The following is a 133,207-nucleotide window of genomic DNA, read 5'->3' on the forward strand; positions in this document are numbered from 1 at the left end:
CAGGCTAAAGACAAAGGTAGAAATCCCCTCACACATCTTCCCAAAACTGGTCACTCATTAAGAAGGAAGTTGGCAGGTTATTTTAACAAGTTTAGTTTCTAAATCCAGAACTGATTGCACCATTATTCTTATTCTTTACTTCCCCCCAATCTTCTTTCTCTTTAGTATAAACTCTTTGAGTAATGTGAAAAGTAATCCTACTCTTTCCTTTCTCTCTGCTTAGCTAAACAAGCCAAGATCCAATAATAGCTTCCCATTTGTTACTCTCAATTTCCTCATCACCTTGGTAGAATTCCTCTGGTCCCATTTCAGTGTAAATTCCCTTTTTTTCCCAAATATAAAAAAGACTCTGATATTATCCACGTGTTGATACACATGCCTTCTATAATTGTACAAAAGCTTCCTTTTTTCCTGCTGAACATGCTTGGGTTGATACATCATAGATGTATCATAGAAGATTGGTACATCATAGGAGCAGTGTAAGGTTGTGAAAGGACTGCCTGGGACTACCCCAGACATTCAGTCCTGCTCTTCAGAGTCCCTGAGACTGGATCCCAACAGTATCACACTGGTGGTTCACAAATCTTCAGCCACCATTCCACATTCCCCCTCCCTGCCCTGCTGCCTCTGACACAGGGACCCTGCTCATGAGTCCATGCTCATGGCTTTGCACGTTCTGCTTCTGCAATTCCCTCTGTTTCTGTTGCTCTGATGGGTCCTCTGGTCCTCTCTGATGGATGATGCTCCATCCTTTTCAGCATTAGTGACCCCGTGCCTCTTCATATTACTGACAAATGTCTTAAGCTTAGGCCACATTTTGTACCCAGGTGAATAAGGAAAGAATTGCATTGCATTGGTTTCCAAACACATTCCTGAAGAACATCACTGATAACTTTGCTCATTCTAGCTCCCTGTGACATGTTCACCTGCTCCTCGCACTAATTCCTGTGTGAAACCCTCTCCCCTCATTCCATAAATAGTTGCAATTACATTTTAGCAATGCTCAAGGCACATTAAGTTATTCACAGAAATAAAGGCATGGTAAGTTATTCACAAAAAGCTTAGTAAACAAGTGTTTAATAAAATATTCTTCTGGCTCGAAAAATGCAGGCTTTTCCATTTGACAGAAGTAATAATGAAGGCAAGACCTCCTCTTGTATTCTAGAATGAGGCTGTTGGACAGTTTATTGTTTGAAATCTTTAAAATTAAAAATCAGAAGATGCAAACTTAGGATGTAAGTTTTTTCTTTTTTTCTGGTGCACTCTAAAATGCTAAAGCTGAGGTCTCTCCACTCAATAACATTAAGAATAATAGTAAGAAAAATGTGTTTCTAAATACATAATGACAAAAGTAAATAATATTCACATAATGAAAAGAAAAAAACTAGATAATAGCTGAAAATACTAAATGCAGTGTATTTTTAAAAAGTTTAACTTTGGCAAAAATATTGTTCCGCTGTTGTGCAGCTACCAAGTGTGACTTGAAAGTTAAATAACACCTTGGAAATTGTATAGCAGATATTTATTGCGACTTCTCCCATCCTCTATTTCTCACCCTCTTTGTAAGACTTGGAAAGAAGTTCTGTTAGTAAACTGTAAGTGTGAGAATTTTGAAACAGCTAATCTTCACAGGATATAACAGTCATAAATTACCTTTAAAAGTATTGGGGCAGTGATATGGTTTACAATACATTATGCAGTTATTGGGAACTACCTCCAGAAGGTGTTATTAATGGGAGCAAAAAGCAGTAGTCAATGAGTTTTTCTGATACAGCATTGTTAATACCAAACCACAGAATTTCTTCTTCAATGAATTTGCAGGGAAAAAAAAAGAAATAAAAAAGAAGGCTATCTGATTCCTGCCAGCCATGATATAAAAAGAAATGTATTTTGCATGCAGAACTATTGTATCTCTGAAAATTGCCACCAAATTGTCACTGAAAACATCAAATCATCTTTTTGTTCAGTTTTGTATTTATTTACCAAACCACTTATGGAGGTCTGAAATCAACAGCCTTTTCTTAAATCATCTGAAAATGCCATCCAGTGAAATTTTCAGGCAATTTCCTATTAAAACACAAAAAGGCAGCTTTATAGTTAGAAAGCAATAGATTTATAGTTGAGTATGAAACTTGGCAGCTCTGAATATGAGATAGAAATAGTGAGCTGACTTTTGTGGCTATTCCTTTCCTTGTGCCTAAAGATATCTCTCCCTATCTTTCAGAAACATTGCTTAAGGCTTTTCCCTGACAGACAGGTTGGCTCTGAGCAGAGCCCAGCTGAAATACAGGGTCCAAATCAACAGATCGCAGCCTTCCTCTTGTCAAGCACTCCACAGGTTTCCCTTACCAGCCTTCTTCTCTTTCAGTTCTTTCTTATTTTCACATTGTGCCACTTCAGACAGTGCTTTTTAAGCAAAACAAAGCCTACTGCTCCTGGTATCTTTTATCCTCCCCTGGTTTTACAGACCTCTCTTCTGTGACTAGTAAAAGGTGATGCTTTTGGTGACTTGATGCAGAGAGGGCTTTAACTTCATATACTTATATTGAAGGAAACCTGCTCAGTGTTCAGGGACAGCTGGCCTTTATTCAAGCAAGCCAAGACTTTAACATAGGTAATTTCTAGATGCAGGACTCCATGGCTGCCTTTGCCAGCTCAGCATCACCTCGCCAGGTCTCTGGGTGTGCTCGCAGCCAGGAGCCAGACCCAGAGCCAGACACATCCTCTCTGCAGTGCTTGTGAGCTGCTGGGCTCCAAAGCTCCACTCAGGGCACGTTTCACCAGAAATTGAGTGAATGCAGTGAAAATGGGTGAATTTTCATGCCATGCAGCAAAATTATACAGCATTCATTTATTTAACAAAATGGAGAGGGTCCAGCTAAGAGATTAGTACAATTGAAGTAACCAATTTGGGTGGCCAAATTCAGAGGCATGAAGCTGAGCAGTGGGAAGCTGGCCACAGGCAGTAGAAGCCAAAGATAGGAGAAGGGCAAAAGCCACAGCAATGAGCCACCCTCCTCCTCCCCACACTGCTCCCAGACCTTGGTGAGAAACACACAGGGCATATTGCAGTGATAAAGTGCACTAATGCAGTTCCCCTGGTGAAATGTTGGGCTTGGGTTGACAGTGCAGCCTCAGTGTAAAGGGTCAGAGCAGCTGCTGAGCCTCAAATGAGAAATGGGGGCGGATGTGGTTCTTTGTAAGTTTTAGGTGCTGCATTTCTGTGATCAGGAGTGGAGGGAAAGTTTAGAAGCCAAAAGGGGTTGTCTCTAGCCCCAGGTGTTTGAATCCCTGCCTTGGATTGGGGTGGGCTGGTAAGACCTTTTTGTTTGCTCTGGGCTTATGGATTTGTGGCAATCCTAACCTTCATCTTCTTTTTATCATCACATTTGGGATAAACAAAGAACAATTCAGTGATCTGCATGTATCTTTGAAATAAATAATTTTTAATCACTTCCTCCTTGATTTGATACAGTGTCTCTATGGTCTGCTGCCTTTCTCTGAATGCAAACTCCCAGCAGCAGAGACATGCAGCCTCCTCTCTTCCTCTGGCAGCTGAAAGGAGATATTGGCAGGCGTGTGCTGTGGGGAGCAGAGTCACTTCCTTACCATGTTTGGCCAGAGAAAGAGATTGCACCAAACACGGAAGCACTCATCATTGTGTAGTTCAGGAAAATATGACAAGCATCTCTTTTGCCTTCCTGCCCTTTTTTTTTTTCTCTTCAGTAAAGGAAGATGCACATGCTTCTATGTTACATTGTTTGAAAACAAAAGGCTGAGCCGACTCAGTCTTGTCTCAAGAGTTTTATTTGACCAAGTAGGATTCTGCAGATGAACAGAAACTGGCTAAAATGCAGTGCAAGCTTCAGCAAACACCTCAGGGCACTTACTGAGCAAAGGGGTGGAAGGACCAAAGCATGTCCCTGCCTAAGTGAAGTTATAACACAACTGATGAAAAAACAGCTAGGGTACAAAAGAGATTAAGCATGGAACTGGAAAGCAGGTGCCACTGAGCAAAAGGAATGCTTTAAAAAACTGTTGTTTTAGCACTCTACATGAAAATCAAATGAAATTGCAGTTATTTTCAAGTAAGCTCTGCTGGGATGTGTGCTACTAGCTGGACATTGATTTTAAATGCTATCAAAGCTGTTACTTTATGGCTTTTTTTTTTTGTCTGTCTTATAAGAGATCAGTATCTCAAAGAATTCATATTAGTCTCCCACCTTGGGGGCAGAGTGCAGATGAGTGTCTCTCTTGGTGTAGGCAGTACCCATGAATGTTTGTGAGCACCCTGGGGTATGCTGTCAAGTGCTGTCACTCACTGCTGAGGCATGGGAACGCAGTGCAAGTTCCTCCACCACATCTGTCTTTGGGTTTTCCAGTGTGAAACAGCCCAGTGAGTGCACTCAGAGTTGAAAACTTGGTCCTCCAGGTTTGGCTGGCACCGCTGAGGAAGGGGTGTAAGGCACAACAGGCCTCAGACTGAGCTGTAGGGATCTAAGGAAGGCTGAGGGATGCCAAAGGGGCTACCTAGGCAATGCCCACAGGCTGCTCAGGAGGGAGCAGCTCTGGAGACAGGGATGTCTCTCTTATCCTGGATGGGTGCCCATACACCTCCTGTCCCCCATGAATGCCTCCTGCCCCAAAAGCAATGCCTCCAGCAAAACAGAGTGCCAGCATGACTGATTTGCAGGAAATCAGTGGTTTTGCTTTCAACACACCTTACCCCAGCAGAAGGACAAGTTCTGCTGCGGTGAGAATGATCTGACAGCAATGTGCCCAAGGCAGGCAGCCTTTTTGCTCAGCTGCCCTGTGCTGGGCTGTGGGGTGCCTCCCTTTGCACAGCCCTACAACTGCAGCAGAAGGAAATCCATCACTTTCCCTAGGACAGTGCCCCACACATGTTATGGCACTTTGGTTTTTTTCCTCTCACAGGATGGAGGCTTCAGAGGGTGTGCATGTTGCATTTCTAATTTCAGAATCCTGAAGGAATTCTCCTCTGTAGGACTGGTTATGCCCTTGTCACAGGCTTGTGGTGCTCCCTCCCAGGCTCATGAGCAGTGCTGGTGAGAGCAGCCATGGGAGCAGGATTCCCAGAGAAATTCTCCCTTGAATACTGTTCAGCAGGGCAGGGGCTCTGTGCCTTACACTGACACACCACAGCACAGGAGATCAGAAAAATCCCCCTATCTGGGAAAGCAGTTGATCCAGCTTCTACCAGGGAAGCCTTTCAAAGGCAATTGAAATTAAAAAAGAGCCATTCTTCATTATTAGTAATAATAGCAACAGCAGCAGCAGCAACAGCAGATTGCATTCATCATTCTCTCCCCTGAAAAGCTTTTAGCCTCATCTGCCTTAGTTTTTTAATTAACAGCATCTGGGAAATTAGAGCTTATTGATTCCCTGGGTTTCATCCCATTCCTTGGGATTCAACAGGGGTATATCAGCACTCTGTGACTGCAGCTGATTTGTAGAGCAAGGTTGGTGGTACTCCACCTCTGCAGATGCTCTGGGCTTCTTTCAGAGGCCACCTGCAGAGCTCCAGAGCCCTACCCCAGCTGTTGCTAGACACCAAGGAAGAAGGTTTAAGGATTGTCCTCTCCAAGCCCCTGGAATGAGAAAGATCAGAGGAAAGATCTTTCTCTGATTACTGCTGATCTTAAATAAGGACAATATTTTCTGGCAAACTCTTTACCCTGAGAAAATGTTGAATTCTTCATTTTTCCTAGCAGCAGTCTACAGAGAAAGGTTACTCCTGTACCAAATCTAGGAGTTTCCAGTCACTTTGGAGCTGGCTCTTTCCTCTATTCCCAGCTGGCTGCTATCCTGCTCTGAAATCCCAAAGATTTTCACAGGATGAAAATAAAGATTCCCACCCCATCTCCTCACAAACCTCTGTGGCACCCTCATGGCAGGGAGCAGTGCTCAGCTGATGGGAGGGACAGGACAGCCTGAGTGCTGCCTGTAGCTGCTACTCTAGTTAATACTCCTAGTAGTTAATAGTACTGCTGCCTGCAGGATTAGCCCCTGCATCTTATCTGAGATCATATGCACCTCACCTTTGTCACTCTGAGGCTCAGTCTGGCCTTCTGTCTCATCCAGTGTAGCCCCAGCCTCTGAAATTCATGAGCAGTTTCCCCTCCTTTTCCTGTTTTTTGCACATTTTCTCCTTGCTTCCTGTCACACTTCAGTGCTCCCTGTGCTTGAGAACAAAACTCTTGACAAATGTCACTGGCAGTTACCACCATGAGCATTAGACAGCTGAGGTTAACCACCAACCTCTGTTTGCATGCCACAGCACCTGAAAGACGAGCAGCAGCACTTTCAGGGAACAAAATGTTAAAAGCAAAAACTTCTCAGTGTCAGTGGCACCTCCCAGTCCTAAGATCACCTAGGGGGTGGCTCAAAGCCTGCTCCTGCCCACAGCACCCATGGAGGTTTCCCAGTGGAACCTGGGATAAGGAGATCCGGGAGCAGCAGGTACAGCCATGTGTTATTTGTGTTGTCTTTTGCTTTCACTTCATGATATCAAATATTACTCACTTGATTGCTTGATGGACTGTTGTCTCTCTGTGTGGCAGCTGGTGACTCAATGGCAGCACCCAGTCTGTGACAGTGCCATGGTGACCCAAGCTGTCACCCAGGGATCAAACTGACATGGGGGGATGCTGGGAGGGAAAACCTTGCTGGGTAGAAGCTGCAACATTCACTGAGCACCTACTTCTTAGCCTCTGATTGATCTTGAAAGCAGTGCTGGTGGACCCCACAATGCTCACACAGCTGCTTGCCAACCCCTCAGCCTCACCCTCGCCACAAATGGGGTGAGGTAGAAGTTCTCCCAGACAAGAGGAGCCTGACTCATGTCACTAAACACAGCCAATGGGACAAGTTTCTTCCTTGTCTGCTTGACACCCATCCAGCAGAAGAACTCTTGAACCAGTGGCCAGAAGCAGTGTCTGGGTTTAAGGTGTTGCTGAATGATGTGCCTGATGAAACTGGCAGAAACTACTCCAGGGTCCCTTAAATTACCCATGACTCAGGCATCTATGAAGTCATGCCCCATTCCTGTTTATCTTCTTTTATCATTTTTTATATATTGTCTGATACTGTGTCAGCTCTAGTGCTTTATTAGACTTCCAGGTCAAGGGTTGTGAATTTATTTGTCATTGTCCTGTGTAATAAAATAATGTCTTCCAGCTTGACAGCAAAAAATTTTGGTTTTTAGTGACATAAAAGAATATTTATGTCAATATTCTTTGCAACATATGTAGTTCTCCAGATGTCTGAATGCTTGTAGAGTCAATACAGGCTTCCAGCATTTATAATGAAGAGCATTTATAATGAATGTGTCTTTCTCCCAGAATTTATAATGAATGTGTCTTTCTCCCAGCATGTCCAAAGTTCCCTCTTCATGGCCTCTAACTCCATTATTTCATGTCCTTCTCATATGTGACTTCTTAAACCTAATTCTTAAACATTAGCCTGGCTGAGATAGAATTTTTGGTTTATGTTTTATTCTGCATAGCTTTGGAAAACAGGACTGGAAAAAGTTTTGAGAGGTTATGAGAGAGAGAGAGAGAGAGAGAGAGAGAGAGTAAATTCCAGCCAAATATCTCTTAAATTACAATCAAATGGTAAGTGACTCTGCAAGCTCACAGCATTCTGGGTCCTGGGAGAAGAATATCTGCAGAAGGAAAGAGGTCAAGGACACTGGCTGATATGGGTACAGGCTTGGGTTTGTCGCCTCAGGCAGGAAAGGGTGTCTTTAGCTTCTTGGGTATGTGAGGTCTCTGGTGGATCTTTTCTGTTTCAGACATTGGTCAGAAGGAAGTCCCTGCCACTGGCAGTGAATTGATGGTCACCATGGGACTACACAGGGAAAAAATGATGCTAATACATTGGGTAAGGAGGATGAAATGCAAGTAGTACGTGTGTTTGCCTTAATATTTTCACAAGCTTTTAAATGCTGAAAGTTGAAGAAATGCTCAGTTTTTTGAGGTTGGTCTACCTGTAGTCACTGCAGGACATAACAAGATATGAACACAGCTGCAGTTGTTATGTGACTGAATATTGCCTGCCTGGTGCAAATAATGCCAAAATAGTCACCACATTGCCAATATTAATCTCATTGCTTGGAGAAAAGTAATGACTGCCAAGCCACAACCTTGTAATGCATTACAAGAACCACTGCAGCTCTGATCTGATCTGATAGTGTTAGTCTAGTAACACACCCAGTTGAAGAGCAGGGAAATAGTTCATGCCATGGTGATCATAGGGTATAAATTATGTATGGCTTCAGCTGCCCTGTGCTCATGCTATCCCCTAGCACACAGCTGCTAGTTCCCTGCCTTCATGCCATGTGCTAAATAACTATCAAATCATTTCATTTGCAAAGGAGGTCTGCAGGTCATCTGCTCCTACACTTCACCCAAAGCAGAGCCAAGCTTGCATTTGGATACTTGGAGCCCTTGGAACTTTGAGGATCTCTGGTGATGGAGGTCCCCTCTGCTTCCAGTGTTGACTGTCCTGATTATGATAAGTTTTTTTCTAATATACAGCAGTTGCACCTTGTAGGTGGAAAGACTGGTTGTATCCTCTCTGTAACATCCCATTAAGGCTGGGTTTGCTCCAAGCTGTACAAAGCCTGATACTCTTGCAGTCTTTCCTCTTGTATGCTCAAGTCCCTAGTTGCTCTCCACTGGACTTGCTTCCATATGTCAATGAGCTTATTGTACTTAGGAGCCCCCCAAAACATTTTCCCAGCTGTAGTTTCTAACCCTCCATTGTTTTCAAACTTGTAAGCTCAAGAATGATTAATCTATTTATTTAAAGGAAATAAAAGAAAAAGTCATATAAGGGCACAATCCCTGGGCTGTCTCTGCATTTAGCATTAGACAGATGGCTCACATTCCACCTGAGTCTCTGGAGGCAGATGCAGCCCAGATCTAAATGGGGAGCTGCTCAGCTGTGGCCATGTCAAATGCTGACCATATGTCACAATGGCTAGTGTCAAGGGGAAGAGGGGAAAACACAGCTTTACAATCCTGCTCAAGTGTCCTGCAAATCAGCACCAGAGTCTCTTGTACTGTCTCCTGTTTGCTGTCGATCTTAGAAAGACAAGTAAATTTTCTGTCATCAGCTGTCAGGCAAATAAGTTCCCTCAAAGGATGAAAGTCACAATACATAACATCTCCTAATGGCTCGTTCTGGAGTATGATCCCCTTCACATGGGACCAGAGAAGCAGAAAAGTGTCACTGGCCACTTATAAAGCAGTAAACTTCATTTGGAGGCAAGGATGCAAGCAGTAGCCCATACAGAGGAGGGTACAGGAGGATGGGAGAGATGGCAGCATAAAGTTGCATAAAGCCTGGAGTAATGGAAAAATTTAGACTGGTGTCTGTCTTTTAAAGGAAAGTGTTTCTCACTGTTAGCTGTATGGAGAGCCTCAGCTCTGTACTCACTGCTCTGCCTAAGAATTAGTCCTCTGACCTCAGCTATACTAAATGCTGGAACGTCACCTAGCCATTCCAATAGTGTCACTCAAGATGCATCCCAGGGTCCCATTTCTAAAAATGCTACACAGCAAACACAAAATAATACAGTCAGTACATAAAAATGCAAAAAGCATCATCGCATCAATATTGATGAGCTCCATATCATTTTATTATTTGAATAATACACCAAAAAAAGGTAATTGCTTTCAAACTACACAACTGCAGGCAGCAATGTCTATGAAATATACCCAGGTAGCTGGACAAAGGTATTGGAAAAAAGTACATTTGGAATGTCCCACAGACTTACACGGTTATCTTTGACAGACAATCTTTGCAGTGCTTATCAAGGTTCAGAGTCCATTAACGGGTTTCAGTTTGGGCACTCAGACTCATATACCGTCTTACTAGACAATAAGAAAATTTTAAAATGGGCTGGACAAACATCTAGAAATAAAAAGCAATGGGTCTAAACACACTATTTCATACTTCTGCCACAAGTAAGGGCCAGCAGTTGTACCACAGAAACGACCGTCATATCAGTGCTGCCCTGGTGGTGGTCCAAAAATAATTGTACCATTGCTAGGCATGACTCAAGAAAAAAGAATTACTTTAGTAACTGGAAGGAACCAAAGGGCACCACATCCATCTGCCTGCCTTCTGGCAGGCTCAGTTTGCTATTTATCGTGAGTGGCGCGTTTGAATTCCAGCTCCTGCCGCTCGCACCTCCGCTCTGCCCCTGCCGGGAGCCGGGAGCGGTCCCGGGGCTGCGGCCCCGCCCGGGGTCCCCGCGCGTCCCCGGGCCCCGCTGCCTGCGTGGGAGCGCGGCTCCAGGAGAAGCCGCTTCCCAGAGGGTGTAAATGACATGTTCAGCATCCCAGAGAAGGCGCAAAGCACAGCCCACCGCGCTGCTCTGGGGGCAGCCACGCTCCTTCCCGAGGGCTGCCCCCTCTCCTTCCCTGCGGAGCGCAGCCCTGCACGGCGGGAAGGGAGCGGCATGGCAAACCTGGGAGGAACAGCCGAAAGGCGAGGGAACAAATAGCTGCTGGAACTGGAATTAGTGTCGTGGTGAGAGGTTGAGAATAAATCTATCATACTTAGCCTCTCTTTCAGCTATTGCAGAGCAGGGCATTACATTAACAATGAACCCAGCAGGTAGCATATAGGAACAATATGGCCTGAGGGAGCAGCCACTCTGTTGCTCTTATAAGTACTCTCTGATGCTTCTTTTTATAGCTTTATAGATTTTATAAATATATATAAAATAACTTTTATAAATTTTGTTATATATAGTTTGAAATTTATAGTTATGTATCCTTACATAACTAAACTCGTTATTTACGCAAAATTAGAATCCCAGATTCCTCATCTTAACAATAGCCAAAGGAACAAAATTCTTGCTGACTGTTTAGCACCTTCAGAGAACAAAGTAAGGAGGAAAGTGGAAACCCCCATTCAGCTGACAGGGAAAGATGCAGTGGCACTGCATCTGCTTCACACTGGGGTTTCCAGCTTCTGTCACTGCTGGAGGGCCCCAGTCCTTCTCACCCTGCTTCCCTCCCACACCTGACAGAGTCAATTCCTTGCTATTATGGAGACACCCATCTGTTGCTTCAGCTAATGAGTACAAAACTGATTGGAAAGCTTCATGTAAAAACTCACCAAAAATGGGAATACATGGGCTAGTTTTTGTCAGAAGTAATACAATGTCATAAAGTAACTGGGAGTTTTGCTAACTGTGAACAAAGGGAAAAAGTAGAAAGGGTCTGAGAATGTCCTTCAATAAATGGACATGAGCTGAGCAGCTTATGATCACACAAAAATTGACCTAGCTATACACTGAAAAAAATGCCAATATTGAATTACCTACTGAAAGAGGTGAGGTTATATTTATTTCCCAAGCCACCATAATACCTACAGATCACACTGCATGTGAAAGACTGCAGTACACTCCATAGGATCTGCTTTTTTAAATTTGTCCTGAGCCCAGTTTTTGAGGGCCCAGTCCTTTCAGGATGACTTTCCAGAACAACTGGAGCTACTACCAAAAGAGAGGGTTTCAGTGCATACACGTGTCCAAACAAACTGGATGTTTTTGCAGATCTGTCCCCACCTGTGGATATTAATTGATTTCCAAAAGCTGACATAAATGTAATGTATAAGGTAGTCCAGGTACTCAGGCCACTTTGTAGTCTAAACAAGAGAAGTGGCAGCATAATTAAGATTTTTTTTTTTTTAAAGAAATCCCAGTTGTTGATGCTGTTAACACTCTGAGCACATTTCCTAATTCCAAGATGTGCACTACAGTCCCTTCCCTCAGTCTGTTTGTGTGGGTGCTCTGGGATCCCTCACTTTCAGCACTGGAGTCTGTCCTTACAGATTAACACAAAGGAGTAGAGTGTGAAACTCTGTAAATCAGGAGATGTAAATGGGAATAAACTCAAGGAGTGAAAGACAAAATAGGAGGAAAATTATATTCATAAAGGCAGTAGGGCTAGGCAAATGTTACATTAGGTGTATAAGGCTATATATTACACTCTAAATGCTTCACATAACTATATATTCCATACTCAGAACTTTTAATACTCTGTGGAGATTACATACATGTGGTCCTAAATACAGCACTCACTCAACGTATGAAATATCCCTGCTGAAACAATTGCACAGGATCTAGGGGGAAAAGCCAAATAAAACTATCAGTTAGATCCTTTCATATGGGAGATCAGCCATTCACACATTTTAATGTTCTTTTAAGTTACTGGAAGAAAATCAAGACAACAAGATGTTAATGACAGTAAGAGACCTTGATATTTGGTCCATTTCATGGGGGATTCATGAGAAATATATTTTATAATGTGTTTAGTAAGACTGCTTTCCCTAAAGTAGACTAAACTTCTATGCTTTGACCCTGAACTCTAAAGTCATAATCAACCAACTAATATCCATAAATTGTACTTTTCTTAAGAGGAAACCAGGCACTGCCCTGTCCCAAATTTTATCTTCAAAATGATGGAAATTCCAGCTAATATTTGCACCTGTGGAAATTATACCAAGAAAATAATTCTAATACTGAATAATACTGCATAAGAAAGGTGTACATTTGTACGGTACAAGCTCCACTATTGCATTAAAATAACTGAATGTTTGCCATTAAGGTAAACTAACCAGAGGACCCTGAAGAGGGTAAGTGAGAAAACAGAGGTGAAATTAGAGGCTTTTAAGATAGCACTGAAAAAGGGCAGTTATTAATTTCCAGCCCTGTGAATTTGTTGCTGAAATATGATTTCCTACTGTGAAACAGAATCACTGGCCACAACTGAGAAAAGAATTTAAAACATCGTAATAAACCTATTTCATTTAATTTTCATTTAGTCCTCATCTAGTCATACCTGCTTTCTGAAAGTATGCATATTCTTGTCAATTTAGCTACTGACTGAGTTAAAAGTGTGGGGTATTTCAAAAAATTGTCATTCTCTCAAGGGATATGCATGTATGATTGAATTGTCTGAAAAGCAAAGAAGGATCATTGTAGGACCTAGAAGAAATAGAAGGTGGCATCTTATGTGTCTGTTGAGTTCCTGACTTTTGTCTAGCTCCAGACAAACATTGAAATATAAATGAAATACTTCTCTAAGCAATGATAGTGCAGCCTCAGGCTGCCTCCTTATTTTGGTGAGTGTGTTGTGGGTTGCTGAGGGATGAGGAAGAAAAAAGGACTGCTCTTCCTCAATCCTGGGAGGCAGGGATGGTGACGAGGAGTGGGGATGGTGGCTATTCCCACCAAAGGAACGTTCTTTTGCTTCTGCTTGTAGGAAAGTCTGTCTGTGTAGGCACCTTTCTTTTCCTAGCCAAATCTAGTCATTTCAGGCAGTAAATGATGTGTCAAGACATATTAAATTAACATTTCCTCCAAGCTCAATTTGCAGAGCCATCCATGCTCTCAGTCCAACTGAGTATTTGAAAAGGAACCTGCAAAAAAAAGTGCAGTAACAGGCTCTTGTTATGAGGGAATCCACATAATCTCTATTAGGCTGGTTTGTTTTTGGTGATCTAAATTTTGTACAATTTGAAAGGCCAAAACTAGCAGACAAGTTACCTTTTAATGTCAATAGAGATGTCTGAAGTAGCTAGGTGCATATCTCCTTGTTTGTTGAGATAAAACTGAAGTATATTTTAATATAAAAAATATTTGTCAGCTTGGTCAAATACATAGTAACTCTTAAAATACTACCAAGAATGTTATATGCAAATTAAGAGACAGTTTTTGTCTATATATAGATAATTTCTTGAGTGCACAGTGTACACTAATAAATGGGATTCTGCAAACTTACACTGGAGATACTGAGTCCACCATTGAGTGCCATAATGTTTGAATGTTCAGAAGGGTAAAAGCATGTTTGACTACCTTGCTGGAAATCCTGTTTTGCATATTAGGAAGGGAAGTCTGTGTGTGATATGCCCCTTCTAGGCAACCTATAAACTGTGGATAAATCGTGCTGGATTTGTAATAATGGCCTCACTACTGTCAAATGCAAAAATAGTGGCTGAAGTTAGCAAACAGTCCATTACCAGATTAAAAATCTATACACTGCATCTATGGAAGAAGCAATCTATAAGGGCCCACTAATATACATTCATATCACAAAGGATAATTTCTCAGACTTCATTACATCTGTTGAAAGAATTTAGTATATATGACTGAAATTCAGCATGGTGTTATAAATAATTCACATTGGCAAAGACCAAAGCACAGGCCTTGATCACAAAATTAATTGATTTATCTGCACAGAGAACAACTGCCAAATCTTTGTTCATTGGCGTGGTGTTTACTCTTGTGATTAGTCCTGCTGGTTACTGCCACCCTTTCTCAGCCTGGAGCATGCCCATCCCATAAAAAGTCCTCCACACAGGAGTGGACAAGGGTGGAAACTGCTAGTGATTGCTTCAGAATCATAAGCTTGTATTTGTTCTCTCTGGTGGTCCATTTTCTTTTAAGAATAATAACATGTTAGAAAGATACCATGCCTGAAGACACATGTGATTAAGATGCCCATAATACAGCACTGATCTAAACTATATTACTTCTGTAAAAATATCAATTAAAAGGAATTTTAAAACATGCTAACTACTGCATGGTACTCCAGTTTCCTATCTGCCTTAATTCCACATGCATATTTGAACACTGTTCTGTGTGAAGGATGATGAGTGAGATATTCTGTTCAGGAGAACCAGTGCTCTGAGCAGACCCATCTTTGCTGTCTCTGGGCCAGCAGCAAGTAACAAAAAAACCAAACTTTTCAAGATCACTTACCAGAGCTGGACATGAGGGGATGGCCCTTTCCCCCTGCCCTCCTCTAAAGCACTGCACAGAAGAAAGTTGCCAAGGGCCAGGCTCTAGCTGAGACTTGCTGCTATCCTGGACATAATCAGCTGAAGTTGTGGCTGCCCTTCCCATCACCTGAGGCTCCATTTTGTGTCCACCCACCTGTGGACTCTCACAAAGCCCTGCAGAAACAGCAGTGGTCTTGGCTGCTGAGCAAAACAGTGATTAGGAAGGCCTTGAGCAAACAGTAAAGCCTTTTTCTCTCAGCATTTGGAAACACACTCCATTTGGAAATTTCATTTGTTTCTGTGTGTGTGTCTGCACTATAAACAAAAGGTTCTCACATTCATTCAGGCCAATTTTGCATGGAGCTGAATCCTGAGCAAGAGCAAAGCCGTCTCCTCTCCCTGCTGACTCTAAAGAGAAGCAGCAATGACTCACTGGGCTTCACATGGAGATTTCACAGGTTTGCCTTAGCATATATGCCAGCTCCACTACATACAGCCTGTTTAGCTTCAGCACTGCTGACTCGAAGGATGTACAGCCCCTCCACATCCCTGCTGTGCAAGATAAGCATACGGTACTGGTATGAAATGTAATTGATTTTACTGGCACAGCCTGTCCTGCAGCTCACAGGCAACAATCTCAAATAATTTAAAGGAATCAGTAATCTGCTATTAAATTGCAACTATTAATATGTGATATTGCTTTTTCAAACACCCCAGTGAACTATTTGCAATGGCTTCCTTTCTTTCTTTGTAACTTCAGCCTCCTTCTTTCTTTCCCCTTCCATTTATATCCTTCAAATATACTTATGTGAGCACTCCTGAAGGATGACATGTAGAAAAAAAGCTATACCAAGACATAATTACACTGGAACAGCTAACAGAAAAGACCTAGATGTTTCAAATGTCAGTAGATTTGAAGATGTGTGGGCAGGATTTACAACACTGGTATGTTGCCACTGGTAACTGACTGCATTTTTAACCTTCCCACTGCTGGCTAGCAGTGCGAGAAAGGATAAGTCTAGGAATTTAGAAATAAACAAGCTCATTACAACCCTCTAAAATTTATTGTTTTGAAGCTGAGACAAACAAGAGGAAGATTGTATAAAGGTTAGAGAGGAGCTCCTTCTTGCTGATAGGCAGCCTACACAGCACCTAACCCTTCCAGTTTGCTGGCATGCAGCTGTTTCCTCTGCTGGATCAGCCCTGAGGACCAGGTTTGGTCACTCCATATAGATGGAAAAGGAAAGAGCGAAGCTTTTTCTGGCAGTATTTCAAAGGCACAGCCATCTCAGGCAAAAGAAACTTGATGGAGTTCCACTGTTAAAAAGTTGGCAGAAGTCTCCTGCTGAGAGTGAGCAATTTGGAGACACCAAGCAATCTGACAGACTATTAGACCATAGAGTGGAGTCACACACATGATCTGAAGCAGGGAGCAGTTGCTGACAGGGGTGTTACACCCATGGCTTGGGTTTGATAAGTGAGGACCAAGGAGAAGGCCAAGCTTCTTGGGCACATAATGGTGGTATTATTAGGGTGCTTATCTAAATGAAGGAGAACAAATTTAGGGCAGGATTCCATGAAAAATTAGAATATGTGAAAGGAGACAGTGAGAAGAGAAAGCCTTGAGATATGTGATTGCACTTCATATGTTGTGCAAAGAGGGGGATACTCCCATTCCTTCTGAGAAGTGGTCATTGCAACAGAGTCCAGGCCAGGAGGCCCCACACAAGCTAATATCATAAACTGGGCAGAGTTGCATGAGACTAAAATGATGTTATTACCCTTAATTAGATACTCAAATGAAAACCAGCTTCATATCTAGAAAACTCACTGAAATGAAGGCAACCACACCTGCTCAGCACCTTGGTATTTCATAGGTACTTCTCTTCAGCAAGGAGGGAAATTTCACTGGAAGGTGTGAACATTCAACTGCTCCATTACTGTTAACCCTAAATGTGCATTTAGAAGTCTTTTAGGCAACCAAATTAAAAACTGTGTGAAACCATTCCTGGTCTCAAAACACTATTTGCTGGTTTTTTATGATCTTGGAAAGGGCAAACTGTAGATGTCACAGCATTGCCTTTGCTAAAAACAAGCTCTGTGCCTATCAGCTCACAAATTCCAGCTGAGAATGATATAGAAGAGACAGCTCTACTCGTGCTGCAGTGCATGTGATTTAACAGCTCTTCCATTTAAAGACCTTTAGGAGAATGCCAGTCTGTTCCTAGTTTTAACCTTTAAAATGCAGCAAGGACTTCAAGAGCAACTTTGGCATTTCTCAGTGTAACCCACACCTCCCACATGCATCAGGGATGACTTTACAAGCACAGCACCAGGGAAGCAGACATGTATGAATATGTACAGTCTATGGACCCCTGTAAAGGGATGCATATCTCCCAGAATTTCACCTCTATTCCTCTTGGCATCATTCTAACTCCTCATGCTGAGAAGTGGTGTCATTTTTAGCCTCATTAATTTTCAGGGCTTCCCCTTCCCCCCTCCACTTAATGCTGGCAAGTCAGCTACCACAAGTAAAGCAGGCAGCAGATTTTTCTGTGTCTCTCAGAGTGGTAATTAAAGTTGCTAAAAAAATAATTTAAAAAATTAAAGAAACGTGAAGTTCTTCCCAGGAGCAATGTTCTCTGCATGATCCAAGCATCAGCTGCTTTTGTAGTTACAAGCTATGGAGATGAGATTGTCTGGTATCCATCTGTCCTGCCCCAACATGTCAGAGTCATGGGGTATAGCTCAGCTGCTAGGAGATTTCTTATTCTTAATTCATTTTGAAACAATACTGTGGGAGCAAAATCATTGATGCCTTCACCAACTCAATTTCTTGTTTTGTTTGCTATTGCTAGGGAATAGGAATTTTTGTATAAAGCTCATTCATCTTTTATTGCTTTCTCATGAAAGTCATTTTATTTTGCCCTCCATGATGACTTTTCATGGGACCTTCCAGCCTTTGGTGTAATGTAAGGACAAGATTGCAGAGGTAGGCATCAGGGCCCCCATCAGCCAAAGCCTTCATGCAGGTTGCAGTATCCTTAATCTAGCAATCAATTTCTTTAAGTAATGGATTGTTTGACTCATTCTTTGGATGCAAAGCCATCCTTTTGGCCAGGACCAAAAGGTTATGGCTGGTCTGCATTCCAGCCTAGTACGAGCAGGGCTCAAGCATTTTGTGTTACTGCTCTGTGTGGCTGAAACTCTGTGACTGAAGTGAGAAGAAAGATGAATTAAAATGTTAAAATAAAAAAGTCTCTGCTGCCCTGGGGAGTGCCCTGGGGCTGCCCCTGGAGCCCACCCTGTGATGCTGCCAGCAATGCCCACCACAGGGTGACACTGTGGGTGACCTGCCAAAGGTCCCCATCACAGGAGCCCCAAATGGTGTGAGCAAACCTGCTGTGAGCCTGGGGGTGCTCAGCCTGCTGAAGATGGTTTCCACTGTGGCAGTGTGGATGCCTGGGGCCATGTCCACTTTTCTGTCTGAGGATGTCACTCCGCAATGGACTCTTTTCCCCCACTACTGGTTCTCACATTAAACATCAATAAAAATGTGCAGTGCAAAGAATGGACTTTTTTATTCACGCTGCACAGGGGGTCAGTGGCATTTCTCAGAGACATTGTCCAGTTTAGGTAGAAGGATGAAGAAAATCCTTCTGTTGGCTCAATTTTCTTGTACTGACCACATGATATAGAGCAGGTGAGGTGAACTAAGATGCATGAAAAATTAATCCAGCAAATTATTTTTCTGATTATTACGTGGCTCCACAATTCTCTACATTATCTTACATGAAAATCTAGCTGAGCAGAAGGCTTTAAAGATAAATTCCAAAACATCAAGTGATGCTTGAAGAAGTATTTATCCATTTCAAAACATTTAAAATGCTACACTTGACTAATATAAACCATATTATATATAGTTATAATATATATAGTTATATGTCAGATGGAAAGGAAGCACCATTATAAAAAATAAAGCATAAAGTAATATCTATGGAAATGTGCAAAATGCATTAGGTAAGATTTGAACCATCTGAGAATCTGAGTTTCATACTTTTGGTCTATAGAGTAAATTTCAGCAAGATCATTTGACTTGTTTTAGAGACCAGAGCATTACTGCAATAGTTTCACCCCACTAGAAGATACTAGGAATAACTAAATTGCTCATGGCAGATATTATAAAACACACAAATGCATTCCTATTCCTCTTCTTGGTTTGGTGTTTGCTGGGGGGAGTTGTTTTGATTTTTTGGGGATTTTCTTTCCATTTTCAAACATATCTCTAAGTGTAGTACGTGTTCTCAATATTTGGCGATAACATGCAAACAAAGAGCACTGCAAGTGTCTGTTCATGCAATCTGCAGTGTCTAAAAATCACATGAGATTTTTTCCAGGCCCAAATTTCAAGCTCATGACCACATGCCAAAGATAAAATTATGAGAATTACAATAGTGGGAAAAATTTTCTTCATCACTGAGAAGCCTTTGGTCAATACAATGATGAAATTTTTTTTCAAGACAATGTTTTGATGGGGAACGTGGTGAATATTTGGGGACTATTCAAATGCTGGAAATGTTTTTAAGTTGGAGTAAATCCACTCACTCAGTTCCAAAATATTGCTGAAAGGAAAATCTGTGTTAGGCAAAAAATAAATCTAGAGCTATCAGAAAACCTGAGGTCACAGGAATTGGAAATTTTTAAAAAAAAGCCCATATTTAGTCATCTCATCTATGCCATTCTTTGCATATTATGGCCTGAAACTAAGGCTATAGGGCTATATTTGACTCTGCTTAGCCATCAATATCCACTTACTGTGAGGGAGCAGTGGTTACAGAACCTCCAAGTTGCCATTTCCCATAACATTGCATGAATCTTGTTGTGCCTGACAGTTTCCATAAAGCCCAAGCTCCATGAGACTGAAAAATCTCCTGAGAACTCCAGTTTTTGATTACAAGGAGAAAAGGCAATGTTGTAATCCTCATGACTGTAGAAACAGGAGAAAAAATTATCTTTGCCCTGCTCCCAATATGCTAAAACCTCATTAACCCAGAGGCAAATTAAGCATCTCTGAGAACCCACCATGTTTAATTTTTATTTTTTTCTTTCTAAACAGGAAGAAGAGGAAGTCAGAGAGGGTTCTGATATTTTAAAAACCCGGTAAAAGCAATACTGGAATTCAGGTCATTAACTTCAGCTGAAAACAAAGAGAAAAATCGACTCCTGTCATTAAGCCACAGAATTTTGAAACAGGTGTATGGTAAAGTGCAGAGTGTTTTTTTTTTTTAATCACCATATCACAGGGACACTGGCAAATGAAACTGCCAGACAGCATACAAATAATGAATAAATGTTGTTCTGCAATTCCTTTTCTCTGGATTAAAAAAAATAGCCTGTTTTTATAGAATTTGATTGTCTTGCCTGTTTGAGTTGAAAATGCAGAAAGCTGGCACATCAGAGGATCTCACAGAGGGACGAGCCTGACATAGGCTGCTTTGCATAGTCATCCTCCTGTATACCAACAAATAAGCAAAAGCTGCATTTTTTATTTCTTCACACCCATTTTAGTATCAACCCAGTGGAACTATTGCACTGAACAGTGTATCATGTGCTCATTGTATTTTATATGATGCTTGGAGTAGTGCAGGGCTCCTTATTAACAAAATTCTGCTGTGCAGCAGATGTATGTGGCAGCCATATATGATCACAATACACAATAGGAACTGCTCATTTCTACACTGTTTCTACGGAAGTAAAGGGTTACTAGGGGAAGTGGTGTTTTATCACACATTCAAGATTGCACAAAAATAGCCTAGAAGCCCAAAATGCTCACATTGAAGTCTCCACATTTCTCTAATTAATACCACAATGATCTATTTTGGATATGGTTAGCATATGCTTTCTGTCCAATATACGTACAGTTAATGATATCTGGGGAGGTGCATGAAAGGGAGAGAAAATCTTCTAAGAAATACTGAGAAATGAAGAATTTGCTTCAGTACTGGAGGGCAGAGCTTCTCACCACATCACCTCGGCAGAGCTGCCTCTGGGCTGGGGGTGGGGAGGCAGCAACACCAGACACCATAAGTCTCATAGGGCTGGCAGACTGTGCCTGCACTGAGTGTGAGATCAAAACCCATATGTTTCTCTTTCTAATGACCCTTTTTCATAACCAGGTTTTGGACTGTAATTTTTTTTTTTTCTCTAGTTAATTTGTGACTGATGAAAGTTTGTAGACTGACAGCTGAAGAGACTGATTTTATTAGCAACACCCAACACAGTCCTGAGTATTACAATCGATTCCAAGCCTTCATGTTTCACATCATCAATTGCATTGCTGTGAAGTAGGTGTCAGATGTGACCCCCTCAGTACTGCCTATGCAAAGCATGGCAAAGACCTGCCACAATTTTCTTTGAATGTATGAAAAGAGATGAACAAGGAGCAAAGCAGGGGATGATTGACTCCAGTCAGTAATCCCCAAATTTGACCTGAAGATTTTCTTCACAGTTGATTTTTTAATTTTGTTCAGTCCTTGATGGCAGAACCAGAGCTAAAACAGTAGCAGTGGCTTAGTGCCTTATCTCCTGAAAACAGATCTGAGCTTCACCACCTCAAGCTGTAGTTGGTGGTACCCTTTGACCAGCGCTGATCACTTTGGATGTGCAGTTCTGAAGTCATAGGCCTCATTACTCATTACATTTTTGCTGAACTATGCTGTATTACAGCATGCACTTTCATTGACTTATGCAGAGCTGTGTATACCTCATGCTTTGCCTCCCTCAGAAACACCTTGCTGGTTTTTTCCCAAGTGCTTGCTTCTACTCCTCTGTGCACGTGCAGCTCATACTGTACACTTCTGCACCAAGTCATGTCACATCCCATGCTACCTGATTAAGATCAGTAGCTGGGAGTTGATTAATTGACTTTTCAGAAACTCAGCTTGTAAGTTTCCCATCTTTCCCATCATACACGGGGAATAAAATCAGAGCTTAAACAAGCACAAGAAATGGTTCATTTCCTTCCTGAACTCATCACCTTAAATTACTGTTAAGGTCCTTATTTGACACCAGGACTTCCCAAATTTTCCCATGGACTGCATCAAAAAATCTCAAGCCTGAACGGAGATTCTTATCAAACTCTCAATTCTGCAAGTTTTCCACTGCTGGGGGGCCGGGGACTATCTCCACAAGCATGTAGCACCCCTCTGGCTCCCATCTTCTCCTGAAGCACAGACATCCACCAAATCTCCAAGGAGAGGAGCCCCACTGCCCTCAGTGGTGCAAAACCAAGGACAGCTTATTGTTGCAGTCGAATGCTTTTAGGAAGCAGTGATAGGATGAAACCCCAAGTCTACGTGACCCCACCAAGTCAGCAGCCTCAGCAAAACTCAAGCTTCCCCAGAGGGACTAATTTTGCTTTACAGGAACTGGCTGAAATTAATGCAGCCTCAAATCCATAAGATAAAACTAAGGCACTGCAGAAGCATGCTCACCACCCTCCTACAGGTTATCTGACAGCATTTTTGTTTCCCAGAATGATCATTACTCACTCCATTTTGATGAAATTCATGACTACTAAAGACAACTCCTACTGATCTCCCTGGATCACAGGTTTTACCCGCAGTCATTTGCAGAAAAATAACCAAAAAACTGTCCCAGGTCTGAAAGAATTGCTGTAAACCAGCAATGGAGTGTGGCTATTTGCATGCCAAATTTATTATGATCTTTATTTTATAAGTTATCACAAATGTTTTTGTCCCCAAATGGTCCATTTTGAATTTTTAAGAAGACTGTAGCTTTATAAACTTTGAAACCAGTTCTTAGGATCAAGGAGACTGTTAAAAGACGTTGTTCAAAACATGAGCAACATAGTAGCAAAATTATTTTTATTTCCATGGAACACCAACCACCAAATGCTTTAAGAAACTAAAAGGCTCATGTTCAACCTTGGACTTAAAATTCAAATTACAGCTTCCTTTAAACACTGTATCAAAATAACAAGCTTTAATTATTAAACAAACTAATTAGGGATATATACAACTGAGGCTGAATCTCTGCAACAGTACAGAATGGTTCTTAATAAAAGAGCTATGCTCTGGGTGGGGCAAAGCAATAAATGCAGCCTGATTTTTTTGCCTTTATCTCTACATAAAAGAAATACTTAAAGGAATATACTCACATGGTGATAAATTACAAGATATGCAATTTTTTACTGAAATCTGTCTAAAAACTAGCTTCGAGGATCACAAGTTTATGTATTGGTGAGCACACATATTGAAAAAAATGAGAATGGTGACTGATGTTTGAGGCATCTCCAAAGGTTTTATAGTATCCTGTGTCTCAGTACCGGCTCTTATGCTTCTTATCCATTGATACAGTTCTCCAAATAGAGGACATAAATACCATCCAGGTTTTAAAACATTTTATTTGCATATTAAAAAAATTGTGCATTCCAATAATTAAAATCATTTGAACAAAAAAAAAAAAAAATGGCACTCGATTAACTGCATTTTACAGCTCGCAGGACCTTGGTACAGCTTTGCATTTATTCGTGTGTTACTCTAGTTTACTGTAGTCCCACCCAAGTTCTTCTTTCATCAACATGCAAGCTCTTTCATGCCACCAGGACCAAAGCCAGACAGGCAGAGGGAAAGGCAGCGCCTTCATTCAGTGTCAGTAGTTCTCTCTATTCTTTTGATGTGAAAGGGGCAGTACAGTCATTTTAAACTTTATCCAACCTCTTTGCATCTTACAAAGTTAAACAGCTAAAAGAAGTAAAATAAGAAGGCAATGCTTGTGGAATGTACAGTGCATAATTTGGAAGGGCAGATTTCATTACGATTCACCCGCTTGCTTCTCCTGTTCAATTGCTAAAAGGGGGGGAAAAAACAGAAAAGGAGAAAACGAAATGAAAATCGAGAACCTGATATGCATTCACATGACAATTGCCATAAACTGCTAAAATAAATGTATATTTTTAGCTACAGATCAAAACGGGGTGTAGATAATTGTAAATCAAGCGCTGCTAGGCGGTGGGTTCAGGTTTTTGCTGTCTAGCACAGACATAGCCGCGTATCCTCCCTCCCTCCACCCGCCGCACCCCGGCTCCCGCCTGCCGCCCCTCTTTGTCTCCTCCCGCCTCCCCCCCTTCATCTTCCCTCCCTCCCTGCCCGTCTCCCTCCTTCCCTGCCTCCCTCCCTCCCTCCGCGCCTGCTCCTCCTTGCCGCCTGCCCTCACTCACTTTCTTTTGAAGGCAGCGGATTTTTCTCTTGCGTCTCTGTCTTCTTCAATTTGGACTTGTCAAATTTCTCGATCTCAGCCATGTCTGGTTTGTCGGACATGTTGGCAGGTGTCTCTGCGCACGGAGGAGGGGAAGGAAGAGCCCGTTACCCCCGGCCAGCGCTGCCCGGTGCCCCCGCGGGGCCGCGCCCGCCGCACCCAACGCGGGCACCCGCGGGAGCCGCACGCTCAAGCTCGCTGCAAGTCAAACGCTTCACCCCCGACATATTTAAAAATAATACTAATTTTTGGGAAGCGTCTGTATTAATCCAGCATCCCAAGCGTTGCGGTTCGCCGCCAGCCTCCACCGGGGGCAGGTCCCACTATCTGCGTGCTGCGGAGTACAATAGGGGGGACGCGCCCGGCGCTCACCGCGTTTTTAACTCGTTAAAGGAACAGTAATTTAAAAATATAGCCCTGTGCCGGCAACAAAGCCGCCTTGCGCCTCGCACGCCACCGCCCTGCAGCGGCGCGCCCTTAGACAATACCCCAGCCGGACAATAGCCCCCCTCCCTTCCTCCTCGCCTCCCTCCCAGCCCCCCGGACAAAAGCCCCCGCGCCCTGCCCTGCCCTGCCCTGCCCGCAGTCCCCCCCCGGCAGGGTGCCCGGTTCGTGCTGCCTGTGCTGAGGGACCCGGGGGGTGGCTGGGGGTGCGGCGGGACCCACCGGTGTCGCCGCGCGGTGATGCTCAGCCCCGCCGCTCGCTGCTGCCGCCGCTCCGCACGCCAGTATAAAGGGCGCTCGCTGGCGGGGCGGTTTTATCCCCGCGCCTATGCAAATGAGGTGATGTCATTTTGCCGCTTTCCGCGTTTTTCTCTCTCTCTTTTCTTCTTTACCCCCTTGCTTCCTCCCCCTCCCTTCTTCGCCCAGCCCTGCTGCTCCCCGCGCACACGCGTACACGCACACAAAGCTACACACACACACGCACACACACACACACACACACACACACACACACACACACACACACACACACACACACACACACACACACACTCGGAGGCACAAGCACAGCTCTCAGCTCGGCTCGGAGCCGAGCATCGCCCCAGTCTCCTCGGCCCCTGCCCCGGCCCACGGGAGACAGCCCCAGGACGGGCCGGGGAGGGGCGGCCACTGTCCCTGGCTCCTGGCCCCCCGTCCCGGGGCCGCCGCGTGTCCGGGCCGGGCCGGGGGCAGGGACCGGGACAGAGGCAGGGACCGGGGCCAAGGCAGGGGCAGAGCCGGCCGCCTCCCGCGGCGGCGGAGGGCTGTGCTTGGCTGGAGCCGGGCGGTGGCTGTGCTCCACGTCCCTGCGTGACGCTCTCCCGGTTGAGCAATATCATCTCGCTGATAACGTTACTCAAATGTCGGCATTTAGAAGGAAAGCCGAAACCCTCGTCCCTTCAGAGCTCCGGGAGCTGTCGCCGGCGCGCCCCCCAACCCCCCGCTGCCTTTGCATCCCGATGCAGGGGCAGCAAAATCCCATTGCTGATGTCGCTGCACCCCCGCTGCAGTGGAAGGAGGGAACCACCCCACAACGCCCCCAGGCCAGGCGCTGGTGCCGGGCCAGCAGACAATGGCTCTGGCCAGATGCCGCCGGGCCCTGCCCCCAGCCCCGCTCCCCAGCAGCGGGGCGGCCCCGGCCTGGCACCGCCCGCCCGGCCCAGTCTGCCTGTGCCCGGAGGGAAGGACGGCTGGGACCGGGGCTGGGGCCGAGGCCGGGGCTGCGGGGGCCCTGGGCTGGCTCTGGGCTGCTGCCTGCCCCCGCTGCGGTGTTCCAGATGTGCTCAGCGGCTGCCGGGCTCGGGGGATTCAGACGGGCAGCCCGAGCAGCAGTCGCTCCCAGCCGCAGCATCATCCGGCGCGGTGGGCAGCTGCTGCAGGGGAGGGGGCAGAAGCGGGGAGCGGATGGGACGCGTGATTCCTGTTTCTGCAAATACGGCATTGGGAAAAAACTGAAGTATTCACGTGAAAGAGCCGAGAGACGCCGGGGGGAGCGTGTGTGCGTGTGCGTGTGGCTGACTGACACGGAGACGGGGAAATCTCTGCGCCTTTGTCTGGCAGCAGCCCTGCACGGCAGCAAAGGCACGCTCGCTTTCGAGGTCTGAGGGGGTTCAGGAGCAGGCGTGTGAGGATTCATTTAATTTCTGCTCCTCCTGGTGTACCTGAATGGAAACCACGGAGCACATTGCTCCCTGCTCCTTGCCTCCCAGCAGGATATTCGATGCAAGTGTGATTGATGTTGAATTAAAAGCCCTGAGTCACAAACAGTATTAATACATGCAAAGAGAACTGTAAATACGTTTCAGTAAAATCCCTGGGGATGCCGCTTTCTCTGTTTTGTGGTTGTCCTCCCCCCCTTGGCTGGCTATTTTTCATAGCATTTCCAGAGCTGTATTTTTGAGGAGGTAAAATCTTGTCCCCATGGCAATCCCAACAATACTTTAGTAAACCAGGATTTCCAGTCAGCCCACAGTCTTCCTAAAGTCAAGCTCCATTGCATCTGGAGATGTGGTGTATAAAGTCTAGTTTCCTCCTGCAGTGCATGAACACCTCCAAAACTGAGATGAACATGGTGTGAGTCAGGAACCGTGCAAGACTGAAGGCCAAAGGAACTTCTCAGGAAAGCAAGGACCAGGAATAGATCATATAAATTTGGGATATTTACATTTTTTTCATAATAATGGCATAAAAATGTTCCCAAGGGATCTTCTCTGTTGGCTACCAGCTAACTTTGCTAGCTTTTGAGCAAGTTCTGTAGAACGAGTTTATGGCCATTTACTGCTTTGATGCTTTAGGGCATTGAATCTTATGGCTAGGAATTGTGAAATTTCCGATGATCAGTTCATAAGCATCCCAAATAATGTTACAGACCCAGTTTTCAGTTTTCCCAAAGATTTTCCTGATTTTTAAGTGAGAGTAAATGTAATATAAATATTCTTTAGAATTGTTCTCCTCTGTGGATTCTCTAACTTCTCACAGATTTGTCTAAACAAGTCAGTTTTCCCCTGACTTCACTGCAGGAAATGTTCTCCTGAAATTAAAGAAGAGCGAGTGTTTGTATGACTGGGGTCTGGCTTTTTTTCAGAAACTGCTTGTCCAGTAGCAACATTGCCTTCTTTTCTTCTCTCATTTTGGGACAGAGCCATGGATCCCCTAAATCAGTGTAAAACACAGCCTTAGATGGAGCTTTGCTGCTGTCTACAAACCAGACTCCACTGCTGAGCTTAGAATCAATTATAGTTCTGAGACACAGTGGCAAAAGTTTCACACTGTTGCTGTTTCTCTGCCTTCCTATACCTTTTTTCTGGTGGAGTCTGTATCTGTATCTGAGGTAGTCATAGTACCTTAGTAATGTTACATGTGCTTTCCATACGAAGGCAGGATTGTTCAGGTGAAGCAAAATGAGTGTTGCTGCATTTTGGTGGCAAGAGGTCAGCTAATTTCTGTACAATTAAGTCCTCTCCACAATGGTTTGCGTTAGTGGTGTAGCTAGAGAAATTGCACATCTCCTTATTATGTTTGCTTTTGTTTGTTGTTATTTGGAGAAGATTAAGGAAGATACAAGGAAGCAAGGAAGATACATGTTCATGCAAAACTGTCGTGTTAAGTAACTTCTGAGGACAACAAAGCATGCTTAGATGGGATAGAGCTGACATCCTCAAGGCCATGATTTGTAAAGGATAGCTAGCTTAGGAATTCTTAGTTTGGATATTAATGAGCTGATTTTTTTTTTTTAGTGCTTTATTGAGTTTTGTGTCAGCAGTTTCTTCCTGTGATTATTAAAAAAAAAATTAAATAAATGAGTTGAAAAAGTCAACTAATATTTGGTGTTGTAGTACCCTGCTAGACATGTCCTCTATCAGTCATTTGCATGTTAAAGGAAAGCACTTTTCAGCACATTGGTGATTCCATTTGCAAGGAGGAAATTGGACCCTTGCTAGCAGTTTTCCCCTAACACCTTCAAGGGATAACTAGAACAAGGCAGCAAGCTCTTCCTTGCCTTCTATGGAATTCACATTGCAGGAAAGGCAGTAACTGCTAAACCATAGTTCTTGCATCTCATTTGTACGTTCAAATTTGAAGCCTTATAAGAACATGAGCATTTCTTCAGGTAAGTACATCTTGATTCTCTTTGCTTAAATGTGATATGAGACTTGCTCAAGGCCATGGAACAGGGGCTTAATCTGATATTAGCAGCTGTCAGTGGAAGTGTCTGTATCTCCAACTCACTTCAGTAGACTTTTCCTTGAACTCTATCTGAAGAAACATGATCAGGAGCCCAAGTCTTCTAACCTTATGCTTATTCTGCCATAGAATTTACACATTTTTAAAAAAAGAAAAAAAGTAAAGGACCATGCAACACCTATGTGATAAAGCTCCCAAGGTTAATTCCCATCTCAACTTATTATTCAAAATGGGATTCTAGGCACATAAAATGACTAAAAAGCTAAAAATAAACTCTATGCAAATTTCTCCATCATATGGGAAATAAATTAAAGAAGGGGAAGCCAAGTGATTGTTTTCCAGGTCTCAGTTTCACATGTGAAATCTTCTTTTCACATGCTTGACTCTCTGAGAGAGGATGCTTTCTCTCACTCCATATACTGCTAGAGGAAACAGGAGCTGGCAGTGAGCCCGAGAGTGTAAGTGAAGAGACAATCCCTTTGGGCAGTCGCTTTCGGCACTGCCTCCCTGCCAACAGCAGCAGGGTGTTGACAGTGACATCAGGGCTTGGGTGTTCAGTTGTTCAAACACCAGAGCACAATATTTGTGGTGTGCCACATTCCACAAATTGCTACCGACAATTACAATTAAAAAAGGGTAATTGATTCATGGAGCAACGTTTTTAAAAGGAGAACCTTCCCATCCCTCCACCACTCGATTTCAGAAGAGGGATTACAAAATGCTTGTCGTCGCTGGACAGGTTCTGGTGCTAATTGGCTTTACAAAAAGTGACATTTCCTTTTTTACAGTGCTTGACAAAAGGGGAACTTTGCAACAGGTCATGACTTTCAGAAAGTAGCGGAAGAAAAGAGAAGCCAGGCTGGGAAGCTCAGATTGCTGCACAGGAAGCTAAATACCCTCCAGGAGCAGATGCTCCTCTCCCACACCAATCTGCCTGACTCTGTTTTCCCTGCCTTGCTATACCCATAAACAATAAGTGAAGAGTGCTGAGCCTTTATTTAATGCACATGAAAAGCTGTGGCAACGCAACAGTTTGGAAGCCAGGCTATCCAAATACTGCAAGTGGAAGGCTGCCTGCATACCATCAATAACAAAGCAAACAAGATGAGGGGACCTTCAGCTGTCATTTCTGGCTTTTCAGGGATGCTAAGAATTTATTGCCATCATAGTCTGAAATTTCTAATAAATAGAGAAGAAGCAAGAGATCTATGTCTCAAAGTTTCATAAGGATATCTGTAAGTTTGCAGGGAAACACCAAACTTCCAGTTACTGGTCTTGTGTTTTTCACACAGGGCAGGTAGGTACGTGGTTAGCAGTGGAATTGGCAGTGCTGGGTTAATTATTGGATTTCATAATCTTCCAGGTCTTTTCCTACCTCAGTTATTGTATAATTCTATATGTAAACACTACGTTTGAAAGCTATCTCTAGAAACAGTGATTGAGTTACAAAGTACCTGAGAGAACTGAAAACAATACCTTAGCATATCTCCTGCCAGAAGAAAAGCATCTCTGTGCCAAAGTTTCACAAGTGCTTGCCATCACTTTCTGAATTTTGCAGCAACTTTCCTCTCATTTATGAGTAAAAACAACAATTTTGCAAGCATGTAAATAACAATATCAGCATTATGCATGCACAAAAAGCATGATGAATCATTTCTCCTAGTGCAACTCAGCAGCCCCTTGTTCCCTGCAATGCTGGGTTTCTCCTAAACAAAAGTGCTAATTTTATGGCATGTGTATGGGTATCAATAGAGATTACAAACAGAAATCTCAGGTAAATGAAAAGACTGTATTTTTATGCCATCATTGAATATGAGTTTCTTTCAATGCAAAGGTAAAGCTAGATAGGCATTTGAAATACTGTGGTGTCCATTCAACATACAAAAGACAAGGCAGCTATTCTAACCAGCTTTCCATTGAAAAAGGAATGACCGAAGTAAACACTCAGAACGAAACAATGACTAATAGCGTCAAATTGCCTAGGCCATTGTATGGGCTTTGGCAGTCCCCTGGAGGATTGCCAGTCCACTTGCTCTTTAGAAAAGCACAGAAATAAGGAAATACCTGTCAGAGACCATCCCCAGGATACCCACATTGCATACTGTACTCTTGGATGAGTTTCAGAGTGATAAAATGTACCCAGCATCATTAATTAGTGAATTATGTCATTCCAAAGTGGGGCTCCCTCCCTCCACAACCAACGTTCTTATGACAAGTTGGCATGACACGGAAGAGCAGTGTAAGTCACCGTGCATGAGCATATGGAAGGACTTACTTATTTAGCTTGGAAAAGGCACTACCCATGAGGCCACACCTGTGCTATGTGCTCTGAGTAGCGTTATCTCTGAGCTGGCTTTAAACTAGTGGCAGCTTGGAACTCACCCCAGGTTTATTGCTTTATGTTGATTTTCTTGGGCGGATTTTGCCGCTTGTGCTGAAGGCTGCTAGCCATATCTGAGGCATTTGCTTTAAAACCATCTTAAGCATATTCAGCTATCAAGCTTCTTTCTGTTTTTGGCTTTCCAAACCCATACAAGTGCAACAATCTTTTATCTCTTGTAAGGTTGTAGGCAGATGAGGTTTTTCAAAGTTTACATGTGGGTTTATCTATCTGATCTATTTATTTTTCAACACTATCCCCTTCTTAATTTAATTTTAGGGGAAAAGAAAGAAAAAAAGAAAATAGAAGAAATGAAGTTTGCCACCCAACAAGATATAAAAATAGCTAGGAGGTCTGCTCAAAACCTGTCTCACATCCTTGACATTCAATCTGACACCAGTATAAGGAGCGAGGGATGAAGCTCTTGAGGTAAAACACATCCAGTCATTTAAACTTTCTTGACGTGATGCTTTCTTTATAGTGCCAATTTGTAAAAAGCAAGGGAGAAGAAGTGCTTCTTGTAACTGCTATAATCCTGGATTTTAGTTGTCTATGGTGTATTCCACTGGTATCAGGGACTAGGCATGTGTGTGTGTGTGTGTGTGTGTGGGTGTGGGTGTATGTTGGAGGTTAACCTTCTTAAAGGTGAAAGGCATAGCTCTATAGCTCTCACAGCCTCTCTCATCTCACAGTTCTCTTATCACCTGAAAAACGTGTCCTTGGCCCCCACGCAGTTCCTGAAACTTGCAGGTCTTTTTCTCTCACAATTTTCTTTTAAATTGGAGGGGAATTCCAAATGTCTAAGTGGAAGCAGAGGTGTGGACTGGCAGGGCCGTCTGTTGTAGCAAAGTCACACATGCAGGTTGTGTGGATTGAAAAGGACCCTGTGCTTGGTAGGTAATTAGAATTTTCTCAGGCTATATCACTGTCTCACTTTTTCAAATAATCTCACCTGGATTAGTTTTGCTCTTGAGGTCATTAAGACCAGCTGGCAGGGGGCTCAGGAATGCACCACTTTGCCCATAGGAGTGTTCAGGTTATTCCACACAGAAAGGTATGGACCAGTGCTAGAGATTAAAAATTGATAGAGCTTGTGAATTTTGTTTTTAAAGTGTCAGGCTTAGATGCATACACCCACAGACATGGTTGATGGCAGAAAAAGAAGTGGTGGAAACAGATGGAGCAGTGTCCATTTTCCCTTGCAAGAAGAGGAACCTTCAGCTTTACTCACAGCTTCTGTGATAACAGGGTCTGTGCCATCTCAAGTTTCACCTCATGCTCATCATCTCAGATACAAGTTTGTTTATGTCTAACAGAAACAGAAGCATTCCCTGGCATGTTTTAAGGTTGGTAGGAAGTTACTACACACATGAAAAGCAACAACAGTAACACTAATACATATTGACATTGTGGATTATTGCCAAAATATGTCAGTGCAGGCAGGCAGACAAGCAGAGCTCATTTATGCAGAAAGGTGTACAGCTACCTTGAACCTGAATGCAAGCTATTGCATAGAAGGAGAAGGAGTAAAAATGTGTAGGTTGCGGTTTTTTTTTTTTTTTTTGAGTCCATGGGGGTTTGCTATTGATATTAATAAGGGTCCAACTTCCATTTATTACAGTTATTCATTGTGGTTACTCATTGTGCCTTATACAGAACAGATGCGAGATTGGGGATGGTAGCAAACGTTCCAAAGGCAGCACATCTCAAGTCGTAGCCTCGTGGTGTTTGGGCGATTGTCTCTCTCACTTTTAATTTAAGTTTTCTTTCACAGCAGTGGTCTGCATGAAACACACACTCTGGGATAAGAAAGAGGAGTGTCCCTGTAGACTGAGCTAGATGTGAGAGTTGGCTGTTCCTGCCCACAAATGCACAGTGACGTGTTTGCGTGCAGAGCCCCTGCTGCTCAAGCAGCGTTTGTCCACTCTTGACGAACTGCTGCCACCAGTGGGCTGTGGTTTGTATCGACACAAGCTTTTAATGGTACACGTCCGCAATGCTTGTCATAAAAGCCAAAATATTCCAAGAATCCAGGTCTAAAATCAAGCCATGCCTGAACAGGACAGCTGGAGGGAGACGTGTACTAGATGGAAAGTTTCATTTCTCTCTCAGCAATACACACTCAGCATAGACGTCAGTTCTGTTCATTTAGACACACCCTCAAGTTCCTTAAGGGATCATTTTCCCACAATAAACTTCACACTGCATCTGCTAGTGTTAGTCCTGGCACTGCTTAGTCCAACGTTGGTTATTTGGAGGGAATGCAATTATATATGTATAACTGTAGGGTTCAAATTTCACTGGGAATTGCCATGGGTTTGCACAGATTAAACATCAGTATTCAAGAAAACACAGGCTTTAGACACTGAAGGTCAGCTTCATCAGAAAAGATCCATATGTGTCCTGAAGCAGGCACATAAGCTACTTTGAGTCTCCAGTGCTTTGCTCTTGCCTAAGTTTATCAAAGATCTAGAAATTACATCACTCCAGAATTCCTTAATGTTTGACCAGACCATGACTAACACACACCAGAACCCTGACTCCTCAAAAATATGTTTGTTTCTACCATTTCTGTGACAGTGTGGCCAGAGATTGTGGTGATGATAATCTTTATATATATATGTACCTACAGCATATATATATATATACACACATATATATTTTTATATATATTTATATTTTTATATATGTGTGTGTGTGGTGTGTGTGTATGTATATATATGTGTATGTATAATATATAATATGTGTAGTACAAAATACAATATATCATAGATATTATATATATGTACTGTAACACAGAACATAGAATATGGGATATGTGACACATATCCAACATACTGCATAACATTTTTAACATAATATGATAACGCAGTAAACATACATAGAAGTTAGATTATGCTATATTGACTCAATGTTTTAGTTATATTTCTTAGCCTGAGGGTCATTCACATTAACATTTTTTACCTTGCTGGAGAATACCCCCCCCAGGCAGTAAGGGTTAATGTTGCACATCCAGTTCACACACCACTAAAATGAAAGCAAAGCAGCAAGGCAATAGAGAACCTTTCCTATTTGGATGTGTTACTGGCATGGGCAAAATTATTTAAGAGGAAAAAATTCAGGGTCCTCAGCCAAAATGGATTTCCTGAAAAACTTCATCATTGTGGAACATCCCACCCCTCCTTAGCACTGGAGGTAGCAGTATGCACTGCACAGCCCACAGTTTGCTCAGCTCTCTCATCTGGATCCCAGGAGCATCCACTGAGCCACACATTTCACCCATTAAAAATGGTACTGAATTGAAACACGGCCCTGCAGTGGGTTCATGCACAAAATTGTTGTTCACATGCAGCTTATAACTATCACCATCTTTGCTATGAAGTTGAAAAACCTCAAATTTGCTTCAAAATCTTCAAAAGAGTGAGGGACTAGGACTCTGTAAATGTGGGCTGATTTCTTTGCTGAGTGAGTAATGAATTACAGTGGTCTAATGAGCTTCTCTCCTGCTGATCCTGGGGCAGAGTCATAGCAAGAACTTAATTTATCATTTGCTGGTGAGCAAAACAACTGTTCCAGTTCTGCAGTGAGTCTAAACTCATATTTTTGTTCTGTGTTTGCAAGTCCAACACACGGCCACGAGGAAGGCTCTGACCACTAAGGGAATACTAATAATTAATTAGTATGCTTTTTTTCCCTAAAATTCATTACTATGAGAAATCTAAAATTATATCTCCTCTCCCAGAGTAATATGAAGTTATCAGAAAAATAGGAATGCCACTCTTTGATAGCAGGAGGATGGTACTCAGTTGTCTGTCTCAATGAAGCCATGGAAAACTTCAACAAGAAAAGAAAGAGTCTGTTGGTTTTTGTTCAAACATCTTTCTTGAGCCCATACCACTGGTCAAAATTGCTTCAGAATCCCTATCTATCTACAGCATATGGGATTCCAACTCCATGGTTATGTGCTCCATAAATAACTTGCTTTGGATTTGCTGACTTTGCCAATAGCTGCTGTTTACACTGTATTTGGAAAATAAGACAATTTATTTTGAAGATGAAACAAAGATTTTGAAGACTAGTTTTGTCCATTTTTAAAAGTGAAAATAAACAGAGGCAAAGATGAAACCCTACAATTTATGGTGTTTTTCCTTCCTTAGGGAAGAGAGGATGAGCAAGAAGAATGAAGGGAGTTAGTCAAGAGGAAATGCTGAGGCTTTTCAGTTTCCTATTCTTGGTAAGAATGAGGGACCCAGTGATGAACAACCTGCAGAGAGATAAGCACTCACTTGTTTTCAATTAAATTTTCAATATTCTAAGTCACTAAGTCACCCCAAAATCTTTGAAGAAGCAGAACTGATAGGAAGCCACATTATCTCATTACAGTCAACTGCTGGGCAAGTACTTTGGTGGGTAGACTGCACTGCATATGTTTTATCTAATTGAACATTTGTATGGCTTCATTAGCTGAACTGTAATTTGAGTTCTAACATATGCTCAGAAAATATTCTATTATATGTTAATATTGCTTCTGGAAAATATTAAGATGATGCTGCCTAAGACATTAGAATGCAAGGCCTAGTAGAACAGAGATTAAAGAAGAATAGGTAACTGCTTTATTAAAAAAACAAAAAAAACTTACGGGAAACATCTTTTATGGGGACTCTGAACTCGGATAGTGAGGAAAAAATAGTGCCATAGATTAGAAAGAGCTGGAAAAATAGGCTGGAGTACAGTAAGTGATCAATATGGCAGAGTTGCAAGGGCCCATGCAAAGACTGAGCTATGGATGCTTCTGCATTATTGATGTGAGAAGCCCACTGTGAATTGGAGTGAGGCATGAGGATTTATACTCCTTCAGGAGAACAGACCACAACTGAGCATTTGTTTCACAGCACTTTTCATGAGCTTTACCAAACTCTTCTCCTTGATACCTAATGGGAATTCATATAGTTAATTTTTAGTTATATGAGAAATCTTTTTACCAACAGCAGATGTATGGTGTTCCACTCTCACTGGAGATCTGCTTTTGCTATGAGGGCATGTGAGAAACAGATATTTCCAGTTGTTCTCTAACTGGAATAACTGGCCATTCATTACCTTTATTAAATCTTCCTCAGAATGCTTTTTACTGTCTGCTTTTGAGAGTAACCAGTGCAGCCCAACCAGGTTCCATTGAGATGAATTTTTGTCATGGCTTTTGAGACTGCCTCTCTGTTTTCTAGCCAGAGAAGGAGCAAAGCGTGGTGACCATGGTTCAGTCACACCAATGGTGCCACCTTGATGTCTAGCCAGAGGGATATTATTGCTACTGAATGCTTAGGCAGTTGTCCCAGATGAGAGCAAACTAGTCATTCATTTAATGGCTTGATGAAGTTTTCAGACTTATTGATTACTTTTGTATTACTCATTGGCTCCTGTGTATTGTTTCCCTTCCTAGAGCTTCTGAATGAGATGGACAATGGCAGCAAGTGGTCTTTATTGCAATTCAAACCAGTCCTCCGTCCTTTTATGCATCTGCTTTTCACCAGCTCTACAATCATGCTTTTAACAGTAATGCCTAGCAAACAAAACACAATTAGGGAGAAAGTAAATAATACCATGAAACAGAGTTGGTGTTTGCAGGGGATACTGTTTTGCTGAGGTAAGGCCAAGTGGAGCTGGGCATGAGTTATATGAATGCACTTAGGAATGGATTGCTCAAAATGAGCTATCCTATGTCATTATGCTTTGGGCAATTTTTTGGAGCTCAGCAGTTTGATTTTCCTTTGCCTTGAATAATTGAAACTAGACACAGACAAAGAAGTCACATATGGGACTGCTCTTTTTATTTCAGCCATTGAATCTTTCAAATATCCAAAGTCCCTTTTGATTCAGGGAAGATAACACAGAAAGTCAGCCAGCATAAAAAGTCATATATGCTTATTAAACCGTGTAGTTGCCCATCTGCCTCCAGCATCCATAGTAACTCACCTTGAATTTAAAACCTTAAAAGAATCCACTATTTCTTTTGCACCAGCTAAGATATGCTATGGATATTATCTAAATTAATATGCCATTAGCATTTGTCTTTGTCCTGTGGTTTGGTGCCAAAATAGGTCAATTTGGTGGCCACCCCCTACTGTCCCCAGACTATAAGGAGGGCTGAGGGTGTGCAATATCAACTGAGATGGGGACATCAGAGAATCACTTTTGATACTTCTAGTCAAAACTGTCTCACGGAGAGAAAACTACTGTTTTCAATTAATGGGCAAAGGAAAGGAATGAAAGATTAAGGGAGGGATTTGGTAATGGAGAAAGAATGAAGTAAAGAGTGAGACTGATCAGTCTACCTTAGAGAACTGATTAATTATTTTCTGACACAAAGTTTTGACCCAAGCTTTTTTTTTTTTGGGCAAGATTTCAAGAGACTTTGTAAAATGACTCTGTATATATAAATGTGTATTTGGGATAATTTTTCTTTCAGCATCTTAAACACTTTATATAAGTCTGCCACTTTTTAAGTGATGTATGAAAGTACTTGTGTGGTTGCATAATATCAGTATTCCTCTGAGATTTTACAAATACATCATCAGCATCAGATGGATGAAATCCAGCCTGCCATAATCCAGATGCTGAACATAGGCAATGCTTCATTGAACATTTCAGTTACAGCCTGGAGAGCAGGGGAAAGAGCAATTAAGGCAAATTTGCCTTAATGTTGCTGCTATACTTGTCCTGAAGCCTACAATGGGAGCTCGGGAAGCTGCAGGGGAAGATGCAGTCTGCTTGTAGTTGTGTTTCCTGGATTAGACTAGGGAGGGACCAGAGGCATCTCCCACAGGTGGTGCCTTCCACGGGTGCTCAGGGGGACCCCAAACCCCTCTGTCCTCCCCTTGTGATGTCACCTGGCCCTTTGCAGAGCAGAGGTGCAGCACGTGCTAGTGCCTGCCCTTTGTACTCTGGCATCAAAGATGGGGCAACCTCCAGGTAGATGGAGTTACTCAGACCCTATGGGGTTAAAATTTCAACATACTAGGAGAGCATCTTGAACCTCATCTCTCATTCTGACCATGATGGGCTGAAAACATTGCACAAGCATGAGTGCAAGGAGCATGGCTTGAAACCACTTGGTATGGGACAAGGGGCAAGAAGGGGCATGGCTTGAAATCACAACATCTCCCATTCCCAAGAGAAGTGCTGTACCTCCCAGGATTTGTCTCAGAAGGTCTTATTCCCTACCACTCCCTCACCTAGCTGGTGATGTCCATCTGCCTTAATATGGGGTGAGGCATACAGTCATCCACAATCATGAAATAAAAAATTCTGAGCAAATGAGTGGCTAAAACTTAAACCTCCCTATGAAATTTTAAGGAAAGTGAGACACCTTTGAGTGCCAAAAAGTAAATTCTGTGAGGACTTAATCACACTAGTTCAGACAGATGAACACAGGAGTGGCATTCAAGCTATGGGAAGATTGAGTTAGGCAGTGAGGTTGAGATAAATGTATTCAAGCCAAATAATTCTAATGAAATTTCACAAGATATTTATGGAGCAAATAAAAGTAATAACTTAGTGGGTTCTTCAAAGAATGTGGAAGAGACAAGAGAGATCTCTGAAAATCTGTAAAGGTCAAAGTCTACACTCATTTTTAAATGGTAGGATACAAAACCAAAGCATCCTAAGATACTTAACAGCCTAACTTCAAGCCTCAGAAAAAAAGATTGAATACCTAGAAGATAACATCATAATATAGAACTGCCAACAAGCATCAAGCCAATCCCATTTCTTTCTTTGGATAATGGGAAAGCAATAAGTGTAAAATATCCTGCCTCCCTTAGGGCCCATGAGACCGCTCTTTTTCTTGTAACCAAACTGAGGAAATTCAGCCAGGATGGGAAACGCCTACAAAATGTGTCCACTAAAAGTAAGAATCAGCAATCAGTCCTCTACCTAGGTGAATGGTGTTTTGTAAGGGGAACTTTTATTAGCAGCCTGGCAGACAGTCTTTTTCAAAGAAAATGGAAGTGACTTGGAAAACTTAGTCTCGCAGAAAAAATGGGCACTCCCTGATTCCCCCAGCTGCTGCTGAAAGCATCGCAGAGGATGCGAGTCATCCTACCTAAAGTCTGTCTGCAGCTGTAGCCCAGACTCTTCCCACAACCAGGGCAGTCTTAGATGATTCAGCCAATCCAAGGATAGAGGTTGAGGAAATGAATCACTCTCCAGTTTCCTCTCACTGCCATCCCAATGACTGTAGGAGAGTGTAGAAGGACTACCTCACAACAGGCACTTTTAGATAGCTGATATTAGGGGAGACCTTTAGTCCTTTAGCAGTAACCAGTGAACCACCCAGACTCTCAGAGATATTTGGGTGTACTTAATTCTCTTTAAAGTCAACATTAAGTAGATCTGATAACTTAACCTGGGATCTGTTGACTGAGTGAGGAGATTCCCACAAGAAATAGGTTTTTTTGGGATCTTAAGATTCTTGCCTGTTCCTGCATTTTCCAGGCAAATCATTGGGCTCACTAAGGACTCCTCAGCTTAGGGTGTAAGCCTGGGCCACACTCCATGCCATATTACTGAGGGAAAAGGATTGCAATTTGCACAAAGAAATCAATGGAGCTAATGCTGATCCCTACCTGAGTATCCTCTTCCCACGTTAGTCACTATGATGTTAGTTATTATTTCTTGTGAAATAAAGACCTAAAAATTGTATCTTAATGTAATGTAAGGAAACCTTGGATGGAAATGCTTTCTATGTTTTATACTTGGCCCTTTGCAGACATTCTGGAGGGATAGTGGCTTCCAAATTATTGATAATTCTGCTATTGAAGAATTATAAGGATCATCCTCCTTTGGCATGAAAAAAGGTGGATGACCAGCAGAATTTTATGCATTGAGAGCCAGAAGAGACACCTCTGCTACCCCACAGGATTTTCCATGCAGCTTTTCAATGCTATGTTACATTTTGAAAGTTTTTCTTTAAAAAAAACCAAAAAACAACAAACCAACCAACCAACCAACCAACCAACCAACCAACCAACCAAAAACTACGAAAAACCCCAAATTTTGTCACATCTCATCTGTGAGCCCCATGAAGCCTAAGCCGACAGCACACGCAGAAGTGGAGTCTAGGTTGCTAAGGTCTGGAATTAATCAAGTCTTTTGGCCCTTCTCTGCAAGACATTGAGATACCAGAACATGTTCAGAGAAGAGCAAGGGAGCTGGTGAAGGGTTTGGAGCACAGGTCTTATGAAGAGCAGCTGAGGGAGCTGGGCTTGTTTAGCCTGGAGAAAAAGGCAGCTGGTACCTTATCACTCTCTGCCACCACCTGAAAGGAGGTAGCAGCCAGGTGGGGGTTGGTTTCTTCTCCCAAGTCACAAACAACAAATTGCACTATGGGAGGTTTAGACTGGATAATAAGAAAAATTTCCTCATCAAATGGGTAATCAAGCCTTGTAACAGGCTGCCCAGGGAAGTGGTTGAGTGTTCATTCCTGGAGATATTGAAAGGACGTGTAGATACAGCCCTTAAGGAACGTGGTTTGATGGATTTGGCTGAACTGGGTTAATGGCTGGACTGGGTGATCCTAGAGGTCTTTTGCAATGTGAATCTTTGACTCCATGATTCCTGCTGGTTGGCAGCACATCTGAGCCCAGTGCACAGCCATGCCCACCCCTCACTCTGTGAGCCCTCACAGCTCCCTGACCACAGCCCCTGGTCACTTCTCACTCCACTCCCAGCAGCAGCTGCATCAAGGTGCTTGTGTCCCACTGCACCATCACCCTGACACCACCAAGACCTTCAATGAAGACAGAGGACAAGTCAAAGTCAGTGTTGGTGCAATGACCATTATTTTAGGCACAAGCAGCTTTCTGAATTGGGTTAAAGGACTGGCTTCTCCTCTCCGTTTGGATGGAGACTGAAATCGCAGCGTGGGCGAGGATCACTGAGACCAGGAGTGACATTGCACAGCTAAGGTCCAAGGGTTAAACCAGGTTCCATCCCTCTTTTTTTGAGGAAAAGCTTTCTGTGGTGTCTGTCTTGGCCCAAAATGCTCCAGCACGTAAACCTGTTTGCTTCATAATATAATTATCATATAACTTCATATAGTTAAAGGAACAAGCAGAAACTTACATCTTATAAACAGATGCCAATAATTAATCAAGGCAGATGCTTACATGTTTTATTCTCTAATCCATATTTTAAAGCTTTCTCTATGCCTCTCATAGGAGAATGCACTTTCTCCTGTGTATTTGGCAGCAGTGTTTGAAACAATGAGGAAATGAACTGCTCCATTACAAAATACTTAAACCCTATGTCCTGATAGAATATGAAGGCAAATGTCTAAACATATTCCTCTATTTTTTTCAATCCAGCTGTAAGGGGAAATTGCTCTCTCAGGCAGACAGCCTGCTGCTGCTGAGATCTTTGAAAGGCTCCACATCCTGAGGGAAGTTGCTTTTAAAATTAGCACACCTGCCTCATATGTCATCCAGGCAGATCCTGTTGCAGGAAAAAAATTAGATTAATAGGTTGGAAAACACTAGTTAAATCTTTAATTTTGTCTTGTCAAGACAGAAAGTGATTCCCAGGGCAGGATATGGAGTGCATCATTTTGACAGTCCACTCACACCAGTTTAAATATTGGCTGATGCTTTGTAAGGTGCTGTGAACTTTAGAACTTAATTTTTTTTTAAAGCACCTTGTTTTGTTCTTTAACATTTTGTATAAATATTGCAGGATCAATGGATATCTACTTCTATTGAAAGGAGTTTCTTTATATCTTGCAGTTCCATGAGGAAAAAACCCCTGAATCCTAGTTTACTATAGAGGTCACAGAGGTCATGAAAAGACAAAAGTTTCAATATAATAAACCATTATCATACCATGCAGTTTTATAAATGGATATATGCACATTCATGTGCATATACTTGTGTGTTTTAGTGCAAAATAACACAAAACAAAGCACAGCTTATTTTTTCTCGTGGATGCCACTCTTTGCTTGACTCCTGTTCTTCTCCAAGCCTTCTCACACATTCCTAACTGTTCTGTTTTCTTTTTCTTTGCATACCTGCCAGATTCTTCCCCTGCCCACAGAAAAATTTCTAGCATGTCTGTCGCTGTTTATATAGTTTCCAGCACAACTGTTCTTGCTTGCTTAGTTTTCTAACAATAGATCAGATTTGAAAGTTCAGTGATGCTTAAAAATGATGATAAACTAAAAAATACCAAGGTATGACATACAAAGCATGTATATTTTTATTTCTTTCCATTTCTATGCAAAAATTCTTGTTTCTCTTTATTTTCTTGCTTGCATGACCAGAATTGCAGCAGCCAGCAGTACTCTGCTGATTTCATTGTACATTCATTTGCCACCTCTGCATGACCTTGTCACACTGAGCTTTGAGCCATGCTGGCTGAGCTGACATTTAATGGCTCCCCACATCTGTTTTGAGAAAGAAACTGAAAGGGAAGTATAGAGTGGAAAAGAACATTTTTTTCTTTCTCTCTCTTCTCTCCTTGGCCTCCCCTCCTTGCCTGCCCCCTTCCCCTTGTAGGAATGTCATGCATACTAAGTCACGTAGTTCCTGGGGGGGACTGGGGGAGAGGGGGGGAAGGGGGGAAGAAGTGCCCCTAAAGATATGGTTGGGGTTTATTTTCTTTAAGCCAGCTGTTTAAATAGTTAGTCATCCAAAGTTAGTCACTCCAGGCTCCCTCTGTGCAGCCACAGGGGGAAATGTGCACTTCCAAAGGCCAAAGACCCTAAGACTAAGGTAAGACTCAGATAAATCCTCAGTGGAAGTATCTGTTTCTCATTGTTGACTATAACCTGAGCCAAATTTACTCATTAAAATGAAGGGAAGTGCACCCCCCACTCAATACACCAGGGAGAAATGCAGTCCTGCTCTGAAATGGGTAAAGGGCTTCCAGAAATAAGATGGTTGATCTTTTGGTGAGTGCAGCTGATATTATTCATATCTTAACATTCTAAGTGGGGTGCTTATATGTGCTTTAGCAAGGTGCCAAAGTAGACATTTGGTCCAAGCAGTATTCTTACTAAGTTACAGCATGACAGGTTAAGTGGATGTGGAATGCATTGCTGTAGGTGAGGATGACTGTGGTTTTCTACCATTTCCTTGACTGTGTTTACTCAGTTCATTTGCCTGAAGGATTGCTCCAGAGGTTTTTGGCTGCATATTTGAACTATATACTATGTTTGTTGGACAGACATTGTAATTAATGGGTAATATTTGTTTTCAAAAGAAAATCTTTAGCTATTTTCCTTCCTCTAATGTTTCTTTAAAAAAGGAAAAGGATTAATCTTGACACAATTTTTCTGGGAAAACTAGAGTGGCAATATGATGATGCTCTGGATAAACAAGGGAAAACAAACTCCTCCAGGAAAGTAGGTGCATGTTTCAAACTAGTTAGAATTTAAAAAAAAAAATCTATTTTTTTAAAGGGAAGTCAACCTAGCAGTAATTTGCATATTAAGTATGATGTGATCTACAAAAGAACTCAGTAATTTGCTTGACTTTAAGCACATGGTTAGTCTCACTGTCTATTCACATGCTAAATGTAATACTTATGCACTCCATTAAACATAGACTTGCTGCCAGAAATTGTCACTGTAATTAGATTGTTACAGCTGTGCATATTTGAACCTTACAGCATAATTTCCCTGATTATCATGATAATTATTAAGGGCACCTTCTTTCAGAAAATGCAATTGGTTTTTTCAAGTTGTCTTTAGTAAAAAACATCTTTTACACAGAGTGGGAGTACCTTTTTCAATGTTGGTAAGTCATGCTGCCATATTTTTAGGGAAACATCGCACTCTGCTGGTGAAAACTCTTCTATCTTGTGGCACTCTGGAAAGGCTTCGGGAAAGAAATACAGATTCTGGTGAGCTGTTAATACTTTTTAATCAAGGATGCGCTTTGTCTGCAGCATCCTTATAAATGGATAAATGGGAACAAGTCTTTTTTCCCCTCTCTACTTCTCACTGTCTAAAGAATATCCAAAAGTATATAGATGTGCTGAAACATTTCCTGCAGTAAAGAACATGTGACTGTATGATAAGCACAGCTTGGCTGTCCACGCAATTTGCAGGGCTCAACAGAAAGTTCAGTGTCAGCTCTAAACATCTTTTGCCATTCCCTGATGCGAATGCCCCAAATGGAATTTCCAGTTAGAAACAGGAGCAGTCAGCAGGGCTCAGCCCCAAACCTGCACTAAAGTGAGTCCCTTCCCTCTTCAGTACCTGTACCATCTCTCCCTCATCTCTGACTCCTGGCCATTAGATGGCGAGCGTGACTGTCATCTGCTTCCCGCGCTCATGTCCTCTGGTGGCCAAACTGCTTGGGAGCCCTCCTTCCTAAGAAAGCCTTTCCTTGTCCCTCGCTGCCTTCCTCACCTGTAGCAGCAGTAGTTTTGCAGGGTCTGGTTGTTAAGCCTGGCAGTGATTTACAGGGAAGAAGGGAATTGTTTGTGTTCAGAGGGACATCGTTTTTCTGGCACAAGAAATGTGCCCTCCAGCTGGAAGCAGCAGCATCCCATAACACTACCAGGAGCTCTCCTCTGTACAGCTTTCTTTCCAGTTTCCCACAATTGCTCCAAGTGGCAGGGCTCTGGCTGGCATTTTAGAGGTACTGAGTTCAGCTTTGTGGATGTGAACTTAAAAAGTTGCAGATAAATCTATTTACAGCCAAGATTCGGGTTAAAGCTGATATATGATGCAAAGTCTTTTAGTTGAGAATCTCTGTCACCACTCTCCCTTTTGGCAGGGATTTGAAGCTTGTCAGGTGAATCACTCTGAGGCCAGTTGTTTACTTTCTCCATATTTTAGTCCTTAAAGAAGTGTCCTGTTCCAACAGAGATGGGTTTGTGCTTAGCCACAGCCTTTTCTGCTCCTTCCCTGGCTGCAGAGCTGCCATGAGACCTCACAGGTTCCTTCTGCAGGGGGTGTCCACCAGCATCTGCACTGAGGTGCATAACCCTAATTAAAAATAAGAAATGAAAAGAATCAATCATGAGAAGAACTTTCTGCCAATCACAGGAGCATGGATTTTGTGAAATGTCTTGCTCCAGAAAGTCTGTCAGAAGGACAACATCCCCACTGGAAAGGGGACAAAATCCTTTGAGAGAAACACATTACTGATGCTTAGCCTAAAGACACCATGGAACAAATCCTGGTCAAGGACCCCCAGTCTGGTCCATTCTGATCAACAGTTCAACGAAGACACACCAAAAAACAAAACAAACAAAAACTAAAATCATGTTAGTTTCAACTCATTTTACTCTAAACATCAACACTGAAAAAAACTGAACATGAGATTTCTTTGCAGATTGCAAATGCGCCTGTAACTGCTGGGGAATTTTCTCTTACACCTCCCAGCTGCCTGTAGTGACAGCTCCCAGCAAACATTAGTCAGAAAGTTTCTGATTTCTCAGCTTTCATTGAGTGTCACCTGAATTAAATATAGAAAGAGTATGCAAATAGTAATACTTGGCCTATTTTTGCCACCTCTTTACTAGCAAGGAAATGAAAATAAAATATGAAACTTGTAGAAACTTCCCAAACCCAGAAGAGTTAATTTCTTTATTGAAATAGGCTTTTTGTTAAAATTTAAATGGACAGTGAAAATAGATAGTGAAAATGCTGCAGTTTTGATAAGTCCTTTTACTGGCAATGTTTAGAAAAAAGCCTTGATGTTGTAAATGTGATACACCTGAAATTTTCAAAACTACATTATTTCACATTCTCGTGATTATTTCACATTCTGGTATCAAACAGAAATTTTATTTTAAAATCATTCATATTTTTTTTTCTAGAAGGTTTTTAAAATCTGGATTTAAATTAAGTTAAATGATAAATTAGTTACTTTTTATACCAGATTTAGGATTTTGCAAATTCTCCATTTCTGAGGGAATAATTATGTAATATTTCAGATTTTTTGGTTTTTTGCTAGGTAGTAGGCTGATTCTGCACAGCTTAAACTATAAGGAACAAAATAGCAGGGAAAGCACTTTATTATTCTCTAAAAATTTTAAAAGGGTTTTATAAATTCTTCAGTTCCAACTGCTTTCTATGTATGTGAAAAATATTGAAAAAGTGGATTTAGTGCCTTATTTCATCACTCAGAAATAATTCAAAATTCATTTCCCATCGTAATTTAATTTTCTCTGAGTGGGTTGGTTTAATTTTTTTGAGGAAGCCTTGGAAAATAGGAAACTGAAAATCTCTTTCCTTATGCATCGTTTGGGAATGAACCCCAGATGACGGAGATGAAAGGACAACACCACAGATAATTCAAGGATCTGAAGGAGCAGCAAGGTGGCAGCAGCAATATTCACTCCCTGTTTTGAATCAAGGGTAGCTGTCCAGATTCTCAGGCTCCCCTTATGCTCAGTGGAGATGGTCATGCTCCCAAACATGGGATCTGGAGCTTTTACAAAACTTGTCTCTGAGCGTAGAGGAGCCAACACAGCCAACATAAGCCTTTACAACGCCACAAGAGAACATGTCCTGCTTCTGAAAAAGAGATTGATGAGCTAATTATTCTAATTAGCAAAAAACTAAAGCCCCCACTGGAAATTCAGCAGTTTAGCAGCAGCCTGTATTATATGCATTATTTAATTTAAATCGTCTCCAAAAGCACATACTCATAAATGTGTCCCAGCTAATCTACTTGTGTGCATTACAATTGCAGGGAGATTTTCCACTAGGTTCAAGGAAGACAAGCACAAAAAAAGCTGATTTCATATGGAAAAGAGATTTTTTTTATTATTTCTTAAATTAATCTTTGAAGTCCATAAGACTCTCATCAAGAAAAGGGAAAAAAAGGGAAAGATTATTTTTATGAATTCTAATATCTTTGGGGAAGACAGAATGTCTCCCTTAAGAAAAAAATTGTATTACTCTAACATAATTAATATTCTAAGGAGCAAACTCATATGTTTTGAGGAACCCCGAAGTGCCTCCTTGTGTGCTTCATCCGTGTTTCTTTTCTATTATTAAATAGCTAAATTTCAATCACTTTAAATAAATTATATTTAGCTGGTGATATGAGCCATGAAAACTCTGGACTTCCACCACTGCTTTTGTGCCTTTGGGGAATTAAATAAGAGACAGTATAAATCCAGTTTCCATAAGACAGGAGCATGTACTGAAAGATGTGCAGGTGGTTGAGTGCTTTGGGGGACAATGAATGATTTGAACTGTAAATTATTTTTAAATGAACAATGAAATAGTAAGAATAAATTATTTGAAAGCTAGCAAAGACAAAAAGCACTTAGCAATTCCCCTGGCAAGTGAGATCATAACTATTTAAGCTGTTTAAATCCATAACACTTTTTTCCAAAAAATCATCAGTATAACATTTATGAATGGAAATTCCGAGTTATATAATACTATCACAATTCTCATAAAATCAGGCCAAAGCTTTATAGACTCTGACTCTTCCAAACTTCTGTAGTCTTTGCAGAACAATTTTCAAGTGAAATTACAGCCACCTTCACTATTCAGGTGATTTCTCCACACTGATAAAACAGTTTCTAAGGCAAAGGTTGATTGTTCTGTTCCATCATTTGGTGAAGTCTGTATAAAATCTGTATAAAATGTCTACTAGCTTTGGTTTTCTGTGCACCCTGCTGTTCCTACACTGCCAGAAAAGACCTTTAGCCTTTCCCAGTTCCCGGGCCCTTCTTCCAGGCATGGCTGGACCCACTTTCCTCCAGGCCTCCTGGTGCTTTCCCAGTCAGTCAGTCTTGGCTCTTGAGTGCCCTACACAATCTGTGTGTTGTAGGGAGTGGGTTTTGTGGCCATGGATGCAGAGCCAGGGAATTTTTGTCAGGCAGTCAAAATAATAAAAGAGAAGATATTGTAGCAGTCAAAATAATAAAAAAGAAGAAGCAACACAGTGCTAAAATCCCATTTGTGCAAATAAGTCTGTGTTCAATGTGCTCTAAGCTGCCTAATGTTCTGGACTTGCATAGATGAGATTAGTTTTCAGTCACAGGACGTTTATATTAACATTTTCATATATCCCTACAGAAAAATCAGGAATTGCACAGTAACAAGGATTCGCTTTATAGCCCAGTTGCATTAAGTAATTTTACCTATTAAACAGAAAGGTTGTTTGCTTTATGTGTTTAAAGTGGTTGTAAAAACAGATATTAGTCATGCCTCACAAAAAAGGTCTATCAGAAAGCTGGGATAACTTCTTACATTGAAGTAAAAATACCTGAAAGACAGAAATGCTGTCCTCAAGATATTTTAGTAATAGAATACTGTCATAATATGACATTTGTTTTTTATTATACCTAATTTTTTTTGCTTTTAATCTCAGATAGTTCATTTGAGGATTTAAATCTGTGTTTTCCAATCAAAAAGCACAGTAGTTTATTTTTTAGAAATAGTTTGGATAATTTCTGTGGATAATCAAGAAATTTATGGTGGGTAATATTGTGAAGTTCTTTGTGGCATATATCAAAATACACCAAAACACAAAGATCTTTTAATTGATCTACATAACTTTTATCTCCATCTTTCCATAAGTAGGTGAGATGTTTTCCATCAAACTAGCTTTTGTAGAGAGCTGTTGACTATAATGGTCTCTGTGAGTGTAAAATACCAGGGAATCTGATGAGTAGCTGAGGCTGAAAGGAACCACTGAGGTCATGGAGTAAATCCCCTTTGTTCAAAACAGTATCAGCTAGGGCAGGTTGGGTTATGTCCAGTTAGGTTTTGAGTATCTCCAAGGATGCAGACTCTTGGTAAACCATTTCACCCTTGGATTTTTCTCTTGAAGACAAGGGTTGCAGCCCTGCTTTTTGCAGGATACTCCACGCAGGATTCTGATCTTCACCATCTCATGGTCATGGAAACCAAAGCTGCCCCTGACCTTGACATCCTTGACCAGTTCTTCCTTTTTTTGTAAGTGCCAGGGACATTACTGTATAGCACTTCAGAGACACATGCACTCTTGATTTCCAAGAAGAGTGTGAGAGCTTCCACCATCATTTTGTCCTTTGGGTACCTCTTTATTCATGTGCATACAGTTGAGGTAGATCTTCCTAAATCTTAAATCCTCTTTTGTTTTTTCCAAGGTTTTAAATAAAGAGAGATATAGAAAACTCAACTTGTCTATCTCCCTGTCACAACAAAGTCCTGCTTTTTTCACAAAGGTTGAATGCCCCTAAAGTAGGTGATTCATGAAAAACATAATGACACTAAGTCCACTCTATGACTGTAGAAATAGTTCAGATTAGGTTGGAAGATAAAACTGATATAATTCAGAGCCTAGTTAATGCTATCAAAGACAAATTCAAACACAATATCCTTTAAACACCTTCAAATCTCTGTCAGTGAAAAAAAAAAAAGAAGCACTGTTTGAACTTTGAAGGGTTTATCAAAGATGTTGCAATGAATTTTTAGCAAATATATATCATTGCTTGACTTATCTTCTGGCAAGGGCATATTATTTACTCCAGCCTGTGTCAGGTTTTGACTGATTCCCTACTAATAGGATTGTTGTCACTACCCTGTAATAAAGGTGATATTCTGCTGCCAGACAAAGAAATTGTGCTTAACTTAGTGAAAGACTAAGATTAACTTGTGTGATAAATATGACTCCAAAACTGCAGTTAGGAAGATTTTTCAGATTTCTGAAAGGCTTAAGGTGTTCATCATAAAGTCCTTGAACATCAAACCTCTCCCCTGCAGTTCCTGGAGGGAAGCAGGTTGCAGGAGGAGTTACACCTGTTTATGCTCCTGAGTGTGCATTTCTCTTCTGTGATCAAAAGATGAGTCAAGAAGCTATAAATAAGACAGAATAGAAGCTCACCCCAGGCCATTATCTTTTGTTGAGTAGCTGAATTCCAGAACAGCAGGTTTTAGATGTAAAGCCAGCTGGTAGCTGTTGTTAGAGGGAGGCTTCCATGCCAGCTGTGTCCTGGGTGTCAGCAAGGTTTGGGCAGCAGCACCCTCACTCTGACCCCCACACCCAACCCTGCACTGCCCAGGGAGGGCTGGTCCTGAGCCTGTAAGGTGTGGAAGGAGCAATGCTCTGTGAGGAAAAGGTTGGGAGGAATTTTAGAGGGTTTTGTTTGTTTTGGAGGACATTGAAGTTTTTGGTTCCTTTTGTTCAGGGATTATTGTAAAGCTGATTCTCCTTCAAATGCTTCTGCAGTTGTGTAAGTACTGAAAGAAATTTTGCTGATGGAAAACGTGCAATTATTTGTCAAATACAGAGTAGTTGAAGGAAATGGAAGGCCAGCTGGTACTTTACATAAATGGTTTTCATCAGCCAGCAATTCCCTAGGATTTGCAAAGCTACCAAAAGATTCATCTTCATTTTCCACCATTTTCTTGCATAAATCATGAGAAATTCCAATTGCCTTTGTTTTTAGTGATTCCTGTGTAGATTCATTTTCATCAGCTTGTTCAGGCCCTGAAAACAATCTTCTGTTCTTGCAGTTTTCTGAGAGTTTCAGTCCAATTGCATCTCCATGTGTTCTTTCAGGTGATGTATACTACAGCCAAGAATGACAGAGGAATTGTTCATTACAATGGTAAGTGGCAGCATTTGGGTACTTGGATTCAGCAAGAATTTTGGAAATACAAAGTACAATTAATAACAGACTTGTGGCTGAGGAATTCAAGTTTCCTTTAAAAAATGAGACTTTTAATTTTCTTTTAACAGGTACTTAGAACTAGCTTTTAAAAATCCATAACATAAATACACAGTGTATTCATGGACTGTTTTTTTCTATGACATTAATATACCTTGGTTTTGCTATTAAAAAACATTTAACAGGTAAGCAATTAAATTTGAATTTATGGAGGGACTGTCCACAGCAAGGATTGTGAAGTTCTTCTGGACTTTCATTGCTTTTGTAGAGAAATTAGATGCCTCTCTAAATAAATACCAACAGCATAGAAAAAAGAGACTACTTAACAGAAAAAGGGTGTGTAGTTCATGGTAGATGAAAATGCTAGAAATCTCTCTGAAAGGCTGTTCAGACTTTTGTTATTTTAATATATTTGCATAAGGGAGTGTGTTTGTACTCCAAAGACAGATGAAGACAGGAAGAAGGCTCAGACTGAATGTGGGAGATCAAGCTTGTAGCAGCAGCACTCAGACATCTTTATTTCTGTTCTTAACTTATTTTCTTTCCTTTTTTTTTTTTGGAAGGAAGGTTAAGTATCATAATGAGATGGACCAGTCTCAAAACTACAATAATATTTTGAAGCACAATAATATTTATAAGGAAAGACAAAGCAAAATTAAAAAAATTAAGGACATTATTATGCAAAATAATACAAGCATATGATTAGGAAGAAGCTATTACAATGTTGTAGACAATATTCAGATAGGGAAGCATACAAAGAAGACAAGAAGAAGGGAAGAATGTTACATGAAAGAGGTGATAGGACTATTATCAAAAGGTAGATATTAAAATTCTGATTAAGTGGTAACACGATAGCTATTGAACTGGTCTGACCAAAGAAAATATTGTTCTCTACAATTAAAATGCATTAAAACTTTTTTTTTTAAACACCAAGCACAAGCAAACATATAAATATATTTAATAAAATATTAATATATTATAATATATTATAATAGTCTAGAACAAAGATAAAAAATATCCATAAAATATAAAAATAAAAGATAAAATATCCATTACTGGTAGCCCTTAGTATTTCATTTAAATGACTGGTTGTCCAAATACACTTTTAAGAAGCGTTGGAAAGTTCTTATTTTTCATCCCTAAAGGATTACCTGGGAGACTTCATAAGGCAATCCCAGCTTGTACAGTACTAAAGAGCATACATTTTTATAAAGCATTTTTTCTAGAAAAACAATGATTTTCCAGTCAGAACCTGTGAGATTGATTCCAATGACACATACACAAAAGCCATCTGTATTAAGAAAGAGCAAACTCAGCCTCTAAATTCTGAACTCCTTGGCAGAATTTTTGTGTTTTAAAAATGAAATTACTCATTTTCTTTATCTCTCTGACATAAAAAATAATCTGTCTATAGTCATGGCAAAACTTAAAGCTGTCATCTACTGATAAACTAAAACAGAGGGGCCAGAATGTAAACAGAAGTGATCTGTGTTTTTCTAGCATCTTCTCTGGACTAACTGGAAGTCACAATGATTTTAATAGAGTAATTTCTATACTTATCTGGGGTAGGAATATAAGTTCTAATGACAAAAGATGACCAAGAGGGACACAGCCACACAATGAGCTGTTATGCCAAGATAGATCACAAAGCTGGTGACCTATTCAGGAGGAAAAGTACAAAGGAGAGAAAATTATCTGAGCATGGTGCCCACATAACCATGCTTTCTGCATAGGAGAATATGCTTAGAATATGCATAGCTTAAATATTTATATACATAATATATATGGCACAATAAACTCAGGCCCAAGCTTTTATCATGTATGGGAACTTTTATGTCTATTGCTCTCATAAGTCTTAAAAATAGTGTTCATGATGGACACCTCTAGAAACTTCACTGATTGTTTAAAATATTATTTTCCAGGGCAATGCTGACAATAAGATAATAAATAAGATAAGCATGACTTTGAAATAAATACATTTTATTTATTTTATGTACAATTTTTGTAGCATTGTTAATAATTACTGCTGCATACTTTATTCCTTCTAGCCTCAGAAAGGCTTACCAGCTCCTTTTCTTTTTCTTCCCCTGGACAAGCCATTTAGAGAAAGAAAGTGCTCAGATGCTTAGATGGCTGAAATTTGTTCTGGTTTCAATTTTGGTGGCATTTGGGAAATGATATTGTTAATGATTATGTTAGATGTTATGAAGTTATTTTCACAGCACTCACTCTGAGAATGGCTCTATCATTAGAGTCCATCAGTGAGGATGCACCTCACTCTGATGTTTGTAAAACATCTTATAAAGATACAGAGATACAACTGTCCAGCCTCCAGATATTTAAATACCTCACATCCAAAAAACTGTATGAAATACACTGGGACCACTCGACAGTAGGGTGTGTGCAAAGTTTTTCTGCTGTGCATATTTGTTTCCTTCCCTCCCCGATAATCAGGGCAATTTGTTCCCCTGTGGGGCAAGCTGCATTCAGATTTCAGCCTGCATTTGAATAAAACCTCTGAGTGTCTCTTCCACTCTGCTAGACACAACTGGTAACTTAAGGACACAGCCACAAGTCATAGGGTTTGACACAGGTTCTTAGGAGAGTAGAGACACCAAGAATGAAATATGAAAAAACCCCAACAACAACAACAACAAAACAAACCCCCCCCCCAAAAAAAAAAAAAACCAAAACCAAAAAAACCCAAAAACAAAACTCTGAAGTGACTAATTGCAATTCAATAACCATAATCCAACCGTCTAATCAAAAAAGAAGAAAATGAAAATTTTCATTGTTTTTTGCCAGTGACATTGAGGAGAAGGCTCAATCCTATCGTATTCATCTCAGTGGACATAAACACACCAACCTCTGCTCAGATTGGTGGTTAGATGCATAAATGGCAGGAGGTGGACAGGGTTGCAGCTTGCCTGTCTCACCAGCTGCATCTGCTACTGCTTGGCATGAGGATGCCTCCTCTCAATATGCTGCCTGAGTTGAACTCCACCTTAAGGTGCCATTCTCTGTCCTATGCACAGTAAGAGAAACCTGGATGAAGACTCTGAATTATCTCCCATAGGCAGATATTTATGTAAATGTATATATTTACAAAATAAGGCCTTAGAGATCATTGTATTTTGGTGCTTAAATGCCCAGGTGCCTTGGAGGATTCCCCTCAGGTGGGATGGAAGAAATTAGCTATTTTTGTGCCTGGGTATCAGTAAGCCAACATTATGATAGTTTCACTAAGGGAAGAGAGACAAGCAAAACTGATCTGGCTGAATACCAGAGCCTGCAGGGAGGGAAAATCTGGGAAAATGTTCCCAATTATTGCTTGCAGCCACTGTGAGAATATCTCACTTGCTTGAATATTAACTGGGCACTGTTCTGGGAGATCCTGACAGATCTCCTCTTTGCAAGATGAGGCTCCCTGTGTCTTTCATTATCTCAAAGCACTTTAGAGATGCAAAATGATTTGCAAAGCAATTCTCATTATCTACATTGCCCAAATGATTAAGGCAAAGCATAGACAGACCTCACAAGTACTCCTGGGTCACTTGGAATGAGACAAAAAATGTCCTGCACATTAGCAGTAAACACTCCTAAAAGCAGAAACCTCTTTGAAGCTTAAGGGTATGCCCTTCTCTGCATATCTTGTAAGCAGCATCTGTCTGTGCTGTCCCAAACATGCAGGCAAGAATTGCTTTTCTTTTGCCTGGACATGCTGTACCCAGCTGCTGGCAGCTGCACCTGGGCCCCAGGACCTCCCCTGGGCACAGCAGGACTCGCTTCTTCCCCTTCCCTCCTGGCCAGATTGCAGAGTTTGGTGCCTTCTGGTCACTCAGTGCTGCCTCTTGGGTGTCCTGCACAATACCTGTGTCATCAGGAGTATTTTCTGTGGCCATGGCCACATAGCCAGGCCTTTTGCTGGGCAGGCACAATAGGTATAGAGGGCATCCCAGAAAATGGTTTGTGATTTCTGTGAAAATAATGCTAATAACAGTAAGTAGGAAGTCCTATGAATCTGTGCAGACCAGGTCAGATAGTTTCTGTTTGGTATCAGGAGATGCTGGCTGATTTTTGATCCTAGACAAAAAGGCAAAAGTGCGATCAGGAAAATTAACCATGTTATTAATATCCCAAAAAAGGGATAGCAATTTATCTTATGCTTCCTCTGATGCTGGAACCCCCAATGATACAATGTAAGATGGACCTCTGGCCATGCCATGGCACCCTATTCAGACTTCCCATCCATGGTGAGCTCCACCAGCAGACATCTTCACAATTTTTATAGGATTTTCTTAGAAGCAAAGCAACTCTATCTGTCATATTTACTATGGGAAAAAAAAGAATGTTTGTAGGAAAACATGCTGTTTCACTTCAAGATAAAGTCAGGAACATTCTTTCAGCATCATGGCTGGTGACAAAGAGGTGCTGCCTATAGACTCTTTGGTTTGACAGGTTGGCTGCATTTATTGTATGGTAAGGCATGAGGCACAGCCCTACAGTCATGTGTAGTAGAGCAGGCTCAGCACAGGCCTGCCCTGCTCAGCTCAGCTGGATTGTGCTCTCCTCCAGGTGCAATAGCCTGCCCTGTAGAACCCCCAGCGCTGTTGTTCAGGTGGTTTTTGTTGCCTGTGGTATAAAGGGGGTTGCAAGCTGTGTACATCTGATGAAGTCAGATGTACAGTCAGAAGTTTTTTCCATTTGCCTTTTCACTGAATGTTTCTTCAAGCCCTGCAGGTTGACCGGCCCTCTTAGCATGCCCAAACTCAGCTCAAGGTACAAAGGACATCCTATTTTCAACAGCACATCCTGCATCAGCCTCTGAAATCCTGCCCAGCCTTATCAGTGAAGTCAGCCAAGAATCTCCAGAAGCATCTGCAGCCATTGTGACCATGTTCACAGGGGTTCTTGGATGAGGGAAGAGACGAGAATGTTGACTCCATGATCAGAAGGCTTGATTTATTATTTTATGATATATATATATTACATTATAACTATACTAAAAAGAAAAAGAAGGACAGGTTTTCTCAGAAGCTAACTAAGCTAAGAATAGAAAAGAAAAGAATGATAACAAAGGCAGCTCTCTCGGACTCTGTCTGAGATAGCTCAGTCCTTGATTGGCCATTAATTATAAACATCCAAGATGGGCCAATCACAGGTGGACCTGTTGCATTCCACAGCAGCAGATAACCATTGTTTACATTCTGTCTCTGAGGCCTCTCAGCTTCTCAGAAGGAAAAATCCTAAAGAAAGGATTTTTAGTGAAAAGATGTCTGTGACAGCCATGATAAGGCCAAAATTCTTCTCATTTGGCTTCACACAAGTTAGTGCACTGAAGGGTGTTAAGGCAAATGCTTTCACTTTGTTGGTGCTCACACCTAGCACAGTAAGTCTGCTTCAGTGGGGATTGTTTCCTGTTTAATGTGGGATATGCCAACATGTGTTAGGTTGTGGATATTCTTTAAAAATGCATGTCTTTCCCATATCTATCTGCTGATCCATAAAACTTTAAAGTAGTTTTCTTTGAACGCTGATACCTTGGGAGGATTATTGCTTAGATGGTTGTCTCTGCATGTAGAAAATGTATTCCAACACAAGCTAGAAACCTTCAGGAAAAGGATTTTCTCAGTAAATGGCAACTGAGATGTGAGTCCTGCCTATTGTAGCTCACTTGAGTTCTAGATTTTTAGGTTTTTTGTACTGCAAAACTAAGAATCCAATATACTGTTTTATTGACAGATTTAAATATTTGAAATCACACAGATGGAATTTGTTGCCATTCACAATCTGACTGCTCTAATTCATAGAGAAATTCAATCAGGTATTCTCCCCAGAGCTTATTAACTGCTCTGAGTTAATGAATGTGAGGATTTTGAAGCTCAGATCCAGTGTTTTTCTAGGTCAGGGTCTGAGTGCACTTAAAATAAATAGTCCATAATTTGTCCTAGCTGAAAGTGTACCTGAAGGAGTACCTGAAAGGGTCAAATAGTCATGTTTTCACCAAGGCACTCTAACAGAGTAGTCTTATCTTGTCCTCAGGGTGACACCTTGCAAATTAATTTCTGTGAGATTATTAACATTTTGAAAAATAACAAAGTTTTGAAAAATAATCAAGGTTGTTTTATAAAGTTTATGCCAGAAAAAAAAAAGCTGACTATTTTAGGGAAACTATTTTGAGAGATTTTCAGATAGATCTTCAAACATACCATGGGAGGCTTAGTCATTTTGAAATACTAGAGAAGAAAAAGACTGTGTGAGGTTTAGATACTATCAGCCTAATTTTGAGGAAAAAATAAAAGATAACTTTTTGAGGAAAAAATAAAAGATAAAGATAACTTTATGCAGAAAGGTCAAACTCTGCAAGAATTTTTCAAAAGCCGTTTCTTTCCTGAAATAATTAAGTGCAAGTTGTAAAACAGTTCACTGGGGCAAGCTATGAATCCAGATGGCAGAAACAACAGTTGGGGAAGGGCTGGTAATAATTCAAGTGTTTAATTTGTTAAAGGTTTTGCACATCTACCAAATGTTTGGATGGAGGTGTTACCCATACAGGCCTCACATACAAAATGAGCATTACACCACCTCAGATAATGCCTGCTTGAATGAAGAGATTCCATATAAAAAAGTATATTTAAATCCCATCCATAACTGGTCTTTATACAGTTAAGCAAAGGTAACATTGGGTTCCTGAGGAGAGCAGATGGAGAGATGCTCTGGTAAAGCTGCTGAAGAAGAAAGAATGGCTCAGTCAGTGAGACCTGCAAAAGTTCCATCTCCTGAATCAAATTTCTTTCCATGAGGGTTGCTTTAGTAGCAGTTCTTGCTCATACAGTTCTGTAAGAGCAATAAATAGAATATAAATGTTCTGTAAATAGAATTGTCAGAGCAAACTCCTGGTAGTGGGAACAGCACTGTCAACATTTAGTCCTAGTGCTGCAGTGAAAGATGAAAACCCCTGATATTTCATGAAGCTTGTTCCTGAGATATAATTTCCCTAATCCTTTTAAGATGAAGAAAAAAAAAAAAGACAAATGAGATAGGAATGACTTGACACATTACATGCTTTAGGATTTGTGAACTTCTGAAAGATGTCATCAGAAACTGCTTTGGTATGAATATAGGCAAACATCAAAGTGACTGCATTATCATTTATTTCCACTTATTGTTAAAACCTTCAAGCTTCATTGAAAGACTATGAAGAAACTGATGATTTCTGCTTCTAAAGTACATGGTAGTTTTCTGGGGTAATAAAAGATCTCTGGTCTGTGAGGATCATGAAGAGCAAGCAGAATAGATAGGCTTGGATGCAGACATTTCATTTCAAGGGAAAAATAGATTTTATCAAGAGAGAACATCTAGATGAATTGCCCATTAATAACACCTGTAATATGATAATTTTGTTCTATGGGGCTAATAATCACATTCTAGATAATTTTTAATTATACAAAGCATGCATTTATAAAAAGGTCACAAGAAAAACATAGCTACTTTATAAATATCACGGATTCTAGTTGTTTATAGGTTTAATAAGTTTTTCTCTCCCAAGGTTAAATAAATGGCATTAAAGGAACAAATATTATCCTGGGATGATTTTGAGGGCAGTGTTTGACATTGCTTATACTGACTGATCAGTGACATTGGCACAGTCTGATGAAAGAAAAGTTAGGTGTTTGTCAGAATAATTTATTTTAGAGAGATGTCATAATCTGGTCCTTAGACTGAATGAATGGGCATTATCTGTGCTGCTGCATATTGTCTTCCAGCTTTGTTTCACTAAGAGGAAACAAGAGGATGTGTTTCAAGACCATTCCACATGATGAACCAAAGCACAGCCAGTCAGAGGAGGGGGAGAGTTGCTTTCAATTTTAGTTGCTCTATATCTAAAGAAATATGCTGTTGCAGATATAACCTGTGACAAGAAATGGGCATATTAGGGGCATTTTGCCCTAAAAATGTTCAGCTGCACGTAGCATGTCTAATCTGAGCAATGATGTCTATCTGCTGGATATAAATTGCTGAAGCAGAGCAGTAATTAAGGTATTGTCTCCAGTGGAATATTTTAAGCTTTATCTTATTCCTTTGTTTTCAAGGACATGGCATTTTATTTAGCTGAATTGGACGTCAGTCACTAATAGGACTTGCTTCAAATGTTTAAGAAAGTGCAAAACCTTCTTGAACTGCAGCTACCAAGGGAATTCCACATCAAGTTACCTGCTTTGATGGAAACAGAGTGAAATTATTCTCTGATAGTTGTTCCATGATTAGAAACACCTGAAATACACCATGATTAGAAACACCTGAAAAACACCATGATTTGAAACCCCTGAAATACTGGCATACATTCTGAGTCCTTGGGTTTGTCCAGATTGAAATCAGAAGTTTAAAAAGTCTGAGAGATAGACTTTGTCAGCTCACACCCCATACTTAGCACAATAAACATAAAAAAATCAAATATTTAAATTTTGTTAAAGAGATAGGGACTTTGTGTAGAAAGTTTTGTAACACAAATTATAGCTCTTTCTAGAACTGAGTAGTATTTCAAACAATTTTGATATTTCTAATATTTTTGTAGGTCAGAGGAACCTGAGATGATTTAAAGGATCACTCTTTCGACTCGAATACTTGCAAGTATTTTCAAGGTACGTAAATTTACTTTTCAGAGGGAGCAGCATAATGAGTGGGCACTTAAACTGCAGATGTAATGTTAGAACCAAATTCAGCAAAGAGACCCAAATTAATCTCTCCCCACTGTCAAATGCACCTCAGGCATCTCAGATTTTGAAGGAAAGACATCTTGTGCAGGGATGCATGTTTCCTCAGCTGACAGAGCATCTCTGTGATGAACTCCTCTCCAAGGCTATCAGGGAGCGAGAATCCCTGCAGTGTCATGTTCTTGTCTCTTTGCTTCTATGCACTTGCTGCACTCTGACTGCATTTTAGAAAAGTAGTGTGAGGGTAGAATTTTCTTTTTTTTTTTTTTTTTTTTCCCCTGGCTACAGCATCCCTCCCATCTGACAGTCACAGAGCTGTCTTAAGGAGGAAGAGTTGTTGTGTGCAAATCCCCCCTGGGGTGGTTTGTCACACTTGGTGACTCAAGCTCCACATGGATGGCAGAGAGGGAGTTGTGCTGTTCTTTGTGGGATGGTACACTTTTATTTTTCCTAAAAGAAGAATGACAGCTGCACAAAAGAAATCATTAACATACAAGAAGTTATTCAAATTTTCATGTAGAAGGGCAGACTTAACTCTTTGAGCATTTGGGTTTTTTTCACCAAAAAGGTATTCTGGCTGATTCAAACTTGCTGCTTAACAGAGGTAGGAAAAGATGCACTTCCCCTTATTTCAGTCCAGGCTCAGCAGTGGATTTGAAGTCAGTAACAGAGCTGATGAGAGAGTTGAGTTGTGGGGACAGGAATGTAGTTCCCAGCTCTGCACATGGATATGACAACACTCAGCTCTCAGAAGAGAAGGGTACAGAATATTCTGAATTTTTCCTGAGCAGCTACCTCTTCTCTCCTTTGTACTGAGTAATCTAATATGACATATTTACTGGATTGGTAACAGCAGTGGGAGTTGTTTAGTATCCCATTCTATACAAACATTTTCAAGATGAAAAATTAAAATGTTTAATTTCAAAATTGCCACAACAAAATGTTTTCACTCATTCAAATTTTTATCTTCAGCATCTTCTAGCTTACTGAACAAGGTTCATTAACCTGATGTGCAGTTGGAAGTTCTGAATACTTAACCAGATACTTAGCTGCTATAGTAACCAGGCTCACTCCCATACATTTTCAGTTCAGAAAACATTAGGGAAGTCACACTGAAACAGAATCGCAAAGCAGTTCCACTGTATTTGCACTCAGACTGAGGAGTCTTAGCACTTATCTTCTTTCCATGGGCACAGGACAGTATTTTCATACTATTAAAATTATTTTGTGTTGCTGATGTAATCAGACAGGTTTGAACATGAGCTACAGTTGGATGAAAATGGGTTTAAGGATTGCCTTATGTGAGGGGCATGTTTATGGCAACAGGAGTGTCACAGCAGCAGTGCTTTAAGAAGAAAATAAAAAGGAATGTAGGAGATTTTTATCTTGAGCTGACTTGTGCATTTTTTTCTGGGTTTGAGGTTAGTATTGCAAATTCTGCTACAAAGTAATTAAATAATATTTCTGAGCTTGTCTTCTCTTTCCTATTTTGACAAGTACTCATCATTTAGATTGTGAAAAGTATATTCCAGGCTGAAGCAGGAAATTCCTCATATAACCCATACATCTGCAATTTACAAGTGATCCTGAGTTTCATGGACATGAGCTATGAGATGAAACTAGAAATGATAGCCCAAACAGTGCAGACATTGCATGCCCTTAAATATGGCAGGTTTTAAATAAAGAAAAAAACTGACAGCAGATTTAAAATCCAGAAATTGTGGAGCTTAGTTCAATTAGAGGCAGATTTCAAACAGTGTTTAGAGCCTTAAATTTATCTGGGCTTATGGAAGCATTTGACAGATGCCAGTGCAATTCACTTTGGAACGTCTTGAAGGTCTATTGCATGCCAGCAAAGATCATGAACCTCATCAAAGTTTTATGCCAAGGTTCTGCTTGAACAGTTAAAGTAAATGGGAACTTGCATAAATGAGCTAATGAAACTCTCCTGTCAACCATACATTCATGCAAAATCCCACTGTCAGACATTGACATTATTACAATGAAAAAAAGGAATTAAAATTATATGAAACAAGTATGGGAAGCCAGAAAAACTGTACCAGAATACTAAAAGGATACTGTCAGCTCTAGCCTTCCAAATCACTAAACAAAAGCTTTGAAGACTGTCCCTCCCTACAAAAAAAGGACAAAGATACTTCCAATATAATATCCTCCAAAAATGGACCTACTGAGCAACTGCTCCCACTGTACCACAGTAGGGGACAATGACATCCAGACAATGGCATCTCATTAACTCACAGGAGGATGCCAAGCAAGGGCAGACACCTGAAGCAAAGAAAGTCATCAAGTACCAAAGCAGTACCTGGCCTTCAGCATCTTAAACAAATTTTCATCACCAATAGTCTAGACCATAGGTGTCCCAGGTTGTCCCTACAGCCAGGAGGAGGTGAGCCTCATAATGTGTCATGTACTTTTCTCTTCCAGCTCTGGGGACCTGCTGGGGGGCACCAACCATCCCTGCCTGCAGTTCCAGAGCTCCTCACAGTGGGAACTCAGTGGTGTGCAGATGTAGTGTGCACCCAAATCTTTACTCCTCCTAATGCATTCAGGATATGGCCGTGGAGTTGCCATGAAGAGAAAACCATACTGCAGACCAAAGTGTGGCTCTCAGAACATGCCTCCATGTCCTCTGTTCAAATGCAGATGTTGGGAACACACTGAAGGCAGAAGCAAGTGTCTAAATGACCTTAAGAGCAAATGCTTCAGTGAAGATCTAGGAATTGGACAGATTAACTGTACAAAGAACACCAAGACTAAAATAAAATGGCAATAAGTGACTCAGGAAAAAAGTCAAGTGTACTGTAACTGTATCACAGATAAAGACACAGCAGCTGCTAGAAGAGGAATGGATGGGACAAATAGACACTGCATTGGCACTCTGCATACAATTCTTAATCCAAACAGCCAGCCAGAGATTAAAGTTTTGTAGATTACTCCAGATAACTAGAGAACTTGCATTTTTCTTGCTCTGATTGCTCTGCAAGCTTTTGTTCATAAGAATGGACAAGTTATTCTTTTGTTGTCCACAACAAAGGTTGTCTCAGCCACAGTAAAAGTTTTTCTTTTCTCAGTACAAGGAGAAAAGGAGTTCCTGGCCAAGGAGTTCTCTTGTCCAGGAGCTGCAAAGACTCTTGCTGACTCTTTTCCCATCCCACAATGCTGCCCTTGCTGCTTTTGTAGGCTTCTCCTACAAGCTCTCTCACACCACTCAGCTCTCCCTCCCCTCATAATCTCCCACTCATACATGCAGAGACACCTGCTCAGCAAAATTTCTATTTCCAAGTGCTTTGAAATGCCTGACTTGCCTTTGCCTTTCATGTAGAAATAGTGATGGGTGGTTAAAGAGTACTATTTCCCTTCTGACTTTCAGGGAAGAATTTAATGGCTTCTCATAATCACTTTATATAAAGTGGTGGTACCAAACAGCTTCAAAAAGTTGTAATGCTGACTGCAATAGCAGATAGAGTTGACCTTGTCTGAGATATAAGGATATCTGATAGTGCAGAATTTCACTACATTCACCTGTCTAAACATGCAGATAGGTATCAGGTGGGATCTACAAAAATGCTGGCACCTACATTATTTTACAAAGCTACCCCTGAGGACCTGATTCAAAGCCATTGTAGTCACAGAGAAATTACTATTGACTTTATTAGGATTCAGTTGAGATTAATGTTGCACACTTCTTTGCTGCCCTTTGCTGTCTCTGTTCCTGTGACTTCAATTGTTCCCTCAAGGCATTGCAAAAAAAGGGATGGAAATGTTAGCAGCAATGCATGGGAAGTTGAATACTTGTCCTTCTCCTTTTGGCAGTATCTGTTTAACACAAAAAGAAAAATACTGTTTTAAAACTTAGAATTGTTCTGTTCATACCTATTAAATGCTGTTACATCTTTTAAAAAAGTCTAAACCAATGGTGAAATATTCCAACTTGTTGCAAAAGGAATAAACATGTATGCCACTTACTTCCAGCCTCAATAACTGGAGTAGGGTGACTGAAAATCTATTCCATGTTCCTGCAGCAAACATCATGTCCATGGAAATCATGTGCAAGTATTTGATCTCCTCAACACTGTAGAATTTATAAAAGCTGCCTTCAGTAAATATTTCCCAATATATCCAAATACCTGATGACAAGGAGTTTATGTCAAAATCTCCTTTTCTAGCTGTCCTAGGCACCAAACCAAATACACTAATTAAAATGTAACTGTATCAAGCAACCTGAATAAATAAGGGGACAAGTTTTTATGTTGGGTTTGCTTTTGGTTTTGTTTTGTAATTTTTTTATTGTTTTTTTGGTTGGGTTTTTTAAGGGTATGTGACTGGAAAATGTTTGAATTGGGCAGAAAAAAAAAGATTAAAAGGAAGATGGTATCAAAAACCAAAAAACAGGAGCCAATTACTTTATAATTTTGTAGTGTTAGAGAGAGGGGAAGGATGATAAATTGAAAGCAAGCGTAAAGGTGCATGATTGGTCTGCAAAGGAGAAGACATAATACTGTATTTAAAAAGCTTAAATCTGTGATGGTTAAAGAGGAATACTGTGTACAGAACTGCTCTGTATCAGACCTAATGTCTGCCCCAAGCTCATTGCTATGAAATCTTACCCACAATGTCACTAATGTGATTGAAGACCTATTTCCAGCATCATCTCTGCTAGCAGAGGAGAACTGACTGCAGAAACTCTGATCAGAACATGCTAGTGATGTTGTGATACTTGGTTTTCTGCTTTCAGCTGGAAAGGTAATCTGTCAAGTTGCCTTTTCCTCATATATTTAAGAAAAAAATACAGTTTCCTTTATGCAAATATCTAATTTTCTTTCAGTGATAGATCTACGAGGTTATTAAATTACTTGAAAACAGACATGTCAGCTTTTCTAAAGCTTGCGCCTTTATCAAGAACACCTAGCATTCACTCCTAAGAGTGAATAGAAGTTTGTACGTTCTTTGGTTTGCTCTTTGACCTATGTTATAACAGAATGATTACTTCCTCTGTATACAATGATTTTAGGGATTGTAACTCTTGAGAATGGTTTCAATACCGTGAGTGGATTTGCCTCTGGTAATTGAAAAATAAATCCTCTTCTCCCACAGCAGATGAACTCTCTACAACCTCTCCAGAGGCTATGACCTGCCTGAGGAAATCAGACACAGAAGGGATTCACTCACAGCTCTGCCAGTTTTTGAAAGCAAACAGCAGGTATTTTGTGGAGTCAGAATTAAAGTCTTCTTTTTTAAGGATGTATTTGAACACAAGATTTTCCAGAGCAAAGTTCAAGTGGAGAAGTGCAATTGAGGCACTTAGATCAAGGTGCTGGAGAGACACAGGCAGGGAGGCTCACACCCAGGCAGGGTTACTGGGAGACAATAACAACATGGTCAGGCTGGTGAGAGCAGGACTGCCCAAGTTCTGCAAAAAGATATTTTCCATAGGGCTCACTAAAGACCCAGTTCTTACCCCCAACAGTTTCCTTCAAGAATGAGAAGGTGTTGTACTGGAAAAGATGCTGATAGGCATGAGACCTAATCAGGTAAAGTAGGTGGAAGGCCTCTAGATACTGTCTCCATTAATCATTGCCATTAAATGTAATTCCTTCAGCTTTTTCAAATTTGAGAAAATTACATTTAATCTATACATGGGCTGAAGACATCTCCTGGTGACATTCTTTGCATTAAATGTGCCAATTTCAGTCCAGTATCAAAATCTCAAATTTCTCAAAACTGCTAAAATCCTCTACAAAAGTCATGCTTTTAGGATCAGTCTTTCTTTCATCCTCCCATGGCCTGACTTGAAGTCAAAGTTTGTTGATTCTACTTTTCACATACTAATCTTGTAGTACAGATCAAGCAGTGTGCTCATATTCTTTATTAAAGTGACCAAGGTGAAATTAGATTGCACTCTGGTCATTTTACTTCAGGGCAAACAACTTCACATGAATAGAACATGTAGAAAGTGTTTGCATTAGCTGTTAAAAACCTTCAAATCCTCTCCAGCAGTTTAAAAATTGGCTTGAAGGAGAAGTTTAAATGATGAAAATGTTATTGATTTCTCTGCATTGACAATTCAAAATTGATTTACACTAACAGCTGGATCACATGCAGCAACAAACCTGAAACATAACGCAGTTCTCTAGCACAGGTATTCCTACACAACACTGTGACACATAACCATGCAAATTAAAAATTACTCAAACCACTTACATAATTAAGAAAAAAAAATTTAAATATGAATTTGTGCTGAAGGAGATAACTTTTTACTTGTAGAAACGAGGAAGAAATGCTGGCAGCTAATGCAGTGGTTTTACTGGAGTTAGATGAAGAAATGTGTCTGAATATGCAATACAGGTGTGTGTCATCAGCATCACTGCAGACTGACATGAAGTGTTTCCTAGATGTGCTTTTATTTAATGCATATGCATACAAAATATCTCATACTGGATAGCTACCATGAGTTATTTTGTCATCTAAAATGAGAACAAAACATAATGACTAATGAGAATATTGACATTTGAGATCAATGTTAAGTCAGCTTGTTTGCTCTGCAGAAGAAGTTCCCTCAGAAAATACAAGGTAAAAGTGAAATAAGGAAGGAGAACAATAAAATGTGTTATGAAAAATAAGAAGTAAAATTCTTATGACCACGTGATGGTCATAACAGGTATGTGGTGATGAGCAGACAGGAATGTGAGGATTCAGGAAGAATTAACTGTCTCAACAATAGTCTTCCTCAAGAACTTAATACATCAAACTCAGATTCCAATCTTCCAATCATGGAATAGAATGGCTTGAGTTGGAAGGAACCTTATAGATAAAATAGCTCCAACCCCCTGCCATGGGCACAGACACCGTCCACTAGACCAAGTTTCTCAGGGCCTCATCCAATCTGGCCTTGAACACTTCCAGGGATGGGGCATCCACAACTTCTCTGGGTAACCTGTTCCAGTGTCTCACCACCCTCACAGAAAGGGTGAGGGTTCCTATTATCTAATCTAAACCCACCTTCAGTTTGAAGACACTCTCCCTTGTCCTGTCACTACACACCCTTATGAAAGGTTCCTCTTCGTCTTTCTTGTAGGCTCCCTTCAGATCCTCAAAGGTCACAATTAGGTCACCCCAAAGCCTTCTCTTCTCCAGGCTGAAAAATCCCAGTTCTTTCAGCGTTTCCTCAAAGGAGAGATGTTCCATCCCTCTGATCATCTTGGTGGCCTCCTCTGGACTTGCTCTAGCAGGTCCTTCCTGGGCTGGGGATCCCAGAGCTGGATGCAGTGCTGTGGGTGGGCTCTCACCAGAGTGGAGCAGAGGGGCAGAATCCCCTCCCTCACCCTGCTGGCCACGCTGCTTTGGCTACAGCACAGGACGTGTTTGGTTTTCTGGGCTGAAAGTCTGTAACATCAGCTTGGTGGTAGTGGGTTGGAGACAAAGAGACCACTCACCCCAGTGTTCATGTGGCAACAGAGAGAGTTTGTTCTCAAGCCCTTCCTTATAAAGGGCATTTGAAAAGCCCGGTGTGGATATTTTCATTGGTTTAATATCTACACCCCTTCAGGTTCTGGCCACTGAAGTGTCTGCAGCCATGGGAGAGATGTGATTGGGCAAAGCCCCTGTCAGTCAGCCCAGGGGCTGGTCAGCTTGCCAAGCACAAGCCAGCTTGTACTATGACATGTGGCAACACAAGTCTGCATGGCCAGGTCACATCAAGGCTCTCATCCACCAGCACCTCCAAGTCCTTCTTGGCAGGGCTGCTCTCCATCTGTTTATCCCCCAGCCTGTGTTGGTAACTGAGGGTTGCCCTGACCCGATGCAGCACCTTACATTTGATCTTACTAAACATCAAGATATTCCCACAGGCCCATTTCTTGAGCCTGCCCAGGTCTTCTGGATGAATCCTGTTCTTCAGGAGCACCAACTGCACCACTCAGGCTGCTGACATCTGAAAATTTGCCAAGGGTGCATCCAATCCCTTAATCTCATGCTCCAATTTGTAATGTTTCATTTAGCCAACATGCATTTTCCATTCATTTACACTACAAGAAATTTTCATATTCTGAAAAACAGTTGCATTTTATAACTACAGTGCAACAGCTACTGTGCTCTGCATGACAACATATTGCCATGGAGAGACAAGGCATAGAGGGAGAGGGAGAGAATGAGACAGAAGCTATAAATTATTTTAGTTATCAGGAATTTATGAACAGGAGTTAATACAATTTTAGACTATTTTTCCCCTGAACAATATTCAGTATATAACAAATCACAAAAGATCAGTTAAGGATACATAGAGGAAGACTCAGAAATTAGAGGGAAAAAACCCTAAAAAATTCACAAGGCAATGAGGTGTTAAGTTCTCTTTGTGTGCTATCCTGATTAGTTTAACTTTCATTTAAGTGGTCTTTGGGTCTGGAGAATTTCCCTTCTCCTTCAATCACTGTCTCTGGTCATCCTTCTCAAGCTTACACTTAGTGAAATGTCAACTCTACCTCCAGACCAAGAGGATTAGTTAAGAGGATTGCAAACAAGGCTTAGGCTGTGTTATGCCAAGTTTGCCTTTAAAGTCCTCTGCCCTGTAGCAGAATCAGAAAAAAAAAATGTGTAGATAGGTATGAGAACATGATTGAGCCTGTGAGCTTTATTTTTCCCAAGGAAACAATATTAGAGAGGATTTGTGAGTCTGCATCAGGTTGTCTCATGAAAGGACAGCCTAAACTGGAGAGCTGGACAAGGTGGAGGCATTGACACTACCCTTTTCTAGCACCCAGCCCTCAGTGCAGGATCACACTGAAGGAAGGAACTGGAACTCCCTGGGCCTGGCTCCTCCCACTTGAGAGGGAGTGCTTGTGGCAGGATTTGGGGTTTGACACGCTGAGCTTCTCTTTCTCAGTTTTGGCTTGCAGGTCAGCTTCCCACGGAGTGGGCAATTGGAGCATCTGCTCTTCTCCCTTGCTGGTCCTCCAGTCCTGTTATCACCCACACTAGTTTGAAGTGCCTTTCCATGAGACAGTAGAAAATGAGAGCTTTTATTTTTCTTTTGGAAAGAAGAAAAATATTCTCTTGGCCTATCCAAGAGAATTAAATATTTTTTCATTTTACATTAGTAATCACTCATTGTGTGTAAAATTACTAATACAAGAAAATTTTTAAGAACAGAGCCAGACTGGAATTGTCAATTAGTATTTTTTTGTTCCTAACAATAGAATATGTCTTTGAGAAATTATGTTTCTTTTGTGCTCTTAGGTTCCTCTTTCTTTGGAGCTAGTTGCCAACCTTTACAAAACTTTGAGTTATCCTTCAAAGTTCAGTCTGTCCCTCTCCCAGAGATCACTGGACTGAGTCAACATGCCAACCTACAATCCATCCTCACTCTTCCCTCTCTCTTTTCAGATCCAGCTGAGGTGCACATCAAAACCAAAACCCAAGATGGTCACCCACACAAGGGGCTTCTTTTCTCATGCCAGGTGCTAGAATGGGTCTTGGGTGGAATTGAAAAAGACATCCAGGGTAAAACAACAGAAGAGATGGTTTCTTGATATTAGAGAGATGGAAGCTAAAGCCACTAGCTTTTGCTCCCTTTTTCATCACCTCTTTGACACACTGGTGAATACCATTTGTGGCTTTAGGTGCAGGCTATACATCACTTCTGCTTCTTGCAGCAGCCCAAATTTCTGGTTGATTTTCAAAGACAAATAGTCAAGCTCTGGGATTTTGATGAGCTGATGCCAGTGTTGCCTGAGGTGGGATTTAGGACACTAAAACACACTCTGTCACAGAGATGATGTGGAACTTCTGACAGGAACATGCAAGGTGAGAGGCTACAGGGAAGTATGGAAGGACTTTGACATTTCTTTTTCCAAAGGAGCAAGGATCAATAAAATTCTTTCTTTGGAAGTTCTTTCTTTTGCATCATGAACAGAAGGATAGACAAACAAGAACATGGATTAGTGAGTGTTTTTCCTAAGTTAATACTAGAACTAAAAGTAAATCCTAGACCAAGGTAATTAGGTTAAGAAATTTTATTATGTACAGAATGCAGGATTCAGCTGCAGTGTTTAGGAGCATAATCTTGTATGAATATAATCCTTCCACCTGGACTTGTGGACCTCAAATATTGTGGGTAAATTATGGCAAATAATCATTTGGAAACCAGCCAATAAGAATATAAGCTAAAACTTTTCCTCTATGTTTCAGGAAATTTTCCTGTGTTCTCCTACACTGAAAATAATTTGTTACTGTGGGGGATCAGTTGGAAATTGGATTCCAATTATTTCTTCAGTTAGCTAAGCAAAACCATAAAACATTATGTCATGAAAAGAAGGCATATGCACAAAGGGCTTATTTACAGCTTTGCTCTTTAGTTGAAAACAACTCTGTCTGTTGGAAAATAAAAGACTGGGCATGTGTGTTTTTAGGTAACATATACTTTAAGACCTTCTCACTCTTGTGGAATCTTAATAAAATACTGATAAGATATATGATACCAGAGTTGCAGATATTACTGTGGGGAATATGACATAGATAAACCACATAGCTAAGACAGTGTGACTAGAACTTAGCTTGTAAAATGAAAGAAAATATTCAGAAAAATATTTAGAAACTGAAAGTGGAAACCTTCCATTTTACAGCTTGCCAGCTTTTCCAGAATTACGTAAATCTACTATCACTCTTTCAATAATGTCATTGATAGAAAAAGACTGAAACTTTATTTCCTCATATGTTTCTGAATTTTCATCTGCAAAGATGGTTTTGATTTTATGGGAGTTTCTCTTTAAAAAAAGATCAAGTTACCTAGAGATGGTTTTGCTCAGAATGTTGCCCTTAGAATATGCAGAAAAAATAAAGGAAAGAAAACAAAGAGAGATAAGGCCATGGATTTTGATCTGTGGCTATTCTGGTACACTTCTTTAGTTGAGGACTAAATGTCTTGAACAAAGATACTGTCCCACCAAAGAAAACCACCCTAACCACCTTAGTTTTCAGAACTTAGTAGGGCTGTCTCATACTTCACACACCCAAATTAAAAATTTCTCACCAGATACACATTTGATTCTCCATTTTGGCTATTCTTCTAATTAAATAATCCCATGTATAATTACTTCTAAGTGCTCATTAACTAAGGAATGCACACAAATTCCTTTTAGAAGTTGGATATCCAGATTACCTTTTTAATTTCAGCAGAAGAATATGGATTTAGCAGAAACTATTTGACTTCTCTGTGCTTTATTTTTATCACTTATACTTCTAGAGATAATAATAGATTAATGTGTCTTTTGTATTTGGGCACAAAATCTGTCTTCCCAAAATATGAGAATAACTTCCATAGACCTTCAGTGGAGTTCATCCAGAGGCAACTGAGAGTAATTATAACCAAAATCATCTGAATATCTTCGTAGTAAGTGGAGAAATTTGGCCTGTGGCTGTTTTTTTTTCAAATGAAACATAGGGTTAATTTCTGCAGGCTGATACTTTCAGAACAAGATTGAGGAAATGAAAAGTCAGGGTTAGTCAGAAGACAAAAATTAAGTTAACAGTTCTAGATGGCCTATTGACCCCCCAGTGTGATGTACTACACAGTGTGTTTTTAAAGATGCTGTTATAAAGTTCCTTTATGGAATATCGTGTTTGCGACATAGCGCTCCTTTTATTGCAGAATAAGAGACTAAACAAGCTATGTTGAAATCAGACTTGCTTTGATTTCAGAAGTTCCTTCGAATATAAACTTTTCTCACAGAGGAGGCACCTACAAGTTCCTCATATGTCAGTTCTTAAAAACAGGGAGATCAAAGAGATCAGAGAGGATTTTACAGTCATATAAATCTGTACTGTAAGTACAGATGCTTCTTGCCAACTTTCAATGATTCCCATTTTTGTGTCACACTAATAATAATGTAAATAGCACATTTTTTTCTGCCAATTCCAAAATAATGGTAAAAATTCAATTAATTCACCAATATTCTTCTTCCTTTATCCTCTTTCTGCTTCTTCTGTTCCATGTGTGGTTCTTCCAGACCACATACCAAAATACCAAATCTAGCCATGTTACAATTTATGTAAGGAAGTAGCAATTGATGCAGAACATTCTTTGGTCATCACAGTGGGTGTTTATAGTACATCAGATACTTTGATGTCCATGTGACATGGTTATTCAAGACCAACTTGCTGCACGGGTAAGCCTGGAGCAGCAGCCACCTTGCCTTACTGAAAGTGTTCTCAATGCGAACACCTATAGAGTTAATGGAGAAAAATCCTACTTTTGGGTTGCAATTAAAATAATTGCATCTTGCATCCCTCTTAAACTGCTGCATTAGGATGAGATATTCATAAAATCTCGTTACAATCTCACCTCTGAAGGGAGAATGACACATAGACTTGTTAATGCAGCTGTAGAAGTCGACTTTTAAATTGGCCAAAAATCCATAGTTCTTCCTCCTAACTGACCTCACACCAAATAACAAGCTATATCATCACAACACCCTGATGTACAGAAACCTCAGAACTCTTCAGTAGTTTGTAATTTGGACACAGCTATACCAACCAGGCAAGCAAGTTCCAAGCTCTGCCAGAGAGAAGTGCCCAAGTGAGGGGGCACAGCTGTGACAGCTGACCTGAACTGGCCAAAGGGATGGCTTGTGCCATAGAATTTCATGCCTAGTATATAAACTGGTGGAGTAACACAGAAAGGGATCTGATTGAGGTTTGGAGATGGGTTGTGCATCAGTAAGCAGGTGGTGAGCTATTAATTGTGCATCACTTGTCATTCATGGGTTTTCTTTCTCCCCCTCTGTCTCTCTCTCTTCCTTTTTTCTTACTATTTTTGTTGCTGCAATATTATATTTCACTTCATTTCAACTACTAAACTGTCCTTATCTCAAGCAGCAAGTGCTACATTTCTTTTCTGATTCATCTTCCCCATCCCACCAGGGTGAGGAGAAGTGAGTGAGTGATTGTGTAGTGCTTAGTTGTTAGTTGGGGTAAAACCACAACATCCTCCCAAGTAACCCAGCCTTGCTTTCACTGGCCATACACTTTCTTTTATCTGCCTTAGCTCCAGAGAAAGATCCCTGGTCAGCCAAGCCAGTCTTCTGCCTCACCAGTTTGACTGCCAGCATTTTGGAATTACATGCTCCTGTGCTCTGAGAAGGTGGTGTTTAAATTTTGACCACAGTGGTAGATCCCAGCATCTTCAAAACCATTTTCTCAAGGAGCCTTACAAACTAGTTCCCTGAGTGGTCTGAAGTCTACTCTTCCCACATTCAGACTTTTGCTGGCCATTTTCCTCCTGTCACTAGGTATTTTAAATTCAGATGCTTCATGGTCCAAATTGTCCCCCAATCACCAATTCACTCATGAGGCCTTCTTGTTAGCAAGCAACAAATCAAGGAGGAGAATTTTCCTAGTCACCTCCCTTAGGACCTGCATCAATTTATACTCATTGCTACTCATCTCATACCCATCCTGTGCATGCTTCTCAATGGAAGAGGAAAAATGCTTCTCCTCTAAACCTCAGAAAGGCTAAGTGACCTGGCATTCCTGCCCTTGTCAGTGAGGCTGAGAAAGAGGATCTGCTGCAAATAGGTATTTTGTGGGGAGGCAGAGGGAGTAACTGTGGGATGGAAGTTCCTGTTTCAAGTATTACCTTATGGAGAGAGTCACATTACAGTTCATTTTATATTTAGACATAGAGATTGTTTAGGCTTACAAACAAAAACACCAGAAATACACATTATTAAAATATAACTCTAAAACTCCCAGTTTTTAATGAGGCCCTCATCTTTTTCCTACTTCTGTATTCAATCAATAAAAATGTTGTGAAAAATTGAGAAAGAAAAACCTTTCTTATCTGTTATATTATTATATAAATCTTTTTATTGTGTTTCTTTGTTTTTTCTGTCTTGTGCCAAAAGAAAGGACCGGCCAGAACACTTAGGTGTGGAAATGCAAGTGGCATCTGAAATAAACAAATTTAAAGCAGTTAACAATGACAACACCAGCCAGAGATGTCACCACGACTAGTTGCCAGAAAAGAAAAATGTCTTTGATCAACAGGGGAGAAGCTGCCCAGACTAATGCAGACAGAAGCACTTAGCAAGGTGAAATGTGCTACTTCTCCCAAAACAGACATCATCACATCAAGCAGAGAACCTGCCTCTGTCTTGCTCAGAGGTTTAGGCTGCCATTACAAAAGGTTTCATGAAATACTCTCATGTGTTCAATGAGTCTGTACTGTGAAACAGAGTGGGGAACAGACACAGATGTTTATTTTTCTTCACTTCGTCAGGATGTCCCTGAAGTCAGACCCATTCCTATCTCAAGTGTTTAGTCTCCCATCAGCTGCTGTGGGAGAGGGACCTGCCTGGGGAACAAGGAGATGAAGGAGGGCTTAAGGCTTCTCTGGGGAACCACAGCACAGCTAAAGAAACAGTGGGAAGAATGCTTTCCTTGTGTGACCTGATCTTACATGCTTTTCACTCCGAATTCTGTCTAAATTTTCTTCTGGGGACAGGTGGTATTCCTCAGGCTTCAGCCCTGGCTAGAGCAGCTGACACCAAAGATACACTCCGGGCTTGGGTGGAAAAGGTCCTCAAACTGATATAGTACAATATTAGAGAGGAGCCCTAAAGTCTTCAGGGAGGAGCCAGCTCAGTTAAAAGCCCAGGAGGGAGATGAAAGGCAAAGTGAGAAATCTATTTGGAAATTATCAGTAAATGGGTTTGAACTTCTAGTATGCTCTAGTATAGCTGCATGTTCCTCCTTTCTTATCAGCTTTTCCACTTTCTCTTTTTTTTCTTTTCAATTCCTGTCTTTGTCTTTCCACCTCCCTTCTGCCTATTCCTCTGCCTCTCTGCTATCCTGCTCCTCCTCCTTGCTTTCACAAAGCAGCCTGCAAGCCCTCCAGAACCTGATATCACACACCTTCCCATTTTAGCAACTTCCTTTCCTGTGAAGAGATCAGTTAAAAGCAAGGTGAATGTCAACTAAATATCAGTTCTGGCAACATTTTCTATTCAATTTGGAATTACTGGATTTTAAAGTAATGTGCGTCATGGAGTACATGTACATCATGGAGTATAACATCAAAGAGGTATAATTTCTAGGCTTTGACAGTTTCCACAAATGAAGTTCAGGATCTTTTTTTAAGGATCATTTGATCATGTGCATCATAACAATATTTAAGGGAGAGTAGAGCTAAACAGTTTCTTGGAGAAGCTTGTTGTAAGCCAAAGAATTGCTCATAGCTATGGCATTTTTCAGGCACTGCCAGAAGTAGGGCTGAGACTGAGGATTAGTTGGCCATTCCAGGACTGAACTTTTGCACAGCCTCTTCCTCAGACGGACATAGCGGGACTTCTGCAAAACCTTCTCAAGAAATATCAAGATAATGACATCCATTTTTTCATCCAGAAGCCGCTGATGAGCCATATAAAATGTTGTCTTGAAGCGGCCACTTTTAATGTACCTGTTGGTCAGCACAAAAATGGTCTTTTTGCTCAGCTGAATGCTCTGGGAAAGGTTGTCAAAGACTGGCTGTCCTGGGAGCCAGTCCCTTCCTTCCAGGCATAAATTGAACTGCCTGGCTTTTTGGTTTTCCAGCCTTTCTACCAGCTCTTGCAGCACCCACTCATTCACAGCTGGGTCTTCACTGTCATAGGCAATAAAGGCGTCGTAGCAAGCAGCTGGAGAAGACAAGCGCCGATAGCCCTTCAGCCTGGCAGTGCAGTAATGGTAGCTGTACCACACATCCCAGAAGTACAGATGGCTCATCACTGGGATCACCATTAAGGCAAGGATGGCTGAAGCTGTCAGAGCATAAAGGATCAGATATGATGTGTTCAGCTCACAGGTGTACAGATCCAAGAAAACCACGCTCCTTCCCTTATGTGCCCCTGGGCCAGCACAGGTGACGTCAGTGGCCAGAAGAGGAATGGTCACCTGCGTCCGATTGATCCACCAGACAAACCACACAGCCTCACAGTTACACTTGAAAGGATTGCCATGCAAAAGCAGCATCTTCAGGTTGTTAATGACATTTTCAGGAAAGCTAGATCTCCTAATTACTTGAATCTTGTTTGAGCTGAGGTCCAAATACCTCAATTTAAAAGCACCTCTGAGAAAATGTTTGGTTAGCATTTGAATGCGATTGTTTCGGAGCATCAGTTCTTGGAGAGATGAAGAGCAATTGGACAGTTCTCGGGGAACATTAGTCAGAAGGTTATTGCTCAGGTCCAGAGTTACCAGGTTCTTCAGAGAGGGGAGGTTTCCCCAGATAAAAGTCTTCAGTCGATTATTTGTTAAGTTAAGGATCTTGAGACTGGGAGGCATTTCTCCAAAAACACTATGAGGCAAAAAACTGAGTGAGTTGAAGGAAATATCCAATTCTTCCAGGCTGGTCAGATTCTTGAAGAAGGACAAGTATCTAGAATTGCCATCCACCCATAAAGCATCTAAACGATTGCCTCTGAATTCTAAAATTCGAAGAGATTGACTTTCCATTCCTGTATCAATCGTGGTAGAAATGTCATTCTCATTCATCATCAGCTTCCTCAAATGGGCTAGATTTTTAATAAAACTAAGCAGCTGAGTAACACCTTCTGTCATAAAATAATGCTGGTTATTGCTCAGATCTAGAATTTCTAAAAGTTTGAGTTCTTTGAAAGCAGTTTGGTACAGCAAATCAACCCTGTTGTTAGAAAAATCCAGATATTTCAATTCAGACAAGGAAGAGAATTCACTTCCGTTTAAAGTTTGACTTATTGCATTATCTGACAAGTTGAGACATTTGAGGGAGCTAAGCCCCTGGAAGTCTGAGGGGTTAACAAAAAATACATTGTTTCTGCTTAAATCCAGAGTTTTTCCATAGTTAAGGCAATCTTCCTTAACTAAAGACTGGTAGGAAGAAGCCTCTATGTCTTTGGAACGGCAACTTCGCTCATACTCATCATACCTGAAATAATGCATCTCTTGTTGTACTTGCCTGTTGGATTGCTCAAGTGAAATGCCAGGATTGGAGCAAAATCCATAGAAGTTGCTTTCCCCTGAAGAAGGAGAAATTTTATTCACTGAGAGGTCAATGAACTTAAGAGCTGGGAATTCTTTAAACACTGTCATGTCTGCAACTTTAATAAAATTAGTCCCGAGATCCAACATTGTTAGATTCCTAAGACTGAGCAGTGGGTGTAGATCTCGTGCCCTCAGTTCCTTAAAGACATAACCCTTGAGCCTCAGGGTTTCCAGGTTAGAGAGGGAGGAAAATGTCTTCGAAAGATTCAAGTAGGGAGAATACACCTTCAGCTCAAAGTTAAAGGACAGATCAAGCTGCACAAGGCTAGGGAGAAATGTCAAGAACTGAGCATCTCCAATCTCCTTCATGAGGAAATTTTGGGAGAGGTCAAGTTCTTTGAGATTCTTGATGCTTTTAAACCAGCTGCTGGGTATGCTCTGAAGAGAGTTACTGTGAAGCCGCAAAATCCTTAAATTTTCCAAGGAGTCAAAAGCCTTTGGATGGATCTGAATTGAGTTCCTGGGACAGGGAATGCAAGGATATGGGGCATTATAGCAACGTGGGCAATTGCCGCTTAGGTCAAGAATTTCTAGGTTGGGAAGGCCACTTAAATCCTGTTCTTGAATCTCTTGAATCATGTTGTTGTAAATATACAATTCCTTTAGAGTAGATGACAAATTGGGTGGGACTTGTGTTAAGTTATTGGACTTCAGGGATAGAATTGTCAACTTTTTCAGTGCCAGGAAGGCTGTTTCCTCAATTTCAAATGAAACATTGCATGGATTGCGGTAGTAACAGTTCTGTCCAAGATACAATACCTCGATGTTTGCTAGCTCTGAGAAGCTGGCTTTTTGGATAGAAAAGATATGGTTTGCTTCCAGGCTCAGCAAGGTTAAAGTAGCAGGAAGACCTTGGGGTATTTCTGCCAGCTGGTTTGCATCCAAATACAATGACTTCAGTCTTGTCAGGGCAGCAAAACTGCCATTCTCAATTTTCAGTGGGCTGGTGCACACATTATTTTTGGGCCCCAGTTTGACAGGCACACAGTTGCATCTGAAGTCAATCTCCTGGAGGTTTTCAAGATGATCAAAGGATGTTGGGTAGATGTGGGGAATATGGTTAATACTCAGGGTAAGGTTGGTAGCGTTCCCAGGGATCCCTCTGGGGACTTCTGTAATGCGCCGGTCGGTGCAGTCCACTGTCACAGTATCTTCTGAGGATTTAACATCACAGGGTAAAGTTTTGGGAAACCAAGCCCCTGACAGCAGCATTGGGAATATGAAGAGCAAGATAAATGGCCATGCATTTGACATCTTTGCACAAGGTACCTAAAACCAAGGAAAAATGGAGTTGTTAGTTTAATGCAATGGGAATATTTCATCTATACTCTGGGTCAGACTAACTATACATCTAAATTCTGGTTCTTGTCTCACACTGACCAGGAATAAATGTGCAAGTAGGATTAGAAGTTTCAGGAGGCATACACTGGTGTTTCCTTTCTTTTCTTTTTCCCAGGGGACACAGCATTTTATGCATGTGAAGAATGTTATGAGACTAATGAAAGAGTGTCTAGCCTAGCCAAATGGCCCCTGATATCCAAGCAATTGCCTGTCTTCATCTCTTATGGTGGAGCAATGTACCCCAGGGCCAAGAACATTGGCCAAGGTAAGTGCCCATGGAGCATAGCAGAGAGTTGATAGGGAAACCATAGAGGCTCCTTGCGCTGCCAGACATTTTGCTCCATCACGTGGGTACCCTTTACTGTGCATCTCACAATGCACACCACAGTAGACCATGAAATGCTGGCTGTCACCAGCCATGGACACCGAACCTGCAGTCAGAGAGGGCAGTACTAGCAGCCACTGCACATCAAAGTCCACTTTTAAAACAAGGAAGATGTAGGAATGAGGCCTACAGCCATGAGATATGCTGTTACATATGTGGTAAGGGGATTTCCATGAGATCTGTGGCTAAGGGCTTACTCTGGGCATGATGGTCTGCTGAAGTGTGATACGTTATCAGGCAGAAACAAGTAACCCTTTTACCCTCAGTCAGCCAGGTAGAAGAGGAAGTGATGCTAAAGTTTCACAATTCTGTACTTTCCTTGTGCAAGACCTAAAGTCTTTGTAATCGCTTTGTTGCTCTTGGTATCCCTCATTTACATAGAAGGGGCTTCTCTCTGTCCCTATTAAAGACAGCAGTAACAGAATATTTGACCACAGTCTCGCTTCCACTTCTCCCAAAAGTATAAACTGGCATTTGAAATCTTCATTGGCAGACGATGAGAATACAGCCATTTACGTACCAGTCAATGGAGTTATTTCTCTCTCTTCACAAAACTAGGGAGGCTTCTTTGGTAAGATTTGCACTGGGAGCACTTACATAGCACTGTACATTTTTATGTTGCAAGTCTAGTGTATTTATTAATTATCCAATAAATTGCATTGTTGGTGAATCTGTGTTCATGGAAGTTCTTATTGAACTAAACCAGACTTGTAGTGAATAATCAGTAATACTCAGAACTGGTGAATCTGTTCAGGAATGAGATGAGGCTTGTAGTGTAAATCAGACTATTGTTGCATCTGGGAACCTGACCAGACTTAGTAGTATTTAATTGGCTCAAATCAGAAATTAAGCCCAAACACACCCAGCCCCTCTGATTTCTGTGGACCAGCTGGAAAGCAAGGGAAATTATTTTATGCCAAATTGCTGCATACTTAATGCAACAGGAGGAAAAGCTAATTAGATTCAACCTTCAAAGATGTGATAATCCAAAATAAACACTGTCCAAGCATTAGAGCATGACATGGGCAAGGTATGATTGCAGTCTAGATTGAAGACACAAAACATGAACAAGACTTTCTACATGAACCTTTATGCAGCCATTGCACTCAGACCCTTAATTTTTGGTGCTTACCCGAGTTGCTTACTTTATTGTCATTAACCTAGGCTGCACTGACATTCAAGAGAGGAAGGGGAGAAGGAAGAGAGAGACTGAGAGATCCCTCTCCAGCTGCTGCTTGGCTCTGAAGATTGAGAGAGCTCTGGCTTACTACACACCAGAGAGTAATGCTGCACATTTAGGTGCCTGTAAATAGGTGCAAAGAATCTGGGGTTTGAAAGTTCTCATGAATATACTTGTAAGTTTCTCATGTAGTTCAGTTTTTTAGGGACCTAAGTGTGGTTGCAGAGCCAGCCTAGCTTTTTGTGCTTCACTTCTTCGTATGGTCTTCCCTTTCCTGATAATCTTTTTAATGCATTAACTATTTGAACTGTATAGAGTTACAGTCTGATGCTGAATCTGGATATTCCCATGTGTAAAACCTGGCATCCATTATAGTACCAGAACAAACCAAAAAGACTTCTAAACAAGAGCAAAAAGCAATGCTGTCTTGTGCAATGTGTTTGCAACGAGAGGCTTGCTTAATAGTACAGCTAGAGTTTGGGAGCTGCTCTTTTCTCTGTGATCTATGCTTGGCTTTATAAGAAGTTTGAAAAGGACTAATCTACTGATCTTAACTGGCATGTGCATAAAATCTTAATGATTTAGGGTGTTCTTCAAATATTCAGCAACAGTACAGCTATGTGTTTCTGAAGGAAGGTTTTCTGCTGGGGTTCCATGTATTTGTTCATGGGGGAAAAGCTAGAGGAACACCTCAGAAGTTACAGCAAGTAGAAAATATATTATGCTCATTCTGAAGTACAGGAGTACAGATAAATCCTTTCCTTTCATAATTCTCTGCAGCTTCTAACCATAACAGTAAACTGAACCATTTGGAAAACAGAGAAGCAGAATATTTTCTTGAAAATCTTCCACAAGAATTCCAGTCAAAATTGTCTATGAGTAAATTTAAAATAAAAGTTTAACATACCATATTCTTTGCGCTTCTAGGTCTGACAGATTAGATTCTGGACGAAACCATAAACTGGAGCAGAAGAGAGCAGCATCAAAGTGGTTTCCAGTGGTTCATCTGCGGTGTAGGGGAGAATGTGACTTGACATAACTCACTCAAGACAACAGTAATCTACACTGCATCTTCTTTCTCTTCATCTGAACACCAAAGGAACACAACTTCAAAATCCTTAATAAGAGAGTATGAGATTAATCAGCTAGGAGAGACAAAGGCATCAGGAAAGGGTAATACTCATGTGATCAACAAAGTTTGCAGAAGCTCAAGTTCCTTTTTTTTTTCCTTTTTTAAATGTAAGCTTCATGAAGGGAGACAAAAATTGTTAATTGACATGGAAGTTTAGTAATTTTTATAATTGTTATTTAGGATTTATTTCTGCAGTTACTAGCTTCAAGGATTCAGATCTTTCTAAGGATCACTTGTGCACTAATACGAGCAGACAAATCTCTTAAGCGGAATACTTTATGTAGAGGTCTGGAAGAAATGTCTGTTAAGTGAAAGGAACTTGGGGAAGGGAACCAAAACCAAGACAAAAAGGATAAGGACATAGGTAACTGAACACAAAGAAGTGAAAACTCTGTGGAAGTGTGTGCACATGTTGGATTGTGAATGATTTTTTCAGGTAACCAGCCACATCCATGGTACTGTCACTGGGATAGGAGGTGCTTAGTGTCCCCTTTTCTAGCATGAAGGTTTTCTAAAACACAACATCCAGTCACCCAACCTTATAATTTTTGACAGGTGCTCCCTCACAATCTATGACTGCAAACTGTGGAAATTTTAATAGCTGTACCAACACTTAGCAGTTTCTTTTGCTCTCAGGTTGATATTTTTTTTGTTTGTTTTAATATTAGGAACTTGTTGTCAACCAACTAAGAGCTCAAGGAGTTTCAATTCTATGTAAAATGAAACTGCAACTTTAGCTGAGTGCTAGTAAAATGCAGAGCCCTCCTTATCTTTATTTAGTTTTTACCTATGAAATGTGGGAAGCAAAATACAGCAATAATTCACTTCAGAGATTGAGGCAGGGTAAATGGAGGGGAGTTTTCAGAAATATAACTTGAGTTTTAGAGGCACAGGGAGTTACCGGTTTACTGATTTTAAAAGTTCAGTTTCCCTCAGAAGTTGCACAAAATCTCTTGCCTCCTCTGAAACACGAAGAAACTGAAAGCAGAAAAGTGCTTCCTACTACATCTCATGTTAGGGGAGGATCTACTGGTAAGAGTAAATGTATATTACGGCTGTTGTGAGTGAGGAAAATAATTTAAAATAAAGCAGGAGTCCTTAATTGTCTTAATCGAACATCTATAAATTTGGTTGACAGTTGGCTTGTAATCAGTTTGGTGAACTCATATATCCTTTTTTTTCCCTTTGTCTACAGGAGGTTGCTTTATGTCAATTGTCAAAATCAAGATTCCACTGTGTTTATTTTAAATCTTAATAAGTTTACTCAGAGTCTTAAGGTCTTGCTGCAATGTCTTTTCTCCAAAGTGCTGACCCTGATTTCAAGAATAAGGCTACAACTCCATCTATTCATGATTAATACAGTGCAGCATTACATGGCATAATTTGCCCACAAAATTGTTCAAGAAAGCCAGTTATCTTGCTCAGTTTTTGAAGTACATAAGTTGAATTTTCAAACTGAAGTTGCTGATAGGCGTTGCAGAAATGTGTTTGCAAGCACTAAAAATAACCAAAAAATAAATAGAAGACAGCACGTGAGGAGATTGTCCTACAACAAGGGCAGAGGAAGCACTCAGGGCAGGCTGGTGAGGGAGGACACGCTGCCAGATCTGCATTAAGAGCCTACCCAAGCTCAGGTTGCTGAGATATGGCTGAGGGAGCCACTAATACCACAGAAACAGACACTGCCTTTTCTGAAAGCTCAGGCTGCCCTAGGCTACCTCAGTACCAGGACTGACTGTTTGGTTTACAACAGGTTAAAATTGTTTGCTCGAAGAAAGGCGCCCAGCACTCGTTTTTGAAACTGAGTTACCTTCAAGGGAGACAGAAGGCATCCTGGAATAGCTGAAATAAGATGGAGCTATTTTCCAAGGTCTCCAGGGTCAGCACTGCAACTGTGTCCCTTCTACTTGCCCCTTCCTCAAGGGCAGGTAAGACAAGAGTAGCCACAGACATCATTTCTTCTTTTCTCTGAGGGATGATGAGGAGAAGTGCCAAGGCAGTAATGCTGGAAGTGATGGTGCATGGCAATGGAGAAAGTGGTGGCAAATCATAAAACTGGCAGGTTCAGAAGAAGTTTGGCACCTGTAAGTGGGATATCCTCAAATCCTGCTTCTTACTGATGACATTGCTAGCCTTTTTTCATATTTCATGTAGGTAATCCTGCCATGGTTTATGAAGTCATCTTCAGGCAAGAGACTGAGGGAGCACTGGAGCAGCCCCTGCAGGACAACGTGGAACTCAGACGCTGCTGGACCCAAACAAATCACATAGCAGGAGAGCAGCTCCATATGAAAGAAAGGCTTAAGATTATGGCAGGCAAGCTACTGTAACACAGCTCATATTAGACATGCATGCATGCCAATTTATGGAGTTTTAAAGACCGTAGGACATAATTTTTTCATTTATTTTAGACCTTAATACTGCCTTTTTAACAACCATTTCTATCTGTGAGGGATACTATTCAATAGAGATTATTTTGATTCTAATGTCATGAACTGCACTTGAAATGGATTGATTTCTTGTTTCCCTCTATGTGTGTATATTTATAAATGAAAAACAACTATATGCAATAGGAATGTATTTTGTATAGTGTATATATTGCGTGTTATCCATATAGTTGCAGATACACCATAGCACAAATGTTTTTACTTGTTTAACCAAGTCCAGAGCCATGCCATTTACCGTGGTGCAGGATTCCCCTCCCAGCCTTGTGACCTTCCTCCCTGGTTGCTCTGGAGCCTGTCCTGGAGGCAGATTTTCCCTTTGCTTTCACACCACTGTTCTCTGAACCCTACCCCTGCAAGCCTTGTTGGGACCAGGGGTCTCCTCAGAGCTGAGTGGCAGTGGCATATGCCTCATTCTTGCCTTCCCTGAAAAGTCACTTTAGAAGTGAAGTGTTGATGTGTGCCACTGCCACCAGTACACCCTGCTTCAGCCCCTGCTCATGGATTTAGTTAATGCCAGTTCATGAGGCAAGCAGCCATCACCTGTCACTGAGTGAATCACATCTTCATTACCCTTCACCTCATTCTCAGGCCCTGAAGGTTCTGTGAACCCAGAAGAAAACCCGGACAAACCATTTTTTCTTCTCCCTCCCATCCTCAAGGTTCCTGGGCATCGGGTGACTGCTCCCCTCCTTACTGTCCTGGAGGGTCCCAGGCCCCTGGCCACCAGGCCCCCATGGAAGAGGGAGGTGAAGTGCAGAAGCCCACAGTCTAGAGATCCAACCAGGTATGAGGCATAAGGGGGGGACTTGACCCAGAGCTGCTGCTGGACAGACAGTGAAACCCATCAACCTCCAGTAGCAGGGATGCCTCCACCATTGTTTGGACCCTCTGAGGATGGGAGGGAGTTACTTATTCTTTTATATGTTTTGAGAGTCTAATTATAATTGCTATATTGATAGAGCAAAGGATGGACTAAGATTTGACTTGCTCTGCACAGGGTTCAAGTCAATAAAATAAATTCTGTATTACACTACTGACAACTTACAAAAGTTGTTTTGTAGAAATCCTGTGGCATTTTAATAATAATAATTGATGTGCTATATAATCACAACATCTTATCAAAAATTCTTTAATTGTAACTAAAATACAGCACCATCATAATTTTGCCAAAGACTAGCTCTTCCTGTAGTGTTGGATGAAAGCAATCCACTATGAATCTTGCTAATAAGAGCAGATATCTATGTGTATGCACATGCATGGGGGCACAACACCTAATCTGAGCAGGGAATTCAGCAAGTCTCTATGATTTGCCTATTCTGTACAATTTCTTTTATTTTTTGCCTTCTTTTACATTTTCGTACAAGTATAGCTCAACAAAGGCCTGTAAAAGACAGCCATGAGTATCCACAATCACATCTCATTTGTCACAACAACCATGCTGGGTCTGGCTGAGATGGGGCCTGTTTTCTCCATAGCAGCCCTGTGGTACCCTGGTACAGATTGGTGACCAAAGCAGTGCGGGTTACACACCAGCATGTGGGGAATTTGCAGAGCCTCAAGGCCTTCTCCACTCCTCACACTGGTGAGCAGGCTGTGGGTGAGCCAGAGTCTGGGAGGGGGCACAGCCACAATTATGGAGCTCAGCTGACTAAAGGCATAACTCATGCTATTAAGGTTCTATGGGCAGCAATAAAACTGGGGAGGGGTGGCATGATGTGGATTTAGCTAAAGCAGGCATCACTCAGAGCCTAGCTGGGCACTGGTCTGCTGCCAGGAGGTGGTGAGTGATCACTTTTGCATCATTTGCCTTTTTCTTTTTCCCTTAACTTATTAGCCTGGCTTTATCTCTGCCCAGGAGCTTTATCTGCAACCAAGAGCTGCTCTGAAGCTGCCCTCCCAATCCTCCCCCTAGCCTGGATGTGGATAGGTGGGCCTTGGCTGCCAGACACGCTCAGCTGCCACTCAGAGACCACAGAGCATCAGCACTGACAGCAGACACCTGACAAATGACTGAGAGAGGGACTTGTACAGTGAAACACACCCAGGTTTCACTCCCCATAGTCACTGCCTCAGAAACAGCCTCTGAGTGTTTGACATTTAAAACCCCTGGAGTCTATGACAAGAGCTTCCAGCAAAGCTGCAAACATCAAATACTCTTACCAAGAAAGCCAAAAATGTGTACTTGCACCAGGGCAGTGGAATGATTAAAAGTAAGGCTTACAGACTAAATGAGCTAAATCCTCCAATTTTGGCTATGCAATGGAGTATATTTTCAGTTATCTCAAAAGAATGCTGCAGAGAGAGGAACGTTTCCCACCAGGCTGAATTGACAGATCTTCAGACCAGAATCCAGGCATGGACCAGGGAGCATAGAGAATTAAACACCAAACCCCTTAACATTTTCTGTTCTCGTGGCTTTAAATTCCATCAAAACGGAGGCAGTTCTCACAGAGCTGTTGGAAGTCACCTGTAACTCCTCAGAAGCATTTTGGGCACACATACAGTAAGATTAGTTCTGCAATTCTGCTTAGTTCTGCTCTTTCCTCCATCTCATCAAATATAGTTGAGTGGGTTTGCTTCCAACAATCTGAGAAATACAAATTTCCACTGCTCATGAAATGCAACTCAGATTCCCAAGGAAATTTAAACATTGTGTCCCTACTGTCAGACCATAAAAAACAAGAGAAGGGTGATCTTATTATGAAGATGTTTACCAGTCCGGTGTGATTAACAGTTCATCCTTATGTTCAAGACAGCTGCAGCATGATTTATGAACAAGGTTTGTATGACAGTCAATGTTCTATTTGACTTGTTTTAATGTTTCTCTATTTGACTTGTGCAGGCCACAATCTGCATAAGAAGAGTCTCAAAAGAACAGAAGCTCAAGCAACCTCTGGGCACAAGTAATTTTGAAGCTTTATTTACAATACTTGTGCACAGGGAAGGCAAAAAATTCAGCACTTTATTTGAAACAAAGATCTGATATACAAAGCAACTGAACTGATACAGGGCATTAAATGCCTTTAGTGTAGTGCTCAGGTGTAAACTTTGGTATAATTATGTGGCCCCAGACTTCGGGATTATTAACAGATTAACTGCAAAATAACGTGGGTTAAATGATCTTGCTTTTAAGAAATTTCTTTACCAAATAAAACAATACTGTTGATTCATTTTGTTATTGTGTTAAAACATAGTTATAGGCTCGTCAAGAAGGATAGGCAGTACAGGGAAGTCAGGGAATGGCTCTTTATCTTAGGGAGGGGTTGGTGATGATGTGTTGAGAGTCTCTGGGAAGGATGAAGATATGTATTGTTGTGGGAGTATGTTATCAACCACCCATCTGGAACCATGACACTAAGGAATTACTCCAAAAAGAATTAAGAAAATATCTTTAGGTCAGCTATCCTTGTCCTTATAGGTGATAACTTCCTAGACCTGAATTAAATACACTATACAATGGACACAAGCAGTCTTGAAGCATGTTGAAGATGATTTCTTGGTGGAGATAGTAAGGGAACCCACTAGGGAACGTGCCCACCTAGATTTGTTGTTTGGAAGCAGAGAGGGATTCATGGACAAAGTGGTGATTGGTGACTGTCTCAGTCACAATAAGCACAAAGTAGTTGAACTTCAAATCATTGGTTTACAAACACAACCATAAGAAATCACAGCATCATAAAATAATTAAGGTTGGAAAGACTGTAAGATTATCAAGTCTAATCATCAACCTAGCACCATGGCCATGTTCAATATTAAAACATATCAAGTGCCATATCCATGTGTTTTTTAAACAATTGTGAGGATGGTGACTTCACCATTTCCCTGGGCAGTCTGTTCCATTGCTTGACAACCCTTTCCATGATGTTATTTTTCCTAATATCTAATGTAAACCTCCTCTGATGCAACTCCAGTCCATTTCCTTTCATCCTGTCACTTTCTACATGAGAGAAAAGACTGACTCTCACTGAGTACAGCCTCCTTTCAGGTGGTGGTAGAGAGTGATAAGGTCTCCCTGAGCCGCCTTTTCTCCTGGCCAAACAATGCTATGGAGAATTGTGTAAAAGGATTTACTAAACTCTAGATAGACAACATCCACAGCCTTTCCCTCATCCTAAGCAGGTCATTTTGTCACAGAAGGAGAACAGGTTGGTCAAGGAAGACCTGCCTTTCATAAACCCATGCCAGATGGACCTCATGCCCTGGTTTTCCTGTACTTCTTGCATGATGGCATTCAAGATGATCAGCTCCATGATCTTCACTGGCACCGATGTCAGGCTGACAAGCCTTTAGTTCCCCAGATGCTCCTTCCAATGTTAAAATAAAATCCAAACATCCACTCTTCTAAACAGGCCCTGATCTTTCTCTTGCTTCTGTTGTAAATCAATAACACCACTATGATAATTTGGAGGGGAAAAAAATCCTTATTGTCTGTAATATTATATGAGCATTAGTTTTCTTGTTTGTTTTTGTGTTCTTGTCTGTCTGCATGCCTACTAAACTAAATCAAAAAGGAACTATTTCAAGAAAGGACAAGTCAGAAGACCCAGGCAAGGAACTGCCAGAGGCAGCTGAGATTACAGAATCATAGAATGGTTTGGGTCAGATGGGATCTGGAATATATCTAGTTCTTTGTCTCTTTGGTTTAACTGAATTTCTCTATCTGCCTTGCGCCTTTCCCTCTGCCCATCTACTGGCCTCTCCTTCTTCTTGTACCCATGCACAAGGAATCCCTTTATCTTATACAGCCTACAAGATCTTCTGAACTCATACCTCTCAATTTCAGTCCACACACATACTTCCAAGTCTCTTCAGATTTGTGATCTTTTTAACTGAGCAACAATGGGAGAGTTCCTGTACCAGACCCAAGCCCCTGACATCAGTCTCAACAGAATTTTCTTTCCCCAGTTTCCCCACTCAGACAGAAGTGGTAGACTCAGAAGCTGTAAGCCTAAGATGAAAAGATAAGAAATCTTTTATTTTCCCAACTTCTAAGTTCAAAGAATGAGCTTTTTAAAAGCTATTTCTGGACACAAATGTGCCAGTGATTTCTTTTCTTGATTTTCATAAATACAAAAAATAGATAAACTATACCTTTTTATTAAAATCCCATTTATTCCAACAGTGTCTGAACAGCAGCAACTTTAGGCATGGTCCAACCACTCCATCACTCTGCGTATTTAGCATGTTGACCAAGGGTCTAAGCCACACTTGTCCCAAACACAGGAGATGCTGGAGGCCTATAGTGAACTAAAAGCTGGAAGTGGTGATTTTAAAGAAAAATGACTTCCAGGGGGTAGTGCATAATTTCTTGCTGCACACTAAAAAGTGCCAAACAAGGTGCATGTGTATCATAATAACATTTAAGGGAAAGAGTAGAGCTAAACAGTTTCTTGGAGAAGCTTGTTGTAAGCCAGAGAATTGCTCATAGCTATGGCATTTTTCAGGCACTGCCAGAAGTAGGGCTGAGACTGAGGATTAGTTGGCCATTCCAGGACTGAACTTTTGCACAGCCTCTTCCTCAGACGGACATAGCGGGACTTCTGCAAAACCTTCTCAAGAAATATCAAGATAATGACATCCATTTTTTCATCCAGAAGCCGCTGATGAGCCATATAAAATGTTGTCTTGAAGCGGCCACTTTTAATGTACCTGTTGGTCAGCACAAAAATGGTCTTTTTGCTCAGCTGAATGCTCTGGGAAAGGTTGTCAAAGACTGGCTGTCCTGGGAGCCAGTCCCTTCCTTCCAGGCATAAATTGAACTGCCTGGCTTTTTGGTTTTCCAGCCTTTCTACCAGCTCTTGCAGCACCCACTCATTCACAGCTGGGTCTTCACTGTCATAGGCAATAAAGGCGTCGTAGCAAGCAGCTGGAGAAGACAAGCGCCGATAGCCCTTCAGCCTGGCAGTGCAGTAATGGTAGCTGTACCACACATCCCAGAAGTACAGATGGCTCATCACTGGGATCACCATTAAGGCAAGGATGGCTGAAGCTGTCAGAGCATAAAGGATCAGATATGATGTGTCCAGCTCACAGGTGTACAGATCCAAGAAAACCACGCTCCTTCCCTTATGGGCCCCTGGGCCAGCACAGGTGACGTCAGTGGCCAGAAGAGGAATGGTCACCTGCGTCCGATTGATCCACCAGACAAACCACACAGCCTCACAGTTACACTTGAAAGGATTGCCGTGCAAAAGCAGCATCTTCAGGTTGTTAATGACATTTTCAGGAAAGCTAGATCTCCTAATTACTTGAATCTTGTTTGAGCTGAGGTCCAAATACCTCAATTTAAAAGCATCTCTGAGAAAATATTTAGTTAATCGCTGAATGCGATTGTTTCGGAGCATCAATTCTTGGAGAGATGAAGAGCAATTGGACAGTTCTCGGGGAACATTAGTCAGAAGGTTATTGCTCAGGTCCAGAGTTACCAGGTTCTTCAGAGAGGGGAGGTTTCCCCAGATAAAACTCTTCAGTCGATTATTTGTTAAGTTAAGGATCTTGAGACTGGGAGGCATTTCTTCAAAAACACTATGAGGCAAAAAACTGAGTGAGTTGAAGGAAATATCCAATTCTTCCAGGCTGGTCAGATTCTTGAAGAAGGACAAGTATCTAGAATTGCCATCCACCCATAAAGCATCTAAACGATTGCCTCTGAATTCTAAAATTCGAAGAGATTGACTTTCCATTCCTGTATCAATCGTGGTAGAAATGTCATTCTCATTCATCATCAGCTTCCTCAAATGGACTAGGTTTTTCATAAAACTAAGCACATGAGTAACACCTTCTGCCAGAAAATAATATTTGTTATTGCTCAGATCTAGAATTTCTAAAAGTTTGAGTTCTTTGAAAGCAGTTTGGTATAGCAAATCGACCCTGTTGTTAGAAAAATCCAGATATTTCAATTCAGACAAGGAAGAGAATTCACTTCCGTTTAAAGTTTGACTTATTGCATTACCTGACAAGTTGAGACATTTGAGGGAGCTAAGTCCCTGGAAGTCTGAGGGGTTAACAAAAAATACATTGTTTCTGCTTAAATCCAGAGTTTTTCCATAGTTAAGGCAATCTTCCTTAACTAAAGACTGGTAGGAAGAAGCCTCTATGGCTTTGGAACGGCAACTTCTCCCGTACACATCATACCTGAAATAATGCATCTCTTGTTGTACTTGCCTGTTGGATTGCTCAAGTGAAATGCCAGGATTAGAGCAAAATCCATAGAAGTTGCTTTCCCCTGAAGAAGGAGAAATTTTATTCATTGAGAGGTCAATGAACTTAAGAGCTGGGAATTCTTTAAACACTGTCATGTCTGCAACTTTAATAAAATTAGTCCCGAGATCCAACATCGTTAGATTCCTAAGACTGAGCAGTGGGTGTAGATCTCGTGCCCTCAGTTCTTTAAAAACATAACCCTTGAGCCTCAGGGTTTCCAGGTTAGAGAGGGAGGAAAATGTCTTAGAAAGATTCAAGTAGGGAGAATACACCTTCAGCTCAAAGTTAAAGGACAGATCAAGCTGCACAAGGCTGGGGAGAAATGTCAAGAACTGAGCATCTCCAATCTCCTTCATGAGGAAATTTTGGGAGAGGTCAAGTTCTTTGAGATTCTTGATGCTTTTAAACCAGCTGCTGGGTATGCTCTGAAGAGAGTTACTGTGAAGCCGCAAAATCCTTAAATTTTCCAAGGAGTCAAAAGCCTTTGGATGGATCTGAATTGAGTTCCTGGGACAGGGAATGCAAGGATATGGGGCATTATAGCAACGTGGGCAATTGCCGCTTAGGTCAAGAATTTCTAGGTTGGGAAGGCCACTTAAATCCTGTTCTTGAATCTCTTGAATCATGTTGTTGTAAATATACAATTCCTTTAGAGTAGATGACAAATTGGGTGGGACTTGTGTTAAGTTATTGGACTTCAGGGATAGAATTGTCAACTTTTTCAGTGCCAGGAAGGCTGTTTCCTCAATTTCAAATGAAACATTGCATGGATTGCGGTAGTAACAGTTCTGTCCAAGATACAATACCTCGATGTTTGCTAGCTCTGAGAAGCTGGCTTTTTGGATAGAAAAGATATGGTTTGCTTCCAGGCTCAGCAAGGTTAAAGTAGCAGGAAGACCTCGGGGTATTTCTGCCAGCTGGTTTGCATCCAAATACAATGACTTCAGTCTTGTCAGGGCAGCAAAACTGCCATTCTCAATTTTCAGTGGGCTGGTGCACACATTATCTTTGGGCCCCATTTTGACAGGCACACAGTTGCATCTGAAGTCAATCTCCTGGAGGTTTTCAAGACGATCAAAGGATGTTGGGTAGATGTGGGGAATATGGTTAATACTCAGGGTAAGGTTGGTAGCGTTCCCAGGGATCCCTCTGGGGACTTCTGTAATGCGCCGGTCGGTGCAGTCCACTGTCACAGTATCTTCTGAGGATTTAACATCACAGGGTAAAGTTTTGGGAAACCAAGCCCCTGACAGCAGCATTGGGAATATGAAGAGCAAGATAAACGGCCATGCATTTGACATCTTTGCACAAGGTACCTAAAACCAAGGAAAAATGGAGGTGTTAGTTTAATGCAATGGGAATATTTCATCTATACACTGGGTGAGGCCAACTATACATCTAAATTCTGGTTCTTGTCTCACACTGACCAGGAATAGGATTATTTGCAGATGTGCAAGTAGGATTAGAGGTTTTGGAAGACATATGTTCTTTTTTCCCCTCAAATGCTTTTTTTATTATGTCCAAGAATTCTAGTATTAAAATAAATACCACTCTCTAAAAAAGGAATTATTAATAAAATATCTCCTGAAAAAGTGAAAAGGGGTGAATAAATTCTCTGTCTCTATGAACATTCTTTTTAAAGGGAAAATAAGAGGCATTAAACATCCTGCAGATTGCCTTTGCATAATAGCATGGATGAACACAGCTATTTTTTCAAATCGTATGCAAGTTGGGTAAAATTTATATTCACTTAAAAGCTTGTGTAAACTTTCAAAACTTCACTAATGGGTGGCTGATTTCCTAATTCAAATTTAACATTATCATAAGTTCTCTTCCTCTAGTAAGTGTCAAAACGGATGTAGAGTTGACCTAAGCCAGTCAATGTCTAATTCAATAAAGTTTCATACCAGTTTGCATTTTCACTGCCCAAGAAGGGAAGAAGTATGAAAAAAAAAAGTATCAATTTGAGGTGGGGCCATAAAAATGCAAGTTTAAAATTGGGCATATTCGGTAAAAGCCTAATAATCAGACTACATAACCAGAGCTAAAATCCCACAGGCATGTTAAGAAGCTTCTCAGGCATGTTAAAAAGCTTCTCTGTCTGTCGAGTCTTTGCTGACTTCATAGATTTGTGTGTATTATGGAAAAAGTTTTTAATATTTCACAACCTACTAGTTACTTCCTCAGCAGCAGTCAGTGTCAAGGAAACCCTGGATGGCAGGCTGCCAGCTTGGCTTGTGCAGCACAGGCACAGGGGCCCTGACCATCTTGCTGCCTTGCCTAGCACCTTAACTGCTTGTGTCTGGTGCTGGTCAAGAGTTTTAAAGACAAGTCACCCCACAAAAATCAACAGCCTCATTTCTCCCTTGAAAACTCAGCGGTGGAGGCTTGCATGGCACATAGAGGATTTAAACAATGAGGATTGGTTGTGTGTGGCGTAATATTGATTAAATGTCATAACCCAAGTTAAGCCGGTGAAAATTGGATGATTTGGTAAAATGTTCAAGATACATGGAAATGTTTTTGTCTCTTTAGCTAGGACACAAGAACATACAGAGACCTGCCTAGCAGTCTGTGTGAACCCTGTTGAGTGTTGCCAAAGCTGTGCCTTGCAGGTGACATGGGCTTGGAGGTGAAGTGAGGCTTCCTCTTGCTCACCCTGTTTACTTTGAGCACTGTGTCGCCTGTACAAATTTGTGTTTCTGTGTTACCTCAGAGAACTACACTGATCTACCTCTGCATCTGTGTATCTGGAAGAGTGCTCTGGTGACTTGCAGGGCAGCAAATGTGAGAGAAACCAGATCAGGTCTCACACAGCTCTGCACTTCTGCTACTTTGACTCAACATCCAAATGGCATCACTTTGGTAATTCCTTCAGTCATCTTTGGAATTACAGAGCTCCAGTACAGAAGGAAAAATGTAAAAGTCCACTGCAGACCTTGACTTCAGTGTAACCTGATACAGTGACATGGTGTTGCAGTGCTACCACAGTTTCTTTGCCCATTCCCTGGAAGTGCTGTAGTGCTTTCTTCTTTTCCATAGATCCTCTGGGAAAAGACAAAGTAGCTAAATACCATGGCTGGTAGCCATGGCAGTCATTCATATAATTATTCAAGGAAGGCTCATTCGGACTAACCAGGCCATGCCTGTGTATTCATATTTTACCATCTCTGACTCTTGTGTTTTCATTTGCTAGGTATCAAATTAGCCATAATTTGGCTTATTGGAATTCACTTAGGAAACTCACCCAAACAGAGATCACTGGGTAAGAGAGTTCAGTACAGTCTAGCCAATCCGTTTTAGAGCAGGATTAAGTTTTTTGATCTCCTGATGTAGAAAAGTACTTGGATAAAAATGATAAATGAGAATAATCAGAGTAAGTGGGGAGTGAATTTGGAAAAGATAAAAGGCATTAATTTCCTCTCACCACCCCTTTTCAGTAGAATCCTTTTTTCTCCAGTAATGTGGTCAGGGATGTGGAAAGGAGAAGGAAGGACTCTGCCATTGCTATTAAATTATATGGAAAATTGAAGGTCTTTCTTAGAGTGACAAGAGACACTGCCAAAGAAAAATCTGGATATATTATTGAAAAAAAATTGCCTTCCTTAATTATTTCCCAGGGGACACAGCATATTATACACGTAAAGGATGTTAGGACACTAATGGAATACCAAAGAACGCCTATGCTACCATGGCCTGTAATGTCCCAGGAGCTGCCTGCCTCCATTTCCTGCATTAGCAGACCGATGGAGCCCAGAGTTAGTCTGGTCACCCAAGGCAAGTGCCCATGGAACACAGCAGCACTGAAATTTGAGTGGGAGAGAGAGAGAGGCCTCTCTGCAGGAACTGCTGGGTTTGAAGATCGAGGGAGATCTGCCTGAGTACACACCAAGCAGAGATCAATGCTGCCCATTTAGGTGCCTGAAATTAGGGGCAGTGAATCTGGGGTTTGAAAGTCTTCATGAATGTTTTTTTTTAATATGTTTCTTAAGAAAAGACTCTTGAGTCTTTTACAATGCTCAGGTTTTAAACTCTCACATATTTCAGTATTTTTAGGAACGTAAGTGTTGTTGCAGAGCCAGCCTAGCTACTACAATCTTTGTGCTTCATTTCTTTGTATATTCTTCCCTTTCCTGATAATCTTTTTAATGCATTAACTATTTGAACTGTAAAGAGTTACATTCTGGTGCTGTATCTGGATATTCACATGTGTAAAACCTCACATCCATTATAGTACCAGAACAAACAAAAAGACTTCTAATAAGAGCAAAAAGCAATGCTGTCCTGTGCAATGTGTTTGCAACGAGAGGCTTGCTTAAATGTACAGCTAGAGTTTGGGAGCTGCTCTTTTCTCTGTGATCTATGCTTGGCTTTATAAGAAGTTTGAAAAGGACTAATCTACTGATCTTAACTGGCATGTGCATAAACTCTAAATGATTTAGGCTGTTCTTCAAATATTCAGCAACAGTACAGCTATATGTTTCTGAAAGAAGTTTTTCTGTAGAGGTGCCACATGCATTTTAGGTTATGACAGGAGGAAAGGGAAGAGAAAAATAAACACATAAGAACTTAGAGCATTTTGAAAAGACATTCATTGCTCGTTCTGTAGCACTGATGTACAATAAGTTTTAATGCAAATGAATAATTTCCTTTCTGGTCATGATGCACTGCAATTTATAACTGTAACAGTAAACTGTACCATTTAGAAAACAGAAAAGCAGAATATGCTCTTGAAAATCGACAACAGTTCTAGTCAAAGATACCTAAGAGCAATTTTAAAATGAAAGATTAACATACCATTTTCTGTGTGCTTCCAGGTCTGGCAGATTTGATGCTGGAAGAGACTATAATAACAGAGCAGAAGAAAACAGCATCCAAGTGGTTTCCAGTGGTTCAGCTGAGGTGCAGAAGAGAATGTAACATGACATAACTCACTCAAGATAACAGCAGAAATCACTACTCCATCACTATTTTTCACCTCAATTGCAGCTTGAGAAATAATTGAATGTGAAAGAACTGCTGCAACCTACTTCCTCTAACATTTGTACTTTAAACAACAGCATCTCATCTACTGCTCCACCCCCACAGAAATAACTGAGTACTCTTATTTTTTCTGCTTTAAAAAAATTCTTACGTTACTCATACATCCACGTGCTTTTATTCTCATATGCTTCAATATGCTCTCTTCTATGCTACTTTTGAACAGTTTTCATTTCAAACTGTGTTTTACCTAGATACAGTTCCACACCATAAAAAACTATAAAAACTACTCAAAAAAAAAAGGTTAACACCCAAGCTATGGGGAATTCCAAAGGACAATTGTGAAATATTTGGCCACAAAGTTTAAGATCAATCAGCAAGGACAAAAATGTGTTACATAAGCATAAGTCTGTCACTTCAAACTAAACTAAGATTTGAAGAAGCTCAAGTTCCTCCTTTCCCCCTCCCCCTCTTTTTGGTGTAAGCTGCATGAAAAGAGAGACAGAAGTTGGTTATTGATGTTAACAATAGTTCAGTTTTGGAAGTTTAGTCATTATTATTTGACATTCACTTCTGATGAAAACAGCTTCAAGAAGAGGGATGGCTCTAAGTTGAATACTCTATGGAAGAAATGTCTATTAAGTGAATGGGACTTTGGGGAAGGGAAACAAACCCAATGAGGATAAAATAGATAGTGGCAAGGGCACAGGAAATGGCATACAACAAGGTCAAAACTGTGTGGGAGAGTGTAGGAGGGCCAAACCTTAAATAGACTTATGCTGATGACAATCCAGCATTTCACAGAACATGGCTTCTTTCAGACAGTAACTCCCTGTGCCTCCATACTTACAAGCCTCCATGCTCACCAGAACATGTTTATTAGGTGGAGTTTGTGGGGTTTTTTCATGCCTTCCTTCTCCACATATTTTTCTTTACATTTGAAATTGCAATTTATAATTTCTCTGACTATAGTGGAGCTGAGAAATTCATTTCAGGTGATAGGAACCTGAAGAATAAACAGGGAAAGAATTTGTAATCATTCTTTCAAATTTCCTGTGTTTCGTGTCTGAGTCATTTAGACATAAACAGGGAAGTTGTACAGCATCGTTGCCATTTCAATCAAGGCCTAGAAAAGGGCTTATTAATTCCCAAATATATTAATTCAGGACTATATTTCTCACCTTTGTGCCTGAATCCTAGAAGTAATGCAATGCAGAATAATTCTTCTTTACTGATAACTGGATTTTGCTTTTCAAAAAGCACCGAGGTTTTCATTGGGTGCTACCATAACTAATGCAAAAATCTTACTAAAATCCTGCTGTGTGTTGAAAAGCCATTAAAGAAATTTCTGGTAGGAGGAAAACCTTCACTCTACACTAGCAAACACTCTACACTAGCTATTCTGCTCTGAATATTTCACTGTGGATGTGACAACAAAGGAAAGTTAGCTTCCACTCATATTATTGACCCTACAGCAAAGATAATGTGCTTAACTAATTATGAAAGAAGAGAATGATTTGACACAAGCTGGACTGTGTTGATTTCTTCAAATACCCAGCCATGACCCTGCTATGACAGCAACATCCCTACTCATGACACCAGAACATGAGTGTTTTGGTTGCAAATGGGTTTTGTAATCCATGTCCAATCACCCAAACCAGTAATTATTTGCGGGTGCACAGGGTCTTTGGAGACCTTCCTTGCAGTCTAAACCCACAAACTTCAGATATTTTAATATCTAGGCAGACACTCAGCATTTTATTTTGAAATAAGGCTGATTCTTCTTTATATTAGAAACTTGGTGTTACCCATCTAAGAGCACAGGAGTTTCAATTCTCTACAGAGTGAAACTGCAGGTTTAGCTAAACATTAATAGAAACACAGAGCGTGCTTTTGCGGCTTTTTCTTTTTTTCCTTAAACCTATGAAATGTGGAAAGCAAAATACAGCAATATTTTCCTTCAAAAGTGGTGAAAGTAAATGCACTGCAGTTCAGAACTCCAGAATATAGTTTGGTTTTTGGAGGCACAAGGAGTTACTGGTTTACTGATTTTAAAAATTCAGTTTCCTTCAGAAGTTGCACATAATCTCTTGTCTCCTCTGAAACACAAAGTAACCTAAAACCAAAAAAGTACTTCCTACTACATCACATGTTAGGGGAGGACCCATTGGTAAGAGCAAATGTATATTGCTGCAGCTGAGTGAAGAATGTAATTTAAAAAAAAGCAGGAACCTGTAATTGCTTTAATCCTTTATCTATGAGTTTTGTCATCAGTTGGTTTGTGTAAGATTGGTGAATTCACATTTCCTTTTCCCCCCCTTTGTCTTCTAAAAGAAAACTTACAGCAAATTGCTTTAACTTATTTATCAAAATTAGGATTCCACTGTGTTCATCTTAAATCTGGATAGTTTATTGGCAGTCCTAAGGTCCTGCAGCAATGCCTTCTTTCTAAAGTGCTGACCCTTTTTTCAAGAATGAGGATACAACCTCACCTATTCATAGTTAATACAACATTCAGTCTAACATTGCATAATTCACCCATGAAATTATTCAAGAAAAGCAGTTATCTTGCTCAGTTTTTGAAATACATAAGTTGACTCTTCTAACTGATATAGACAGATGTGCAAAAAGAACCAAAAAGAGAAATGGATAGCGAAATTGGGGAAATGATAACAAAATCACTTGCAGATGCCTTAAAGCTTCTGTATGTATGATCTGTGTATTTGATGTAAGCTCCTTGCTGACAGCCCTTGCAAAAATGTATTTGCAGGCACTAAAATGAACCAAAACAATAAACAGAAGACTGGCATTGGAGGAGACTGGCCTACAACAAGAGCAGAGAAAGCACTCAGAGCTTGGTGACCATGGAGAAAATGACAAGGTCTAAAGACAAAAAAGAAATTAATCTGGCTGCTGCAGAAAAAGAGAATAAAGTATTCCTATAATAACAACCAATACAACATTTGGTTGTTAGCATTAACAACCAAAGAAGGGCTAAGGAGAATCTTTATCTCTGTTCAGTTTTGGGCCCTTCAGTACAAGAAAGACATTGAGGTTTCACTCCCCACAGTCCCATATCTCAGCACCAGACTCAGAGCATTTGACATTTAAAACCCCTGGAGTCTATGACAAGAGCTTCCAGCAAAGCTGCAAACATCAGATACTCTTACTAAGAGAGCCAAAAATGTGTACTTGCACTAGAGCAGTGGAACAAGTCAATATAAAGTTTATGTACAAATATAAGCTAAATCCTTCAACTTCTGCAATGCAATGTGGTAATTTTTGTAAAATTTTGTGGTAACTTGAGTTCCTGTGATCTAGGTACAGGGATAGTATCTTAATACAAATTACTCTTCTAACAGAAAGACTGAGAACAGTTCATAATAGGACTCAAAGACCTAATTACAAAATTACAACTTTGAGTCCCGACCCCCTGCCTAATCCATTACTGACTGCATTACCCATATTTAACCATAAGCTGTCCCATAATACAACAGGAAAAATTGTTTTCATAATGATTTTCATTCTCTAATGTTAAAGCATTCATGATTTGTTACTGTAGCCTAGTTCACTCACTGCACAGTGAAGTATTGTGGTATTTTGTAACAGGAATTTGGAGAAGATCCATTGACTGTGGAAGCTGAAAACCCCTCCTGTATTTTCAGATACTTTTCAACCTGGTACAGACCAGTCTAAGTGCATTTAATTTTCTGTTTGGACTTGGCGCAATAAATCTTTATAATATTAACAGGAAAGCTTGTATAAAATTATTCCTATCATCACAATCAGGGAATGTCTAAAATGACAGAGGAAAAAATGAAATTTACACCAAACTGCTCACGATCACAGCTTGGTCATTGTTTAGACAAGTGATATTAATAATACTGAAACATCAATCTTACAAGACAGCAACTTTACAGAATAGATGTTAAGCAAACAATTTAATGTGATGAGAGCTTTACAAAAGAAAACAGCAGCCCCAAATATCTTGTGGGGAAAAAGGTGAACATTAAGTGTATCAAACAGGTCATACTATTTATATGTTAACAGTTCCTCAAAATTAACATGACCTTTACATATTAGGGCTTACAAAATACTTTTCATGGTACTTAAACATAAACAAAAAACCCCAGCTGTTTGTCCAACAGATTAATAGATACAAGAAAGGTCTGTAACATTTAGCTTAACACAGAGAATGATCGTACACATGGACATCCTGTTAAGTTCTGTGAACAGTTTGTAGTTCTGTATAGAAAAATGGATCTGACACAGCAGTCAGCCAAATGTGAGAACAGGCACATAGAAGAACTTGCACAACACACAAGACTTCCAGACTCTCAAGAGAATTCTTAAGTTTTCTGCAAGATGGAGATTTATTGCCCATTTACAAAGAACAAATGGTAATTACAAGACAAATATGATAATTAAACATACAAGCTCTCGAATTGTACAAAGATAATAATTTCTCATGGTTGATGTGCATAGTTAAAAACAGTGCTAGCTTAAGAGACCTTTGCAAAGATGCAGTGGAATCCCCTGCAGTTACAAGGGGACGTGACTGAACAGGTAAGACACTGATTCACCATTGTGTGTTCTTCGAATTGCCTCTGCCAGGATCATGGAAATGTCAATAAACTGAAAGAAAAATTGAGAAGAAAAATTTGATGGCATGCCAAGAGCAATAAACTATGCAGTTTAGAGCCATATAAACAAACAGTCCATCTACCTTTGCAGCTTTTATTTCTAGAAAGTAATAAAACATTAAAGCTTAGGTATTGAATATATACATAATAACTGCAATAATACCAAATAAGAACTCAAAAATTGAGTAAGAATGAATTGACTATGATCACTGAACACTCATATTTTTGAGTACTTCTGACAAAGGGCATGTTGTCAAAAAGCCCCACTATTCTTGCCATCAGATGGCAGTGTCTGCTTGACATAAATACAATTTAAAGGAAGTACACCTTTTGAAGTGCTTGCCCTGTTTCAATAAATACCAAATGTTAAGCTTTTAAAAAATCCAGTAATGCATTTAAAACCTCAATCCTTTATGCTTTGCTCCACTCTATACTAAGGAAAACCTCCAAAAGGGACACATGACTTTTTAGAACAATTCCATTTGTGTTTTTCAAGGAAAAATAATGTCACCTAAGATTTCTGTGGCCTCCTCAACAGAATGACTAAAGTCCTACATGCAAATATTGTATGAATAATATTGATTAAAAAAAAAGAAGAAAAACCCATTCAATTTTACATTTGTCACTCTTTCAACAATCAAGCATACTCAAGGTGTGGCAAATACCAAATACTTTGAAGTGCCCTATTATATTACCTGAATGCCCTAAAAACCATTCTTTAGCATGTTTTAGCAAAATGTTTCTCAAGGCACAAATTCTAGCACCAGTGAGCAGTAAAATACAAATACTGTGTCTAAAGAAATGACATAACACCACTGTACCTGTATTTTTGGGCAATGTTTCATTTTCTCCTCTTGGGGGATTGTGTTGGTTACCACAACAGCCTCAAACGATGCATTATTAATCCGAGAGAGGGCAGGACCAGAAAAGATGCCATGAGTCAGAATGGCATAAACTTTGGTAGCTCCAGCAGACATTAACCTGTAGAACACACAACAATAGCATGCTGTGATGCATGTGTACATATATGGTTATAGATGAAGCCAGATACAAATCTCTAAAATGCATTTCACTTACGAAGTCCTATATATAAAATATCTAAAAAATAATTCTGATATTTGTATAATATAACCTGAAGAAGTTTGAATTGTCTCAGAAAAATCCCCAACAAAAATTATAAATTTAATTTAAAAGTTCTTATTTGCAGCAGTGTTACTAATCTACAATGCTGCACTTTTGACCATACCAGCACAACATAAAAATGAAATCCAGTACAAGCTTTCTATCTTAACCAGGCAAAAAATTAAATAGGTTGGATGGCAGTATTCACAACTCCATTGTGCCTCCATTATTGTCCACCTTTATTTTCATTTGCAATTCAAACAGTTCTGCTTGGAAGGAGTTTCCGAGGAAGAAGAAATGTTAATGATTAAAACCGTAGCTTACTGCAAGGTTGTGAGAAGACATGCTGCTGATCCAAGCACTCAGTGAAGTGATACATGAGGAGGAAAAACGTATAAATCAAAGAACTAGAACACCTTGTGAATGACTTAAAATATCCTAATTTAGTTTCTAATGGCCTCAATGCCTCCAGATGCTCAGCTATGTCCTACTGCTTCTCTAGCCTTAGAAACAGAGGCCCTGAGGAATTTTATCAGATCATCACAAAGACACAGGAGGAAGCATAAGAGAGGAAAAAAAAAGACAAAACCACAGAAACATCTTCTCATTTTGAATGATTTAACAGAATTCAAATTTTCTGGTCATTTTCAGCACTACATTTAGTACCTGCAGCCTAGAAGGTATATCCATTACAACAGGGTGAGTGTGTACCAAGTGTGTGTACTTGAGTTTGTACTTAAGCAAGTTGATTTGTTGTATCTGAAAATATGTTCCTTAGTTCATCTGCTTGATATGCATCTAGGTTGCTGAGGCAAAAGGAGTTTAGGGAGTATTTTGGTGCATGGGTCTTATTATACACAAAATACATCCCACCTGGATTTGACATTAATGAAAAGCACTAGTTCATGCCAAGAACACAACACAAGGCAGAATCACTGAAGCAAAAGCATCTTTCTTAGTGAACATTGCAGATACATTGAAGGTGATTGACAGTTTTAGAATTTTGTCTCTAGAAATGTACTGTAGGAAAAGGAGTACTTCTTTCAAAACAGGAAAGAAATAAAGGTTTTTGACAGGAATTAACTTCTTCTATGCACAAGAGTATTAAAAAGATGTTGGCTAGGCAATTTGTGATTTTGATCTGCAAAGGGCACAGCCTAAAAGAATACTTTGAGGTATGATGCAGATTAGAATGCAGATAGCAAACAACTACACAACATCTCTGCAAAATTTCATCAAATTTCCATGAAAAATTAAAGACACACAAGACTATATGTGAGTTTTTGACATCCTTCATGTAGGTACAAATAGCAAGTCTGCAACTAAAGACTGTAAACTTGTGAGATTAACTTTACTTCAAACCACCAAGAACAATGTCTAACTCACTTTTTGCTTTCATACCATTTCCCACAGCATTCCCCTGTGGAAATCTGTATCTCGTAGCTTGGACAGGTATACTTTTCACTGGGTAAAAAACTGGTTGGATGGCTGGGCCAGAAAGTGGTAGTGAATTGAGTTATTTCCAGCTGGCAGCCAGTCACTTGTGGGGTTCCCCTAGGGCCAAACCCATTTGACATCATCAGGGGTCTGCACAAGCAGAGTGGGGACACCCTCAGTAAGGTTTGCGGGTAGCACCAAGTTGGGTGGGAGCATTGATCTGCCTGAGGGCAGGAAGGCTCTGCAGAGGGATCTGGGCAAGCTGGATCAATGGGCTGAGGCCATTTGTATGAGGTTCAATAAGGCCAAGTCCTAGGTCTGCACTTTGCTCACAACAACCCCATGAAGTGCAACAGGCTCAGGGAAGAGAGGCTGAAAAGCTGTCTGGTGGAAAAGGACCTGGGGTGCTGCTTGAGAACCAGATTAACACAAGCCAGCCTTACTGCTAACCTGAAAAGTACCAGCATAAGGGCACCTGGAAAATCATAAATAATCCTTTCTACTCAGCTAGAGCCTTAGTACCACTGCTAGAGCCTTAGTTAGGATAGTGAGTCTACATTCACAAGCTCCTCTTCAAGAAGCAGAACAGCTGGAAGGAATCCAGAGGGTGTCACAATTGAGCAGAAGTTTACAAACCTTCTGGAAAGACTGAACAAACTCAAGTTACTCAAGTCAAGAGGGAAATGAGAACTCTTCAACCAACTTTCAGACAGAAGACAGGAAAACTTATGCTCACCTCCCCATATGAAAGTAGTTTTATGCTTGTACAGATGTACAGTGAAAAGTAATATTACATTTGCATTGGACACTATGGTGAAAATACTTTGCAGTGTAAAATCCAGTAAAGCTTTGTTAAAGATTGCCTAAGGAGAGTGGAAAGGCTCCACGATGAGGTTGAAGGAGGGAATGATTTTTGAGCTGTTGGCTCCTGCCTTGGAACTGTAAAGTGCACTTGAAAGGCCCAAGCCCTTCTCAAGTTATAAAATTTTATTTATTCTGTGCTTTTCCTAGGTACAGATCATATATTTCCGTAAATATTTTCTCAATTTCATGTTCTAAAGAAGGACACTGCTGAACCACAGAACTGTGACCCTATCAATTCAAGGGTCAGAATGACTTCATACTAGAGAGGTCAGGTTGGGTTATAGGCTTTGAGGACAACTGTATCCATCAGCTGTGCTGTGAGTGAGAACACTGCAGTGAGACAGATCATAATAACACTTACTTGTCTGCTGCATGACATATTGTGCCACATGTGTCAGCCATATCATCAACAAGGATTGCCACTCTGTCTTTCACATCACCAACCAAGACCATTCGGTCCACTTCATTTGCCTTCTTTCTTTCCTTATGAATGAGAGCAAATTCCACATTCAGTCTGTCAGCAATTGAAGTAACCCTAAGTTACAGGAAGAAATATACCACGTTTAGAAAATCATTAAAAAAAAAAAAAACAGTCATACAAATGTTTTTGTCACAAAACACAGTTTTTGTCTCCTGGCTTTCAAATTACCACAGCAAAAGCTTTTGCAAGGAATGAGACAGGTAGAAGCAATCTTAATTCATTGCTAATTATGAACCAGAGTGTCTTAAGCTATACCCCAAAAATCGGTTTTTTAATTGAGTTGACTCTGGTTTTCTGATATCAAAGCCAGTGCCTGGCTTTGAAAACATTTCAGCTATTCACAAGCTTTTATTAAGCTGCTGCAATACCAGTCACACTAGGTAATTTAAAGTAGGGGGAAGTAAATTCTAAGCCTACGGGAATGTGCACTTTAACACTCTAACTGGAAAATACCATTGCAGTGTTTGAAACCAAGCCAAAGGGGAAAAAAACCCAAACAAGTTAATAGTGATTAATAATTCTTTTCACAGTACTTGACTAGTAATCAAGTAGCTTACTTCATTAATAATTCCCTTAGCATACATCTGCTTGACAAAGGTCTTTTAAAACTCTTCAGGGTGACCTCTGGTGGCCAAACATCTAATAATGAACTTCACTTGTTACAGACTTCTGATTGCCTTTTTCCAGTTTGTTTTTTTACTATCTATACTAAATACAGTGAGAGTGAACTTCGAAAAATAAACTTCTATCATTAATTTGATAATGCAAAAATATTTGGTAGGGGGAAAAGTGCTGTCTTTTGACTTGAATTCTAAGCAAAGATTGTATTTTGCATTAAAAACAAAACCAACATAAAACCAAATGCAAAAATAACTGTATCCTGATAGGAACAAAGAAATTTAACTAAGTGATCTTTTAGAATTCTTTCTATGTTCTTCACATCCTTAATTTGATTAATCTAAAAAACAAAAACCAACTAGGAGTTCCAAATCATTACAAGATGAATGCTCACAACTTAATTGAAGACTCAAGGACTTCAATTAAAATCAAATTATGACAGTTTTTCACACTTTTCCCCATACTAAATTTGAGACATTTAAACTGCTATGGGCTTACAGGAGTCTTACTTCATTTGTCTTTGTTCCCTCTGCAGCAGCAGCATGAGCAATAAAACCTGAGAATAAGCATTTTGCCTCAATAGCATGCTTTATGACCTCACCAGCCAGCCTGCTTCTGAGCTTTAGCATTGGTTTATGCTCAATCAATACCAAATAAAACAGAGTCTGCTAAATGAGTAACACATGCTGTGAATGAAGAAAGCCTCCAATTAACTAAGTTTTCTATTTTTACCCTTTGCCACTCAAACTTTCATTCCCTTTTTCTAGTATTTATAGTGCAAAACTGGGGGTCAGCAGGTTTACATCTGGAATGCAATAATGTAAAGAAAAAAGAAATGAGTCAAGCAAGCTCTTACCTAAATGCCAGCAGGTAGAGTGGGAATAGGCCATATGCCTTGACAGAGAAGGGAAGCTTAGGCAATTCCAGAGCGAAGCAGGAAGAGGTGCAGCAACTTGGCTAAAGAAGCAAGCAGCAGGGAAAATCTCTTCCCTCTGGTGGAGGGATTCAGGTAATGAGGCCATATCCAGGGAGAGAGAAAAATATCTTCTTTAGAGTATAGAAAGCTCCTGAATGTTTTTAAGCATGAACAGCATTGGAAGAAGTAGTTGTTCTGTTTCTACAATGCAGTTGGATTCATCAGTGATGTACCCTTTATCTTGCATAATTCATAGAGGAATATAGAAGACTAGACAAACAAGATCATTAATCACTAACTATATGTAAAACTAATTGGTTTAGGCTTGTATAGTACCTTTTTGCACCACCTGCATCAGGTGAGACTATGATACAGTTTCTCCACTCGGGAATGTTCTCTTTAATCCACTGCAGGACTGCAGGTTCTGCATACAGGTTATCTACTGGAATGTCAAAGAAACCCTAGTCCAAAAGAGAAAGAGTTTAATGAATATGTGTTTGTATCTCACCTGGAACAAAGACAAAGGGAAAGAATCAAGCCTTTGCCTATCATGAATGGCAGAACTTCATTAGTATTTTACACTGATTCAATTCTGCTTTTGATACTACTGTCAAATGCTGCTGAAGTCAAATAAACATTAAGGTCTTGAAAAATATCACCCAAGAGGAATGAAAAAGGAAACAGGTGTTCTCAATAGATATAAAAATCAGGAAAGATGATCACCTTCAGGCACTCAAGTAAATTCATGCTAGTGAAAAGCTCTCAAAACATCCAGTGAATAGTACTCAACTTCCATAAATTTCAACTGCCTGACAGTAACAGCAGTATTTCAACATGGGGAGGACTCAAACCAAAATGGAATCTAGGTACAGGTTGTAAAAACAAGAAATCTGGTTTAGACCTTTTTATTTATGTGACAGCCATCTAGCATAATAAGAAATTCTGATTAAATGGAGCGCCAGAATGGAAAGATTTGGTGTTTTCTGTAAAAAAGAAGTTCTCTTAAAACAAGGCACACATGAGAATGACAAATTATGTCTGCTCTGTGTCTGAGGCAAAGGTTTTGTGATTTGTTGGATTCATCAGTAAGCCAGATAAGGGTTGCCAGGCTCCATCTCCACTTCTTTTAAGAAAATATTACACCCTTGGCTGTAACAACAAAACTCTACCTAGGGCAACACTGTAATCTCTCACAGGGCTAAGATTAAGAGAATTTGCCCCAAGCCAGTATATTTTATATTCTGGAAGCTCTTACATTAGACTTGGCAAATTCTACCAAAGCTCCAATGCACAACTATTTGAAGTAAGTGAAAAATCACCCCATAAAATTGAGACTGGTCTCTTTCTAAAATGGAGTTTCATTAGACACAGGTAGCAAGACTTTCTCTGAACCCTCACAGTTCTGTACATAGCCTTTCAAAATAATGACCAAAGCCACAGAGAATTACTATCAGCTTGTCACATTAATTCAGTAGAGCTTCTAGGACAGCAGGTAAGAACCAACCTGGATCTGAGAAGCATGCAAGTCCATGGTGATGATGTGGTCAGCCCCTGCCACTGACAGCATATTGGCAACAAGTTTTGCAGAGATTGGTGCACGGCTCTGAGAAATAAAGCACAAACATTTACATTTAAAAAATATTTTGACTAGATGCAAGGAATCAGAAGATTAGCTATTTTTCTTGCTTTTTTCCTTTACAATATTTGGAATCTAGATATGGAAAGCTTCAGAATTTTAGTCAAACCAGCCTGTCAATCTTGTTACTAGGGTTTTGAAACTCAGTAAAGCATTTAGGAAGATCTAAATCAGCTTGCACAGTCTGCCTAATAATGCTTTGTATTAAAGAGATAAAACTTGGGATATAGTTTTCCAATTCTTCTACTTAAAAGTTTCAGATAACTTCACTTCTCTACTCCACAGAAACACTCAATTCTATCTTGTGCTAAGAAACCTTGCAAAATTCGAAGATGGAAGGCAAAATGGACCCAACTTTTGAGAACACTGCTTTAAAACAATATTAGTATCAAGCCTTTCTTCATAACACAGTAAAGCTTGTAGCAGATCCTTGTTGGCAGGGGTCTTTTACCCTGATTTTTTTTTAATTTTTATTTATGTTTAATTCCTGGATGCAATTAGGAGTCTAGAACTGCCAAAAGGCACAGGGGAGGATGAAGAAATCCTAAGTAGAAAGAATGAAAGAAGAATAAAAATCTTATTAGCAAAGTTAATGCCAATGTCAAGAGGTTTTTAAAAGCATCAAGGATGCAGAACAACAAACAAGCAAAAAAAAAAGTAAACTCTGACTGGAAGTTACCTCACTTCTTTTTAGCTACTCCAAAGCTTTTTCATTTTTTTAAACTCTGTAAAAACCTGTGTTTCCCTAGACCGTTTTCTCTGCACTAAACAAAACCTCCTGCTTTCTTTTGCTAATCTTTAAATAAGGCTAATAGCTGGCAATAACATTAGCATGAAGGCAGAACTGCAAGTCAGAGCTCCCATCTCAATATCAGACTGCTTTCTGCTGGCACAGTATTCTCTCCTGCTACATCTCTTTATCAAACAGCCTCATTTCACCTCCCAGGAACTTCCTCTCCTTCCAGCCCACAATTACAGAGTACCTCTGCTTTCCTTCCATTGATGCTCAAGGGCATAAGTGACAATGAGCTGAATCACTGGCAATTTAGCCTGGATGCTTGTCCATCTGTGTCCTATCAGGAAGCCAATATTTTCATCAAAACTGTTCCTAGTTTAGGTGGACACTGGGTATTTCTCTGTTTTAACCTGCAGATTGACAACACACTTCCAGAATAGAAACTGAGATACTGCAGTCTTGTTTTATGGCCAGATCAAGTTTATCACCATAATTACTGAAATTCTTCATTTTGGAAACCACCCCTTTTGGGTGTTGTGTTTCACAGAACATCACCACCATTTTGTCAGGGTAAGACACACAGAAAGCAGATGCAACAGCCAGCACTTCTCTAGATCTCTGCAATTCAGATGCATATCACTTTCAGAACTGAGTTCATCATCATTACTGCTTCAGCACAGTTGATTTTCCACTTCCTGAGAACAACTGCTCTTCATTTAAGTTCAGTTCTGTAAGTTGTCCAAAGCTTTCTGGATATTTCTATTATTAGTAGCAGATTTTTGTTCATGCCATTTGAATTCCTGATCACTTCATCACTTCAGCTCATTTTAGCACCTGACATTTTTAAGCTGGACTTCAAAATACTCTCAAATCTCTGTCAACATCTAACAAAAAAAATTAGTATCTACTCTTTTCATTCTGTTGCAGTGTTCTCTCACCAGCTCTTTCCAAAACTCTAGTTTAAAGCTGGACTAACAGGTAAATCTGAAATGAGAGGTTTGCTCTCCTGCTTGTACTATCCTATCTTTCCAGGCTAGACACGTCCCTTCATGGGAACCTCATTCAACCTGACCTCATTATTCAGAAACTTGGATGATAAAGGTGAATGAGAACTCATGATTTTCCTTATAACATAGTTTGTAAGGTTCCCTTCTGATGAGAGAGGTGAAAACCCAGATTCACAGTATTCATTGCTCAATTCTTTGATGTAATTTTAGATTATTTTCAGAATTATTAGTGTGAAATGCAGCATTAGATTATTTACAGAAACGAAATTGTTAAAAAAATCACTTGAATTACCAGTGGCAGGAGGAATCCACAAAGCTAATATAAACAACACCACAAGAGTAACTGTGCAAAGGACACATAGCTGAAAGTAAAAGTTGTCCATTAAGATCAAAGCTCTGTTGCCTTTAAGCATCTTAGTACATTGTCTTGCTCAATATTCATCACATGCACACTGAACAGAAAAAAAAAAAAAAAAAAAAAAAAAAAGAAAGGAAATCAAAGAAAGCCCAAAGATTTATAACTGGAACTTTCACTTCCAAGAAAGCCAGTTGTGAAGTGTATGGATACTGAATGTTCACTAATGCATTACCCAAATTTATAATCTCAAAAATTAGAGATTTGCTTTGAAGCCTCAGAAATTGACAGCCATTATCTTGAATATCCAAATAATTTTTAAACTAAATCTAGGGGTTTTCTTGTATCAATTATTCCACAGGATTACTGTCATGGCCTAGGTGAAACACAACTGAAATCAAGAAGTGAAACTGAAAATGTTCCTAGTTATACATAATGTAACCCAGTAAGTTTCACCCTTTAAGGCCATATTAATGGAAATGCGTAGTGTTAGATTAAAAAAAAAAATAAATAAATTATACCTACCCAACGCTCCACGGACCCCTTCTACAAATCAAAAAAACAAAGTTACGTGAGCTGTAGAACACCAAACTCATCTGTCACTACTTCTAACTTATCTCAAAGGCATCTCTACAGCATCCTACATAAATGTTTCCTGCCCACAGCTTGGAAGGTTGGCATAATAGGAGGATGCATAAATGCAGTTATAGTCAAAGCACAGAAACATCTGAGCTATTTTTAAGTTTACCTAGCTTGTGCATCAGAAATATTCTAGTTTAGGGCAGCACTTGACTGAATCTAAATTAATTTACTGACTTTTTTATCATTCTCAGTAAGCCTTTGTTTTTGGGGTTTTTTTTATCTGTTTGTCATTTAAAGATAGTTCCGGTTTAGTGCTAAAATTTTCAGAGTAGATTAAATTGCTCAGACTAAGATTTTTACTACAAGGCCCTTTCCTTACATGAATAAATGAAGAGCACTTTCATTGTTCTCAGAAATCATAACTGCACCAGAGGTATGACAAATACATGCTTATTTTAAGCAGCAAGGACTCAGTCTATTTAGTTCATAACAATTTAAAGCCACTAACTTAAATTCAAACTAGAAAACAACATCCATGTACTGAAGATTATACTGCTTCAATTCAAAGTCAAGCAAACTACAGCAACGTCTTCCACCATAGAAGAAAATCTGTGTGTGATCATAGGAAGAAAATGGCTGGCACTTTACTGACACTTCAGGCAGCACACAAAGCTTGTGCACTCATGATGGGTCAAAGACCAAGTGATCTGATGCAAGCAGGAGGGAAGATGTCCCTGTCAATAAGCTGCCCAATGTTGACAGCTGCATTATAGCTTATTTTGCAACACAGAGGTCAACTACCAAGGTTAATTTCCAAAGATGGCAAACATTTTCTCAATTGCAAAACAGAGGGGGAAAAAAGCCCCCACAAACAACTACAACAAAAAATATATGCCTACAATTGTGGAACTCAGTGACACACAGAGAACAGTCTGGAAAAAAAATCTCAAAATCTCTATTAATCAAAATCACTTTCCAATGCATTTCTGAAATACAAAATGCTCCTGGATGGCGTGCACTGTGCCACCACACTGGGGAGTTAAAATGTCTCTGGAAGTCTGCCACATGAAATTTGGATACCCTTGACACAACAATTTAGATGCATGGAAATTTTGGAATATACTCATACTTTTCCCACACCAAGAACTTAGAGGATGGTACAGCAGAACTTCCCAATATGAAGTGGGAAATTAAAACATTGTGAGATGCTTTCCCTTCTTAGCACCAAAATGCTCATTGATAGCCTTTCAAGGTCTTTTGATATAAAGTATTTCAGCCCTTCTGATCAAGGGAAAGCATCATCCACTACAAAACAGAGCAAAAATGAAGCACCAAGAGATGTAGGCATAGAATAGGTTCTTACATTTTAATCCCTGAATTCCATTTTTGGAAGTATAGCCAGCAGACTTTCATTGTAGTAGTATGGTACTACAGAGCCTGCACCTAAAGAACTAATATACCAGAAAATAATTTTTTTACTTTTGTTCTTAGGTATCTAGGCTGACTATTACATATTTTGTAATAACGGCTATTATTTTTAGCTTCTCCATTACTTCAGTCCTGTTAGGTTTTTAATCTAAAAGAATATAAAAATCAACAGAAGGTTTGCAGAATGGTTTGATGCCCAACGTGAAAAAGAGGGGGCAGTCCATTTATAAGAAGTAAAGGAGAGAGACAATTTTCCAAAAACACAACCATTGCAATCCAATCTTTAAAGCCAAATTCACATTTCTTATTACTTCTTTTCAAGTGAGCTTAGGTAAAAGTAACCATTCATATAACCTCTAAAGGGTCTTTTTTGTACATATAGTAGAGATAAAGTCCAGTTTTCTCTTTTTTAAAATCAGTCTCACTTCCCACAGAGGGTTTGTTACTGTGTTACCAACCGGGCTGAACTGATATATTCATCAGTTATGACACCAAATTCAGGAAAAGGGCAATAAAATCAGTAAAGCATTTATAGGGTTTCCATACAATTTCTTGTCTTCGTAAATAAAAAAAAATATTACAGATATAAATTTTTTAAAATCTGTCTGGCAGCATAAAATAATGTTTTTGTTAATTTCTGTTATGTATTGTGGATTTTATCAGTTCCTTCCATTTTGCTCTGTTTAACCATCTAGGAAAAAACCTACCCAACATAATTGTTACAGCACTTTGAATTCAGTATTTAATTCCATGCAAATTAAAATGCTTAAAAGGTGTTCTCTCCACATTAATAGGGATTTAAAAACAAAAAAAAAACTTTGAAAAAGCAGGATAAACAATCCCATAAAATGCAGTTTGCTAGCAAAGTCCTCTGCAATAGACCACACACATAGAATATATCTATATTTGCAAACTGAAGGCATGCCAATTATCAATGCACAAGCAAAAAAACTAATTTATTGTCTTGCTCCATCCATTGTGGATAAACTAATTGAATATTTTACCAAGAGAAAAGGGGGGGGGGGGGGGGGGAAATCAAATCTTTCAAATCACTTAAATGTTTATGAAAATTGTTAATCTCCAAAAATTTCAAGTGAGCAAAGTGAATAGAAGCCTTCCAAAATGACAATTCTTACCTACCTTGTCTTTCTTATCTTGCCTGGCATATGGAAAACATGGAATTACAGCAGTCACTCTGGAGGATGATGCAATCTTGCAAGCATTGATCATGATGAGCAGTTCCATTAAGTTATCATTTATTTCTCCACAGCCACTCTGGATAATATACACATCTTCCCCTCTCACACTTTCACCAATCTCTACACTGAAAGAGCAGGAGATGATCATTTCAACACTTGAAGTACTGGAAAGGCATTACTAAAAAATTTTTAAAAAACCCAAAACAGCTGTGTTTTAACAAACTACCACAGGTCTTCTGTAAACTTCCCATTTAGAGTAGGATGATTTTTACAGCAATTTCCATAAGAGCCTGCTTGACAATTTAAATATAAGCCAGTATGGTCTTCATCAGGTCAGCACCAACCAACAGCTATAAAATCTACACCATGATGTTCAAGTAAAGTGTTTTTAAAAGACAAAAATCTTACAGAAAAGCTAAGAAGGGTGCTAATCAACAGCTTGCCACAGCTCAACTCTCATTTTGTGTCAGTTCTATTTCCTCTGACTGTGCTTACGTGCATTGGTTCCTTATGTGAGTATCTAAGTTTTTTTGTTCTTCCACAGATTTCAAGACAAATCCTGGGATCAATCACTGCTCACACCACAGAATTCAAAAATTAAATTGAACTTAAACAGGAAAAATAAAACAAAACTGTTGAATGCGTAATCCTTTCTCAATTCTAGATCCAAGCAAAAGACACCTACTGCTGAACCACACTAACTTTTCACACCTGTTACTCCAAAACTTACACATAAATATAACAGAAAAACCTTTGTTTTTCCCTAAATCCATGTACTATGTACACAAAACATACAGACTTCCTAAATAATTAAGTGATCAGACCGTGCAAATCCATGCTCTACTATGTTAGTCTCAGTTATTAAATGCTGGAATATATTGAACCCTTATTTAAAAGGTTGTATCTGTACCCAAGACACAAATAAGCTGAAGTTTCTGATTGGAAACCATCCAAATGGCCCAGATGTGGGTAGAATAATTTCTCTAATGGGTCCCTCAATGCTGAGGCTTGCTCTAGTCAAACATAGTCCAACAAGTTTTGTTTATCAGCTCTCAGGGTGCTATGTAAGACTCATGAGCTTTCTGCAGAAAGGAATTTACTGCTTTTAAACATCTTAATGATAAACACACATTTGATTTATCACTATCAAGATAGTTGAGTACATGCTCTCAGCTGCCCTATTTGAGTTCTCTGCAGCCTCAAACTATCCAAAGATCCTGTATTAATTTTTCTCCTTAACTGATTACATTTTTTTCCTAAGAATGCTACAAGCAGGATTCCTTAAGGTCAAAAGAAAGCAAATCATCAAACATCAGGTCTCTGGAAGGACAGAGGTGGTCAGGGGCACCATCATCTGCAGATATATCAGGAAACCTTTCTGAGGCTTTCATTATTCCACAAAGACAACAATTTTGTGACTAAAAAATTGTATTTCCCTCTCTAAGTTTTTGATCAATGGAATGAGGCCATTCAGAGAATTGTGTTTTGATTTAAATATTTTCTTTGTTTCCCTTTTTGAAGCTGGACAAGTTTTGGTCAACACAACATTTTTCCAGCAAGATACTAAATGTGATACATGATTAGAAAAAACTAGCCAGGCTTAAGTAGGAGCCCTCCTGAACACAAACCCAGCTCCATGTGAGGAATCTACTCACAAGCTTACAGATGTAGCTGCAATCATTATTATAGCTTTGTGGTTATCATGAGGGCTTTAAAAAATTCTAATTGCACCCTGACTCAGCAGTTACACAGACCTGCTTTATAATGAGTCTTGTCTCGTACCACACCTTTGGAATATGCCCAAAGAAAAATTATTTTATTACTTAAGAAAAAAAAGGAACAGGTAATTTAACAGTCTAACATTACATACTAGGAAAAACATTGGCTGAGTGACAAAAGTATATGATCTTAGTGTTCACTATATGCTGAAAGAACACTTGGAGTTGTTTTACTCTTTTTAAAAACTGTCACTTCTATGCACATCATTAAAAAAAATAACAGTTTTCAGAAGGTCAAGGAATATACTCTCAGATAAATATAGGTCTGGTTAATACTATGTTATTTTTCCATTGTCACTAATTGTATTTTTTTCTTATGATCTTGGGCTACCAATAAACATCAACTTGTAAACAACTTAGAAAACAAAACACGGAACTTCTTTCTCTCTTCGGGCATTTGAAAAAGAAGTGTAGCTATGTTTTTAAGGCTAGAATGACATACTTGTCACATAGAAATGTGAGTAGTCACATTTCCCAGTCAACAAGACAGAGCTGTACAACAGATCAGTATCTCTTATTATCTACTGTCTCAAAGATTGAGAGGTATTGTGTGGACTCAACCAACAGATACACACAGAGCTGCCTATTTTACCTTCCCCAAGCCAGAGAGTAAAAGATAACCAGTCATTGTGTTGCAAGTGTTCCATCAGATACAGCCTGTACTAACCACACTGGTGGGGGTTTGGGTGGAGGGGTTTTTTTGTTTTGTTTTGTTTATTTTTTTGGAGTTTTTTTTTTTAACTAGAGGAAGGGCAGGGAATTGGCAATTAGGATTTGTTTTGGTTTGTAGGTTTTTTTTGCCCCATCCTTTCTTTTTTTTTTCAAATTCAGGCAACCAATAAAAGACTATAAACTACAGAATCAGGTATTTGAATGTTGTATTTCAAGTATTTATTAGACAACACTAAGCTAACTGCAGTCAAACTCTGTGACAGTTATCTTACTAACATTGCTACTAAATTCCCCCATCTATATCATGACCTTATTAACTGTTTATGAGGTTATTTAAACAATTTCACATAGTCAGGACACAGAGGAAGGACACAAAAACAAGCTCTTGCCTCAAGATTACAAGCTCTGTTTGTTTTATGCAATTTAATCAAATTCACCTATTTGGTAACAGTTTAAATAAATTTCTGTTCAAGAAGAGTCAACAGAACCTGCACATTAAAAGCCCTGACACCACACAATTGTGTTTAAAAGGGAAATTTACAAAATCAATAGCAAACAAAAGTAATGAACTCTGAGCCAGATGCTTGGCATCCAGAAACACAAGCTGGGAAAGATACACATAAGATAGGACATGATGAATACCAAGTTTAAGTGTTGGTATCTGCCTTCAACTTGCAAAGGCTTATTTGAGTGCTCCATTTAACAAGTAGAAACTTGGACACACTAACAACCATGAATTAAGGATACAGCATAAAACCCACTTAGGTTACAAACATATTTCAATGGCTGAAGCATCCATTAAGCAAAAATCAGAATCAGGAGTAATCACAGATTGAGATCCTTTTGAGCTAGATTTATAGAGCAGTCCCAACTGAACTTAGTGATGGGAATTACAAATTTGTATGTTCTAACTAAAAACCAAGCAGCTGTGGGGAAACAGGGGATTAAGTATGTAGGGCCAGACTACAAAGGTTAATAATGTAAATACATAGCTAAGATGTTCAAATCATACACTTAAAAGGGCTCTATGTATTTTTAAAAATAATTACAGCAGTTTAAGTTTCTAGCCATGCTTATAAAAAGTAAGATTTCTCAAAAAAAATAGATGCTAAAAAAGTAGATGTGTACTTCAGGCCCTTCCAACACCCAGAGAAGAAGCCAAAAATGAAGGTCTAGAGTCCTCATACAGTGTGCAAATGAATCAATATCTCAAAAGTGATCAAACAAATCCACATGCTGAGTTTGCAACTCATTGAAACCCAGCCAATGGCAAGCACTGAGCAGCAGGGTGCGTTTGACCTCTTACCTCGGGGAACACATTTCCCAGAGTAAAGTCTTTCAACCCAAGAGTTTCAACTTACTGGGCAAATATTTCATCTGATGTGATGTTACATCATAACCTGAATACCAGCAAAGCCCAAAGCAAGAAAGAAACTATAAAAATGCCAGAGCTGGTTTTAAGGCTACAGGGATGCCAGATCTCCTGGCACCCATGGTGTCCCCTCAGCTCTAGGCTTTTCCACAGTTCCAAGACAGCCCTCTGCTACATCTCCATTAACAGCTGCCCAGTTCTGATGCAGAGCACTGGTGTGGTAAACACCAGAAGATAGGAAATATCTTGTTACCCTCCACTCTGGCATACAGCCTGCCACTGCAAGAGGATAACACCTTTTCTTGAGCAAGTTCTGGGTTTAACAACATGCAGCCCAAAACTACCCTCAAACATTTGGAAACAGAAGTCTAACAAGTCTGAACATGAGCAAAAACTCTTCAAAGGCTGAGTACTAAACTCTGCACCTCAGGACACCTGGGACTGTCAGCCATTATCCACACATATTGGAGGGGGGTTTGTTTGGCTTGCCTTTGTTTTATTTTTCTTGGGGGGGTGGGCTGGGGGAGGTGGTGTTGTGGGTTTGTGGTTGTTTTTTTTTTTTTCTTGTTTTGTTTGAGTTTTTTTTGGGGGGGAGGTTGTTTTTTAATTTCAAGTATTTAGCATCTACACAAAGTTAAAAGTGCACCGCATATGGCAAGGTCAAATAAGTGGAAGTCTCAAACCAAAAACTTTAAAGGATTTGGGTCCTTTTCCAATTCAGAGAAATGAACAGTGCAATAAATGGCCATATTTGCTGTGTCTTCAATTCCCTATACAAACAAAACTGTTGTTGCTTTAACACATACAGTGCACAGTCCAGAAACAATTTTTACCTTCTCCAGCCAAGCTGGTAAAATCTATTTCTCCAGCCTCCTCTAGCTCATGACAGTGTAAGCAAGCTGGGAGAGAGGGAAACAGCTGTCCCCACTGAGAGAGGCAGACCACAACCAGCCCAGCTGGGAATCACCTGCTCAGCATCTGGGCACTATGAAGAAACACTTCACATCCCCATGTGTCCCTAGTCCCTCCTGCCTTCAGCTGTTCTAACACCAGTTTGTGACCTGAGCTTCCTCATCCCATGGGCAGGGATCTGCAAATACCAAAGCATCTCCTCAGGGAGGGTGATACAGCTCATGGCTTCATGGCTCCACACCAGCTGAGCCCAAAAGAGCCAGGTTACATGAGATGCAGTAGAGTTAAGGCTCATCTGAGACAATGCTGATGGGGGATTAAGAAGGAAGTCTTAAAGCCAGGTGACAATTTGTAAATCTCTAGGACATAAGTTTCTAGGTTTGCTCTTTTTTTTTTTCAGTTACTTTCTTCATGGAACAAAGTGATTTCATTTTGCCACTTTGTGTGAAATACAAACTCAAATCCATCCTGGATTCTCCAGGGAAGCATCAGCTACTTTTTCCTAACTTCCAAGATCACATTTCAGCCCATGAAATCAAGTTTCATTTACTCACAAAAAAATGGCTCTCATATCAACAGCACAGCTTTTCCCATAAAGCAGCCAATGTCCCTTTGTAGTCATTCCATATTTCCTTCTGCAAAAGCTAAATTAGATTCACTTTAATTTGATATTTCTGAAACAGTCCAACTTCAGCAGTTGAATAAGGCTGTGGGTAGGAAGCCTTCAAATTCACATGTGCCAGGCAGGACTTCAATTCCTTTCCTCTTGGATTAAGAAAATCTACAAGACTCACTTCAGCCAGTGAATCTGACAGCAAGAAGCCAGGAATCTCACAGGAATGGGTGGCAGCACTAACCATCTTCCACTAGGAAAAATGTGTGCAAAAGAATGCCATCTGAGAGTAGTTTCTCCATTTTGAGAATAACAAGTATATCAAGGGCAGAGTTAAAATAAATAGTCTTCAGAGAAGGAAGAATACCCTACCCTGAAAGAAAATAAAATTATTTACAAAGTAATACATTTCATAATATTTTTTCAATTGACTCACCAAAAATGTCCTCACTGGGATTAATTGTATATTAAAAATATCCTCATTGGGGTTTAATTGTACAGCAATTCTAATTAAATGCCACCTCAGTGTATTTGAAGACAATTTTGCAAAAGGCTTCAGAATGTTTAATATCTGTATGTATCTGCTACGTGTCAGTCAAACAGTTTCATGATGCTGAGGCTACAACAGCCCTCCCTGTTTAAGGACTTCTATTCTTCTTTCTTCAGCCTCAAAACTGCTGATGACAGTTGGTTTGTGGGGTTTGAAGAAGATAAACTAAGCCCCCACTGCAGTCCTTATCATTTTGCCAGATAAATAAGGAGGTGCCACCAAAGCTCCTTCCATGCCACTGTGGCTGGCACTTAACTGACACACACCAGAGTTATCATCCACAACCAGAGCTTAGTGAGGAGCTCTGGTGCTGCATTTGGTAGGGCTGCCTCACTTTAGTAGCCAGCTGAAGGAAAACATTTCCATACAGTTTAAAGGGAAGGAAGAAAAAAATGGGGCAGTGATTGAGTCTGGCAGCAATTTCCCCACTTTCTCAGCAAAGGCTTTACATTTACCAGCCACAGAACCTGAAAGAATATTGATTGCCTAAATCAGAAGATGATTGTGATATTGTTGCTAGATAGACCAGTCTCTGTACAGATAAAAATGAGGAGCCTTTCCTATTTTAAATGTTCTGGAGCTGTAAACATACAGGCACTGGCTGTTTAACCACAGTGCTTGTCAGTGGTGGTCTTATCCCTGGCTAACCTCAGCATCAGTTTCTCAAACCCACTTACAGCTGCTGAGAACTGGGACTGAAACCTAAAGCCTGTTTCACTTGAAATATAATGCAAAATATTTAATAACTCTTCCCTCCACTCTATTCTGCTAGCCAGACTAATTACAACTCTCAAGTGAAAGGCTTCCAGCTAGGACCTTTTGCACAGATTTAAGCCTGGGGCTGCACACAGTTGTCAATTTATGCACCATTTATATTTAAGAAAATGCAGCAAGTAGCAAAACAGAGTTTTGAACAAAAGGTAAATCTTCTCTGCAACTTGCTAACTTAACAGATCTGACAAAACAAGAGTTTGACCCTCAGGCTCAGGCTTATCTGTTTGCATGGGGGATTGCTGGAGTGCCACTGGAAGGTTTAAGGTTCTTTGAGCTTTTTAACTATCAGGTTTTAGTATTCTGCAATACTGCAAGAGTATTTCATCATGCCAATACACTTGTCTATAAATTTAAAAATGGAAGAAAAATTTTTAAAAGTACTGCACCGGAGTCACTGTATATAGGAAGAAGTCATTTTTTGCTTATATACACACACAGTTTAACAGTATAGAAAGACTGAAAATCCAGATCCCTCAGCAAGGAGCCCCTCTGCATAAGTATCAACTTTACCTGTAGTTTAATTTCAAATACATTGTTGAGGAATTCTCTTACTATTATTACTGGGGATTTTTTTATTGAGAACATTAGTCTAGAAAACTGGAAAGTCAACATCCTGAAGTTAGTTGCTAAGAATATTGAAAAAATTACTTGAAATAATACGTAGTGGACACAACTTTACTTGCTGAAGGGGAAACAGGAAATTCAGATTAGACTCAAAAGAAGTTGTAAAACAAAACAGAAAAACAACTAAAATCCAAACACTTAAAGGTTTAAAATATTAAGCCATTTTAATTGAGGGAATAAAATAAATAAAAAAAGATAATGTCAGCATTGCCATGTTGCAACAGAAACAACTAGAAATAATGTTTCTAATAAATACATTCTGCATATGTGTACATCACTACTTGCCTAAAAACATGAACTGGCGCTACCAGATTAGCCAAACCACTGAGATACTGCAGTCACCACTGCCTTCTTTTTAATGGTAGAGAGAATATTCCATACCTGGAAAAATAGGTGTATCCTAAAGCCCAGAATTTAATTAACTTATCTTATAAAATAAATATGCAAATTGAGATAAATTTCCACCTTGAATGAAATCTAAATCAATTTAGTTCTGCTGTTTGCTGTTTAAAGCACAGATTAAGATAAGTGTCTCTGGAGAAGAAACATTAAAAAAAATTAGACAAGTTAGCAAGGAATTCATGCAACCAAATACACAAGTTAAGTTTTATCATGCAGAAAGGAGATCAAAGAGCAATAAAGTGAGTATGGGGCTGGAAAGAATTGAGAGAAGATTTAAGCTTTCATTTAATCAGGAATGAATAGAAGAGTTAGAGTGTGCAAACATTAGATTGCATAAACACCAATGGAAGAGGGTTTATAGTAATGCCAGTGAGCATAACTAGAACAAGAGCAACTACACTGAGAATGCAAAAATGTAGACAGAAAAGGACAAGCTTTGTGAGAGCAATTTTAGAACACATCATGATAATCTTTCAAAGGAAGCAATGAAAACATGCTTTTTCAGGAGATTCAGAACAAGAACAGATGAAAATAAACACACAAGAACCTCAGAGACTAGCCAGCTATTTACATCAGGAACTTGTGTTTCAGAATCAGCTGGCACCCTAGACTCACATACCTATACAGAGGAGCAGTTGCAGTCTTACCAGCTCATGGGGTGAACATACCACTGTCACCTCAATTTAAAATTCTTCATTAAAACTGAGCAAATTAAATAGGTGGATCATAAAGCTAAGATAACACACTAGAAAAGAGAGGCAATACTGATAGAAAAAGCCCTGGCAAACACATTCCCAGACTCCAGGTGAGCAAGCTGTCCTCATGGTTTCACACAGGATTTTTTGCACTGTTACCAGTTACTTTTGGTGTTTGGCTGGCTGGGAATCTGGAATGACTGCACTTTGAGGAGTAAGCCAAGGCCATCACAACAACCTGTATCACTCTCACGCATGACCATCAGTCTTGGACTAGGGAGTGGAGCCCTACAGGAGCTGTAATGGATCCACCACACACACACCTGGCTGCTAATGCAAAATAAAGACCAGTTGCAACAAATTCTGCAAGTGTAATTTGACTTAGATGCTTTTAAAAATCTAATCCAGCATCCTGTTTTCATATCTGCCTGTATGCAGATATAGGTAGGTAAGTAGGGAAGACCTACTTAAAAAACTGCACGGCATACCGTAGTTCATAGGATTTTTTTTATCTCTCGGTAGATAAAGTTCATCAGCTGCACAGTTAATTATCTGCGAGCGGCAGGATGCGCCTGACATCGCAGACGGGCTGCCTGTGCAAACACCATTCCCACCGCACAGGAGGGAGGATGCTCCTCACCCGGCCAGGGCCGTGCTAGCCCTCCTCCAGCCCAGGAGCTCCCGACGGGAGCGCTCCCGAGCCGGGCACAAGCCCTGAGCAGGGACACCTGCGGTGCGGTGCTTGTGCAGGCGGGGGAAGGGAGGGGGCACAACCAGGAGCGAGTCCCGGCTGGGACAGCCCGCACCGCGCCGGGCGGGACACACGGCCCGCCCCGGGCTCCCGCGGCTGCACCTGCACCGAGCCGTCCGTACGCGGGTCCCGCACCGGCACAGCCGCCCTGGCAGGACCCGCCGCCAGCCCGGGGTGACAGCGGGGCGGGTGACAGCGGAGCGGGCCCCGCCGCCAGCCCCGATGACAGCGGGGAGGGTGACAGCGGAGCGGGCCCCGCCGCCTCAGCCGCCGGGCGCGGGGGTGTGTCCGGGGTGCGCCCGTGACGCCGGCGGGGCGTGGGAACGGGAGGCGCGGCGAGCGCCGGGGCCGGGGCACGCACCTGGTCTCCTGGTTGCTGAACTTCTTGGTGACCACCTTGCCCAGCTCCAGCCCGAGCCGGTCCGCCACCCGCTGGGACAGGTCGTGGTGGGAGCTGCCGCTGAAGAGCACAATGTTCGGCATGGCGGGGGCGAGCGCGGCGGGCGGGCGGGCGGGCGAGGTCGGGGCTGCGGCGAGAGCGGCAGAGGAGCGCGGGCAGCGCGGTGCGGGGTCAAATAGCGGCGGTGCGGGCCCGCCCCGCCGCCCGGAGCGGGAGGGACCGGGGCGGGGCGAGCCGGGGGCGCCGAGGGACACAGGTGTGGCCGGCCGCCCTTCGCGGCCACGGGGTGGCGGTCGGGGGGGTGGCTGCCACCGCCTCCTCCTCCTCCTCCTCCTCCCCCTCCCCGTGCGAGCCCGGTGCGGTCCGTGCCCCCCAGCCGCCGCTGGAGCAGCGTTCGGCCGGGCCGCTCCTCAGGCGGGCAGCGCTCTGCCCGCGCGTCGCTCCCGCGCCTGGAGAGAGGCACGAAAGGAAGATCCTCACGGGGGCTCGGCTGCCTACGGGATATGTGGTTCCGATGACACCGGCACCTAAAAAAAGCCGAATACGGCTATAGCTAGGTTGATGTGGGGTTAGAGATCTTACTGGTTTTACTTAGCAGAGCTGTCCCTAAATAACCCGTGACCGATTCTGTGTAAACGCTACACATTTTCCATTAGCTTGGTTTTGTCGATTGTTGCTTAGAAATATGGTCATAAGCAAAGTGCTGTCTGAAAACTGACTAAGATAAAAAGGTTTTAGCTTTCAGGTAGAGCTGTTTTAACTTGTATGTATATAAATAAATAGGTTGCATTGGATAGGTAACTTCAGAACCACCTCAGTTTTCCTGTCTTACGCATTTTCTTCAAAGAGCAGGGACTGAAACACACGGTTATTTATGTTCTGTCCGTAGGATAATTCATGACTAAATAAACTCCATTGTTGATTAGTAAATTTTTCAACTGAACCTGAAGTCCAGTAAGGAACTTCCTCAAAAAAACCCCAAACAAACAAACAAACAAACAAAAAAACCCTACCAAATTAAATTAAATGTTTTAGTCAACAACTGGGTAATAAATGTTTTGGGTTGTGGAGCTGGGGGTTAATAGGTTGGGTTTCTGTCATTCCTGTTCTTTGGTGGTCCAGATGCTTGCACAAATTAGAGATACTTCTTGCTAAGTATCACATCATTGTAGAGGGAATATAAATAAGGGATTCTGCTTATGGACAAGAATGGAAAATATAAACATTTTGACTTAACACAGCATAATTCTAGAATCTGTTCTGGTTTTTGATACATTGCCAATACCTCAGCATACAAAGACCGGGTTTTGGCCCACTCACCTACTTGCCCTCTTTGTATTTTCTTTTTACACGATGAAAAAGAAATGTGTTTAACTGTCAGCACCATAGGCTCATAAAGCATCTCGAAGTCATATTTGTGATTCTTCCAGTTCATACATCTTTTTCAAAGACTAATTTTGTAGGCTACATTTTATTGAGTTTCTTGCAATTGCAAATTTTGCCCACTGTCCTGATTTTGTTGTGATCTTTAGTACTGATTAATCTAAAATCTTTAGACTCTGTGACAGGACATCACAGCTGACAATAAGACTGCAAGTTTCAAATATGTGAAAAAGGAAATTTGTTAATATGACCTCAGGTTTATCAGAACTAAAAACATTGCTAGACAGAAAAGGGCAATTAAAATTCAAAATACATAATAAAGGAAAGCCACACTTCATTGTCCACTCAGTAACACCAGAACTTTTAAAATGGTCTGCAGGACCAGAAAAAAGACAAAAAACCAGCTTGGACTGCCCACTGCCCAAATATTTGCCAGTACTGAACCTTACAATGAAATTGGTGATTGTCTTGATCCATTCTTTTTTCCCTAATGCATCCAGTTAAAACTCTTGTCCTCATAATTATTATATATTCCTTTATTCACTGGCTTAGCAGGATATCCAGACATTTCTTTTTGGCTCATTAACATTTTATGCCCAACAGGTAAGTAGTGTTTATCCAGTAGCTACAATATAGAAACTGCATATTAAAAGTAGTCATGGAGGATGTCATGCAAAAGAAATAATGGTGATTGACATGCTAAGTGTGATTGTCTTTCCCTTGCTGGTCATAGACTAAAATAGCAGACCAGAATTCAAAAGTTAGCGCCATCCCTACTTGAAGCTTTGTACTTTGCTGAAGAAAATAAAAACCCACTCTTTTGATAAATGAAAACCATAAGGGAGGTACCTGCCAAACAAGAGAAATTAAAACTCCCAACCAGCAACTGCTTTCTTCCTTTTATCATCTCATTGTGGTTAGGAACAGTCTTGCCTGATGTGTAGGCTGTAATAATCAGCATAAAACAAGAAAATGCTGTTTTCTGGTAACTAGTTGTATCAAAGTATTGGTCAGTTCAGCCAGGACAAAGACTGCAACAGCTAAAAGTCAGCTGGACCTGAGAAAACACATGTGAATCAGCTCCTGCAAAAGAAAGCACTTCCAGCAAAGGTGTGAGAGACAAGGAACAATAAGACTTCTAAATATCAGAAGCAGAAATCAGAAATTCTCTGATTTACATAAAACTGAAACATTTTTGCCCATCTTGATTTCTTTGCACAGCAGTTTTGCAAATCTTAGCATACAGCTTGCTTTAGGATTCTCCTTACAGTTCCCATACTAAAAAATGTTACACCCTGAAAAAAGTCAAAGTAGTTCAGGGCTTTGGTAGTTTTTGTATCACAATGCTTTCTGTTTGGTGAGGGTTTTTTGTTTGTTTGATTTTTTCTCTTCAAATTACAAAATATCTCTATGGGAGAAAATCTGTTGGAGGAAAAAAACCCAGACTTAAAAGAACTGACAAAATCCCTGTTGGATCTCTGGAAATACAATCTGAATATCAAGCTATTTAGTTCCTTCATTTTACTCTCATAATTTTCAAGAGTCCATTGACCAGTTTCTGCCCTCAGTTACATCATTTAGTCATCAAATGTTAGCAAATCATGGCTTCGGTCTTGAAACAGTTAGTTGTGAAAAATCTGAGAATTAAAATAAATAGTTGCTGGCTATTTTTAACTGTTAGTTTACTTTTTTGTCATGATTTCAAGATCTTCTCAGAATCTCCCTTAAAAATGAAAAAAGCAGCTAATATTTGCTTCTAATCACTTGTCTTCACAGGCTTTGGCTTGAAGAATAAAAAACAAATATTAAAGGCCTTGATATCGAATAGCAGCAGCTGACAACATTACAGTCACATCTGTCTAAACCTATTATCTCTGCATTTTGAGACCTGTGATTCTATTGTTTTCAAATGCTGATCTGGTTCTTCCAAAGCTTGTTCTATCCTGCAAGTATAAAAACATAAAAAGTTGTTAAATGAATAACCCTACTGAGAAAGCATAAAGTTTTGTCATAAAACCCCTAGAGTTGTTCCTACCACTCCATAACTTAGCATTTTTTTCATGATCATGGCCACCCACAGCTTCCAAATTCCCCTCAATGTTCCTAACTTCCACATATCTCCAGTAATCTCCCTCCCAGATTCCAAATTCCCAATGCTTCCTGGCTTTGCTCTATGGCTTCCCATAATCATTTCTAATGTTACCTCTCGATATTTTCTGAATACTGAATGTACTGAATATTTCAGTTGCTGCTTCTATTTCAGAGCCACAGCTCTGTGATGTCCTATTCAGCTGCTATTGAAATCTCTTTGATCACTCAGCTCCACTTTTCTTTGTCAGCAGATAGGACTCCTCCTGTCTCACCAACTTTATTCTGGAAAACAACTCATTTCTCTTCCTACATTTATTCTGAAGGAAGATGCTAAGCCAAACTGTCTTCATAAATTTCTCCTAATGTGCATCATAACACACCTTTCTTGACTCTAATCATCATCTAACAAGTGCATCTTGTGTAATGGACTGCATCATGATCAATGGAGAGAAAAAAAAGAATTTGCAAACTGCAGGTTACATAAATTTAACTGTTCACTTCATGCTTTGCTCTCTGGACATTTTCACATCAATGTTCTAGACTGTTCTTAGCCCCCTACCTATCTCCACAGGGATGCTTTCTGCTTCTCTACCTGACTTTCTCTTAACTTGCCTTTACTTGAGCAACAGATGATTGTCTTTTGGTGCCAAGAAACCCAGAAAACTCATCATTATTTGTCCAGTCTGATCTTTGGTGGATGTGTTTCAACTGCACTAAGCAATCACTCATTATTCTTGTAACTAGGACAAGTTACAAAACTTATGTATATATGTCACCTCATAATGCTGCAGTTTTCCCAGACAGCCTACAAAGCACCATTCAGGCATCTTATTTCTAAAGAAGTAATATCTGGAATCTGTAGTTTGTCCTAAGCCTAACTTCTTTGCCACATAACCATAACTAAAATGGTCAGCTGTAGGTAGTATGGGTATTGTTATTGTTTTGTCCTAATGGTTTAGATCAGGATTATTGTAGTAGTAGTCCCCACCAAAGGATGATGAGTATTGATTTCATGATTGTAGAAGGTTGATTAATTGCTTTATTTTTACTATACTATACTATACTGTACTATACTGTACTATACTACACTATATTACTATTTTAAATGAAAAACTTAGTGCTTTTGCTAGATATTCTGATACAGTTTTGACTTAATTGGTTAAGTAATCAAAACACTATTGCTAGAGTTTAATTTAGAAGCTAATTTTTGGTAAAACATCTCCACAACATTTACATGTGGACAACAACAGCTGTAGTAAGTGGAGATAGGAATGGTTTTCTCTGAGCTTTCTCACAGCTTGCCAGGAAAATCTTAGGAGAGAATTGTCTCTCTCTGTGCTGAGGATATGTGATTATCACACAGGATCTTTCCAGTAGGGTTTCCTGGTGAATCATGAAACATTTTCATTTTTTCAGAGATTTAGTTCCTACTACTAGATCATTTCTCAACTTTTTCTATGCTGGATTTTTCTCCCAAGAGTTTATTTCAAGTTTCTTTCTTAGGTCACTTTTCACTGTTTTTTGTTGTTGTTGTTGTTGTTGGTTTTTTGGATTTTTTTTTTTGTTTGCTTCTTCCATGATTTTGCCTGCTTGAACTACAAAGTAGCTCATAATCTTCATCCTTGAATGATGCATCTCTAACCTAGTACCAGGGCTTTTACCTCTGTTGCCCCAGTTAGTTGACAACCAGTCTTCAATGTCTTTATTACCACACACCTGAGTAAATAAAGTCAAGACAGCAGATTGATCTTGGAATTAAATATTTCTTTGTAAGTCTACATATAAACAGATTGAAGTTGATTTGCAGAACACAAGCTCTAGGGATCCATTACTGGAGAAAGGATCATATCAGTGCCAAGATAAGGTGGAAGGACAGAGCAAATTGTTACATATCATCCATTCAGGTATCAGAGGCAAAAGACCAAGACTCTTCAGAAGACTTTTCTACCCCTTTAAAAATAGCCTTGTACAAGATAAAGGATCAAAGATTTCCATTTCTTTTGTAAGGCTGAATCTTTTGCATTCTACTTCAGGCTAATTTAGAAAATTTTATCTTGTCTTTTATGCATCTTGATTCTAAGTCTAGACAGCCATAGGATCCAGCTCAGCCTGCAAGCCTGACTGCTTACTCTTTAATCTTCCAGTAAATGAACACATCACCGTGGTGTGTCTCTGCTGTCAAATCACATTTTCCAAAGGAAAACCATTCTGCAGGGACATTTTTGACTGGAAAAAGATAAGGAAAGAGAAGCAAACAAGAGAAAGAAGGAGATCACAATCTGAGACTGCACTCTTTCAAATCATTCTTGCACAACCACAGGCACCTGGTTTTGACTCCAGTCAGAGGCAGAATGTCAGGTAACTCTTTCAGATATGTTCTGAGCTGGTGTGGCCTTTCTGATGTTTTATACCTGTGTTCTGACAGCATAAAATGCCAAGCCAACATAAAAAAAGTCTCCATGAAAGTAGACAGCCCTTATTCTATTTTTTAAGTCACAGGGTAAGCTTTTGTGATGTCTGTGATGCTCATTCTCCAGTTTTGAGTAAAACTTGCCTTGGGAAGTTTCTAGGAATTGTCTTGTGGTTTCTTTGGCTGTGGTTGTGCAGTGAGACCCAAGAAGATTTCCTTGCTTCCACATTTGGGTGAATATCCCATAGGATATTCAGGATACTCAGTCAGAATAAGATATGCAAGTGGTTAATTATTTACCAGCTACCTCTTGATTACAAAAACCAAGCACACTGAAAGGAAGAGATCTGAAGTACAACTACAGAAACAAAGTAGGACTGAAAAAGAGTCATGTATTACTGAGTCAAAACTTCCCCTTCGTGTTTCCATACTATGATTCCTATTAAATGGTGCTAGTTACTTCAGAAATTAGCATAGAAACTTCATATAACAATAGAAATGATATAAGAACATTAACAAAGTAAAACTGAATTTCCTAAATCTGAAATTAGGTATCCCTACAACATTGCTACACACACAAAGATAATAGATACACCCAACTCATAATAAGCAATTTTTTTTGATATTTAAAGAAGTCCTTAATTGAAGATTCTTTAAAGCTTATAAAAATATTTTTGGTGAAAGAAAACTGCAGAAAATACTTTTTGCTTGCCTATCTATATTTTTTTTCTAATTGATAAGTATTTGGAACTGTTATTGAATTGAACTAAGGATTTGGCAAAGACTAGAGAAGTATTTTCCCATAAATATTCTGAAGAAGGTTTAATCAACTCCACTGTAGTGTTTATTATATGAGACAGCTCTATAAGTTGTGTATTTTATTCAAATCTGATATGAGAAATATTTTCTTCACTAGAAGTGACAGGCATGAAAATCAAGTTTCACTAATACCAGCATAACAAGTACCAAGAAATAAAAATTTGATGAAATATAACAATACTCGCTATCTCTAGTTCATCATAAGTCACTCCATGTTCAAAATGCTTCTTCATATTTGCTGCCTTTGTATACAAATCAGACCAAATGCCTTACAGTCAAAACCAATTCTCAATCACCAAGCAAGGTAATGCAAAGATTTTAGATAATTTAACATATTAAAAAATCTGCAGCCTTTACCAGAAAAAAAAAGAAAATGAGGGTTACAATTGGATGAAGAAAGTATGTGTGCACAAACCTGCTTCAAACTAGCCACATATTAATGTTCACTTCTATTATGAAGCTAAGAAGAGAGGAAGAAATATTGAAGAAATAAAATAGTGATTATTTACTTCGGAAATAATTTTAAATAGTTCTAAATCCTCATTAATTTTGTTTCAACATCCTAACAGATCCTAAAAATACTACATGTGTTTGATTTCCGATCTTGTCTTGTATCTTGACTTTAAATTACTCAAGAAGTCCTGCCCTAATATTCTGTGTAGCATATCAGTGGCTAAAATTACTCATAAATAAAATACATAATAATGCATCCATTGAGGAACTTCATTATTTGGATGAAGATATCTTTGTATGTGTGTATACTTGTTGCCTTAAGTTCAAGAGCCATTTTCATCAAATCATTCTGCAGGATCCTTGTATTATTTATTTCAAAACAGGACTACGTATTTTAAAACCTTCTTTGAAATATTTGATCCTTAAAAATCTTTACATATTCTAATTTTTCCTTCTTCAAGATTTTTAAAGTTTCATAAGCTTTTTCCTGCTTCCTGCTCATTTTTATGGAACTATCTTACAAAGGAAAAGGAAAATAAGGTGCATTTGTTTTTAAAAAGAAATAAATGAAAAACCTCAAGCCAATTCTTGCCCTTGAGACTATCACAGTAACAAAAAATCTCATTTGCTGTGAAAGACCCTGGGAGTCAGCTCTCCACTAATGGTTATGGCTAAAAGGTCCTTTTGCCTGGGAAAGGCATAGATGCATCCTGTTGACTAAGCAGCAGAAATGCAAGTCAGTGGAAACAGTGTTAAGGTTCCTGCCAAGAAGGTGTATAGTCTTTGTGAAGCTCAAGAGATGAGATCCAGGCTTGTTTAACCACAAAAATCAGTGAAGTATTAACCAGGAGGAGGAGGGTTTCTTTTCTTTCAAATTTACACCTGAAGCCCATAAAAGACAGAATCTAATGATAGATGGAGTCATAAAATCTGTTGGAAAAGCAAATGTACACAGTACAGCAATCTTACATACCAGTGAATAAAACATATCTAAGAATTTTCCTTTGCACTGAGACATAGTAGTATGTAGTTAGATAAAATCTCTTTGCTCCAAATCAGCATCTGTGTGCAAACTACCTATTGGCAATGACCCCCAGAATGATGATGGGCTGAACTGCCCCCAAGAAGTATTTGGGGAAAGCACAAGCTAGGAAGGGCCAAGCTCACACTAGGGCACAGTTTAATGGTTTCTTAGCAAAAAGGATTATCCTCTAAAAGTCAGCAGTACCCTCAGACGTGCTGAAATCTCCTAGAAAAGGAACAGTTATTCCAGGAAATTTTTCTGGTAATGATTTCTCCCTTGTCCTGTCTCCCTTCTAAGCCTCTGTTTTCCCAGCCATGCAAATTAGAAGCTACTGGTGAAGTGGCTGTTCTCAATTTGATTGGCACTAGAAAACTTCTGCAAACATAAAGGTGGGAAGCAAGCCTGGTGAAAATAAATGAGAAGAATTCATTATCGTAAGGAGAGGAAGGAGTCAAGGGATTAGAAGAAATAACAAACTGTAACACACTCAAGGACCTGGCAGATGGAGTCTTCTGGAAACTTAATTTAAATGACAGAAGACTGCCAGGAAGATAGCATTAACTGAAGATGTCATAAATGGAGAGAGAACAGCAAACATCTCTGATGTTAGACAGAAAGCAGAGATAAGAAATTACTGTGGATGTAGCAAAAGTTTTAAAACAATGGGAGAATTAAGGAAAAATCTGGCAAGGAATAAGGACATCTCTCCATATGTATGAAGAAAACAATACTAGGGATTAGCAAGGGGATAAAAATTAAAGAGTTAACAGACATAACAGCGATTTAAATAATTAAAAAGATATTTTCTTACCAGAAAATAATTCTTGGAGTTAATTCTGCTCTTGGCAAACTGATTTACCTCTTGAAGTGCCTATATCCACTAACTCTCAAGGCAAGCAAAGGCAAAAGGCATATATGTTCAGTGTCAGGACTGATAGTTCATTTTAATGGTTAAAACCTTTTTGTTTACACAGAAAGAGTAGAGTAGGAAATTCGAATAGGCAAATGTAAACATTCCTAGAAAGTGAAATGCTTTTGACAGTCTGCTACAGTATCCTATAACCAAGATGTGCTGCAGAGGTGGATGATAAGGTGGGTGAAATATTGGCTTGCTCATCAGGCTCAAAGGGTTGTGATCAACTGTACAAAGTTCAGCTGGCAGCTGGGTACCTGCTGCATGCCTGAGGGGTTGGTACTGCAGCTAATATGGTTTATTTTATTTATTAACAACCTCAGCAATGGGGCAGAGGTGCACACTCAGGAAGTGTGAACTGGGGATAGTGGTTTGTAGGCTGGAGGACAGGGGTGGTATTCAGACAAACTTCAACAGTCTGTATAAATATGCCATCAGGAACCTCATGAAAACCTCAACAGAGGTAAGTGGCCTGAACTGAGAGAGCAAAAAGCCCAGGAACCAGTACATGCTGGGGCAGACTATCTACAACACAGCTTTACATAAGAGGACCTTGGGTTCCTGGTGGACAACACATTGAGCATAAACCAGGAATGTGCCTGTGGCAAAGGCAGCCTGGGGCAACCTGGGCTGCTCTAGCAAGGTGTGACCAGCAAGCTAAGGCAAATGTTTCCCTTTTGCTCTGCTCACCTGTTTTGGGGTGCCATGCTGAGCTTTGAGCTCCCCAGTACAAGGAAGACGCTGGTAGGCTGGAGTCCTGCTATGAGAGATCCACCAGCATGGTCAGAGGGACAGCATCATGAAGGAAGAGGACAGGGCAAGAGAACTGGGCTGGCTCAGCCTGAAGAAAAGACAGGGATATTGCTGCTGTCTCCAAACACCTCTCAGGGGGTATAGAGATAGTGGAGCCAGACTCTTTTCAAAGGGGCACAGTGGTAGGAGAAGAAGCAATAGATGCAGGCAGGTACAAGGGAATTCTGATTAGAAACAGGAAATCCTATTTATCCATGGGGTGGTCTGACACTGAAACAGGTTTCTTAGAGAGGCTATAAAATATTAATCCTTGGAGACATTCAAAACTCAACAAGGCCCTGAGCAACTCAGTTTAATTTGATCTACTTTGAAAAGTCTTTAAAAGTCCTTTAAACTGGACTTAAAATGTCCCTTAAAATGTATATGATTCCATAATTACAAAAAAGTGCAGATTGATTTTGAAGGCAGAGTTGAAACTGCTACATATCTGAAAGGAGCCATCCCTTTCCTTTCTCAGAAAATGTTTCCTGACACAACTATTAACTTGCCTGCAGTAGAAAGCTGTATTTTTTCCCCAAGTTTGAAACAGATCACATCAAATCATAACACAAAAATAGGTGTTTTAAGGTGGTAAAACCTTGATATACCTGTCCTGACTCCTCCATACCTGTCAAAACATAATGGAAACAAGAGTGAAGCCATGAAAAGCCTAACATGTCCAAGGAGGCAAAATAACCTTTTCCAGCAGCCTGAAAATTAGAGATCTTCACTGTCACCACTTGAAATAAATCTTAGTCTAAAATCAACCAGAGGAGTTTCTCTGCTTTAGAGATAAACCTTTGTGCTGCTCTTTTACACTTCATTAGAAATCTTTTACCCATTTCCAATAGTTCCAATCACCTATACAACATGGAAGGATCTCTGTGCTGAGCACTCAGAATTGGACCATTAATTTAGATTTTCTACTTAAAGAATTAATGTTCTGCACATAAGTACTTTGTCACTGACTGGTGCTTCTGAATTATATTAGTAAGGGCAGAAAAAAAACTGCTGCTAGGGTGGCTCTGTTCTCTTAGTTAAAAAAATTCTGAATTTCACCCAATGCTCACAATCTCACAGTAAAATTATAGATAAAAAGACTTTTTTCTCTCTCTAGATCTCAGTATAAGTATTTGTGTGCAACAGAATTTCAATTTCTGCTATCAGGTCTTACATAGTTTCCAAACATAGTTTATCTTGTCATTTTTTTGTCCTGATTTTAATGATCAGAACAAAAATGAACTACATGTTGTTTTCTTCTATGTAAGGTGACTTTATGCTTTTCAGCCCTAGTACACTTATTGTTTGGCTCAAGCATTCTGGTAAAAGAGAGAACCTGACCTCTACATGGAATTTAAGGCAAGACATATTGTTATTCCATGAAGAACACCCCTGAGCAGGTTGGAAATAGGCACGAGTAAAACTGAGCAACAGTAGACTCAGGCTTTCATTACCTTGGGAAGGTGGGGACATTCTAATGGTTGCCCTAAAAGTTTTATATATCCTTATATTCCCAACTATATTTCCCTTTCACACAATGTGTGGCTTTTCCTCCATTTTTCCTATTTCCCTTTTATGTAGCCTGGTGCTCTGTATTCTCCTCTGGGTCTGATCTCAGCTGCATGCATATTCCATTTCAGCAGCACTCCATGAGAGACAGACAAGCAAGGCATATTTTTTTCTATTAAATAAAATACCACCTGATGTAATGCACTGGTAACATGCCCATTTTTCACAGTTTCAGAGCTAAATTTTTGACTGCAAGACCTATGGGGAGAGGCTACTGTTTCCACCTTATTTATAATACAGAAGTTGCATATTATGGACATCATATAAGACACAGCTATCATGACTTAAATGTCATTATTTTCTTCTAGAGCAGCTATGGGATTTCATACAAACAGTTATCATAGTTTGGCTTCTCATAGTTCCCATTCTCCTGGAAAGACCATCACATGGAACACTTCCACAAATGGATATGGACATGAATAATGATCTCATTAGGGAGAGGCCACTGTGTTCTCAGGAGGAGGA

At 40.2% G+C, this 133,207-nt stretch overlaps 4 protein-coding genes and 1 long non-coding RNA gene across 7 annotated transcripts; 1 reads left to right on the plus strand and 4 right to left on the minus strand.

The window, feature by feature from the left end:
- The first annotated feature begins 6,395 nt into the window (after window positions 1–6,395).
- On the plus strand, window positions 6,396–20,149 carry LOC129117703 (uncharacterized). Its single transcript, XR_008533875.2, has 3 exons — window positions 6,396–6,480; window positions 7,814–7,902; window positions 19,940–20,149. It is a non-coding gene; the product is annotated as an uncharacterized LOC129117703 (long non-coding RNA).
- A 3,081-nt stretch (window positions 20,150–23,230) lies between these two features.
- On the minus strand, window positions 23,231–24,890 carry TMSB4X (thymosin beta 4 X-linked). The gene is made up of 3 exons (XM_054627803.2): window positions 24,769–24,890; window positions 24,065–24,178; window positions 23,231–23,693 (listed from the first exon to the last, which is right to left on the minus strand). The coding sequence occupies exons 2-3, from the start codon at window positions 24,162–24,164 to the stop codon at window positions 23,659–23,661; spliced, it is 135 nt and encodes a 44-aa protein (XP_054483778.1). The 5' UTR covers window positions 24,165–24,178; window positions 24,769–24,890; the 3' UTR covers window positions 23,231–23,658.
- A 44,219-nt stretch (window positions 24,891–69,109) lies between these two features.
- On the minus strand, window positions 69,110–94,643 carry LOC129132436 (toll-like receptor 7). Its single transcript, XM_077173108.1, has 2 exons — window positions 94,539–94,643; window positions 69,110–77,322 (listed from the first exon to the last, which is right to left on the minus strand). Exons 1-2 carry the CDS (start codon window positions 94,539–94,541, stop codon window positions 74,182–74,184), a joined length of 3,144 nt encoding a protein of 1,047 aa, XP_077029223.1. The 5' UTR covers window positions 94,542–94,643; the 3' UTR covers window positions 69,110–74,181.
- Window positions 87,493–94,673, minus strand: TLR7 (toll like receptor 7). Its single transcript, XM_077173098.1, has 2 exons — window positions 94,539–94,673; window positions 87,493–91,057 (listed from the first exon to the last, which is right to left on the minus strand). The coding sequence occupies exons 1-2, from the start codon at window positions 94,539–94,541 to the stop codon at window positions 87,917–87,919; spliced, it is 3,144 nt and encodes a 1,047-aa protein (XP_077029213.1). The 5' UTR covers window positions 94,542–94,673; the 3' UTR covers window positions 87,493–87,916.
- Window positions 94,536–121,487, minus strand: PRPS2 (phosphoribosyl pyrophosphate synthetase 2). 3 transcript variants are annotated; one of them, XM_054654652.2, is made up of 9 exons: window positions 121,250–121,444; window positions 111,687–111,870; window positions 109,062–109,082; window positions 106,307–106,405; window positions 105,139–105,263; window positions 103,149–103,322; window positions 100,186–100,345; window positions 99,233–99,356; window positions 94,536–94,638 (listed from the first exon to the last, which is right to left on the minus strand). In XM_054654652.2, exons 1-8 carry the CDS (start codon window positions 121,369–121,371, stop codon window positions 99,264–99,266), a joined length of 978 nt encoding a protein of 325 aa, XP_054510627.1. In that variant the 5' UTR covers window positions 121,372–121,444; the 3' UTR covers window positions 94,536–94,638; window positions 99,233–99,263. The 3 variants fall into 3 exon arrangements, with proteins under 3 accessions (XP_054510627.1, XP_054510628.1, XP_077029244.1); XM_054654653.2 differs by lacking the exons at window positions 94,536–94,638; window positions 109,062–109,082 and having other exon boundaries at window positions 98,693–99,356; window positions 121,250–121,487; XM_077173129.1 differs by lacking the exons at window positions 94,536–94,638; window positions 105,139–105,263; window positions 106,307–106,405; ... (1 more) ...; window positions 111,687–111,870; window positions 121,250–121,444 and adding an exon at window positions 104,743–104,876 and having other exon boundaries at window positions 98,734–99,356.
- Window positions 121,488–133,207: the final 11,720 nt, after the last annotated feature.

Source organism: Agelaius phoeniceus, chromosome 2 (assembly GCF_051311805.1).
Source record: "Agelaius phoeniceus isolate bAgePho1 chromosome 2, bAgePho1.hap1, whole genome shotgun sequence".
Taxonomy (NCBI): Eukaryota; Metazoa; Chordata; class Aves; order Passeriformes; family Icteridae; genus Agelaius; species Agelaius phoeniceus.

Bases quoted from the DNA above. Each gene is read 5' to 3' on its own strand.
- TMSB4X (XM_054627803.2), bottom strand. From the start codon at position 24,164: ATGTCCGACAAACCAGACATGGCTGAGATCGAGAAATTTGACAAGTCC. The intron at 23,694-24,064 runs GTGAGTGAGGGC...CCCCCCTTTTAG, and splicing joins TCCGCTGCCTTCAAAAGAAA to CAATTGAACAGGAGAAGCAA.
- PRPS2 (XM_054654652.2), bottom strand. From the start codon at position 121,371: ATGCCGAACATTGTGCTCTTCAGCGGCAGCTCCCACCACGACCTGTCC. The intron at 111,871-121,249 runs GTGCGTGCCCCG...CTGCTCTTTCAG, and splicing joins TTCAGCAACCAGGAGACCAG to TGTAGAGATTGGTGAAAGTG. The intron at 100,346-103,148 runs GTAAGTGTTATT...TGTGTTCTACAG, and splicing joins ATATGTCATGCAGCAGACAA to GTTAATGTCTGCTGGAGCTA.